This window comes from Pan paniscus, chromosome 12 (genome assembly GCF_029289425.2).
Source record: "Pan paniscus chromosome 12, NHGRI_mPanPan1-v2.0_pri, whole genome shotgun sequence".
Lineage (NCBI taxonomy): Eukaryota > Metazoa > Chordata > Mammalia > Primates > Hominidae > Pan > Pan paniscus.
This window is the reverse complement of record NC_073261.2, coordinates 26,715,443-26,837,338: the sequence shown is the minus strand read 5'-3', so window position 1 is coordinate 26,837,338 and position 121,896 is coordinate 26,715,443. Positions and strand designations below refer to the sequence as shown.

The following is a 121,896-nucleotide window of genomic DNA, read 5'->3' as shown; positions in this document are numbered from 1 at the left end:
CTTTTATAAAATGCCTGTTAATGTCTTTTGCCCATTTAAAAAAATGTGGTAAAAAATGTAACAGGAGATCTATCCTCTCAACAAGTGTACAGTACAGCATTGTTAACTATAAGAACATTGTTCTATAGCAAATCTCTAGAATTGTACCTTGCATAACTGGAACTCTTTATCCACTGAACAGCAACTCCCCATTTTCCCTCCCCCCAGCCCCTGGCAGCAACCATTCTACTCTCTGTTTCTATGAGTTTGACTATTTTAGATACCTTATATAAGTGGAATTATACAGTATTTGTCCTTCCATGACTGGCTTACCTTACTTAGCATGATGTTCAAAATTCATCCATGTTATAGCATATGACAGGAGGTTATTCTTTTTAAAGGGTGAATAATATTCCATTGCGTGTGTGAAAGGAAAATATCTTGGGCCCCCAAAATCAAAATCTGAGACAGGTCTCAGTTAATTTAGGACGTTTATTTTGTCAAGGTTGAAGATGTTCCCATGACACAGCCTCAGGAAGTCCTGATGACATGTGCCCAAGGTGGTCAGGGCACAGCTGGGGTTTATATATTTTAGGGAGAAATGAGACATCAATCAATACATGTAAGAAGTACATTGGTTCAGTCTGGAAAGGCTGGACAACTTGAAGCAAAGGCAGGAAGACTTGAAGCGGGGAGGGAGCTTCCAGGTCACAGATAGGTGAGACACAAACAGTTGCATTCTTTTGAGTTTCTGATTAGCCTTCTGGGTTCACATATGTATATATCACATTTCCTTTTTTTTTTTTTTTTTGAGTCAGGGTCTCACTCTGTTGCCCAGGCTGGGGTGCAGTGGCACGATCATGGCTCACTGCAGCCTGGATTGCCTGGATTCAAGTGGTCCCCCATCCTCAGCCTCCTGAGAAGCTGTTACTACAGGCACACCACCATGCCTGGCTCACTTTTATTTTTTATTTTTTGTAGAGATGAGGTCTTACTATGTTGCCCAGGCTGATCTCGAACCCCTGAGCTCAAGCAATTCTCTGACTTCAGCCTCCCAAGGTGCTGGGATTACAGACGTGAGCCACTGCCTCAGGCCCATATTTTCTTTATCCATTCATCATTGATGGACATTTAGGTTGTTTCTGCCTTACAGTTATTGTGAATACTACTGCAATAAACATTTGAGTGTAAATACCTCTTTGAGATCCTGTCTTGAATTCTTTTGGGTAAATACCCCTAAGTGTGATTGCTGAATCATAAGATAGTTTACTTTTAATGAACCTCCATACTGTTTCCCAAAATGGCTGCACTATTTTATATTCCCACCAATGGTGCACAAGAGTTCTAATGTATCCACCTTCTCACCAACACCTGTTATTTTTTATAATGGCCATTCTAATTGGCGTAAGGGGATAACATGGCAGGATTATTATTATTATTATTATTATTATTTCTTGTTTGTTCATTTTAGAGACAGAATCTTACTCTTTTGCCCAAGCTGGAGTGAAGTGGTAATGATCATAGCTCACTGTAACCTCAAACTCCTGTGCTCAAGCGATCCTCTCTCCTTGGCCTCTGGAGTAGCTAGGACTATAGATAGGCACATGCCATCATGCCTGGCTAATTTTTAATTTTTTTTTGTAGAAATGGGGTCTTGCTATGTTGTCCAGGCTGGTCTTGAACTCCCGGACTCACATGGTCCTCCCACCTTGGCCTTCCGAGGTGTGAGCCTCTGCACCCAGCCACTAAGTGGATTTTGATAGGAATTGAATTGAATTTGTAGATTCCTTTGGGTAGTATGAACAGTTTAACAAAATTATGTCTTCTGATTCATGAATATGGGATGTCTTTGCACTTATTTGTGTTGCCTTTAATTTCTTTTATCAATATATTATATATTCTATATATATTGAGGAGATTAACGGACTTAAAATCATATATATATATAATTTAGTTAATGGCCATAAATTTGAAGTGTATATATATATAAATCATATATATGTATAGTATATATGATTTTATATACATCATATATATGATTTATATACAGTGTGTATATGATTTTAAATATATATACAGTGTATATATAGAGAATATATATGATTTTAAGTTCCTTAATCACTTCAGATTTATGGCCATTAATTTCAAGGGGGCATTAGCCCTGCCTGGTAGTACTCTCCTACTTCTCTGATTCATTCTCCTCCCCTTTTTAGGAGACTCTCACACCTTTCCTTTCTCCTACTTTCTTCAGGTCTCTTTTCAGATTACACCCTGTGAGAGAGGTCTTGCTTGAATGCCCTAAGCATCAGGCTGGGTGCGGTGGCTCACACCTGTAATCCCAATACTTTGGGAGGCAGAGGTGAGCAGATCACCTGAGGTCAGGAGTTCAAGACCAGCCTGGCCAACATGGCAAAACCCTGACTCTATCAAATAATACAAAAATTAGTTGAGCATAGTGGCACACACCTGTAATCCCAGCTACTTGGGAAGCTGAGGCAGGAGAATTGCTTGAATCTGGGAGGCAGAGATTGCAGTGAGCCGAGATCGCGCCATTGTACTCCAGCCTGGGCAACAGAGAGAGACTCTGTCAAAAAAAAAAAAGAGCATCCCCATCCCCATAGTGAATTTTCACGATAACACTTATATCTACTTAAGATATTTTGCTTTTATTTGCTCATTGTCAGTCTTCCTGTACGAGGAACACAAGCTCAATAAGAGCAGAGATTTGTCTATTTTATTCATGGTTGAGAAAATCATGCCCAGAGTGTAACGCTTTGACATGCTGAGTACTTTGAAGTAAAGGACAGCGGAAGAGCCTCAGAAGCAAAATCTCTTTCTGGCCTTTTCCTACCCTTCTTTCTCCTGCTCTCGTCTCTCCCACAAGGCAGGCCATAGGAACTAGAATTTCTCTTCCCCAAGATGGATCATAGAAATTAGGACCCCTCTCCTTCAAAAGCAGCCATAAAGCCTAGAAATATGACTGTAACTCCCTCTGCCTTTCTGTATAGGAGCTGGCCATAAAGAGGTTCTTGGACTCACCTTGTCTGAGAGTAGGTCATGAGACCTCATTCCAGAAGGGGTCCTGCCCCACACCTGGGGGAAGGGAATGACACACAGAAGGAGGAAGGAGAACCTGAACAGACAGGCCTTGCTGGGTTTCCCCACTCAGTCTATTACCATTAGATCATTTACTTTTTGTCCAATCACGTTTCTTCATGGTTGTCCGTCCTTCACCAAACCTAAGCATGAAAATGGACAGTTTTCCCTGAGTCTTTGAGTCGTTATTTATTTAGGCTTTCACGTCACATAAAACTTTGATGGTACAGTTTGGATCTGTGTCCCCGCCCAAATCTCATGTCAAACTGTAATCCCCAGCGTTGAAGGTGGGGCCTGCTGGGAGGTGATTGGATCATGGGGGTGAATATCCCCTTTGGTGCTACTCACTAATAGTGAGTGAGTTCTCGTGAGATCTCATCATTTAAAAGTGTATAGCACCTATCCTGCTCCAGCCATGTAAGATGTGTCTGCTTTCCCTTCACCTTCTGCCATGATTGTAAGTTTCCTGTGGCCTCCCCAGAAGCCAAGCAGATGCGTCATGCTTCCTGTACAGCCTGTGGAACCAAGAGCCAATTAAACCTCTTTTCTTTATAAATTACCCAGTTGCGGGTATTTCTTTGTAGCAGTGTGAGAATGGCCTAATACATTGGATTAAATATTAAATACATTTGTTATGCTTTTCTCTTTTTTCCTTTGCTACAGGAGTGTTGGCCATGACCCTCATGGTGGGTGAGGAAAGGTATCACAGCTTTCCACCCCTACAATCCCAAGTGTTTAAAGAGTACCTGGTAAAAGAAAAAATACATGACAAATACTTAATTTTGGAAAACATCACTGTAAATTTTTGATCAGATATGTGTTTCTGAAAAATCTGTCTGCTGCCAGCATGTTAGTGGGCTTCCGACTTATCATCATGAGTGAACATTTATGTTCCAAGATACATGTGGGTGCAGCTATTATTACTGTGAAGAGAAGTGTGATGTGCCTCTCTTTCTGTACTCACCATATTGACAATCAGTAATGTGCCCTGGAGGATATCTGTCTGTACAGTTTCTCATTATTATTCCTATTTCAAATTACTGTTTCAGAAAATAATATTGCTTCTATGCATACTAACGGATCAAATGTTTGTTTCCTATCGAGTTAAGTTGCATGGAGGGCAGTGCTGTAATAATGTCACAATTGATGGGGGTGATTGATTGTGGAATCTGCAGATGGCCAGGGTCTCACTGCTGCTTGAGGACCCTGAGCAGGTCATTTCCACCTGGGAACGGAGCAATTGGGATAATGATTTAGATGTTATTTTGAGTGAGTTGAACTGGATAAGGTAGGTGGTGAGTGATGTGGTTGACAACTCCAGTTGTCTGACACCTCCCTGCATCCATACCCATTAGGTGTACCTTATCTTGCTAACTCTGAGTTTGGCAACATGACTTGCTTTGGTCAATGGTACAAGACCACACTTGATGCAAAAGGAGGTGTGAAAACATGCTTGTGTGTTTCCACGTCTGCTCTCTTGGACTCCCTCCTGTCATGAGAACATGCATGAACTGGCCTGTTGAAGGAATGTGGGAACCACATGGAGGACAGCTGAGGCCATCCTAGACTAGCCAGCCCCCTACATACCTGTCAGGAACCTTGGAGGTCTGAGTGATCCCAGCTGAGATTTGTTGAGTCCAGCCCAGAACAGCAGAACCAGCTACCCAAGCAAACTGCGGACTGGTGGGGAATAATAAATAGACGGTGGTTGTTTTAAGCCGCCATGAAGGATTAGTTTGTTATGCTGTAATAGTGAACTGATCCATGGTACAAGCAGAAAACAATCTTTGCAACCTGCTATGTGGATTCTTTATGGCTCTTGAAGAAAAATCTAAGTTTGGGATAGGGGATAGGGGGACTTCCATGTTCACTTTCAAGTAATAGACCACCAGTTACTTTCAATCATAGGAACCATCTCTGTTCAGTAATTAAAACGTCAGTGTAATAATCAAAATGTCAAACTTTATGAAGGTTGACATCTTCTCCTCTCTCCTGCTAGCTGCTTTAGGATTTGAGGGCTGAGGTGGGCAAGGCAGATGTGTTTGTATTCTTTTTCATTTTTCTCCTTGCTGGGCCTCGTGTCTCAGCTCATCAAGGAAGGGGATTGGGAGTTAAAAACAAAGACTTGCCTACGAGGCAGGTGCAGCTCTGTTCTCACACCAGAGCTTGTTGGTTTTCTTTCTTTCTTTCTTTTCTTTCTTTCTTTTTCTTTCTTTCCTTCTTTCTCTCTTTCTTTCTCTCTCTCTCCTCTCTCTTTCTTTCTTCTTCTTTTTTCCTTCTTTTTTTTTTTTTTCCAGACAGGGCCTCGCTCTGTGGCCCAGGCTGGAGTGCAGCAGTACAATCATAGCTCACTGCAGGCTCAACCTCCTGGACTCAAGCTATCCTCCCGCCTCAGCCTCCCAAGTAGCTGGGACTACAGGCACTAACCACTATGCCTGCCTAATTTTTTATATTTTTTGTTAAGATGAGGGTTTCACCATGTTGCCCAGGCTGGTGACAAACTCCTGAGCTCAAGCAATCCAGCTGCCTTGGCCTCCCAAGTGCTGGAATTATAGGTGTGAGCCACTGCACCTGGTGACTTTTCAAGCCCAGCTTGCCTTCTCTTGAAATCCTCCTGTGTGCTTTTTAGTCTTTCTTCCACCAGGAACCTCCAATCCAATTCCCATAAAGTGGGCAATGCCATTTATTTATTTATTTTTAAGACAGGGTCTTGCTCTGTCTTCCAGGCTGAAGTGCAGTGGCATGATAGTAGTTCACTGCAGTCTTGAACTGGGCTCAAGCAATCCTCCTGCCTCAGCCTCCTGAGTAGCTCAGACTACAGCTACGTGCCACCACATCCAGCTAATTTTTTTCTTTTATAGAGATCGGGCTCTCATTATGTTGCCCAGGCTGGTCTTGAACTCCTATGCTCAAGCGATCCTCTCACCTTGATCTCCCAAAGTGTTGGGATTATAGGCGTGAGCTACCGTGCCTGGCCACCTTGTATTTTTTAAGATACACTTTCATATATAACATATGCAGAAATGTAATCAAGTCAAATCACAAACTTCGTGACACATTTTCGCAAGGTGAGCATACTACACTGTATGGCCAGCCCCCAACCCAAGAACGGGAGCATCATGAGGGTTCCTGGCATAGATTTCATGGAGTGGCAGCCTTGACAGCCATTTTTAGACCTGACATAAGCTGTTTGAAATCCAGTTGAACCCTGTCATCCTTGTCCTCAGTGAGACTTCTCCTCTCTGTGTGGTGTTTGCAATAGAGCCTGCTTATTCCTCATCTCACTGATGCCAAATCCAGCTCATGCCACAGCTGCTGGCTGTGGAAAAAATCTAATGGTCAACACTGGAGTCATGTAAATGAGTTCCCTCCTTTAGGTATGTTTTCTTCAAATGACCCAGATCCACAAGTCCCAAGGGAAAGCCTAAGGAATAGTACCCTGGGCCTTAATAAAGGCAGGTCCCGCAGGCTCAACCACAGGCTGGTTGAGCTCCCTGCTGCCTCCAGACTCCTCCTGGCCCTCCTAGTGATTCGGTGCCCCTAACCTCTCTGGGTCTGTGAGCAATAAACTTCTGCTTCTTGCATTATAGTTTCACCAACACACCCAAACCTTACTCTCTCCCCCACCCACCCAATCAGGGCTCTCCTAGACAGGCCCCAAGATCAACTAAGAAAGAAACCATACTAATACAAATCGCAACAGTCCCAGAAGTCCCTCCTCCTCTCTGTTACTACCCATCCTCATCCCCTATCCTAACGTCTAATGCTACAGAGAAACAATGAAAATTGTTTTCTTTGGTAAACTTGGGCATTCAAGGACAGAATACCCAGAATGACTTCTGCTAGCTCTTAGCTAATCAGTTTATCCCAAAACATGCAAACAAAATTCACCATTCCCAGACTTACAGATCCTGTTGTTGCCTGTGTTCCGTGACTCAGTCCACCAACTGTCTACTTACTTATGAGCAAACACATGACATGCAAAGTCACCGAGCAGTGAGCAAAAGAATAAATGTCTCTCTGACTCATTCTTCGACAAAGAACAACTCCTCCCAGATAGCTTGAGATAGTATATTAAATGTAGTTGAAAAGGGCTCTTAAATATGATTACTTTTTTATCCATAAAGATGAGTAATTCTTAATGAATCTACAGACATATAGCTCCTGTGGTTTTTTAAAAAATTTCCAAGCATTTGGGGAAATGTAATTTGTTTCATAAGTAAATTTAATTCATTCCCTATGTAAAGATACAGGAAATTTAGTTCATTTCATATGTAATATGAGATCAATAAAATATTCTCTATTTTTTCCATGTATACCGGAAATCATGTGAAGCACGAATTTTAAAATTCCTTTTAAATATTAGTTACATAAAAGTGGATTTTCTGTAACAATGATCTATTCCTAGTTTCAGCAGTTTTTAGGATTTTGCTACAAAAAGAGAACTAAAGAGTGATTCAAAGCAGGACATTAGCCTCTGCTGCAGACATTGTTGCATCCACAATTCTCTCATTAAGAAAATCGGGATAGTGAACCAAAGGTGTTTAATGGACCAGTGAATGAGTTTAACAGTGATATAATATTGATTTTTTTTCTGTTCCTCACTGCCTGAGGGGATCTATCTACAAATTCTATTTCGATTGAGGCACCACCAAGGGGAGGAAAAATATTACCACTGGCATTTTACTGCTTGCACCAGTTGGTATTCTTTGAACTTTTTCTTTCTCTAGAGCCTTAACCATTTCTTTACTCCCAAAAAGCATTCTCAAATTTCTTTTCTGCCATGTCTCAAAATAGAAATACTCAGACAGCCCCAAAAGAAAAGCAACAGAGGCAAAAATTATTCTCCAAATCAGTTTACATATTTTATCGAAACCACCTCCTTGAAATACATATAAACATAAAATAGACAATGCTACATCTATTATATACATAACATCATCTTTCGTCAATAGAAAAACTTTAGTATTTAATATTTTTAAGAATGCAAGTCTATCAGTTTTCTTATTCTCTATTCAAATAAGTAATCTCACACATTAGCATTGTTTTCTCTGAAATAAATATCTTCAGAGCTTTGGGGTACATCTGATATCTGAATCACAAATTGTTGTCCATCTTTTAGGGTTATGAGGGCTTCTTGTCCCATAGGAAGGCTGAGTTTAACTGCGCTTTCAGTGGTTTCATCTTCCAACAGCACCTGGATGAGCTGCAAGAGGGAAATGTTTAAAGGGAAAAGATAAAAAGAGACAGATACTATTCCTTGTTGCAGGAACTACCATTTGAATTCTTCTAGCAAGCCCGTGCTCCCACCCTGGGATGTAAAGGAGAAGTTCATGCATTTATTCCTTTTTTTTTGAGATGGAGTTCCACTCTTGTTGCCCAGGCTGGAGTGCCATGGCGCCATCTCAGCTCACTGCAACCTCCGCCTCCTGGGTTCAAGCGATTCTCCTGCCTCAGCCTCCCAAGTTGCTGGGATTACAGGCATGTGCCACCATGCCCAGCTAATTTTGTATTTTTAGTAGAGACAGGGTTTCACTATGTTGGCCAGGCTGGTTTCGAACTCCTGACCTCAGGTGATCCACCTGCCTCAGCCTCCCAAAGTGCTGGGATTACAGGCGTGAGCCACAGCACCCAGCCCATGCATTTATTCTAAGAGAACTCCTGATTTCTCAGGAAAACACAGGGTCCAGTGAGGACTCAGTGGGAGGCTTTGCAAGGCAGGGATGGTGCAGGGGCGGGGAGCTGATGGGCTCTCTTTAGGGAAAGGCAGTTTGTGAGAAATGTCCTCGTGAGAGCAAACCAACACTCTTCCTTAACAGACACTGGAGAAAGAAGATGAGTTGTGAAAGTCGGGAGGGAGCCTGTGAAAGGCACCCACGGTCTCCATGTAGCTGGAGACCCCCCATCAATTTGGGAGTCTCCAGACGGGTACTAATCCCCACATTCTCAACAAGTCTCTGGAGCTGACATAGTCAGTTCAAATTCCCACACAGGCTCTCCTTCCCCCATCCGTCAAATAAACCACTAAATGGGGGAAAAACCTATGAAAACAGCAATCTGGTATTGGTGACTCAATTGGGAAGTAACAGATTCGAGAGGTGGGGAGGTTCTAAGTTAGCTGAAGCTCTCCTCAGCCACTTCACCTGACGAGCAAGTCTTCCTATCAGAGAAAGGCGAATGTACCATCCCTCCCTTAGCTCCAGGAAACTTGGTCATGACTACTTTAAAACCAATAGAAATGTATTCACTTGGTCTGATTTCATCAATAAACCTCCTATAAGCTAGTATACTTTGACAGAGATGTGTGCACCATAACTTCAAATGCAAGGTTCATGAAAGCATGTCTCACTCTTTCTCTAAATTCGACAAAAACCATCACCGCCCAATGAAAAGGTGTTTTTCTTCTTTTTCAAAAAATTGTTTTCACCTTTATCTTAGAGGTGAAGAGACACTTAAAAAATTTTGTTTTGCTCTGCTGTAATCCTGGAGTACATGACCTAAATTCGTTATTTAATATCAGTATAGTTTTTCACTTTGTTCTTAAACATGCCTTGGCATCTGACTATTTTGAACGCCGCTAGAATGTAGAAGAGGGACAGATGGGTATGGCAATCCGGAATGCTGACTTCAGTTGTTACCGGAGGTGCAGGCCAGCGCTAAATTGTTCAGGGAATGAGGCTGCCACAGCTGTGCAGCTGAATGGGTGTTAAACGGTGGCAGATGAATGCAGATGGGACATGCAGGGTGTGCTTTTTTGTTGATGATGAGTGCAAGTGCTGAATAATGGATGCAATGAAAATCAGATGAGCGTAACTTTTTGGTGATTGTTTAAGTCATTATAGCTAATTCAGCAGGCATGAATGAACAGAAGCGGGTTTAATTAATCTCTAATGTGTATCACCTTGGATTACCTGACATTTGTCTGCTTGTATTGCTTTATTCTGTAGTTCAATTAAGTATTTAATATCTTCTCTATTGTTTCCACCCATTAAATATAGGTCAAACCTCTTTGCAAGGAACTTCAGAGGAGCTAAGGGATTGGGCCAACAGTGTTAAGAGAAAGTCCTCAGCTTAGGAGGCCGTGGTGGAGAAATAATAATGATGACCAGTGGTTATTGAGTACTTTCTATATTCTAGGAAATAGTCTAAGCATTTTACAACAATTAACTCATTTAAACCTCATAATGTCCCTGTAGAATTAGACATGAGTATCCCCATAAGTTAAGCAATTTGTCCAATGTTCTAGCTAATAAGGGGAAGAAGTAGAATTTGAACCCAGAAATGTATGTACCAGGATTGCCCTTATCAGATTTGAAGGTATTTTTAGTAATTAGTCCCAAGAGACCAATTTTGGAATTAAAGCAGATGCTGGAAAACACTGTCGGGGAGAGAGAGAATGCTGAGAAGGACAGTCTTGGAAGGATCTGTGGAGGTGTAAATTCCTGTTCTCCCACTGATTAGTGAGGTGACCTTGGGAAAATTACCCAACCCCTTCAAGGTCCTCAGTTATGCCAGCTGTAAAATGGGGTTGATGATAACACCGATTTCATTGAGATGAAAGGATGCATTTAAACGCTCAGCTCCGGGAAACCGTCAGCGTCTGCTCTTCACGCCTTCTAACTGTGGCTGAAGAGGTAAAAGCTTACTCCTGGTTACCTTGCTGACTAAGAAGCATGTGTATATAATTTGACTAACATTCTCCGCTTGGCTGAACTTTAGTCTGGCTCCTGAACCTTCTCCTTCGCCCACTTCCTTATAAAATCCAGTTTTAGCAAGAACCCTGCTGAGTCACTTTAGCGAGAATGCCCCATCTCCATATGTGATCAGTTTCCTCATCCTCTGCCAGCCTCCAGGTGATGTCTGGTCACCCCAGCTGGCTGGACTTCTACAAGAATCCTCTTAGGTGGGTTTAGCCAGAATCCCCCTTACCTGTGACATTTCTTCTTAGTAAATTCCCATCCATTGACCCCCACCCGGCTCCTAGGCTATAAATTCCGCACCCGCCACCCTGTCCCTTCTGTACTCAGAGTTAAGCCCAATCTCCCTCCCCGGTTGCAAAAGCCCTATGGAGATAGTACTGAATAAAGCCTTCCTTACAGATAAAGCCTCCCTTACGGTGCTTTAACAAGTGTCACTGCAAGATGTTTTTGTTTTTCCTTTAACAAGTTGTCATGCTACACTCTGACCTCTTGCTCCAGCCGGTGAGCGCAAAGAATTTGCTTTCACTTGGAGCTGAACACTGCAGCCCAGCATGAATGCTGGCCCTGCTAGGGCTCTACAGAATGCTCCAGAGTACACTCAGGCGCTTTCCACTGGTGGCCCTTGGAGGGCTCTGCCGCCAGGTACAGCAGCAGGGAGAGCCATCCTCCTAGGTATAGCCTAGCCAAGCCATCGCCTCTTCAGATCTAACTGGGCCTTCTTTCTGCCAACTGTCTGGAAACACCTGCTTCCTGAAAGCGCCTTAGCTGCTGCCAGCTAAGGAGGCCCAGCTCTCATCAGCACCCCCAAGTTGGGGTCAGTGTTTCGCTGCTGCATCCTTCATCGACATGTCTGCTTTTTTCACATGGACACTTGTGGAGGAGGTGAGTTTCTCATTTACAGATAAACGTTGGAATCTACCTCACAGAGAGCACTGAATGCAGCTGGATACGTGACTTACTATCTCAAAGTGAGAAACAAAGACCAAATACAGATAGAGAACTGGTAAACCTGAGAGATGCATTTCCCCGGCTCCTGTTTTGTTTTGTTTTGTTTTTTTGGTCTAGGGAGGTGTCTTGTCCAAGCATTGCTCAGTAACAGGTGTGCAGGATCTCTGCAATCGGAGAACTCGGAATGAGAGTCTGCTCAAGAAGGAAAGGGCCCTGGAAGGTTCGTGTTATTCTGCGGACTCTAAGGCATGAAGAGTTTTAGGCTGTGACTCACTGCCACAACCTGCTTCAGGTTGAATGATTGCACCTGCTTCAATTTCCTACTAAGCACAACTCATCTGTGCGAGAGGGGGAACTTGTAGGCACAAAAAGAAGAAGGCAGATAGCGGCTAAACATCAAACATGTGCAGAGAAATTAGCCCTAAGACAATTGCTGTCAGTTTTTTTTAACCATCCCACTCCCCACTCCTCAATGGAGGCATTTCAGTTGTTCCTCCATCAGTCCAGCTCTGCTTCATGGTACTGAGGTCCATGTCCGACCTCTACAACCTGCGTCCTGCACTCCTCAGGGCATAAAACAACCTCCTGTCTAGGGTTGTAGGTGAAGAATGGACTTGAGATCAGGCAGGCTGGGGCTCCAATCTCTGTTCCACTGTTTCCTCGCATTTCCTTGCTGTGTGACTTTGTGCAAGTCACTCAGCTTCTGTGAGCCTCAGTTTCCTCATCCATCAAATGACAATGACAAGAACAAATATTTTATAGGATGGCATGGCTTCGAGATAACATACATAAGGGCTATATAGTAGGTGTTAGGTAAATAGTAACTCTAATTTTTGTATCTTTCAACAGGTATCCCAATGTAATCTTTTCAAAATCCTCTGTTCAGACTATTCGACGTTTCCGTCTTTGAACACTAGGAATTTTCAGTGCATGCCACTCAGAGGTTAGTGGTGTGCTACTGCTGAGTTAGTCTAACCAGGCCAGGCACACTCTGGGAAGGCAAGAAATACCCAGGCCATCAGATGGTCACACTTCTAATCATGCCAGGCATCTATCAATGTCCCACAAACCTGAGCTGACCAGTAATCAACAGACAGTGAATTAAACTCACCCCTGGCAAAATCACCTAGGGTAAAGATGACTGTAGAATCGTTTATCATTGTTTGGACAAAGTGATCTTGAGGGTTTTACTAATCACCTGTGGCTCTTATTCCCCTTGAAACAGCTGTGTGGAAAGGGGTCCTGGTGTCCCTACCTTATTGCCCGTGGCAGTGTCCACCAGGAAGCCCAGGATCCTGAGGACCATGTTGCTCACACCCACGGGATATCGGCCCTGGCCCATGTGTGTGGGCATCACCCCCAGTGGCTCCATGCTGGGGCTGGCACACGCCTGCGACAGTGAGGAATTCAGAGAGTGGAAAAGTGCCTGGTCTGGCTGGCCGCGAGTCGGGTCATCTGGTAGCATTTCCTTGACATTCCCCATGTCCTCCTCCTCCTCTTCCTCCTCTAGGCATGACTGAAGTATATGAATCATATATTCCAAAAGCAACAAGTGAAACAGATGCCAGGAGCCTACATTTAGATAATAACCAAAAATGAATACATTTGATCGACAGACAATAAACAAATCATTGTGAAACTAACAACTTTTCTGGGGCTAACACCTGTGTACGTGAGCCTCGTTCCAATAGCTTACCCAGAAGAGGCCTGGGTGGGCGTCTTACGTAGCATCCATCAGTAGAAAATCCCTGGCAGGGCAGCTTTTGGACAGAAAGGACCAAGAGCTAAATAGCCTAAGCCATGAAAAGGAACTTAAAATCCATCCGGTGTGAGATGGGAGAAAAGCAAACCCTACAGGGAACTGGGTGCTGCTCCCAGAGCTGGAGAGGGTACCCCTCAACCTCATCGTGCCCCATGTATGATCCACAGGAATGTCCAGAAGGGGTGGGAGGAAATGGGGGCAGTGTGCAGAGGGAACCCTGCTGCTGTTTTGTGCCATGCCACCTTTCTTCCTCCTTCCCATCCTGTAATTGGTTCTTTTCTTTTTTTTTGAGATGGAGTTTTGCTCTTTGTCGCCAAGGCTAGAGTGCAGTGGCGTGATCTTGGCTCACTGCAACCTCCATTTCCCGGGCTCAAGCAATTCTCCCACTTTAGCCTCCCAGAGTGAATTCAGAAACGTAGTGCCTTGCCCCTCTTGCAGACCCTGTGGCTGCAGCTCTTTGTGTGGGAAGTGGGTAAGGAGGCCAGCTGGCATTCCACCTGTGAGAGGCATCTTCTCAGGTGGGCCTGTAAGTGCTGTCATCAGAGAGACAGGAGGGTATGTGACTTAGCTGAATGCTCCAAATCCCAAGGCCTTGCGCTCCCAGAAAGGAAAACAATCATTAATGTTTGCTTGAGAAACAGAAGGGGAAATCTGGCCTATTGCAATTGTTAAAAGATAAGTTTTAAATAAAGGTAAAACCATGACTCTTATACAGATATAAAATGGACACATCAGGCCGGGCACAGCGGCTCACGCCTGTAATCCCAGCACTTTTGGAGGCCGAGGTGGGCAGATCACGAAGTCAGGAGATCGAGACCATCCCAGCTAACAAGGTGAAACCTTGTCTTCACTAAAAAATACAAAAAATTAGCCGGGCAGGGTGGCACGTGCCTGTAGTCCCAGATACTCGGGAGACTGAGGCAGGAGAATTGCTTGAACCCAGGAGGCGGAGGTTGCAGTGAGCCAAGATCGCACCATTGCATTCCAGTCTGGGTGACAGAGCGAGACTCCATCTCAAGAAGAAAAAAGAAAAAAGGACATATCAAAGGTTTTATTTAACTCATTAATTAAATGATGTATTACATCTTATTACTACATCAGTAAGATGTTGCCACTGGTTCAAAAGAGAATTCAAAGTACTAACTATATACTATAGACAGAAAAGAATGCTGACAGTGACAAATAGATGCAAAAGGGATCTGTCCTCAGGGCAGTATCAATCACAACCACCTGACACAACTAGCTTGTACTTCTGTGGATGAGGGTCATCTGCATTATCAGTTTGCTGCAACTTACAGGGCTGTAAAAATAACTCAAAGACAATGGAAGGTAGAGATAACCCAGAAGGCTGTGCCAACCTTTTGTCCATTTCAAAGCCTTTTGTCCATTTCAAGTAATCTTTTCATCCATTTCAAAAGCCCTTCACAGTTTTTTCCCTGAGTAGTGTTCTATTCCTCCACTGATCTGGGTGAGAGATCATTGCCCCCCTGGAAGGCATGACCTTGCCTGAAGTGAGCCTGACAACATCGTCTTTCCTATTTAACCTTGAAAAATCATAGTCCAAGTCCTGAAACCATTGTTCAAACTACTGGTGTGAATACATTGATTTCATATGGAGGTACAGAGAAGGTAGACTGGGAAAAGTAACAACTACAGACTAGATTTCTTTTTTTTTGAGACAGAGTCTGGCTCTGTTGCCCAGGCTGGAGTGCAGTGGCACAATCTCAGCTCACTGCAACCTCTGCCTCCCTGGCTCAAGCAATCCTCCCACCTCAGCCTCCCAAGTAGCTGGAACTACTGGGCCACCACACCTGGCTAATTTTTTTTTTTTTTCGTAGTGACAGGGTTTCACCATATTGCCCAGGCTGGCCTTAAACTCCCAGGCTGAAGAGATCTGTGCCCCTCAGTCTCCCAAACTGCTGGGATTACAGGTGTGAGCCACCACACCCGGCTCAGGGCTAGATTTCTTCCCATGATGCATGTGAACTCTGCTGTCTCTCTGCTCTGGAAGAGCAGGAGCATAAAGCAGAGTCAGTTTGGACTTCAGTGAAGGGAAGAGTCCCACTATAAGTGAATGTCACCTATATGGCAGCTGATAGCAGCAGCCCTCAGGAGCTCCAGGGTGTCTGCAAAGCTGGTCTAGAATAGGGCTTGCTTTCTCTTCCTTCTTGCTGTGAGAGTATCTGGCAGCTCTCTGTGCAGGGATCACTCACCATAACTACTGTGCAAACTCACAGGAGTGGAGACTTTATCTTTCCACTGCTGTATGCCCAGTGCCCAGGAAGGTGCCTGGGAAACAAGAAATACCTTTTGAAGGAATGATCCATTCCATGAAGCTGGTGGGCTGAGTGGTGAACTTCCCTTCCTATAATCCTTTTTTTTTTTTTTTTTTTGAGGTGGAGTTTCGTTCTTGTCACCCAGGCTGGAGTGCGATGGTGCAATCTCAGCTCACCACAACTTCTGCCTCCCAGGTTCAAGTGATTCTCCTGCCTCAAGCTCCTGAGTTGCTGGGATTACAAGCGTCCGCCACCACGCCCAGCTAATTTTTGTATTTTTAGTAGAGACAGGGTTTCACCATGTTGATCAGGCTGGTCTCGAACTCCTGACCTCAGGTGATCCACCTGCCCCCACCTCCCAAAGTGCTGGGATTACAGGTGTGAGCCACAGCACCCAACCCCTACGACCCTTTTTATAAGGCAATTGCATCAAAGATGTGACCTTCCCCAACAGAGGAAGTGATTTGACCAGGAAGTTTGCAAAATGAACATTACTTCACTCTCTCTACCATCGCATACAATGGCAACTTAATCATTATTCCTGAGAGTTAAGTATGAGTGCTTCAAAGAACCCATTTTGTTCTCCATCTCAGTTGTCTCTCTCGGTGCTTTTCTCTAAATGTCACAAAGCTCATAATTCAAGAACAAGGAGAGTGTGTCTAACGATGATGAAACAGGAAGGAAAAGCATGGTCCATCTGTTTGCCAGACTATCACACTGACACTAAAAATAAAAATTACTATCGTGTTGTATGGTTTGCTGTATCTATGTTATATTTTACATAGAAAGGTTAAAAGAAGACGGCTGGATTCTACATAGCAATACGCAAAATACTTATGCCATAATGACATTTTTAAAAGGTAGAATACAAAATACTTTCTTATTCTCTGACTTACCAAAACTCTCTCTGTGGCAGAGGGTCATGGCTTTGCTTACAGCAGTGAGAAGAAGATTCCATCTCAGCTAGAAGCTGGCGGCCAATTTGGTAAACTCTTCTTTGCTTCTGCTTGGCTGTTAAGTTTTTGTGAGAAAAAAGGCTGCAGTTTGTGATAAAATCAAGAAGCACAGTATGTTTTCAAATGCACACATTTGTCATGCACACGCATTTTTAAAGAGCCAAAGAAGAGGAAGATGAAATAACCAGAGCGGGAACTGAGGCAGCGGGGCCAATGTCTAGTCTTTCTCTGTCTTCCATGGAGGTGGTTCCAGGGCAGAGCCCTTTAAAGTTGGTGGAGAGAAGGAGGGAGGTAGGAAATTGGCTCACTTTTTCTCTTAAAATTAAAAAAAAGCAAATTTTTTTTTTTTTGAGACATGGTCTTCCTGTTCCCCAGGCTGGAGTGCAGTGGCACGATCTTGGCCCACTGCAGCCTTGAACTCCTGGGCTTAAGCGATCTTCCCATCTCAGCCTCCTGAGTAGCTGGGACTACAGGCATGCACCACTGCACATGACTAATTTAATTTTGGTGGGGAGGGTGGGTAGAGATAAGGGTCTCACTATGTTGCTCAAGCTGGCCTTAACTTCTAGGCTCAAGTGATCCTCCTGTCTCGGCCTCCCAAAGGCACTGGGATTAGAGGCATAAGCCACCATGCCCAGCACCACACAGTTTTTAAAAACGAGGTCACTTGTGATGTGTGACACAGAAACACCGTAGGGACAGCCTCATTGAAGTCCACTTTGGAATGGCCATCAAGAGGGGCAGGGGCTGTTTTATTCCTGCACTTCTGCATGTCAAATCTGATTGTGGAAAAGGGGCACAGAATCCCATAATAATGAAAAGCAGTGGTGCCTATTTGGAAAAGCTGGTCGTCATGCTTGCTGTGTAACCAAGCTCCAAACTGCAAAGTCCCAGCCCCTAAACCCAGTGGAACCAAGGTCATCTGACAGCCTCATTGGCACTAAACTGTGTACCAATAAGATGCTGCTGCATGCAGACTAAGAGATTCCCTCTACCCAGACAGAGAGCAGCCTTGGGCCACACTTGAAGCCATCTGTAAGCCATGAGTCATGGATTTCAAATGCATCTGTTGATATGCATGCTCCAAGCCTCTCCTCATCCTCAGTCACACGCCTGTGGACCACCACAGCTCCACCACATGTCTTTGAGGAAGAAATAGAGAACCTGGCTACAAACAAAGAATGCCCTTTCTTGTCATTGCTTCTTTTCCCTTCCGCCCCAGTGAAATCCTTGGCACACCAGAAGGTGGCCCTGAGCTTCAGGGGACGTGAGGTCCTTTCAGTAGCATCCTCCTCAGTGCTCCTCACCATCTGAGATGGCCTCTTGGGAGGAGCTCTTCCCATCCGTGTTCAGCAGAGGGTTTTATGTTGAAGGGACAATGAGAGTACAAAAGCACAGGGATCCTGCTGGGCGCGGTGGCTCACGCCTATAATCCCAGCACTTTGAGAGGCAGACGCAGGTGGATCATTTGAGGTCAGGAGTTCGAGACCAGCCTGGCCAACATGGCAAAACCCCGTCTTTACTAAAAATACAAAAATTAGCTGGGCAGGGTGGCGCACGCCTGTAATCCCAGCTACTCCGGAGGCTGAGGCAGGAGAATCACTTGAACCTGGGAGGCGGAGGTTGCAGTGAGCTGAGATTGCGCCGCTGCACTCCAGCCTGGGTAACAGAGCAAGACTCCATCTCAATTAAAAAAAAAAAAAACCCACAGGGATACTTCCTAAAAGCATTGAGGGATGCAGCTCTGAGTGACCAGGGCTTTCTCTGCACAAATGTTTGAAAGTCAGCCATGAACACCATTGAGCTTTCTTCCTGTCACGTCCACAGTGTGGCACTTCATGTCCCCCAACGTAGAAGCTCCTCCAGGGCCCGAACTGCCCTCTGCTCGCTGACTGTCAGATGCTAACTGAAGCCATGGGGCATCTCTGACAAGCCCAAGGGTGTGCATCTTAATAGTCTGAGCACTTGATTGACAATAATCTGGTTTTGTAAAGATCAGCCAAGCTATTTTACAAAAACAAGTCCTTCAAAGGCACGCAGTTACAAAAACACCATTTTTCTAATTTGCCTCCTTTGTGAGGGCTGAAGGCACAACGACGGAGACTTGGGAAACACATAGCGCTCTGTGGTTTACAATGTAGGACGACAGGGTTGGTAGTGATGATCTCAGTGGGTTCATCTGATTAAAGCTGGAGGCTGGCCGGGCACGGTGGCTCACGCCTGTAATCCCAGCACTTTGGGAGGCTGAGGCGGGCGGATCACGAGGTCAGGAGATCGAGACCATCCTGGCTAACATGGTGAAACCCCGTCTCTACTAAAAATACAAAAAATTAGCTGGGCGAGGTGGCGGGCACCTGTAGTCCCAGCTACTCGGGAGGCTGAGGCAGGAGAATGGCGTGAACCCCGGGGGCGGAGCCTGCAGTGAGCCGAGATCGCGCCACTGCACTCCAGCCTGGGCGACAGCGAGACTCCGTCTCAAAAAAAAAAAAAAAAAAAAAACGCTGGAGGCTGAGTTCCAGTTTCCACTTAACGAACAGACAATGGACAGCGCCTGTCTGTGAGGATGTGTAATATAAGCCTTCAGCTAGCAAATGAATAAATGTCTCAGTAGCCATCCAGCTCTGGACATGGTCACTGCTGTTAAAAATAAGCTTTGCCTAAGATCAACAGGAGGAATAAAAACCATACAGAATCTGGGATAATTCTTTTCAAGAAGCAAATGAGACCAGGCACCTGCCAAGGGTTGGAACTGGCTTTCCAGCTCCTTCCTGAGGATTTTTCTGGTTCATGTCTAGGAGGTTGAAGATCCCAAAGTCCCCTGCAGTCTTCTTGGTCTCAGTGATTATTTCTCCTCTTTCTTCTCAACTGAGAGTTCAGGGATACAGACAAGGCCGGGCAGGTGGCACAAGGGAGTGGCCACAACACGGCCAGAAGCTTGAAGAGAAAGCCCAGAGCCACGCTTCCAGCCCCAGGCCCTCGGAGTCTTTGTTCTCCCCACCAGTGTGGACTGCTCCTTCCTTCCTGGGTAAACTCACTCCTGCTCTTGAATGCCCGATCCCCCTCTCTCAGCTTATTTTAATCCTGCACATGCTTCATATCCCAGTTTTAAGTCCCACCTTCTCTTCAAAGCCCTTCACAACCACTTCCACCTTGGCAAGCACAAAGTCTCAAGAGGTGGGGCCCGGGCTGCCTCATTTCCCTCTAGATGTTTTTGTTTGTTTGTTTGTTTGTTTTTTGAGACAGAGTGTTGCTCTGCCGCCCAGGCTGGAGTGCAGTGGTGTGATCTCAGCTCACTGCAACCTCCAGTTCCCAGGTTCAAGTGATTCTCGTGCCTCAGCCTCCCGAGTAGCTGGGACTACAGGCGCATGACATCACGCCCAGCTAATTTTTTTGTATTTTTTTTAGTAGAGACGGGGTTTCACCGTGTTAGCCAGAATGGTCTCCATCTCCTGACCTCGTGATCTGCCTGCCTCGGCCACCCAAAGTGCTGGGATTACAGGGGTGAGCCACCATGCCCGGCCAGACGGAGTCTTTTGTTGCCCAGGCTGGAGTGCAGTGGCTCTCAGCTCACTGCAACCTCCGCCTGCTGGGTTCAAGCGATTCTCCTGCCTCAACCTCCCGAGTAGCTGGGATTACAGGTGCGTGCCACCATGCCCAGCTAATTTTTGTATTTTTAGGAGAGACAGGGTTTCACTATGTTGGACAGGCTGGTCTTGAACTCCTGACCTCATGTGATCCTCCCGCCTGGGCCTCCCAAAGTGCTGGAATTACAGGCGTGAGCCACCGTGCCTGGCCTCCCTGTAGGTTTTAACCTGCAGCCCCTAGCTCTCCCCACCTGCCCTGAGCCCATGGAGTGAAGGGCTGTGGCCTCTCTCAAGGCATTCTCAGCTCTCCACTGCCCCCATGGAGGATGATGAAAATCAAGCGCAGGATCCCACTGAAGCAACTCCCAAGAGCCACATTGGTCGGAAGGATCAAACCTGCCCATATTGACAACGAAACCATCTTTGGGCTTTTGAAATGAAGCCAGACATTTTACTGGAACATGTCTGCAAAACATGGGCTGTTCTCCCCCTGAAACAGACAAAACCCCTCCTCCTTTTCCACACTCCCTTTGCTGCAATACACACCTGCAGACACAGTCACCCACACCCACTTACACACATGCTCACACACACTGTCACACACATGCTCACCTGTACACACACTCATCCATGCATGCTCACCCATACACACATACTGCACACGCTCATGCACACCCACTCACCTGTACACCACGCTCACCACACCCACATACACACATGCTCACACACACCCTGACACACATGCTCATCACAGGCTCGCCCCTCCACACACACTCCCACACACCCAAACATATGCCCACACTCACACACACACACACACACTTGTGTGATGTGCTCCACCAGACCCCCATTCTCCACCTGCTACAGAGTTCGAGGCCATCCCCTGCCCTCACACCCAGGCCAGCTTTGACACATTTCCGACCAGAGCCTAAGAAGCCTCTTTCCCATCCCTTAGGCAATGGGCACTCATTTATCTAGAATGGTCAACACACTTTTTTTTTTTTTTAAGTCACAGCTTCCTACCTGGAACACAAATGCTTGGAGATGTGAAGACAGACAGCTGAGGAATACCCTGAGATCTGTTGATGTTCCCAGCAAAGAAATTAAGTTTCTTAAACCTACAAAGACACAAAATAAACAAACAAAAGATTGCATGCAGCAGAGCAGAATTTCTCTTAGGTATTTGTGTACTGGGTAACCTGGGAACATCACTGAACAATAGCTCGAAGGGACTCCCCAGGGCCTCACGCTCATTGTGAACACAGAGGATGTCCTGAGGCTGGCTTTGTCACTTCTGCGGTCATCTATTCAGAATTACATGGACATACCTGTTGTGAGCCACCTCTGCCACTTGTTGAAACAGAAATATTTTGAAACCATAACTACACCTTGCAATTATCCAGACCTTGTCTTCAGATGAGCTCATTGCACGATACAGACATGACCTCACCTATCCTTGCCATCTTCATCAAAGGGCTGGTTTATTAATGTCATTGAAGTGATGGCAGGCACACATCAAAGCTGCTGAGAGAGGGTGAGCGCCTTGCCTGCGGTTATGCACTCAGTTAGGTGGAGCCTGGTGTGACATCAGATTCTGGGTCCTCCACCTGCACAGGTAGCACTGACAGGGAAAGAACAGCCTTTGGCCTTCCCAGCTTTTTGAGTGCTTCTGCATACCAAGCAGAGTTTGGAAAACTGAGTCGGTTGCAGTGGCCCCCCTGAGGCTTGGTGGAGGTGCGCTTGGACTTGGAACTGGAATCATTTGCCTGCAGGTATCAGCAGTGGCTGGCAGTCTGCTATCTCCCTGCAGAACTCTGCATCTTCCTGTTGGGACTCACGAAGATGCCAGTAGGAGCACAGGAGCCCTGGCCAGACCAGTGGGCAGTCTGGAAGGCACCGGGCGGGGGAGGGGGGTGTCTCATGCCCTCCTGGGACTCCCTGTGATCCAGCTGGGGGCAAGAGGAGGTTTTGGTTAGCCAGAGTGTTGGGAAGGGGACCTTTTGGGTTCCTACTAGTCAGAACTGCAGAATTACTAATCAGAATTAGTAATCCTACTAATAGTTCTGAAGCCTGCCGGATTAGGTGTTAACCTTTTAGTTGCTGGATTGGTGGGAAAAAAAAGTGCCCTATGGGAGGATCTGGAATTGGGGTCAGCCAAGGGACACTATCAAGGGACAGAACAGTAGAGGGGAGCAGAGGTCATTTACCAACAACTAGGGATATATTTTAGTATTTTAATAACTGGCACAACCCTACCAAGGCCAGCCCTACTTCAGGGTGAAAGAAAGAGGATGGGCTAATTTACAGGTGGTGCTTTTGTGTACTCCTGAATTCTGTATCCGTCAAGTCACGAAACACTGAAGTGCTCCTGTGGGCCAGTGCAATGCTGGGTGGCCCAGGGTGAATAAGACACAGTTGATAGCCTGAAGGGGTTCATAGGAACTGAGCGGGCAGCTGTAGACACAGCTGAGAGTACTACCAAGGAGTTATGCCCATAGAGGGAGAGGCCATTCGACTTACCTGGGGCATCGTGGCAGCGAGTGTTTGGAAAGGACACACACAGGGGAGCCTGGCACCCTCCCTGTAGCCATCATAGGAGGGCCTAGAGATGCCCATAATTCATAATCGGTAACCATCCTGCAGCTTCCTGCCTCCCAGGTCCTCCCTGAGTCTGGAGAGCTCCTGCTGCCACTATGTTCGCTCCCCAAGGACGCAACAACACACACCAGCCAGCAACGCAAGCTCTTTATGGAAGGTGGATTTTTTTCTTGAAAAACAATGACAATGATCAATAGCAAATGGCAAGAATATCCACCTGCTTCCTGTCACTTGTTTGGAAAGTAATGAAATATGGTAAAAGCACCATTGTTAAACTTCACATTGCAAGTAACAAGAGTGATGGGAGAATGTGTCGACGCAGACATCTAGCTCAAGGCAGTTTAGCATGATTGAGGAGACACAGGAGTCTGTGTGTGTACAACACAGATGCAGAAACTAAGCTTTTCCCCCACAGGAGATATTCTGGAGATAAATACTGTCAAGCAGCAAGCACATTCATCTGATCGTTTATTGACTCAACTAACAGGTATCAGCACTGCTGCCCTGTCTGGCCCTGGGGTAGGTCCTGGGAGCACAGGGACAGGGCGTCCCCTGGGGTGTTCATCACCCCACTACAGGAAGAGAAGTGTGAGCAGACAACTTAGAACATCGGAGTTATAAAGTTCTACCCCTATTAAGAAATTCATGAGTTAACGATGGCCATGCTAGCCCCAAATCTATGCCCAACACGCCAATAAAGCAAGCTGCAGAAGGAAGATTACATTTCATCTCTGGGTTGTTCTCCAGTTCATCTGCGCCACTCCGGTCACTTGCCAGGGCTTTCTTAGAAGTAGCCAAAGTGCCTTGATTGATGATGGCCTGTAGATCTGACTTCAAAACGCTGACACGCCTCTTACTTTTCAATACCATTCGCATAGTCTAAAGATAATAGGGAGGCATAATACTTAATTCAATCTTGTCATTTTATTTTTGCCTAACTCTCCCCCAAATTGCCAAGATTTTTGTTGTGGGGGAGAAAGAAACATTGATGCGGATATTACCCCTTAAAAATGAATCTTAAACAAGAAGGAAAAGGTTAAAATTGCACACATTCTGGAACTGCCCTTCTGGAAGAAGAACGAACCCATCTCTAGGAAGATGCGTTCAGGGCTGTCTGGCACTGCTGCTGCTGCTTCTCTGCACCACAATCACCCCACGCCCAAATGACTCTAGCGAGGGATCCCGAGGATTGAGCCTCTGCAAGGAAGGTGTAGGTAGAGCCTGCACCGATCCTGAGGGAGCGGCTGCGGGATTCGGAAGCTGGCTGTCCCTTCCTCGTGGGAGCCTTGGCCATGAGGAATTTGGCCTCTGGGAGGTGATATCCTCAGCTGTCAAATGGGGACAATCTAGTCCCCAACACTGTCCGACTGCCTGGGATGCACCTGGTGGTCCTCACAGCAGTCCTGGGAGAAGGCACGAGTTACCCCTCCCTTTTACAGAGGAGGACACTGAGGGCTCTTGGGGCGTGAAGTAACTTTCCTGAGGGGCAGTAAGTGGGAAGATAAGGCTCAGAGCAGGGGCAGGCTTCAGAACCCATGCTTACTGCTCTGGTTGTGTTGAGAGGAAGAGCACACTGCCGGGTCATTTCCAGACTGACCGAGTCAGGACTGTGAGAGCCCTGGAGAACAGGACTGGCTGTGACTGGCAGTGGGACACAACCCCGCTGAGCTCAGAGTCTGGGGAGGGCTCTGCACTGGGAGGATGGGGCCCAGCTCGGTGTCATGGAAGCCACAGTTGGGATCCTCCCAGTGGAGACTGATTTGGAGCACAGTGATGGTCCCCAGGCTCTATCCCAATAGGGTGCTCGCAGGACTTGAGAGAGGACTCCTGGTAGCCCACGAGCCGGGTGCCAGCATCATAGAATCTTTTCTTCAGCCCTTCTCAACCTTTCTCTAAATCACCCCAGGATTGAAAAGGTCAGAGCTGAAGTAATTGGTGGCCTGGCCACACTGAGTCCACAGGGCCACACACACGGGTGAAGGGTGTGTCTGTCTGTCTGTCATAGGCTCTGCTATGACGCCCTGTTACCTCTGACACTGGTAGCTCTGTGTGGGGCCTCCCTCTGGCATCTTTTTATTTTATTTTTTTATTTTTTTGAGATGGAATCTCGTTTTGTTGTTCAGGCTGGAACACAGTGGTACAATCTTAGCTCACTGCAACCTCCACTTCCCAGGTTCAAGAGATTCTCCTGCCTCAGCCTCCTGAGTAGCTGGGACTCCAGGCACACACCACCATGCCCAGCTAGTTTTTGTATTTTTTTTTTTTTTTGATAGAGACAGGGTTTTGCCATGTTGGCCAGGCTGGTCTCGAACTCCTGACATCAAGTAATCTGCCTGCCTCGGACTTCCAAAGTGCCGCAATTACAGGTACGAGCCCCCCACGCCTGGCCATCGGGCATCTTTTAAGTGTTGACCTGCTTTCCCTCCTGCCCTGAGAGAGCCAGGAGATTGGAGCCTTCCTGAGGATGGGTGGAAAGGGGGCAGGCTTCTAGCTTTGAGTCACGGGGGCCCACCTGGACTCTTCTGCCAGTGGCCAGGCAAGGCCACCCTGCCTGCCCTCTGCCCTCCAGATGGACAGAGCAACCACTCACTCTTAACAGGGACTTAGAGCTTTCACCTCTTTTCAGGAAACTGCTTTGTTCCCTCCTATCTGCTTGGCTGAAACCTACCTTAGCCATGTTGGAAAGGTACGTCTTTCTTCTTAGTCTTTTGACAAATAGAGTAACTTCTGTTAAGAACAACACACGTGGCCATTAATACAATAACTTCAAGTTCTCATGTGGGCAGTGGGGAAGAGAAGGTGCATGTTTGGGGTAGGAAGGCACAGCTGGCTAAACTGCAACTTCCCCCACCCCCGTGTCTGCTGGCCCTCTCTGAGTGGCTAGAAGATCCTGGCAGGGGACACTTGGCTGAAATGTCCTCATGTGCCAGAAAAATTAAGTAACCCCAGCATCTGACATGCGTGCTACTATGATCTGAATGTTTGTGTCCCACACCCCCAATTTCATATGTTGAACCTCACCCCCATTGTGATGGTGTTAGGAAGTGGGGCCTTGGGGAGGTGATGAGGCCCCGAGTGTACAGTTCCCATGAAGAGGATTAGAGGCCCCAGAGAGACCCCTTGCCTCTTTCACCATGTGAAGACAAAGCAAAAAGACAGCCATCTGTGAACCAGTAAGCAGACCTTCCCCAGACACCCATCTGCTGGTGCCTTGATCTTGGACTTCCCAGCCTCCAGAACTATAAGCAATAAATTTCAGTTGTTTATATACTGCCACCTAGTTGGTGGCATTTTACTACAGCAGCCAGATTGGACTAAGACCAGTACTCAAAGGAACACCCCCAACTTTCTCATCCTACAGTGCTTTCCTTGGAAAATAATCAAAGGAAAGGAAAGGATGAAAAGGGAACACATAGAAACAGGTGTTCTCCTCTTGAATGCATTCATTCATTTGATAAATACTTGGGAGAACACTCGTGCAGTGTTTGCTCAATAACTATTTGCTGGATGGCTGCTGAGCTGATGGACAGAAGAGGACAGCCCTGCCCTACAAAGGGCTCATGCTCCAGAGGGTGGGTCACCAGATATGCAAACACATCCCAAAAGCAGGCTAAGTGCTCCCATGCGATGTGAGAGCACAAGGAAGAAAAGGAGGCTGTCTGGAAGAAGGTATTAAGGAAAGCTTCACTGAGAAGGTGACATTTAATCTGGGCTTTGACGCATAGGTAGGAGATAGCCAGGAGTAATGGGGCAGGAGGCAGTCCAAGCATAGAAAATGGCAGGAATAAGGGCCTTTTCTGGGGACAGCCTGTCTAGTGTTGCTGAAGAGCACTGTTGGGTCATGGGAGTCCCTTGGGAGATGGAGACAGGGATGGGGCCAGAAGCCAAACTGTGAATGACTGCACAGCAGTGGAGGAGAGTGGGCCATCTGGACAGTGGAGGCCAGGGAAGGTTGGTAATTGATTAATTGCTGTTTTAGAATGATCACTGGGGGTGGAGGGAGTGTGGCCGGGGAGGGGGGTGACCAACTAGGAAACCGCTGAAGTAGCCTACAGAGTGAAGAGACAGAGGCTTGAATTCGGGCAGATGTTAAAGGAGCACAGGAAAACTGGAGCAAGGCTCTGCTCCCCACTCCTCAGACCCCCTTTGCAGCAAGTCCCAGTCTCACCTTCTGCAACGTCCCTAAAATTTCCAAGTGGGACAAACTGGATCAGGGTACCCAGCGTTAGTAGTGAACACAGCTGGGGGCGTGGGGTTGGAAGGAGTGGCGATTAGACATGGTCCTATGCTGTAGGCACTTTGAGAAGTCCCCTATCTGCACTACCTAGGAAATAATTGCAAAGGAAGCAAGACTCATAGAAATGTGGGGAAATAACTGGTGCCAGCTTGGTGACAAAATGGCCCTGACCTGGCAAGGAGGGTGGGACCCCGTAGGGAGTTCGAGAGCTGCAGGCAATGATAGCAAAACTTCACAAAGGCAAGAGGGAGAAAATGGGTATTTCCAGGATGATCCGACAGGGCATGGCAGGTGCAGGCTGGCCTTTGAAGGAGCATGGAGCTGCAGGGACACAAAGAGGACAGATTTATAGGGAACTGGACCAGCTGACAGAGCAGTTCAGGCTTGCGCTTGGAAGCCACTGCAGGCCTTGAACAGATAAATAGCCTGGTGGAAGCAGCATTCAGAGACTGCAGCCTGGCAGCCAGACAGAAGGGGAAAGCATTCTAGAAACTCAGCAAAGAGATGGTGCAATTCAGGTGTGAGAATGCCCTGGTGAATATCCACACCTAGAACACCTTGACCTGCCAAAAGTCCATGTTATTATTCAAAAGAGAAATAGCTTAAAAGGGTGTGGCTGGATCAGCACAAAAATCCATCACCAGCACTAAAAGCCAGAAACCCTGAGCAGGCTGGGCCTTCCGGACTATAGCTGAGCGCATGGGGCAGCAGCTGAAAGCTACCACCCAGGGTGAAAGTCAGATGCTTCATCTACACTTACAGAATTTATTTATTTATGTATTTCTTTGCTTTAAAAACAGGGTCTTGCTCCGTCACCCAGGCTGGAGTGCAGTGACATGATCATGGCTCACTGTAGCCTTGACCTCCTGGGCTCAAGTGATCTTCCCGCCTCAGCCTTCTGAGTAGCTAGGACCACAGGTGTGTGCCACCACACTCAGCTAATTTTTAAAACTTTTTTGTAGAGACAGGATCTCACTATGTTGCCCAGGCTGGTCTCAAAGTCCTGGCCTCAAGCGATCCTCCTGCCTCGGCCTTCCAAAGTGCTGGGATTACAGGCATGAGCCACTGCACCAGCCCAGAATTTATTTTTTTCATTGAAACCTACCTTTGAGTTTGGAGATCTGCAAGAGGGCTGGAACACCTTCCAAAGCATTAAGGAGCCACAGCTTAAATTTCTTACTAAATAACTGCACAGATTTCAGGTACTGAATAGAAACATCTTCCAAGAAGTAATGAAGGAGAACATCCTCAATTCCCTACAACAAAAGTAACAAGACACTATGATTCTGCTGATGGTGCAGGTGTGACTGAAGCTTACGCAGGCCACAGGGACAGGGCGGGTCTCAAGAAGTCTGAGAGCGGGTCCCCACCCAGGTTGAAGGGGCAGCACCATGCAACGTGGCCACTGCTTCCCATGCAGGATGTCAGGCTGGTGCAGCCACAGTTGGAATTTTTTTCCAATATTTTTGTTTATTTATTTGAGACGGAGTCTTGTTCTGTCACCCAGGCTGGAGTGCAGTGGCATGATCTCGGCTCACTGCAACCTCCGCCTCCCGGGTTCAAGCGATTCCCTACCTCAGCCTCCCAAGTAGCTGGGATTACAGGTGCATGCCACCACACCTGGCTCATTTTTTTGTATTTTTAGTAGAGACGGGGTTTAACCATCTTGGCCAGGCTGGTCTCGAACTCCTGACCTCGTGATCCACCCGCCTCAGCCTCCCAAAGTGCTGGGATTACAAGCATGAGCCACTGCTCCCGGCCTCAAATATTTTTAAAAGATTGATAACTGATTCAAGTATTTTTTTAAAAAATCACACAATGCTGGCCAATATTAGGTGGGTCAAACCAAATATATTTAAGGGCTGAACCCAGCTTCTAGTTTTCAAACTTTGTGTTAAAAACTTGGAAGTACTAGATGGTTTCCTTAAAAATAATAAAATAAAAGGTAAGGCTTGTGACACGCTGAAGGAGAACACCTTTTTTATCCAGAGAAGATATAAACCTGACCCTCCAAATACAACCCTCCAAATACAATCACTTTAGAGATAGAGCTTCAACCAAAGCAAAGCAAAACAAAACAAAACAAAAGCCCTGGCAGTTATGCATATTACAATTCCAATTATTCATTTTAGAATGTCTTCTTTTACAGAAATTCCCAGAGAAAGAACTTCGACTCAATTCGGACTTCACTGATATGGAACCAGAGGTTACTATGTGCATTGGCTTTTGGTTTCCATGAGGTAATTCACAAAGGAAAACTGAGTGTTAGGCAGAGATCAGAGGGCTCCTGGTCCATACACCCCACTATTCACTCCTCAGAGGACCATGGAGACTGCAGAGAGGTGGAGCTGTGGGTCCAGACCCAGCATTTGCTGCCAATTTCTGCAAAGGATATACTCTAGAGACTCACGCGTCCTCCTACCTTGTACAGCTGGACGTCGTAGCATTTAAAGAGCTGGCACACGTCAGGCAATGACATCAGCATGACTGTGTCTTGCTGCAGAGACTTCCAGAAGGAAGTAAGCAAGTCCTCCACCTGGGGTAAGTAACAGAGCATATCGCCAAAACTCGTTTTCCACCTCGCAAGACTAACCCCCCGCCACAGATACTTCCTTAGCCCCAGATGACAATGGGATGAATTTTGTTCCAGTGCTTGTAAAGCTTTGCCTCTCAGCTTTTCCAAGCTGTATTTTGATAGAATTCTTTCCAACAACCCATCTGAGAGCACCTGCCAGTTGGATGGGATAATGTAGAACATTATTAATATTTTCTTGAGGCAGTTTCTAGAAGGGAAGCTGTTTCTGACCACAAGGAGGCTCCAGTTGATTATACTAGGATGAGGACTGGGCCACAGGGCACAGCCCAGAGAGAATAAATGTTCATTGACTGACTGACTGACTGCCTCAATCATTTTTCAGCTCAGAGAAAGGTGTGATAGTACTTAATCTAAGAGACCCCCTCCTTGCCATCAGGTTAGAAGTCGCCTAACGACTGTGGAAGGAAAAGGAGACTGGCGTGGTTCTACACAGGAGCCTTCTCTAAAGGCTTATGTGGACTACTTCGTGGAGGATCAAAATGGCGGCTCCTCTTTTCTGTTTTTTCCCACGTTGACTTTTCAATTTCCGTTCTTTAACCAGGTGACCGATCTGCTTCGCCGCCAATAAAGACTCTTGCCTGTTTGGGATTTCCACAGGCTCAGATACTGTGAGGCATCACAACCTTGTCGTATCTCCCCTGGTCCTGGTGCTAGGACCTGCCAGTGACACCAGACAAGGCGCTGGCCCCATGCCTAGGTCATCATGGAAGTTAGGGTCAACTCCTGAATTACATGGCCACAGGCGCTGGTTTAAAATCCCGTTATCAGGGCATTCATTCTAGAGAGGACTTCTCCAAAGAGACTCTGAAAAATACAACACAGGGTGTAGCAATCCCTTTTCTCTCAGGCTGGGAACCTTGGAGCAAGGAGCTTTGGGGAAGGGGGGTCTGGGTGGAGCCACCACCACAGACCCGTCTCTGCTCACCCCTCACCACCCGCGTCCAAGTCACCAAACCCTGTTGCGCTTGCCTCTGAAATATTTCTCTAACCTGCCCCTGTTTATCTCTGATATCACTGTCACTGCCCCAGAACCCACCCTTGTCGCTTCTCACCTCAACTGTGACAAAACCTCCTCACTGCCTCTCTGTTCCACGACGGCCAAGCCCTATTGTCACTGCTCCCCCACTGTCTTCTCAACAAGTCAGAGTTCTTCTGGGGCATCCGAGGCCCCTTCTGGCATCAGCCTACTTTCCCACCTCCCCTCTGGCTTCTCTTCTTTAGAAATAATAAAATCTAGGCTGGGCGCGGTGGTTCACGGCTGTAATCCCAGCACTTTGGGAGGCCGAGGTGGGCAGATCACCTGAGGTCAGGAGTTTGAGAACAGCCTGGCCAGCATGGTAAAAACCCCGTCTCTACTAAAAATACAAAAAATTAGCCGGGCATGGTGGTGGGCGCCTGTGGTCCCAGCTACTCGGTAGGCTGAGGCAGGAGAATCGCTTGAACTCAGGAGGTGGAGGTACAGTGAGCCGAGATCGCACCACTGAACTCCAGCCTCGGTGACAGAGCAAGACTGCGTTTCACAAAAAAAAAAAAAAAAAAAAAAAAAAAAAAGAAAAAGAAAACAAAAGAAAAGAAAAAAAGAAATAATAAAATATAGTCACAGTGACCTTTTTGTCACATCATGCCCGTGAACATCATGCTGCCTTTACCTGCACCATGGGTCCTACCTGGAATCCCTCTCCTACCCCATTTTCTGTCTATTGCACCTCTGCCTTTCCTACTAGAGTCAGCAGCAACGTGGCCTGCTTTGGAAGCACTCCCTGGCCTTCTCTGTTACCCTTCTCTAGGCACCCAGAGTAGTCTAATCATGCAGCTATTCTAGAACTTTCCACATTGCATCATCTCTATTGGGTAATATTGCTCCTTTCATTACCAACTACTAACTTCTCAAGCCTTATGGAGAATACTTTCCTAGTCCTGGTAATGGTGTCGGTCACAGGGTAGGAATTAAATACGTATTTGATGAATAAGTGAAGAAGGAAAGGAATAATGTCAGACATCCAGTGTGGATGGATATTTGTAACATTGCATCAACAGGACAGGGGCCATCCTGAAGACATCTTGGTCTCTCCCTCACTACAATGCTTTACGCCGAGTAGGTAGTAAATGCGCTCGTGCTGAATGAGCGTTATCACCCAAAGTTGAAGTGCTTAGAATATACTAAAGCATCAGGAAAAAAATCTCATTTGAATGTGCACTTGTTTCCTTGGATTTTCATCTCACACTGCAGAAGATGAAACTCAGAATAGCTGAAAGATTTATTCATGTTTTCCACAGCCAATTCTAGGATTAAATCCAATCGTGACAATACCCATGCCAGATCACTCAGCTGCGAAGTCCTGCTCCATCTTCAGTTAGCGCATATCAATCAAATGGCTCTTCGGCACCATTGAAAATTCCAGGGTGAATTTTATTACCAACACTTTATTCAAAATGAGCAGAATTAGGATCTAAAAAATAGCTGAATTTGTATTTAGAGCCTAAAGTTATCTGTATTAGCACCTTGGAGAATTTCCAACTGATTACACTGAATATCGATCTCACCTTCCAGAACTCAATGACTACAACATAGGTACATAGCATGTAAGCACTTCAGTGCAGTGGGTTACCACTGGACATCTGTTGACGGGGTCTCTTCAAATAAAAATGATTAATAAGGAGTCATAAATGCTTGTATTTTATAGATAAAACCCTACCCTCTCAAGTTCTCGGTTCCTCACATTTCGTAAAATGTCTCGACAATAGTTGCAGTATTCGTCAGCAAGGAAGGGCATCTAGGAAGAATATGGAAAATTATTTCAGCTTGTGGGCCTTTTCAATAATGAACTGATCTTCACAGACTTTTCTGAAGCTCTCAGAGGCCGCTCTTGTTGCAATTCTCAAATGACAATAGCTGCGCTCTTCACTTGGGCCACAGCATTTTTTGTTTCTATAAACTAATGCAGACCTTGTAGGCTGATAGTTCATGTAGCTTTCATTTCAATGTCATAACTCATATTTGCAGATTTATTCTACCACTACAAAGGCCACCAAACTTTGACATCTTTTTTTCTAAACTTCAATTTTCCCCCTCCATAATCCCCAGCCCTAATTTCTAGAAAATCCATATATCTGTTTCTTTCTTTGTCTTGGGGAAGAGGCAGTCCCAGCGGGAGCCTTGCCATAGGATGTGATAGGGAACCCTGAACTTGCTGAGCACCATCAAGCCAGGGAAGGTTGCTGGTCCTCACGGGTCCAGCAAAGGCAAACATTATTCCATGTGACACAACCATGACCACAGGCACAAAAGGAAGCTATTTACTGCCCTAAGCATCATACAGCGTGAAAGGCTAATCTCCCCATGAGTGCAAACCTACCATATTACAGGAGTATTTCTTTGCCAGTTCTTGCTCCAGAAATGGACATCTCCTGAATTCAGACAAGGGGATCCAACTGGGTCTGTCTTCATCGGTGAATGATCTTCACACTAAAAATCATTTGTGCAATGGATTATGTCTTTAAAATACAATACTTTTTTTGGCATATAAATCTTCTTATGATCACACTACTATAAGTTAATATTGTGTATAACCTTTTAGCCACACCTCTGCACACATTACTGATTCTAGCAGCTTTCCTCTCATATTGTATTCCAAATGCTGCTAATTTTTGTCTATAATTCTATGAACGATGGCCATCAGGGAAGGGATAGGATTTAATATATTACCAAATGTATCTCTCTTGGGATCATCTATTTACAAATCCTCTATAGCAATGTACAATAAGACTATTATCTATGAATTATTTAATATCACAAATACACTTCTACAACCCTTGTCCATGTAATTGTTCCTCCTTGAAATAAAATCATCCCTTTTTGGGTCATTCTGCCTATATCATAACAACGGTTGGTTGTATCAGAAATCTCAGGGCCATTGCCAACAAGGAAAATGAGGAGCATGGACTTTCCTTTAGAAGAACCAATTACAGGCCCGGGCATGGTGGCTCATGCCTATAATCCCAGCACTTTGGGAGGGCGAGGCGGGTGGATCACTTGAAGTCAGTAGTTCAAGACCAGCCTAGCCAACATGGTGAAACCCTGTCTCTACTAAAAATACAAAAATTAGCCGGGTGTGGTGGCAGACACCTGTAATCCCAGCTATCTGGGAGGCTAAAGTGGGAGAATTGCTTGAGCCCGGGAAATGGAGGTTGCAGTGAGCCAAGATCACGCCACTGCACTCTAGCCTTGGCGACAAAGAGCAAAACTCCATCTCAAAAAAAGAGAAAAGAACCAATTACAGGATGGGAAGGAGGAAGAAAGGTGGCATGGCAGAAAGCAAGTGCGATATTCCTCCCTGCCTCCCTGTGTCACTCATGCTGCTGTCCCCTCTGGGCACGGGGAGGCATGAGGGCTCCTCCTGGTCTGAATAAAGGGTATCAATTTTATTTGAAATGATTTCTTCAGCATTGTCATAGACTGCTTTTGAATAATTTCCCTTACAATAAAGTAGGATGAAACAATTCCTCCAAGTTGAAAATTGAGCAGCCAACCCTGCTACGCCAGACTGTGACTTTTCATTTTCTCTCAAACCTCATGACCTGCTCTCTGACCCTATAGTTCCAAGGTCAGCATTCCATCCTTAGCCTGCCCAGTCTTTACGCACCCTAAGCCTCACTAAGCTACTCACTTATAGAATTGCTTCTGTGGGTTTTGGTATGTTCCTGTCTATAAGACATCTGAGGGCAGGGCAGCTTCTCTAACCACCTGTGCCCACCCTTTAGTGGAGGAGTGAGCTCAGCCACCATCCCACACAGTGCTGCACACACCGGAAACAGGCACCACTGTGTTTTCCTCCTCTCCGATGCCCCAGTATCAACCAGTACTGCATTGAGGATCACGGAAGTTTAGAGAGCATGTTTAACTGTCCTCTCAGTGCCCTAAAATCTGTACTTCATAACTCTGTTGTGATTCTGAACCTCTTTGAGAATCTGATGAAAGCAACTGACTCTCTCCCTGGAGAAAATGCATACTACACACACAATATTATGAAGATGCCACGTTAAAACTTCCCCCGTTAATACTGTTGGAATGATGTAGGGGTATAGATGTCTAAATAAATACATAAAGCAGGAACACAGAGGGGACAGCTCAAAGGGGTCTCTCTATTGGGTGCTGTCTAAGCCTCATTCACACCACACTTTAGAATACTGGCTTTATTCAGAGTCATCAGAAGATGGGTCTTCTTGACATTTATGCAGCCAACAGACACATGAAAAAATGCTCATCATCACTGGTCATCAAAGAAATACAAATGACAACCACAATGAGATATCATCTCACACCAGTTAGAATGGTGATCATTAAAAAGTCAGGAAACAACAGGTGCTGGAGAGGATGTGGAGAAATAGGAATGCTTTTACACTGTTGGTGGAGTGTAAACTAGTTCAACCATTGTGGAAGACAGTGTGGCGATTCCTCAAGGATCTAGAACTAGAAATACCATTTGACCCACTGATCCCATTACTGGGTATATACCCAAAGGATTATAAATCATGCTGCTATAAAGACACATGCACACGTATGTTTATTGCGGCACTATTCACAATAGCAAAGACTTGGAACCAACCTAAATGTCCATCAATGACAGACTGGATAAAGAAAATGTGGCACATATACACCACGGAATACTAAGCAGCCATAAAAAGGTTGAGTTAATGTCCTTTGTAGTGACATGGATGAAGCTGGAAACCATCATTCTGAGCAAACTATTGCAAGGACAGAAAACCAAACACCGCATGTTCTCACTCATAGGTGAGAATTGAACAATGAGAACACTTGGACACAGGGCGGGGAACATCACACACCGGGGCCTGTCAGGGGGTCGGGGGCTGGGGGAGGGATAGCGTTAGGAGAAATACCTAATGTAAATGACGAGTTGATGGGTGCAGCAAACCAACATGGCACATGTATACCTATGTAACAAACCTACACGTTGTGCACATGTACCCTATAACTTAAAGTATAATTTAAAAAATAATAATTTGAAACAGAAAAAAAAAAAGAAGATGGGTTTTCTTGTATGTGGGTATGGGTGATGCTCAAGTTGATCATACTAAAGGATGGAGCTATTCCATGAAGCTCATTGGCCTGATCATAGGCGCTCTGTTAGAGAACTGAGGAATCCTCAATTTCAACTCTGGGCTAATCTCTCATAATGAAAGACCCCAACTACATCCATATTTTCCAGAGCACTCACACCCTGGTTATGTCAATGTTCTCTGGGTGTTACTGCTGATATTCCCAAAGCAGCATTCTCAAACACATCAGAATCCCTTGGGGCCCTTGAGATCCATGTTCCTAGGCCTCTAGTGAATCTGATGAGACAAGAACTCTAGATGTATAACCAGCTTCCCTACTGAGCCTTCTGCATGCCCATGTTGAGAACTGCAGCTTTAGGCAGACAGTTCTTTATTGAATGCTACAGAAATCTCTACATTTCACCATGGCACATACAACACAGTTTCGCCTGTTCAGAAGAAAACATCTGACAATGTACTGTTAAGATATTCAAGAAACAATTACAAGGAGAATATAAAAGTGTTTTATTACACAACATAATAAAGAGCACATTCATGATTTCCTGAAGTCAATCCCTGAGGTCTCTTCCTCCATAGACATTACTTATAGGCATAATCCTTTCATTAAAAACTGTGAAAAGAACTGTTCTTTCACAAACAATATTTTTAAAATCATAAATGGAAATATTTCCTTTACAACATAAACAACCAGAAATTTAAAGTAAAAGTAGCGTACAGAGCCACTAAAGTGTGGACCCCTGCAGGAGATTCGCTACAGCAGAAGGCATTCGGGAAGCATGCTGAGGAATTCCAGTGTGGAAACAATAATTCAGCAAAGCAAAGAAGGGGATGGAGAGAAGTTGATCAATGGGTACAAACAGACAGAAGAAATGAGACATAGGCTTTGATCAATCTAGTAGAGTGACTATAGTTCACAAAAATCTAGTTGATATTTTCAAATACCCAGATAAGAATCATTTGGCTGCCTCCAGAAAAAGAAAAGATACCTGTTTAAGGCAATAAGTATCCCAATTATACTGATTTGATCTTTACACAGTATAGAAATGTATCAAAATATCATGCGTATCCAGAAAATATATACATCTATTATACATCAGTCTTTAAAAATCCACCAACTTTTAAATAATAACTGTGTTGAGTGTGGTGGCTCATGCTTGTAATCCCAGAACTTTTGGAGGCTGAGGCAGGACGATTGCCTTGGGCCAGGAGTTCATGACCAGCATGGGCAACATAGTAAGAGCCTGTCTCTACAAAAAATTAAAAAAAAACACACACAAAAAACATTTCTGGGCATGGTGACATACGCCTGTAGTCCTAAATACTCAGGAGGCTGAGGTGAGAAGTTGGCTTGAGCCTAGAAGTTGGAGACTCCAGTGAGCTGTGATCGTGCCACTGCTCTCCAGCCTGGGCAAAAGAGCAAGACCTCGTCTCTAAAAAATAAAACAAATAAATAAATACTGCATAATGACAAATATGTATAAACAAAAGCTATATCTAAAAAATGACCATTGAGAAATTCTATGTGGATTCTTTAGGTATATTAAATGCAGTTTGAGATTTTCGACAGACCCAGGAAATGTCACTGGAGTTACATGCTACCATTCGTCTACTCATTCTTTAGTGAGCACGCGCTAGGTGTCAGCCCCTGGGAGTCTGATGTGTGACACCTTTCCACCATCACCTGCTCCATCAGGCACCATCTGCCTCCCCTGGGTTACTCCATCAATTCTCCTGAATGCCTTTGATCCTTCCTGCATCCTTGAAGGCACTGTTCCCAGAATTATCACCCCCCAAAGCAAATGTATCCTGTTACTCTCCTTCTGAAGATGCCTTGATGGTGCCCCACGGTCTCCTGGGTCAAATCCAAGTTCTCTGCCTAGCATCGACAAGCTCTGTGCCCTCTGGTCCTCTCCACCCACCTCACCCAGTGTGCTGCTCCCCAGCATATGCACGCTGGGTTCCACACACGTTTGTCATCACCTCCCGGCTCCAGTGCAGGCTACACCCTCAAAATGAACACCCTCCTAAGAGAGGAGCCAGTGACCCCCTCCAGGACTAGCTCAAGGATAATATGACAGGCAGAACCAGGCCCCTCCACCCCAAAAATGTCCACGTCCTAATCCCTGGAACCTATGAATATCTTCCCTTGCATGGCAAAGGGACCTTGCAGATGTGATTAAGATTAAAGACCTTGAGATGGGAGGTTTTCCTGCCTTATCCAAGTGGCCTCATGTCATCACAAAGGTGCTTTAGAAAGGGCCACCTTTCCCAGCTGCAGGGAGCCAGAGAGACTGCAGCGTGAGAAGGATCCAGCCTGCCTTTGCTGGCTTTGAAGATGGGGTGGAGGCCGTGAGCCAAGGAATGGGAGTGACCTCTAGAAGCTGGAAAAGGGAAGGAATGGATTCTTCCCTAGAATGTCCAGGAGGAACACGGCTCTGCGAACATGTTGATCTTAGTCTGGTAAGAATGGTGTTGAAATTATGACTTCCAGGGCTGTGTGATAACAAATTTGTGTTGTTTTAAGTCACTGACTTTGTGCTAATTTGTCACAACAACAGTGGGAACCGCACTCTTCAGTGCAGCCCTCTCTAATCACTCTTGCCTCCCACAGCCCCTCTCCCCGACCCCCAATTTGGAGTTCCCAAACCACCCATGGCCTGCACTGCCCACTCGACATGGTACCCATTGTTCCACGTCTATCTTAGCTTCCCGACTACAAAACTGTGTCCTACTTAAGTAGAGGGACTTTGTTTGTTTTTAGCAGTTCTTTCACAACCCATTCAGGCCTCAAGAAGGCTGGTCACTAAACACGTTTATAAAAGGTTATCTGTTCAATGACACTTGTCAACAAGACAGTATCTGTTATGGACAGAATGTTGGTATCCCCCCCGCCCCCCGCAGGGTCATGTGTTAAAACCCTAATCCCGGCTGAGCGTGGGGGCTCACTCCTGTAATCCTAGCATTTTGGGAGGCCAAGGGGGGCAGATCTCTTGGGGTCAGGAGTTCGAGACCAGCCTGGCCAACTTGATGAAACCCTGTCTCTACGAAAAATACAAAAATTAGCCGGCGTGGTTGCAGGCACCTGTAATCCCAACTACTTGGGAGGCTGAGGCAGGAGAATCGCTTGAACCAGCCTGGGCAACAAAACGAGATTCCATCTCAAAACAACAACAACAAAAAACCTCTAATCCCAATGTGATGGTATTTGGAGGTGGGGCCTCTGGGAGTAGTTAGGTCACGAAAGTGGAGCTCTCATGAATGAGATTAGTGCTTGCTCCCTCTCTTTCCACCACGTGAGACACGATGAGGAGTTGTCTGCAACCTGAAAGAGGTCCCTCCGGTAACCTGGCCACGCTGGCACCTGGGACTTCCAGCCTCTGGAACTGTGAGAAATAAATGTTTGTTGTTGAAGCCATCCTGTCAATGGTAATTTGCAGCTCGCACTAAGACAGTATCCAAGTACTATCATATCGTTTTGGCCCACTAAAATAAAATCAACTCATGATGTCATACATTAGTTATTCATAGTTCTGGTGTCCTAATTCAAAGAGCTGTAACTGTAATAGGGAGACACTTCAGACACATTTATTGCCAACAGCCTATATATCCTTTTTAATTTTAGCTGAAGAAACACAGTTAAGCAGGGAATGTGCAGCCAAACAGTAGGTTCCTTAAGGACAGAGACTATGTCTGTCTTGGCACAGCATGTGGAAAGTGGTGGCACTGAACATTCATGGTCAGATGGGTGAATGGTTAGGGGCTACCTAGAGTAAGAACAGTACACACAGAAAAACAGCTGGATCGAATTAAGCAATCACTGGTATTGCTAGGTCTGGGTCTATTATAGTAAATCTATTTGATTAACACTCACTGTTGCTTCTTGTTGGATAATGCTGTTATAATTAGTAGATTTTTCAAAGGCAATGGCATCTCCACTGTGAAGGAACAGAAAACACAGAAGTAATTTTAGCAAGACACCTGTCTCTGAGCAGAAGCACGAAGTTTCTTTTGCAGCAAGGTTATTTGTTTAGGGGTATAACTTTTATTGAAAAACCCTCTGCCATGTTTCTATCCACGAATGGTAATTATCACAAGCTTGGGCTTTAAAAAATTCATCTCTGTAACTGGGACAACCACGCATTTATTTTTAAAGGTTTCTTTCTTTCAGAAGCAAGAATATGATATCGTCATGGGTAGAATTCGCTCCTGTGGGAAAAGAAAAATCATCATGAACGTGAATTCTTATTACTTTTTTATTTTGGTGCATTTTAAATGATCGATACAGAAATGATAATATCCTCTGAATTGATGGATGTAGAAGAACACCTTTACAGAGCAAAGAAACTGGTAATTAATAATAGAGATGTAAATTTCATTTCACCATGCCTCTTGGATTCATATAAGATAATGGAGAAGTTTATACATAATGGAGAACAGACTGGGTCCTATCTATGCAGTACGGTGCATTTTTTCTTTAATCATGGGCATTCGAGAAGCTGTGAGCCCAGTTCACTTGCACCAGGGAATGTCCATTCTCAAGATGCCAGAGGTGGTGGTGTCTCCTCCCACTTCCCCGTCACTCAGCTCCAGAGTTATGGCTGAGCCAAGGGCAGATATGACTTTGATGGGTCCGTCCACTCCAAGTCAGCACACATCCTCATGCCTGATGGTTTCAGCTCTACCTGAACATAAAAAAGAGAAGAGGAAGCCAGCAGCCTCTTGCTGTGCTTCTGGACGCCGGGCAATTGTCGTCCAGGTAAGGAGGACCTGGGAGGAGGTGGGAGTCAGAGGGGAGGTAGAGGAAAATGGCTTTCCTTCCAAATAGGATGGTTCTACGTCCTCCCCAGCCTCTTGAAAGCCCCAGGGGCTCTCTTCTGAAGGTTTGGGTCAGTCCATTCTCCAAACCAAGTCATAGAAAACTGGGCAGAATGCTTGATACCCATCTGATAAATGTTTCCACATAATGTTCTATTTCAAAACAGGGCACATAGATTCAGGGTCTGGACATGAACCCACTAGAAAGGCACTCTTCATCTTTTAATAAGAGTCGTTATCAAAATAGAAATTTTACCTCAGACTTTCCAGTGGCTGCAGGACACAGCATCTGTTCAACCTGAAAGGGTATATGGATAAGCCCTGCACATGCACATAGGGTGATGGGCAATGCTAGAGGAGCCAAAGGCAAATAATTTGGAGTGTCTTAGGAATTCCATTTGTCATGTGTTATGGACTGAGTTGCCTTCTCCTCAAATTCCTACGTTGAAGCCCTAGCCCTCTATGTGACTGTATTTGTAAATAAGATCCTTAAGGAGATAATTAAGGTTAAATGAGGTCATAAGAATAGGGCCTTAATCCAATCCAGGACTGGTGTCTTTATAAGAAGACCAGAGAACTTGCTCTCTTTCTCTCTCTCTCCATGTGAACAAAGAAAAGAACATGTGAAGACACAGCGAGAAGGCGGCTGACTGCAAGCCAGGAAGACAGCCCTCACCAGAAACCAAATTTTGGGGTACCTTGATCTTGGACTTCCAGCTTCCAGAACTGTGAGAAAATAAATTTCTGTTGCTTAAGCCACCCAGTCGGTGGTATTTTGTTATGACAGCCCAAGAGAATGCATCATATCTCAATGATATCTTGGGTAGATGTGACAATTATGCAGTTTCTTCAGGTAAAATTTATAAACAGCCCATTGCCACAGATTCTGGGACATTACAGCAACAAAAACAACAAATAATAAATCAAACTTAGAATAAAGACTAGAATGAAATAAGACAGAAGAAAATATCAGAAGTGAAATTTCACTAAATAAAGGGCTCATAGAAAAGAAATTTAATCAGCAAAATATGGTCATCACTCTTTAGAGATGTCTAAAAATTAGTTGTGAGACTTTCTTCAACTAAATTGGAGGAAGGGCAATTTCTCCCCAATTCCACATTGTGTCAGCATGCTACTGCTAATACGTTTTCTTTGGAAAATGAATGCAAGACCACAATATGAATACACTGAGCTCCATCCATCCATTCATTCATCCATCCATCCATCCAACCAACCATCCATCCATCCATCCATCATCGATCCATCTCTCATTCATTCATCAGTGCCTACTGAATGTCAGGCATTGTGCCAGGCCTTGGTGGATATAGCTGTGATCCAGGGAGACAAGGTCTGTTTTCACAGAGGTTATAGCCTACTGGGGAGGAAAAATGTCACACAAATAATCACTAATCACAAAGATGTTGAGTGAGGGTTATGACAGCTGAAGTGTTGGGTGCTAGGAAAACGTACATCAGGGGGCCATCCTATTCTCTTGTTAGTCCAACAGTGCACATCTCTGTCAATTGGCAGCTTGATGAGCTCAGGAGAGCTGCATTTGTGATCAGTTAGCCTGATCTGGTTGGTGTTCATCACATCACCATATAAGGATAACTTATTAAACAATTTTGAATGGTGACATTGATCCTCATGGGGCATTCCTATAGATACTCAGAAACAGATATTTCAAAGCTAGAATGTCTGGTTTCAGACTTAAAGGAATGACAAGGAAAACTCTCAACTTTATCACTCATCCCTCTCCCTCCACCCTGACTCTGGGAGCTTTGGACTAATGAGGAATGCTCATTACAACTGAGTAATGTTCTCAATCATTTTGAGTTCCTAAATGATACTCCCAAGTTTCTGCCTCTGTTCAATGCAGAATATGGGCTTAATTCAACAGCAATCGAAAAGAAGGTGGCATCACCCTCCTCATCTTTATAGGGAAGCCTGAAGGGACGTGCCTGCCATCACCCTCCTCATCTTTATAGGGAAGCCTGAAGGGACGTGCCTGCCGTGTAGGGGCCCGTGTATAGCAGGAATCCTCACTGGGAGAGCTATGTTACCTTTTAGCATTTAATTGGGAGACTTTATGTATTAACCTAATGGCGAGAAAGAGAAAATATTTCAACCTTATGGAGAGATGGGGTCATCTATGAAAAAGTCCCCATCTCTACCTGGCCGGACAAAGACATTCATCTGTTCAAATGAATGGCAAGGCTGTCTCTTTCCACCTCTGGAATGCCCTAATTTAAGAGACTGGCTTACAACACGGGTCAACATGTAGGTTTAATGACATCATATTTATTTTCTAAAATCACCTAGTTTCTGAGGCCTCTGCAAACAAAGAACCACAAAAATATTCAAGCGACAGGGGATTAGGAGGCAATAACATAGTTGGGCTACAAGGCAGGTGAGCAGAGTTGCTGGAGACCAGCAAGTGGGGATTCATGAGGGTCCACATTCAGGTCACCAGCACCCTGAGGGTCTGGCAGATTCAGAGGAGTGAACACCGCAGGCATTGCCGGGCTTTCATCTGGCAGGCAAGGCTGGACTAGGCTAGAGAGGAAGGTTGTGGTAGACCAGCGCTCCACCAGGGTGCAGTTCCCAATATGGGGCCACCACCCAAGAGCAGGTGCAGGGAGCGTGAGGCCGGAGCAGGCCTGGAGGTGGCCGTTTCAGACAGAAGCCCTGAGTGCCCACCGGGACAGCTTTGTGTCTTTGGGCTCACTGCCCCCTGCGTCATTTCCAGAGTGTGGCTCTGAGTCAGGCCTTTGGGACATTTATCAGGCTGTGATCAAAAGCACAGTCATTGCTAAAATACAGCGCCAAGGAAACCACACACAACATCCAGAGCTGGCCTTGTTGTGAAGGAAGGGCTTCCAGTCCAAAAGGCATCTTCTCCACTTGCTCTCTGAGGCCTGTGATGCTTTAGCAATGCCAAATCACCGAGTTAGAGAAAAACAACAGAGCACAAGGCAGATCGTGACACAGGAGTGACTCCCAGGCGAGTCCGTCCTCAGGTCATTTGCATTCCTTGGGAGCTGCCCCCTTTAGTGACTGCTCCTCAGGGCCCAAGCCAACCCTCACCTAGGATGTTAGGATTTAATAACCACTGGAGGGAAGGGTGGGGTCAGCTGGGGATGGAGGGAGAAGAGCCCAGATGGGGAAGACCGGGGAGGGAGGAGGGCTGAGAATTCCTGCAGCACAATGGAACGGGCCTCCTTGTTCAGCTCTGCAGCTAGCTGGCTATATTGCTTTAAGCAAGTCACATGAAGCGACAGGGCCTCAATTTTGCACCCTGTAAAGGGAAGGATTGGGATTTGGTGACCGCCCCCCAAGACCTTTTCCAGCTCTCACTGGAACACGGGGACTCAGAGGTCCCCCAGGTCTTACACAATGGTCTGAGGGTTCCTTCTGGGCTTCATGCAGGGACAATGGAGGAGGGCCTGGTTTCTTCTGGGCACTGGCAAATTGCCCACTTCACTCAGTACAGTGAAGACACAGACTGAGAACCATGATTTACTTTAATTTTTATGATCAATTTGTCTAAAAAAAGTCAGGCATAGAGAGGACTGAGACACAATTATATAGCACATAACTCATCTTGTTTCTTTAATTTTTCCCATAAAATCTTTCAAATGTAGTGTTAGCTTAATATGCTTTTTGGCATTAACTTTTTTTAGTCTAACTACAATTTGCATTTACATTCTCAGGTTTTGACATCATTTGTCATTACTCCAGACTTTCATTGACATCATTTTGGCATCATAAATTGCCCTCGCAAATCACTCTAACCAGTGGTGAAACAACTTGAAGCAATTACAAAGGTAAGAGGATAAAAATGTAATAAAACCTAATTCATGTACCATACTTGTTCCGTGTCAGATTTCAGAGCAAAGGCACTTCATCTTCCAATCATTAAAGGTTCTCATCGTAACTCTTCCTCAAAGCACATGAAGTAATTATTTTGGTTTTGATTAAGAGGAGATATCTTTGACTTGATGAATATTTTTACATATGTTAAAATAGTAAATATATATATTCACATTGAGACATATGTCATTATAATTTTGAAAAACTAATATAATTTTGATTATACTAATAATATTAATCATTAAAATACACTCAGCACTTACTCATCCTAAATGTGTTACTTGTTTTACCCTAGTTCTCATGAACACCTGTTAGTAAGGTAGATAAGAATTATCCCCAACTTGCAGATGAAGAAGGACAAACAGAATTCACAGAGCTGGAGACCTCGCTCTGACTTCAGAGTAGAATATTACCTATTCTATGATTCTGTCTTTTAAGATGGAATCACGTGTGTGACAAAAAAAAATGTACACAAGAAGCAAAAAGTAAGATATCAATTTTTTGAAACTGAAAATTAACAAGAACAATCTTTCTTTAAAATCTGGTCTTCTGTGTGTTGTGGTTTAGTTGTTTTCTGCATTGGGGCCATTACTGTTATATTACTTAACTGTATCCTGACCCATTCGATTTTATGAACAGTTTAACTGCAAAATGATGACCGAGGGGGAGACCTGTGGAAGTGTGGGAAGTATAAGACATCCACGATCACCTTCTTGAGGCAAAACTCAGCCACTGGGGGTCAAGCTTCACTGGCAGACAGCAAATAGCACGTTGCATTGCACGGGCGTCTGTCTGTTGGAGATGGGCAAGTGAGCGATAAAATGATAACAGTTCCCGATGTGAGAGGTATTCTGAGCGGTACCTCCTTTTAAAACCTTTCCCAAGCAAGGAAGGGTGCAGTCTAGGCTGTTATTCTCCACACATGTATTTTAAGCTGCCAGACAGCAACCAGGTAATACATATTTTTTCGCATCAGCAAGTTCTAACCAGCCTTGAAAACCATAGGGTGGACAAGGCCAAAAAGCGGGTTGCAACTTGGACACCTTATTAGTACCTGAGAGGGAGGTCCTCTGGGGCTCCTCGGAGGCCTTGTGGGGGGCCCTGGCCCCAGGAAGACTCAGCCCCGACTCTCAGCCCCTCCAGGGGCCTTGGCTGCACACACAGAAGGAAAACAGCTTCCTGCTTGGGGCTGGAGAGACCCCTCTGAAAGAACCCCTGGTGTCTGACATCACCAGGCTGTGGTACCATCGCCGCCGGCTCCCTGTGAACCTGCTCGCCGCCAGCGCGGTGCAGCCTGGAAGACGAACCTCTCCCTCTTCTGCTCCGCCGTCTGCACAGCCGCTGTGGACCCGAGGCCCTGCATTCCCCAGGCTCAGGCCCGCCAGGCAGCCCCCTGAGCTCATGGCTGGCAAAAGAACAAAGGCGTGGAAGAACAAAGGCACGGCGTGTTGAAGGCACAGTTTTAGAGGCTTTTTAAAGGCCTTTAATAAGCCGAGTTGAAAAAGCTGACACGGTGAGAGAGGAAAGTGTGTGTGTTTCGGGAGGGATGAGGGCGAGGCTTAGTTTCCACATATCCCCAAGGGAAACCTGAGCCTCCCAATGGCTGATTACAGACTTTACATGACATAGAATGGGGATTCATGTTTGGAAAATGACAACAAATTTATCCTTGAAACAAAACCCAGGGATTTTGCCTAAGAGGTAGAGAATAAAGGTTAATTACAAAGAGCTGTTTCTCCAGATGTGATATAATGCACGCACATATACACACGTACTCACACATACACACACACATTCTCCACTCCCCTGTTCCCCTAGACAATAATAAAATATTTTATACTTTGGCTTGGATTCTTCCATGAATTTCTGAGTCAGCAATTATACCCAGGTCCAAGCCTCAATCTGGTTGCCAACTAAACGGGATTGGAATCTGGGGAGGCCATTCTGCCCTGATAGGGGAGCAGGAAGGGAGGGGGAATGTGCTGGCCTTTGTGAGGTGGTCTTGTTCATATGGCACACATTGCACATTTATGGTCATTTTCATTTAAAAAAATAGCCTCAAGCTGTTCATTTGTTTTAAAAATCAAACCTTGGTCTCTCCTTGGTGAGGACGGATGCTGCCTCTGCATTTTTCAGCACGATTCACCACAATTCCCATCCCACCCCAGTGAAAACGAACGCCCCCACCCGCTGCTCAGCCATCTCTCCAGGTGTCCAGTTAAGTGGACCACCAGCGCCCTGGCTCCCGGCTCTGTCACGACTCCCCTGCTGCATCTGTGGGCACCCTCTTCTCCCCTCCCCAGCAGACGGGTGTGGAGGGAGGAGCGGGATGTGCAGGTTCGGGGACCTGGGAATCAGAATTTCTAAATTTACAGGGCTTAGGGGGCAATATAGAAGCAATAGGGAGGAGATAAGGGCTTATCTTGAGACTACATTTATTTTAATTAGATTCTATGCTTCTTTGGAGTACTTGGTGGTAGTGAGAGATGTCGCCCCTTTGCTACAGTCCTGGTTCATGGCCAAATCTCTCTACGACAATGCTCTTATTGGTGTTTCCATTCCTTTCCTTAACACGAGGTCCAGAAAGAAGAGATAAAGACAATTGAGATGCCCTTGAACAGCCTGTGCACAGCTCAGTGACTCTGAGAACTGATTTGGGAGAGCTTGTATGTTCTACTCTAAGATGGTCCTAGCAAGGCGTGCTCTTTTTAACCACCCTCACCCCCAACCAAAATGAAATTCCAGTTCCTCCCTTAGACAAATACTAGTAGGAGAGTTTTTGTAAATCACTCCTCAATTGCTGCACACATAGAGAAATGGCTGCTTCACCCAGGCATAAAACATTGGGGAAAGACCAACATACTCATCGTAGGTTTGCTAGAGAGCTCGCTTCTGGGTTTTAAACACAATAAAGATCGCATTCATAAAAGTCGTGTGTGAGAACGCACCCTGAGCACACACAGCTGCACACCATGGGGACTGACCACCTCCAGGGGGGCAGCGCTCTGGTCCTCTGTTGGCCGCTGACCTCCTTCTGCTAAGGAGCCCTGCTCTGGTTTTGTTAAAGGCAACGATGCCTGTGCTTCCAGAGGAAAAGCAACTGTGTGCACAGATGAAAATGCCAGGAGAGTGCTTTGAAAGAAAGGAAGGAGTCGCACTCCAACCATGAGAAGAGAGAATGGGTGTCAGCGGAAGAAACCCTGAGACCTCGGACCCTCCAAGAAATGGGCAGGGAAGGGCTGTGGGATACTTCATGGGGCCTGTCATGATGTCTTTTCCTGAATTACAGGATTCTCCTTGATTTATTATTTTTAATTGAAATTCTTATGAAGATAATTGTAGATTTACATGCAGTTGTAAGAAATAATTCAGGCTGGGTGCAGTGGCTCACGCCTGTAATCTCAGCACTTTGGGAGGTTGAGGCAGGAGCATCACTTAAGCCCAGGAGTTGCCCAGCCTGGGCAACACAATAAGACCTGTCTCTTACAAAAAAAATAAAAATAATTAGCCAAGTGCAGTGACTCCCAACTGTCGCCAGCTACTTGGGAGACTGAGGCAGGAGGATCCCTTGAGGCCAGGAGTTCAAGACCAGTGTGGATAACACAACAAGACCCTGTCTCTACAAAAAAACAAAACAAAAAAATAGCCAGGTATGATGGTGCCTGCCTGTGATTTCAGCTACTCAGGAGGCTGAGGCGGGAGGATCATTTGAGCCTAGGCGGTCAAGGCTGCAGTGAGCCATGATCATGCCACGTGACCACACTCCAGCCTGGGCAACAGGTGTTTCAAAAAAAAGGAAAAGAAAAAAAGGAAAAAGAAAGGAAGAGAAAAGAAAAGAAAGAAGGAAGGAAGGAAAGAAATAATTCAGAGAGATCTCTTTTACACCCTGTTTAGTTTCCCCCGAGGGTTACATTTTACAAAAACTGTGGTATAATATCACAACCCAGATACTGACGTTGATACACTCTGCTGATCTTAAATTTCCCAAGTTTTACTTAAATTCCCCAAGTTTTACTTAAATTCATTTGTGTGTATATTTATTTCTACACAATCATATCACCTGTGCAGGTTCATGTATCCACCACCACAAACAACCACATTCATCTCTTGCTTCCCCCACCCCTACGTCATTTCAAAATATTTTATAAATGGACTCATATGCTATATAACTTTTTGGGATTGGAGTTTTTTCCACTCAGCAAAATTCCCTGGAGATTCATTCAAGTTGTGTGTCAATAGTTTGTTCCTCTTTTTTTTTTAATTTTAATTTTTGTGGGTACATAGTAGGTGTATATATTTATGCAGTTCATAAGATATTTTGATATAGGCAATGGGTAATAATCACATTGGGATAAATGGGGTATCGATCACTTCAAGCATTTATCATTTGTGTTACAAACAATACCATTATACTTTTATTTTTTTAATACACAATTAAATTATTATTGACTATCATCAGCTGTTGTGCTAGTGAATATTAGATCTTATTCATTATGTATGTTGTTGCAAATGACAGGATCTCATTCTATTTTACAGCTGAATAGTACTCCACTGTGTATATGTACCACATTTTCTTTATCCATTCATCAGTTGATGGACACTTAGATTGCTTCCAAATAATAGTTTATACCTCTTTATTGTTGAGTAGTGTTCCACAGTATGGATGGATCATAGTTTATTTACAGTCACCTAATGAAGGACATCTAGGCTGATTCCAGTTTTGGGCTATTACACATAAACTTGCTATGAATGTTTGTATGCAAGTTTCTGTGTGGATATAAGTTCTCATGCCTCTGGAATAAATGCCCAAGGTGCAGTTGCTGGTTTGGGTGGTAAATTGTATGTTTGGTTTAATAAGAAACTGCAAAACTGTATTTCAGAGTGGCTAGACCATTTTACCTTCCCATTGTGTGAGTGACCTAGCTTCTCTACATCCTTGCTGGCATGGGGTGCTGTCACTACTTTTTATTTTAGTCAATCTGGTAAGTGTGTAGTGACATCTCATTGTGGTTTTATGTTTTATTTCTTTCTTTCTTTTTGAGACGGAGTTTCACTCTTGTTGCCCAGGCTGGAGTGCAATGGCGTAATCTTGGCTCACTGCAACTTCCGCCTCCTGGGTTCAAGCAATTCTCCTGGCTCAGCCTCCAGAGTAGCTGGGATTACAGGCGCCCGCCACCATGCCAGGCTAATTTTTCATATTTTTAGTAGAGACAGGGTTTCACTATGTTGGTCAGGCTGGTCTTGAACTCCTGACCTCAGGTGATCCGCCTGCCTCAGTCTCCCAAAGTGCTGGGATTACAGGTGTGAGCCACCATGCCCGGCCTCATTGTGGTTTTAATTTGTATTTCCACAGTGACTAATGGACTGAGTGTCCCTTCATGTGCTTATTTACAATTGCTTTATCGTATGTTTATGTCTTTTGCCCATTTTCTAATTGGATTGTTTGTTTCTTCTACTGTTGACTTTTGAGCCTTCTTTCTATATTCTAGATACTAGTCCTTGGTCAGTTACGTGGTTTGCAAATGTTTTCTTCCCATTTGTAGCTTGTCTTTCCCTCCTCTTCACATGGGCTTTCTAAGAGCAAAAGTTTTGATTTTGATGTGGTCCGACTTTACATTTTCTTTTTATGGATCATACTTCTGGTGTCTGGTCTGAGACCTTTTGTGTGCAAGTCCCAGTGATTTTGTCCAAGGTTTTTAAAGTTTAATATTATGTTTTAAATTTAAGTCTACGATCCATTTTGAGTTAATTTTCATATACATTATGAAGATTAGATTGAGGTTCTTTTTTTTTTTTTTTTGCCTGTGGGTTTCTAATTGTTCCAGCACCATTTGTTGAAAAGCAGCCCCTTTCATGGAATTAATTTTGTACCTTTGTCAAAAATCAGTGGAACATATTTGAGTAGATTTTTTTTTTTTTGAGATGGAGTTTCACTTTTGTCACCCGGGCTGGAGTTCAATGGCACAATCTTGGCTTACTGCAACCTCCACCTCCCGGGTTCAAGCGATTCTCCTGTCGGGCTCCCGACATGCTGGAATTACAGGTGTGAGCCACCACGCATAGCCCAGCGGATCTATTTCTGTATCCTCCACTCAGTTCCAGTGATCGGTGTGTCCATGCCGTCACCAGTACCACACCATCCTGATTGCTGTGGCTACACGGTGAGCCTTAATATAAGGGAGAGTGTTCTCCTCCCATTTTATTCCTTTTCATCAAGTTTGTTTGAGCAATTTGCTTTTCCATATAACTTTTTAGAAGACGCTTGTCTATGTCTACAAGAAAATCTTGCTGGGATTTAAAAAAAAAACTCATTGAGAGATAATTCATATACCATACAATTCACCCGTTTAAAGAGTCCAAGTGAATGTTTTTTTTAAAGCATATCCACAGGGTTATGCAGCTGTGCAGAAAAGAGATAACACTGCAGGCCTGAGACTGCTCTCGTAGAAAGCTCTGCTGCCAAGTTTGGCGCTCGGCTAGGGTCTGGGAACTTGGCTCTTGGAGTGTTCCCAGTCAACCATTAGCTGATAAGAGTGGCTCCCTGTGCCTAGACTGTACAAACAATATGGTTTATGCTGAACACCTGCTTTCCTTTTAGGAGTCTATAATGTTGGCATGTGCTAGACATAGGGTGCTTATGTGACCAGCTTTCAATAAAAACTTTAGGTGCCGAGTCGCTAACGGGCTTCCCTGGGAAGAAACCTCAAACACATGTTGCTGCATTTCATTGCTGGGGGAGGAGTGAACTTTGTATGATCCCTCATGGGGGAGGGGAGAGCACACAGGAAGCCTCACAAGGGTTCCACCAGACTCTGCCTCTTTTTCCATCATGATCCTGGGTATCTTTACTGTGTCACTGTCATAAATCTTAGCCATATGTACAATTAAATGCTAAGTCCTGTGAGTCTTTCTACTGGATCTCTGCAAGTGGAGGTGGTCTTGGAGATCCCTAGCGCAGTGGTGAGATTTGCTAGAATAACCTGAATTCACTGAAGTACGGCTCTAGCGTTACTCGAGAAAAAGAAAGGGCAGTTTGATTGTTCAGTGTGCACACATTTAGGATGGTTATGTCTTCCTGGGGGATTGATCCTTTTATCCTTATATAAGGTCCTTGTTATGGTTTGAATATTTGTCCCCTCTGAAACCCATGTTGAAATTTTTTTTTTTTTTTTTTGAGACAGAGTCTTGCTCTGTCGCCCAGGCTGGAGTGCAGTGGCACGATCTTGGCTCACTGCAAGCTCTGCCTCCCAGGTTCATGCCATTCTCCTGCCTCAGCCTTCCGAGTAGCCGGGACTACAGGCGCCCGCCACCACGGCCGGCTAATTTTGTTTTTGTATTTTTAGTAGAGACGGGGTTTCACCGTGTTAGCCAGGATGGTCTTGATCTTCTGACCTCATGATCCGCCTGCCTCGGCCTCCCAAAGTGCTGGGATTACAGGCGTGAGCCACCGCGCCCAGCCCTTGTGTTGAAATTTAATCCTCAATGTGGCAGTATTGAGAGGTGAGGCCTTTAAGAGGTAGGTGATTTGGTCTTGAGGGCCCTGCCCTTAAGAATTCATGGATTCATGGATTAATGGGTTATCATGGGAATGAGACTGGTGGCTTTGTAAAAGAGGGAGAGACCTGAGCCAGCACACTCAGCCCCCTTGCCATGTGATGTCCTGGGCCACCTCAGGACTCTGTAGAGGGTCCCTGTCAGCAAGAAGGCCCTCACCGGATGTGGCCCCTTGAACTTAGACTTCTCAGCCTTCGTAACTGTAAGAAATAAATTCATTTTCCTCGTAAATTACCTAGTTTCAGGTATCCTGTTATAAGCAACAGAAAATGGACTAAGTCAGTCCCTTTTTGTCCCTAGTAATTTTCTTTGCTCTGAAGTCTGCTTTATTAGATATGAACATAGCCACTCCTGCTATCTGTGGATTAATGTTTGCATGTTACATCTTTTCCATCCATTTACTTTCAACCTGCCTATGTCACTGAATTTGAAGTGAGTTTCTTGGCAACAGTACATACTTCAGTCATTTTTTTCTTTTTAAATTCACTCTGCCAGTCTTGTCTTTTGGCTGATTATATAAGATAATTTACATTTAAGGGAATTCTTGGTATGTTAGCACTTAAGTCTGCCATTTTATTACTTGTTTTCTATTTGTTTCCTTTGGTTCTTCTTCTTCTATTTCTCTTTTCTTGCCTTTCTGAGGATTAAACAGCGTTGAGGACTCTATCTTGATTTAATTGTAGTATTTTTGAGTACATCTCTTGGTATAGTTCTCATAGTGGTCACATGAGTATTACAATAGACACACGTGACTTACCACAGTCTGTTGGTGGTGATGTTTCACCACTTTGAGTGAGGTGTGGAAATCTTTTTTCCATTTAGGACTCTTTACCTTCCCCACTTTTAAATATCATTGTCTCAAGTACCAGATGGAGGCCTGATTTTTGTTTCATCAAACATGATTCATAGAACTTGTGATGCAAAGGACAGTGTATTGTATGTATCCCATATTTCTGCTCTTCCCATTGTTTTTTCTCTTCTGATACTCCAACATTCCTTCTATTATCATTTCCTTTCTCTTTGAAAAACTTTCTTTAGCTGATCTCTAAGGGTGAGTCAGCTAGTGGCAAATTTTTTTGGTTTTTCTTTGCCTGGGAATATTTTTATTTCCCTTCCATTCCTGAAAGTAAATTTGCTGGATGTAGAAATTGTGGTTGACAGTTCTTATCTCAGCCCTTGAAACCTTTTGTGCCACTTCCTTCTGGCTTTCTTGGTGGTTTCAATGATAAATGTGTTGCCATTCAAATCACTGTTATAGGTAATGTGTTATTTTTCTGCCTGCTTCCAGGGTTTTATTTTTCCTTTGTTTTTTGTTTTCAAAAGCTTAATTTTCAGAGCCTTTGTGGTGTTGTTTCAGCCTGCTTGGTTTTTCTGGTGCCTCTGGGCCTCCCACTGGTTCCTGCTGGTGCTACCTGAGGAGGGAGAAGGGTTACCCCAGGCTAGACCTTGGGACTTCTCTCCATGAGGGAGGTGCTCCTCCTACTGATGCTCCTGGCGGCCTCTGGGGAGCGGAAGAGTGTCAGTCAGGCTGCAGAACAAAGAGGCTTCCTGGACCAAGAGGCTTGTTGAAGCTGGGTGTCTCTAGGCAGATCGGCTCACACCCTCAGTATCTCTTGGTAGAAAAGGGGCGTCTCAGACCCAGGAAGGAAGGAGAGTATTTTCTCTATTAACCACCCCCAAAATTATTTTGCCTGATATTATTAGAGCAACTCAAGGAAGGAAGAATGAATCTACCTGGGTTGCCTTCTCTTCCTACGTCAGGCTTGGGAAACATTGAGTCTGGGTTTCAGGGTGCAGGGCGGGGGATGCAAGATGCTCTGCTGCGGTGCTGATTGTACAGTCCTGGGTCCCAAACCAGCTCACTCTCTTATCACCACCTTTCAGAGTTTTCCTTTGGTTGCCTCTTGCATTATTTCCAGGGTTTACAGTTGTGCTTAGTGTGGAGGGGCATGGAGAAATAGGTTCATCTTGTCCCAACCAGAAGTCTCCACCATCGTATTTTGACTGATCATATTTTGAAGTATTAGGCACAATCATATAATCAGGCATTCCACTCACTAGTAATATTGGTTCCTAATGTATATATGGTTTGTTTTCAAAAAGTATCTGTGGTAGCTTGTATTACAAATCATGTACAGGGAACAAGGTGGTGTAGATTCACCTTCCTTTCCTGCCTCTAATACAACTACATATTTGGAAATTATTCTACAGACAAGGATAGAAGAGCTCTGAAAGCGGGAAAGAAGAAGGTAGACTGGGTAGAGACGACAGGAGTAGAGAAATGACAATGTGGTGGGTTCCCTGAGTTTTCTTTTTGTCTTCCACACACCCCTGGACTGAGCACTGGAGAAATGTGCAACACAGTCTGTTACGTCAATAGGCGTAGGCATAAAACCCAAAGAAAAGCCTGCACTCTGGCCAAAGGACTAGGAAAGGGAAGGGAAGTCCAGTGGAGACCTAGTAGGGGGCTGCAACCCTCTTTCCACAACCAGGGCATGCACTGGTGACCCATCTGCCCACAGTAGCAGCTTCAGAGTTCTGGTAGACTGACCTCCACGCTCCATACACCCACACCCAGAGCACTGGCAGTCCGGATCAGGATCAGCCTGCCTGCCAGTGCTCTGGGTATGTGTATGTAGCGTCACTACTGTCCACCTGCATGCACAGTAGTGAAGCCGTGGGTCAATTCAATGCCCATTCCACGTGTGGAGCACTGAAATGGCAGGTCATGCTCCCCACATGACAACATTGGCAGAGCCTGATGCCTCCCTCCTTACACCAAGGGGCATAAGGAGACCCAGGCCCAGACACTCTGGCTCTCCCCACTCTCCACAGAAAGTGGTCCATGGAAGTGGGTTGAGCCCCTGCAGGTGGCACCACTAGGGATTAATCAGAAATCTCAGCAGTGCCAGAAGAATGAAGCAGACAAGAATAGCATGCAAAGGCTCAGGAAACTGAGCTGGCATTGGACCCACAGCCCATAAAAGTAGGCCAGAACCTACACACTAAACCTAAACAGGGCAACTGCCTTCTGTCTAAAACAGAAGATTTAAATAGGATCAAGAGTCTCCTAACATAACCAAAATTCCCAGGATACAATGGAAACTCACCCATAATCCCAAAGACCAGGTAAGTCACCATTTGAATGAGAAAAGACAATCAACTGATGCCAAGACTGAGGTGAATCAGATGTTGAATTATCTGACAAGGATTTTCAAGCAGTCATTATAAAAATGCTCCAACAAATAATTGTGAATTCTCTTGAAACAAATGAAAAAATTGAAAACCTCAGCAAAGTCATATAAGTCATACAAAAGAATCAAGTGGAAATTATGCAACTGAAAAATACAATAACTAGAGTAAAAATAATATATGAATACCATGAAAAAATCAAGCAGACTTGATAAAATAAATACATCAAAGTACAGATCAATATGCTTAGAAGCCCTACTGAATGTTTACTGTGTGCCAGATGCTGCACTAAGCATTTTCCCTGTATTAATTAATGTAATCTCACAACAGTCCCATGAAGTAGATACTGTTATCCTTAATTAATGGATGAGGAAACTGAGACACAGAGAGATTGAGTGACCTGCCTAAGATCACACAGCTTACTAGTGGTAGAGCCAGGCAGTCTGTTCCAGTATCTGCTCTTATCCACATGCAGTATTGCATAGTGTGCTGCTGCTTCTTGGGAGAATTAAAATTATTTAAGTCATTCATCTCAATGGGCTGTTTCTTCCAGGGCTGCCACAAAAGCCTCTCCCTAGTCTCTCTAACCTCTACCTCACCTCTGTGTTCAGGTTCCTCTCCTCCCACCCTCCTGCTCACCCACTGAAGTCCACCCTCAGACTTTCTTGCTCCTTGAACTAATCTCTGCCTCGGGCCTTTTGCACAGCCCTTTCCTCTGCCTGGAATGCTTGTTCCAGATCTTCACTTGGCTCCTTGACTGGCACTCTGTTCAAATGGTGTTGTCTCGGGGAGGCCTCTCCATGACTCCATTGTATTGTCTTCAGGCCACATCTCACGATTGTTCCTTTTTTTTTTTGAGACAGGGTCTTGCTCTGTAGCCCAGGCTGGAGTGCAGTGGCATGATCATAGCTCACTGCAGCCTTGACCTCCCGGGCTCAGGTTACTCTCCCACCTCAGCTTCCTGAATAGCTGGGACCACAAGCGCACCACCATGCCCAGCTAATAGTTATATATAAATATATATTAAATATAAAATTTTTAATTTTATATTTTTTGAAGAGATGAGGGTCTTGTTTTATTGCCCAGGCTGGTCTCGAACTCCTGAACTCAAACAATCTGCCCATGTTGGCCTCCCAAAGTGGTGGGATTACAGGCAGGAGCCACTATGCCTGGTCTATTGTCCTTTTTTATTCTTTTTTCCTAACTAAGCTAATAAAAGGAGAGACCTTGTTTATCTTATTCACTGCTATATCACCAGTAGCTAGAACAGGCCTGACTTATTGTAGGAACTCAAATGGCAGATGAGTTATAGAGTTTTCATTACCTGAAAACCAGAGAGATAAACTTATTTATTTTGAGACCTAATTTTTAAGAGGAATTTTTCACACAGGTCCTTATATAATAAAATAGACACTTTTCATCAGTACAGCTCATTAACAACAGTGTACCATTTCTTACACTTGTGCTTTCTAAAATACACTTTTAGTATGTTCTGAATGTGGCATTGGCAGTGAAGTTATCCTTAAATCTTAATGCTTTAAAAAAAAAAAATCTCTTAGTTGGCCAAGACTTTAAAGTTGATCTATTACTTTTGTTTGTTTTTGTTTTTTGTTATTCTTTTTGAGATGGTGTTTCACTCTGTCACCCAGGCTGGAGTGCAGTGGCGCGATCTCGGCTCATTGCAGCCTCCACCTCCCAGGTTCAAGCGATTCTGCTGCCTCAGCCTCCCAAGTAGCTGGGACTACAGGCACGTGCCACCACACCTGGCTAATTTTTGTATTTGTGGTAGAGATGGGGCTTCAGTATGTTGGCCAGGCTGGTCTCGATCTCCTGACCTCGTGATCCACTCGCCTTGGTCTCCCAAAGTGCTGGGATTACAGGCCTGAGCCACCGCTCCCAGCCAAGTTGATCAATTATTAAGTATATGCTGAGCATAGAGTACATGAAAAGCACCTGTTGCTGGCCTTATCTCATGACCAGCCAATGTCACTCTTGCCTTTATCTTTGTCCTCTAGCAGTCCTCCTCTTCCTCACCGATGATAAAGCCTATCTTCCTTCCCCCACAAAGGCCACTCCTAGCCCCTCTCTCTGTGACATCGGAAACAAACAGAGTCCCCGGGACGCTAATGGTCTCTCCCCTCTGAGTGCCGAGTGCCTGCCTAGTTACTTGTTTTCCTGGAGCATGCAGGGCTCTCCAAATTGTCTGTTAGTTAACTGACTGCTAGGTGCCAGGGGGTGGGGGTGGGGGGGCACACAATGGAATGCAGGATCTACATGCAGCCTTTCAGGAGCCTACAGATCAGCAAGTGAGAGAACAAATTCTCACCAGGGACATTCTAACAGTCACTAAAATAAATCTCTCATTATAGCTATTCCTTTTCCTAGCTTCTCTATTTTTGCCAATGTAACTTTTCCATCCCCGTGACTAAGAGATGAATAAGAGATGTAAGAGGAAGAGCTGGTTTGGCGCAGAGCACAGTGACTTTATTTGAGGTTGAGTTTGAGGTTTAGGTGGGACAGGCTTGACTGAATCATCTCTGCTCCCTTCTACTACACTGACTCAACCAACTGCCAGTTCCTGAAGACCCTGCCTCTAAGAGGTCTCTCAGACCTGCCTCCTGTCTGATTCCAGTGCAAATCCGAACAACAGCAGCAGCCCTGGGGCCATCTCCAGGCTCGTCATCCTCTCCTTTCCCAACTATTCTTCTTAAACCGCAATGCTGAATTTTCAGTTCTCCAATAGCTATTTCAGTGCCCACTCTGGGAATATGTCCTTGTTCCTGCAGCTGTAACAAAATACCTTAGACTGGGTACTTTATAAACAAAAGAAGTTTATTTCTCACAGTTCTGGAGGCTGGGAAGTCCAAGATCATGGTGCGGGCAGATTTGGTGTCTGGTAAAAGTTTGCTCTTTGCTTCTTCTTCTTCTTTTTTAACATACTAATTGTATACATTTATGGGGTACATGTGATATTGTGATACATGCATCAGGGTGTTTAGCATATCCATTACCTTAAACACTTATTATTTCTTTGTGTTGGGAACATTTCAAATCTTCTAGATATTTTGAAATACATAATATATCATTAACTATAGTCACCCTACTGGGCTATCAAATACTAGAACTTATTCCTTCTGTCTAACCATATGTTGATATCCATTAATCATTAACCCATCTTTCATTCCTCCCTATTCTCTCCAGCCTCTGGTAACCATTATTCTACTCTTTGCCTCCACAAGATAAACTTATTTTAGCTCTCTCCTATGAGTGAGAACATGCAATATTTGTCTTTCGTGTCTGGCTTATTTAACTTAACATAACAACCTCCAGTTCTTGCTCTTGGCTTCTAAGATGGTACCTTGTTGCTACATCGTCACATGGCAGAAGGCAGAAGGATGACAGAGATGAACACTGTGCCCTCACATGGCAGAAGAGACGAAAGGGCCAGCTAGCTCTCTGAAGCCTCTTTTACAAGGTTATTAATCCCATTCATGAGGGTGGAGCCTTCATGGCCTAATCATCTTGGAAAGGCCCCACCTCTTAAGATTGTTGCATTGGGGATCAGGTTCAATGTGAATTTTGGAAGGACACAAACATTCAAACCATGGCAGGACAGAAACAAACAAAGCTCCATGGTTTCTGCCCTTGTGGATATTCCACCTTATTTCTCAAAGGAAGCCTCCAAAGGACTTGTGGACACCCCCCACTGCCCAGCCTGGTAATCTAGGCCCCCTGAACTTTCCCTCCACATTCATCTTCTTCTACTAGAGCTCCATGCATGCCTGTACAGGACGAAGCCCATGCCTTCATGTACCTTTATCTTTGCTCCTCTAAGCCTGGATGTCCTCTGCACTCCTGCCTCCTTCTCCGACACCACCTGTCAAAATTCTAATCTGTTCTTCATTGCTTCACTCAAAGCCCAACGCCCTTGTAGGCCCTTCATGATCCCCTACCCAAAATGTGTGCTCCACATCTTTGAGTTCTTATGGTGCCTTTTGTACACTTCTGACACTCGTCATGTTATATTTGAGGATCAAAGTAAATGGACATCTTAGCCTCCCTCTTCAGCTATCAGAGAAAAGGGTCCCTGTCTTACCCATACTGGAGGCTCCTCATCTCTCTACCACAGCAGCTGCCTCATACATAGGATGCTTTATACCAAAGGTGACCATATAATTCATTTTAATTTATTGTTCAAACTAGAACACCTTTGAGAGTGAAAGGAGCACAATTAATAATTATGCAGGGCTCCAAGTGAAATTGATATTGTCCTTGGCTACTTGGACATATGGTCATCTTTTTATGCCAAAGAAGGCTCAAAGAGCAGGAATGCTGGTTGTATGGATGGACAGTGGTCAGCATGAAGAAGTGGAAGAAAGAACTTTTCTGTAGCTGGCATTGTTGGGGATGGTCCCATGGGGCAGGTGGTCTCTGAGGTATGTCCAGAAGGTATGGATGGGATTCAGGAAGGTCCCATTAGACAGAGACAAGAAGAAATGGCACTATGGAAGGTTGGATGGTGGGAGCAAAGGTGGACTGCATTTGATATGTTCAGGGAAAAGTAAGTGTGGCTTAAATTATGGTTGATATTGGGGAGAAATAGGCAACACGGTTGGAAAGTGGAGTCAGAAGAAACTTGGCTAACACCAGCCTAGGGTTGGCCTTTATCCAGGAGGTAAGAACAAGCACTCACGTGTTTCTGAGCAGGAAAGAGACAAAGCAAATGTAGAATTTTAGGAGGATTCATCTGGTAGCTGTGTTTAGAGCAGGGAGAGGCTGAGGAGGGGGAGGCCATATGGGATCACTGGAAATAATTTCAGTGTAAGATGACAAAGGATTAAAGGAGATATGGGTTACCAAAAAGAGTGAGTTCAGGAGAACTTAAAGAGAAAAGTTAACAAGGCTTTGGGACCCACGGGGGTCAGGGGTGGCTTTGGAGTGACGCTTTGTATAGGTTCTATCTGTTGGTATCAAGATTGAACTAAGAAAATCAAGGGGCAGAGACAATTTGGAGGAAGAGGCTAAATTTAGATTTCCATATGTTGAGTGTGAGGTACCAGTGGGTCATCGAAGTGGAAATGTCCAGTAGAGAGCCAGGGAGGAATGCCTAGGAGGTGGGCAAGGTCAGGACCAGTGAGAAGGATTCAGGAGTCATCCACCTGCAGGAGGCCATAGGTGAAAGACAAAAGAGGATGAGATGTCTGGGGCCAAACAGTAGGAAGAGTAATGGCGATTATCAAGATGAGATCTCGGGGAGAGCCTAAGCTTAATGGAGAAGGGAAAGAGCAGGAGACCAAGGATTCAGGGCTGGTGGGGGTTGGATGACACAGTCCTGAGGGCTAAAGGAAGCTTTGAGAGAGGTGCCCAATTGTGTCAAATTTTGCAGAAAGGTTGAGAAGGATAGACTCAGCGAAAAATGGCTTTGGCAACTGGATGACACTCAAAATGAGAAATGTCTAAGGAAATGAACCAGAAATGGATTTCTCTGGCCAATGACATTGCCAGAGGCTGACAAAGGGACATTGGTTAAATGTTGATGTGATATGTGTGTTTCCTTAAGGAGGACTTAAAGACAGAACAACCAAAAAGTCAGTTAGATACAACTAAAATATGAATGGTTCTTTTATTTATTAATTTATTATTATTATTACTATTTTGAGACAGGGTCTCACTCTGTCACCCAGGCTGGAATGCAGTGACGCAATCACGGCTCACTGCAGCCTGGACCTTGTCAGGCTCAGGTGATCCTCCCACCTCAGCCTCTCGAGTAGCTGACACTACCGGTGCACAACACCATGCCTGGCTAACTTTTGTATTTTTTAGTAGAGATGGGGTTTTGCCACGTTGCCCAGGCTGGTCTTGAACTACTGAACTCAACTCAAGCGGTTCTTGTGCCCCAGCCTCCCAAAGTGTTGGGATTACAGGCGTGAGCCACCACACTTGGCCTGAACGGTTCTAACATTCACCAGGCTTGTGACCCTAGACCAAAGTGCCAAAATGATAGCTACTAACCTGTGATACCTTTTTTCACCTATCAGGTAGCAATACTGGGCATAGAAGAAAGAGCTTTTCTTGATACAGATTCCATCATAATGATACCTGGAAAAATAAAGGTTGTCTTTAAATTTATGTCTAACTACTGACATGCTTTATGGAAGGCAGAGAATAGGCGAACTAATGAAGACTTGGAGTTCTTCTCCAGGTTTTAGCATTGGCTGCATTTCTCTGGAAAAGCTAATCCTTCAGTCTGACCAAGCTCTGTTATGTAGACAGGCAACTTCATACACTTTCACACATATCAGCCTTGAAATAGGCTTGTGGAGGCTCTCCTCTGCTTGCCTGATGCAGGACACGCTAATCTTAGAGAGATGTGATAGGCAAAGCCTCCTGTTCCCTGCCCTGTCCCCTCAACCACTGCCCCCCGACCCCCCAGCACCCATTAACCTTTTTCAGGTGAAGGGAAAATGACACCAAGGTTCCCTCCACTGAAGTTGTCAGAAACCCAGGAGGGAAGCCAAGAGCCTTCTCTGCAGCCCAGACCTTCCTCCGCTAAGCCCAGGGGACTATAGCAGCTTGTCCCGGCTTCAGACAAAATTTTTTCTAGTTAATTATTGCCCAGTATTAGGTTTGGCAAACACTTCCACTGTCTTCAATTTCTTGGTGAGTGGCAGCCCCCTTTCCTAATTTGGCTTCAATGTCTTCTCACTGATTTCCCCTTGCAATTTAAAACAAGCAACAAATAGCAATAATAATTGAGTGACAATTATGACACAAGGCACTCGATAATACTGGAATTTCTTTTCACGTTAGAAATACAACCTTGGGGCTGGGCGCGGTGGCTCACGCCTGTAATCTCAGCACTTTGGGAGGCTGAGATGGGTGGATCACCTGAGGTCAGGAGTTTGAGACCCGCCTGGCCAACATGATAAAATCCTGTATCTACTAAAAATACAAAAAATAAGCTGGGCGTGGTGGCAGGCGCCTGTAATCCCAGCTACTCGGGAGGCTGAGGCAGGAGAATCGCTTGAATCTGGGAAGCGGAGGTTGCAGTGAGCCATGATCATGCCATTGCACTCCAGCCTGGGCAACAAGGGTGAAACTCCGTCTCAAAAAAAAAAAAAAAAGAAAAGTAATATAGCCTCGGGACCGCACCTCCGGAATATAATTCAAATATGCTAATTTGGTGAACACAGAAACTTTAGTTCAAAGGGTAATTAAAACAGTTCCAAGGCCAGACATGGTGGCTCACGCCTGTAATCCCAGTGCTTTGGGAGGCCAAAGTGGGAGGATCATTTGAGCCCAGGAGTTTGAGACCCACCTGGGCAATTTAGGAAAACCTCGTCTCTAAAAAACATTAAAAACTAGCCAGGCCTGGTGGGACACACCTGCAGTCCTAGCTACTCAGGAGGCTGAAGTGGAAGGACTGCTTGAGCCCAGGGGCTTGAGGCTGCAGTGAGCAACGATTGCAGCATTGCACTCCAGCCTGGGCGACAGTTGCATTATTTGATGTGTGTTAATTATTTAAATATTTCAAGAATGAGACATTTACCTAACTGTAGAACAATAAAAATATATTGTAACCTTCATATTTTAACAAAATTCCGAAGAAAATAGAGGCCAGTGTTTGGTTCTAGCACCAACTCAATGATTTCAGGCACTGGGAATTAATGTGAATTGTGGACACTCTTTGGTAAGAGTTGTTATTTATAGTTTGTTTTGTTTTGCATTTTTTATCATTCATTTTGTGATTTTCCAAATCCTTGTTTTTAACATTTGAAATAAAACAAGAATTCTAAACCTACCTGGCACTTCCTCTAGTGCCCAGCCTCCAGGTGCCAAGGTCCGGAAAAACCAATCTCACAAGCTAAAAGAATAAGCCAGATTTAAAGTTGCAACTTGAAAACTTAGAAACAAACTTCCAATTTTTTATCTCACAATATTTAAATGATATTCCTTTTCCTCTTTTCTAATAAGCAAACAACAAAGAAAATAAATATAATAATAAAGTAATAAGGTAACAATAAAGAAAATAAATGTAAATGAAATTTTGGGGGAAAAAAATTAGACAAGTGTCAAAAAGAAAACATACCACTTGGAGGCCAGGCACGGTGGCTCCTGCCTGTAATGCCAACACTTTGGGAGGCTGAGGCAGGCCAATCACTTGAGGTCAGGAGTTCAAAACTAGCCTGGCCAACATGGTGGAACCCTGTCTCTACAACCTGGTCTCTACTACAAATACAAAGGCTGGGCATGGTGGCTCACGCCTGTAATCCCAGCACTTTGGGAGGCTGAGGCAGGCGAATCATGAGGTCAAGAGATTGAGACCATCCTGGCCAACATGGTGAAACCCCGTCTCTGCTAAAAATACAAAAATTAGCTGGGCGTGGTAACATGTGCCTGTAGTCCCAGCTACTCAGGAGGCTGAGGCAGGGAGCTACTAGGGAGGCTGAACCTGGGAGGTGGAGGTTGCAGTGAGCCAAGATCGCACCACTGCACTCCATCCTGGTGACAGAGCGAGACTCCATCTCAAAACAAACAAACAAACTTAGCCAGGCGTGGTGGCACACACCTGTAGTCCCAGCTACTCTGGAGGCTGAGGCAGGAGAATCACTGGAACCAAGGAGGCGGAGTTTGCAGTGAGCCAAGATCATGCCACTGCACTCCAGCCTGGGTGACAGAGCAAGACTCTGTCTCAAAAAATAAAAAAAAAAAAAAGAGAGAAAAAAAGAAAACATATCACTTGGAGAAAATGCCATTTAAATCTCGATGTTGGCCAGGCATGGTGACTCATGCCTGTAATCCCAGCACTTTGGGAGGCCACGATGGACAGATCACCTGAGGTCAGGAGTTTGAGATCAGTGTGGTCAACATGGTGAAAACCGGTCTCTACTAAAAATACAAAAATTAGCCGGGCATGAACCCAGGAGGCAGAGGATGCAGTGAGCTGAGAGTGCATAGCACTCTAGCCTAGGTGACAAGGGTGAAACTCGGTCTCAAAAACAAAACAAAACAAAAAACCCTCAATGTAATTTCTTCCAGTCTTTTTTTCAAAGCCCCAATATGTGTAAGTGTTCTCTGTGTTTCATATTTAATACCTGGCATCACACAATTAGCATGTCTACAGTTTTGCATTCTATTTTCTTCCCTCAACATTATGCCATGGATATTTCCCCTTGTCATAAAAAATTCTCTGGAAGCAGGGAATTATGAACCATAGTTATAATTGGGCTCACAGGTTGGCATCATAGTCCAACCTGTGAGAATGCTATAATTTTACCATTTTCCTCTTTTTCTAATGTGATAGTCATTTTCACTTTTTTAATTATTATTGTACTTTAAGTTCTAGGGTACATGTGCACAACGTGCAGGTTTGTTACATATGTATACATGTGCCATGTTGGTTTGCTGCACCCATCAACTTGTCATTTACATTAGGTATTTCTCCTAATGCTATCACTGCCCCAGCCCCCCACCCCCGACAGGCCCCTGTATGTGATGTTCCCCTCCCTGTGTTCATGTGCTCTCATTGTTCAATTCCCACCTATGAGTGAGAACATGCAGTGTTTGGTTTTCTGTCCTTGTGATAGTTTGCTGAGAAGGATGGTTTCCAGCGTCATCCATGTCCCTGCAAAGGACATGAACTCATCTTTTTTATGGCTGCATAGTATTCCATGGTGTATATGTGCCACATTTTCCTAATCCAATCTATCATTGATGGTCATATGGGTTGGTTTCAAGTCTTTGCTATTGTGAATAGTGCTATAATAAACATATGTGTGCATGTGTCTTTATAGTAGAATGATTTATAATCCTTTGGGTATATACCCAGTAATGGGATTGCTGGGTCAAATGGTATTTCTAGTTCTAGACCCTTGAGGAAGCACCACACTGTCTTCCACAATGGTTGAAGACACTCCCACCAACAGTGTAAAAGCATTCCTATTTCTCCACATCCTCTCCAGCATCTGTTGTTTCCTGACTTTTTAATGATCGTTATTCTAACCAGCGTAAGATGATATCTCATTGTGGTTTTGATTTGCATTTCTCTGATAACCAGTGATGATGAGCATTTTTTCATATGTCTGTTGGCTGCATAAATGTCTTCTTTTGAGAAGAGTCTGTTCATACCCTTTACCCACTTTTTGATGGGGTTGTTTGTTTTTTTCTTGTAAATTTGTTTAAGTTATTTGTAGATTCTGGATATTAGCCCTTTGTCAGATGTGTAGATTGTAAAAATTTTCTCCCATTCTGTAGATTGCTTGTTCACTCTGATGATAGTTTCTTTTGCTGTGCAGAAGCTCTTTAGTTTAATTAGATCCCATTTGTCAATTTTGGCTTTTGTTGCCATTGCTTTTGGTGTTTTAGTCATGAAGTCTTTGCCCATGCCTATGTCCTGAGTGGTATTGCCTAGGTTTTCTTTTTCTTTTTTCTTTTTTTTTTTTTTTTGAGACAGAGTTTCACTCTTGTTGCCGTGGAGTGCAATGGCGCAATCTCAGCTCATTGCTACCTCCGCCTCCCAGGTTCAAGCGATTCTGCTGCCTCAGCTTCCTGAGTAGCTGGGATTATAGGCACCCGCCACCACACTCAGCTAATTTTTTGTATTTTTTAGTAGAGATGGGGTTTCACTATGTTGGCCAGGCTGTTCTCGAACTCCTGACCTCAGATGATCCACCCACCTCAGCCTCCTAAAGTGCTGGGATTACAGGTGTGAGCCACCATGCCTGGCTTGCCTAGGTTTTCTTCTACAGTTTTTATCGTTTTAGGTCTTACATGTAAGTCTTTAATCCATCTTGAGTTAATTTTTGTATAAGGTGTAAGGAAGGGATCCAGCTTCAGCTTTCTACATATGGTTAGCCAGTTTTCATAGCAACATTTATTAAATAGGGAATGCTTTCCCCATTGCTTGTTTTTGTCAGGTTTGTCAAAGATCAGATGGTTGTAGATGTGTGGTGTTATTTCTGAGGCCTCTGTTCTGGTCCATTGGTCTATATCTCTGTTTTGGTACCAGTACCATGCTGTTTTGGTTCCTGTAGCCTTGTAGTATAGTTTGAAGTCAGGTAGTGTGATGCCTCCAGCTTTGTTCTTTCGGCCTAGGATTATCTTGGCTATGCAGGCTCCTTTATGGTTCCATATGAACTTTAAAGTAGTTTTTTCCAATTCTGTGAAGAAAGTCTTTGGTAGCTTGATGGGGATGGCATTGAATCTATAAATTACCTTGGGCAGTATGGCCATTTTCACGATATTGATTCTTCCTATCTATGAGCATACAACGTTCTTCCATTTGTTTGTGTCCTCTTTTATTTCCTAGAGCAGTGGTTTGTAGTTCTCTTTGAAGAGGTCCTTCACATCCCTTATAAGTTGTATTCCTAGGTATTTTATTCTCTTTGTAGCAATTGTGAATGGGAGTTCACTCATGATTTGGCTCTCTGTCTGTAATTGGTGTATAGGAATGCTTGTAATTTTTGCACATTGATTTTGTATCCTGAGACTTTGCTGAAGTTGCTTATCAGCTTAAGGAGATTTTGGGCTGAGAAGATGGGGTTTTCTAAATATACAATCATGTCATCTGCAAACAGGGATAATTTGACTTCCTCTTTTCCTAATTGAATACCCTTTATTTCTTTCTCTTGCCTGATTGTCCTAGCCAGAACTTCCAACACTATGTTGAATAGGAGTGGTGAGAGAGGGCATCCTTGTCTTGTGCTGCTTTTCAAAGGGAATGCTTCCACTTTTTGCCCATTCAGTATGATATTGGCTGTGGATTTGTCATAAATAGCTCTTCTTATTTTGAGATACATTCCATCAATACCTAGTTTATTGAGAGTTTTTAGCATGAATGGCTGTTGAATTTTGCCAAAGGCCTTTTCTGCATCTATTGAGATAATCATGTGGTTTTGTCGTTGGTTCTGTTTATGTGATGGGTTACATTTATTGATTTGCATATGTTGAACCAGCCTTGCAGCCCAGGGATGAAGCCGACTTGATCACAGTGGATAAGCTTTTTGATGTGCTACTGGATTCAGTTTGCCAGTATTTTATTGAGGATTTTCGTATCGATGTTCATCAGGGATATTGGTCTAAAATTCTCTTTTTTTTTGTTATGTCTCTGCCAGGCTTTGGTATCAGGATGGTGATGGCCTCATAAAATGAGTTAGGGAAGATTCCCTTTTTCTATTGATTGGAATAGTTTCAGAAGGAATGGTACCAGCTCCTTTTTATACCTCTGGTAGAATTTGGCTGTAGAATCCATCTGGTTCTGGACATTTTTTGGTTGGTAGGCCAATAATTATTGCCTCAATTTCAGAACCTATTATTCAGAGATTCAACTTCTTCCTGGTTTAGTCTTGGGAGGGGGTATGTGTCCAGGAATTTATCCATTTCTTCTAGATTTTCTAGTTTATTTGCATAGAGGTGTTTATACTATTCTCTGACGGTAGTCTGTATTTCTGTGGGATTGGTGATGATATCCCCTTTATCATTGTTTATTGCATCTATTTGATTCTTCTCTCTTTTCTTCTTTATTAGTCTTGCTAGCGGTCTATCAATTTTGTTGATCTTTTCAAAAAACCAGCTCTTGGATTCATTGATTTTTTTGAAGGGTTTTTTGTGTCTCTATCTCCTTCAGTTCTGCTCTGATCTTAGATATTTCTTGCCTTTTGCTAGCTTTTGAATTTGTTTACTCTTGCTTCTCTAGTTCTTTTAATTGTGATGTTAGGGGGTCGATTTTAGATCTTTCCTGCTTTCTCTTGTGGGCATTTAGTGCTATAAATTTCCCTCTACACACACTTTAAATGTGTCCCAGAGATTCTGGTACATTGTGTCTTTGTTCTCATTGGTTTCAAAAAGAACATCTCTATTTCTGCCTTCATTTTTTTATTTATCCAGTAGTCATTCAGGAGCAGGTTGTTCAGTTTCCATGTAGCTGTGCAATTTTGAGTGAGTTTCTTATTCCTGAGTTCTAATTTGATTGCACTGTGGTCTGAGAGACAGTTTGTTATGATTTCTGTTCTTTTACATTTGCTGAGGAGTGCTTTACTTCCAATTATGTGGTCAATTTTAGAATAAGTGTGATGTGGTGCTGAGAAGAATGTATATTCTGTTGATTTGGGCTGGAGAGTTCTATAGATGTCTATTAGGTCTGCTTGGTGCAGAGCTGAGTTTAGGTCCCAGATATCCTTGTTAACCTTCTAGCTCATTGATCTGTCTAAAGTAGACAGTGGGGTGTTAAAAGTCTCCCATTATTAGTGTGTGGGAGTCTAAGTCTCTTTGTAGGTCTCTGAGGACTTGCTTTATGAATCTGGGTGCTCCTGTATTGGGTGCATATATATTTAAGACAGTTAGCTCTTCTTGTTGAATTGATCCCTTTACCATTATGTAATGGCCTTCTTTGTCTCTTTTGATCTTTGTTGGTTTAAAGTCTGTTTTCTCAGAGACAAGGATTGCAACCCCTGCTTTTTTTTCGCTTTGCATTTGCTTGGTAGATCTTCCTCCATCCCCTTATTTTGAGCCTACCTGTGTCTCTGCACATGAGATGGGTCTCCTGAATATAGCACACTGATGGGCCATGATTCTTTATCCAATTTGCCAGTCTGTGTCTTTTAAAGGGGGCATTTAGTCCATTTACATTTAAAGTTAATATTGTTATGTGTGAATTTGATCCTGTCATTATGACGTTAGCTGGTTATTTTGCCCATTAATTGATGCAGTTTCTACATAGCATTGATGGTCTTTACAATTTGGCAAGTTTTTGCAGTGACTGGTACCGGCTGTTTGTTTCCAAGTTTAGTGCTTCCTTCAGGAGCTCTTGTAAGACAGGCCTCGTGGTGACAAAATCTCTCAGCATTTGCTTGTCTGTAAAGGATTTTATTTCTCCTTCACTTATGAAGCTGAGTTTGGCTGGATATGAAATTCTGGGTTGAAAATTCTTTTCTTTAAGAATGTTGAATATTGGCCCTGCTCTCTTCTGGCTTGTAGGGTTTCTGCCGAGAGATCCGCTGTTAGTCTGATGGGCTTCCCTTTGTGGGTAACCCGACCTTTCTCTCTGGCTGCCCTTAACACTTTTTCCTTCATTTCAATCTTGGTGAATCTGACAATTAAGTGTCTTGGGTTGCTCTTTTTGAGAAGTATCTTTGTGGTGTTCTCTGTATTTCCTGAATTTGAATGTTGGCCTGCCTTGCTGGGTTGGAGAAGTTCTCCTGGATAATATCCTGAAGAGTGTTTTCTAACTTGGTTCCCCATTCTCTCCATCACTTTCAGGTACATCAATCAACACAGATTTTGTCTTTTCACATAGTCCCATATTTCTTGGAGGCTTTGTTCATTTCTTGTTACTCTTTTTTCTCTAATCTTGTCTTTTCACTTTATTTCATTAATTTGATCTTCAATCATTGATATCCTTTCTTCCACTTGATCGAATTGGCTATTGAAGCTTGTGTATGCATCACAAAGTTCTCGTGCCACGGTTTTCAGCTCCATCAGGTCCCTTATGGCCTTCTCTACACTGTTTATTCTAGTTAGCCATTCGTCTAACCTTTTTTCAAGGTTTTTAGCTTCCTAGCAATGGGTTCAAACATCCTTCTTTAGCTTGGAGAAGTTTGTTATTACCGACCTTCTGAAGCCTATTTCTGTCAAATTGTCAAAGTCGTTCTCCGTCCAGTTTTGTTCCGTTGCTGGTGAGGAGCTGCGATCCTTTGGAGGAGAAGAGGCACTCTGGTTTTCAGAATTTTCAGCTTTTCTGCTCTGGTTTCTCCCCATCTTTGTGATTTTATCTACCTTTGGTCTTTGATGTTGGTGACCTACAGATGGGGTTTTGGTGTGGATGTCCTTTTTGTTGATGTTCATGTTATTCCTTTCTGTTTGTTAGTTTTCCTTCTAACAGTCAGGCCCCTCAGCTGCAGGTCTGTTGGAGTTTGCTGGAGGTCCACTCCAGACCCTGTTTGCCAGGGTATCACCAGCAGAGGCTGCAGAACAGCAAATATTGCAGAATAGCAAATATTGCTGCCTGATCCTTCCTCTGAAAGCTTTGTCCCAGAGGGGCACCCACCATATGAGGTGTCTGTTGGATGCAACTGGGAGGTGTCTCCCAGTCAGGCTACATGGGGGTCAGGGACCCACTTAAGGAGGCAGTCTGTCCGTTCTCAGAGCTTGAATGCTGTGCTGGGAGAACCACGGCTTTCTTCAGAGCTGTCAGACAGGGACGTTTAAGTCTGCAGAAGTTGTCTGCTGCCTTTTGTTCAGCTATGCCCTGCCCACAGAGGTGGAGTCCATAGAGGCAGTAGGGCTTGTTGCGCTGCAGTGGGCTCCATCCAGTTCGAGCTTCCCAGCTGCTTTGTTTACGTACTCAAGCCTCAGCAATGGCCGATGCCCTGCCCCACCCCCCACCTGGCTGCATCCTCGCAGGTCGATCTCAGACTGCTGCTGCACTAGCAGGGAGCAAGGCTCCATGGGCATGGGACCCACTGAGCCAGGCACAGGAGGGAATCTCCTGGTCTGCCAGTTGCTAAGACCTTGGGAGAAGTGCAGTATTTGGGCAGGAGTGAACTGTTTTTCCAGGTACAGTCTGTCATGGCTTCCCTTGGCTAGGAAAGGGATATCCCCTGACATCTTGAGCTTCCTGGGTGAGGCGACACCCCACCCTGCTTCAGCTTGCCCTCTGTGGGCTGCACCCACTGTCCAACCAGTCCCAACAAGATGAACCAGGAACCTCAGTTGGATATGCAGAAATCACCTGTCTTCTGCGTCGATCTCACTGAGAACTGCAGATAGGAGCTGTTCCTATTTGGCCATCTTGGAAGCCAGACCCCATTTTCACTTTTTATTATCCATTTGTTTGCCTAATTTGTTTTCACTTTCTGGGTTTGTTAGTGAAATGCTATCTTGTTTATCAGCACTTTGTTAGAGAGCCATGACATTACACTTATGACCAATAGAAGTCTGGTCTAGTTTCCGAATCAGCGAGGTTCATGACAAGCGTGGCATCCATGACATGCGTGTTGAGAGTGGAAATCCTGGATCATCATGAAGTTACAAAACACAGAGCAGGGAAGCCACGATATTTGGAGCTGTCAAGTAATTACTTCTGTTGTTTTTCTACACCCTGTCCATAATCATTCAGTCCTCGCTTCTGCTTGGTTTCATGTTGCGTCCCTCTTTCTTTCTTTTTTTTTAAAATTAGCTCCCAAGCAGTGGAATTTGATGGAAATGTGAACCATTTTTCCTCTTTTCTGGCTCCAGGTTCTACCTCTTCCTGCAGGAAGTCCACACAAGCTGGGATGAGGGGGAGGCAAGACAAAAGAGCAGGGCAAGTTTGACACAATTAACACCTTGATCATGCCTCCAAATGCAGAGGGTCTTTCAGGGAAGGAGAATCAAAATGTACGGGAGAAAAATGACAGGAGACGACAGGCACGGTGGCTCACGCCTGTAATCCCAGCACTTTGGGAGGCTGAGGTGGGCAGATCACGAGGTCAGGAGATCGAGACCATCCTGGCTAACATGGTGAAACCCCATCTCTACTAAAATACAAAAAAAAAATTGCCGGGCATGGTAGCGGGCACCTGTAGTCCCAGCTACTCCGGAGGCTGGAGAATGGCATGAACCCAGGAGGTGGAGGTTGCAGTGAGCCGAGATCACGCCACTGCACCCCAGCCCGGGCGACAGAGTGAGACTCCATCTCAAAAAAAAAAAAGAAAAAAGAAAAAGAAAAGAAAAATGACAGGAGACAAAAGGAAAAGTCAGCCAAATCTAAATGCAGTATTAGAGGCTAGAAATTCCTATTGTCAACAAGAGATTCTGACAACTTCATCTCCTCTAACTTAAGAAAATCATTGAAAAGCCTTCCAATGTGTTTAGTTGCAAAGCAAAATCCAGATGCACGTCTTAAGTACCTATAGAAATTATGAGAAAGTATGCAGCAGGCTCAGATTCTAGCCCTGAGAAATAATCTGGTGTTTGGGAAAGAAAAACAGAAGTAAAGTGCCTGATTGTCCGGCAACATAATACTCTGTACATTTGATAATACTGAGTCACCCCAACCCCAGACTATCCTGTGATTTCATTTTAATATAGAGAGCAAATACAACACAGTTAAAATGAAAAAATCAACTGGGATAACTTGCAGAAAATATAATTAAGTTAAAAATTATACCCTGAATATAGAGAGAACTGAAACAAATCAATACGAAATACGCCACAATAGAAAATGGTCTGGTGGTAATATGTACACATATTACATATTATTACATATTACATATTACATATATTACCATGTATATTATGGTACAACATACACATGACCAAAGCGCACGCAAAAGTCCTCACCTTATAATCCAATAAATGCAAGTAGAAACAGCTCATTCTAATTTTTACCCAGCAAGTTTTCTGGGGTAGGAATGTTATGAATTTGTCTAAGAATACCATGAATTATCATCAGGGATGGGAACTGACTGCAATTGTTTACAGTTGGTTGCAAAAAGCAATTCGGCAGGCCACATATGGGGATCTATCCTAAAAAAATGACCAGATATGGATGGGGACTTATGGTGTTTAAAACAAAGGAAAATTACAAACAACCTACATTTCCAATAAGGGATATGGTTAGGCTGGGCACGGTGGCTCACACCTGTAATCCCAGCACTTTGGGAGGCCGAGACACAGGTGCATTGCTTAAGCCCAGGGGTCCAAGACCAGCCTGGGCAACTTGGTAAAACCCTGTCTCTACAAAAAAAACAAAACAAAATTAGCCAGGTGTGGTGGCACACGTGTAGTCCCAGCTACTTGGGAGACTGAAGTGGGAGGCTTGCTGGAGCCCAGGAGGCAGAGGTTGCAGTGAGCCGAGATCATGTCGCTGTATTCCAGCCTAAGTGACAGAGCAACACTCTGCCTCAAAAAAAGGGGGGATATGGTTAAATAAATTATGGTACAACTCCCAAAATATTTCACAGCTATTATACAAGATGCACTTGAAAATATCTTAATGTAAAAATGTTTATGATATTTGAGGCAAAAAGAATGATAAAAGTTAGTATTTCTTGGGTGCTTTCCACGTCCCAGGACTGTTTTATTCTCTTTACATGTGTTTTTCTCATTCATTTCTTAAAAGAACCTCATGAAGTAGGTACTATTATTAATATTACTATTATTAATATCCTCACTTTATATACGATGAAGTGGAAACAAGATGGTTATCTTACCCAGGGTTACAATCTAAGAAGTTCCATTCCAGGCTTGATGCTGTTAAAAATTTTACCATGTTACCTGATGGCTATCTGTCTGTCTGCCTGTGTATCTGTCTATCTACCTATTTATCTTTATCAGTTAGGGTCCCAATAGGAAACAGCACACTCAAGTGAAAATAACCGAAGAAGAGTTTCTCAAAAGGATTCTTTATAATAGATGTGGCCAGGAGGTAAGGAAGCAATAAGAGGCCATGCAGTACTCAAGGCCCAAAGAGGAGACAAAAATCAAATCAGGAAGAAGAAAGTCTTCTGAAGGGTCCTCTTGTCTAATTATTATCTGTCCGTCCATCACCCATCCACACATCGATCTTTCAATCCATCCAGCCTTGCAGCCTCTGTATGACAGGATGAGGCAAAAAGACAGCAGATAACATGCCATAAAGTGAATTGTGAGATACATACCCTAGGGGACTTGTGTCTTCAGGCATTTAGCTGAAATGTGGTTGTAGAATGCTACAGAAGCCCTTAACACTAATCCCCCACAACGAGGTAGAGAGGAGAGGACACATAAGGGGCTTTCCGGCTTCAAGACCACCCTCTTCCCTGGTGTGGGAGAGGTGAGGGCCCCCTCAGGCCTGAGTCACTCAAAGAGAGGCCTCAGACTCCTGGTGGGCAGTGAGGGCAGGGCTCTGGCAGGAGAGTGGAAGAGATGGGTGCAGCTGTGGGTTCAGCCGGCTCATCCACCCTCCGTGCAGGCTGAGAATGGCTGCATCCTCTCCATGAAAGAGCTGGCATGTGGGAGAGCCCAGACTCTGCCTTGCGAGGCCCCCTGGACAGGCGGTCAGCCACAGCAGTCCTGGGAGATAGCCTGCCGGGCAGGCAGCACATGACCGCTGAAAAGGGTGTTTCACCAAGCCTGGGGATGCACACTGGGACAGTCCCAAGGGGGCCCTGAACACCACCACTGGGAGACAGGGTCCGCCCGCCCCCAGAGCCTGCAGCCATGAAATAAGAACTATACAGCCACTTACCTCCTTCTCTCCCTCCCAGAGGGGTCAGGCCACACCTGGTGAGCTGTAGGAGGAGGCAGAGGGAGGGAAGAAGCCCAGGCCTAGTTCTCTGTGGCAAGATACCAAGCTGGAGGGGATGGGGAAACAGCTCTACTTTAAATCAAGTTCAGAGTTTTGATATTATCTGGGACTGGATACTCTAAGCATCAGACTGATGACATTGTTGGGTAGTTACAGTGACAACAAGACTTGGTGTCATCCAAGAGTTTCCAGCAAGGTCATGCTGATTGCTCAAATGCTCACTTAGGAGCTGAGGAAGAACCAGCCACTGGACACCTTCAGACACAGAACAGGAAGATGAAGTCGCCATGTGGTTACTTCTCCAGCTCCTGCCGGTCCCATATGTGTGCATGAGAGAGTGTGCACGTCTGCAAATGAACTACACACACAGGCCTATATCTCTGGACAGGGAAGTGATAGCCGGCATTCATTTTCTTCTTTTTACACATTCTCCTCTAATTTCCACATTTCCTACAAAGGGGATGTAGTCCTTTTATAATCAGAAAAACATCAGCAAATGTTATTTCAAAAGAGGAAGTCAGCCTTCCGGAAATTCCCTAATCCATGTAAAATATCACTTGTACCAGGAATGAGTCTTACCCATCACATGCCCAGTACCGCCACAAAGAGCAAGAAACATTCCAACATCTGCACAGGAACTTGGCGAGAAACTGACTCTATTCCCAGGGGAGGAGGGAGGAAGTGAGAATTGCGGATTTTGTTGTTTCTCTTGTAAACACACATTGGGATCATATCCTTTTCCCTTCCCCTCCCTTCTCCATTTAGTCACAAATTCAGCAGCACAGAGACCTTTCCCAATACTAGCTCAACTGATGTGGCCCATTTTTCAGGCAAATTTCCAATGAGAGCTGAAAGTTAGTACCTTGGCACCTTGAGGAATTCTAAAGGAATCCGAGAGTATTGAGATAAAAAATGCCTCCTAGCTGCATGTAGTCACACACTGGAGTCTCTTTAACTTTTTTTTCTAATGCTTTGCAGTAGAATTACCATGAAGGTGAAACAGCCTTATAAAAAGATCTTTAAAAGTTCGTGGAAAAGAGTTTTTGCTATGTTAGAAAAGGAGGTAGGCATCCCATGGAGCTAAAACATGTCAAGCCAAAGTCACCCACTTCCCTCTGATAAGGGTGGTAGATGGCTGGATGGGAAAAGGCCGCAGGGCCAGGATACCCAGCACTCAGCTCAGCCTTGGATGATGTTTGCCAATATTTGGAGTGATGAAATGGCAACATATGACCTGGATGATAGCAGCTGGGGGAATTCCCAGCTACTGGGAAAAGCTTAGAGTCACCTAGCAAGATGACTTGATAAAAGACACACTTTTCAAACATAGCCACTTCAGCAGGTTGGGAAGACTGGATGAACCACCTGTGATTCAAGAATATGGTGAGAAATAGAACTGCAGGTCAAAACTGAATAGGTGGCCGGGCACACTGGCTTACCCCTATAATCCCAGCACTTAGGGAGGCGGGCAGATCACGAGGTCGGGAGATCGAGACCATCCTGGCCAACATAGTGAAACCCAGTCTCTACTAAAATAAAATACAAAAAATTAGCTGGGCGTGGTGTTGCACGCCTGTAGTCCCAGATACTTGGGAGACTGAGGCATGGGAATCGCTTGAACTCGGGAGGCGGAGGTTGCAGTGAGCCAAGATCGTGCCACTGCACTTCAGCCTGGCGACAGAGCAAGACTCTGTCTCAAAAAAACAAAAAACAAAAACAAAAAAACACAAAAAACTGAGGTAAAATACAATAGGAATAAGAGAATAACTACTCTTGGGTTCAAATAGTTAATTACATGATGATAACAGTATGATAACAACAACATTTTGTATTTATATAGGGTATTAATATTTTATAGTTTACAAGACTGTTTTGGGAGGCTTACCTTAATTTCAACTCTTTAGAAAAAAATACTTAAGGTTGTTTCTGTTGACTACAAGCTTAAACTGAACAGATACAGAAAAATAAAAGCCAACAGTAGCCAAAAAAAGGTAAGCGCTCTTGACCTTTGAGCACATCTGAGGGACTGGGTTGCACCCTTGGGGCCACCTTTAAGAGAAACGTCAATAATTGAAGTCATAACGAAACAGGTGGGCAGGGAGGCAAAGGGAAGACAGGGAGAGGTGAACAGTTGTTTCAAATATGTGAGCAGCCTCCATATTAGAAGATTCTGTGATTATCAAAAGTGTAGAACTTCCACAAATGAACAGAAGTTTCAAAGATGAAGACTGTGTTTGGAAGAACGGATCTAATCATTTCAATGTTTTGTAAGTAAAATTGAAATCCACACGATTGCTGTGGGGAGGGTAATGGTTTGGCCACATCCCTTGATGTCACTCAGCCATGCACCCCCTGACACTGCAAGTTCATTCCTGGACATACAGATGCAAGAGGCAGGAGGCTCATTTGAACCTGGGAGGTGGAGGTTGCAGTGAGCCAAGATCACGCCATTGCTGCAGCCTGGGCAACAAGAGGGAAATTCTATCTCAGAAAAAAAAAAAAAAAAGATCTTAACCTCCAGAGGAGATCTTTTAAGAGCCAATGAGTTCTCTCAGCACAACCAAATTGTGAGAAACATCAGTTGTCTGACATCACAAAGTGGCTCTCAGCTTGTGTGGTGCCAAAGCGGCTCTCAGAGCTTGGCACTTCTATGCAGGGAATACCATGCCAGCAAACCTGGCTCCCTGAGGAGTGCTTGGAGCTGCCATAATTACATTCCCTTAGGTGCTACCCATTCCTCATCCTTCCTGGCCCCTCACTATGAAGTGTGGACAAAGGGAAGTGGCTAACAGGACGGCTCTTCAATTAGCTGAAGGATGTTGACCAGCTGGTGGGAAGGAAGCCAAAGATACCCACTGAAAATCCATTAGACTCAAATACATTGCAACATTTCCTCCAATAACTTGCTTCCCTTTTTTGCACTCAGTGAATAGAGCGTTCTTAATCTTCAACAACTTACCTTCCCAAAGGTGGCCGGGTTGACTTGGTTCTCAGTGTTTTGCCCACAGGTCTCCACGTAAATCTCATACATGAGACAGCGAGGGACGCTGCACTCTTCGCAAATGCAGAAGTTGTCGACCAACCTGGAGGAGAGGAGGACAAGGAGGAGGAAATTGGCATTTGTTTTTCTAGAGCAAAATATTTTGACACAATCAATGGTCAAGATGTGTATGAGGTTCCAATAAATGAAACATGTCTAATTGATTGGATGAATCCCTGCGAAGGCTCACAACTGGCATCACTATGTACCCGTTTGTCCTTAGGCCAGTGTTAAGTATATTGACTGTGGCTTTTAGAAGATCAGAAGCCCATAACGTGTTTCTGTTTTTGTTTGTTTCCTGGCAGGTTGGCATGCTAAAAAGAAGTTCAAATTAGGACTTCAGCAGACGCTGTTTCATAGACCTTTACAAAGGTTACAGCCAAGAGCTACATAACTACAAAGTGGAGAATTATTTATTCCACTTTATGAATAAGACACAAAACAATACCCAGGTAAGTCCTATCACCCCTGCAGGTGACTGCAGGGGCCAGCCTGGCTTCCCAGGGCCCGTTTTCACATCCTTCCCTCTCTGATCCCTGTTCCTCTGAAGCAGTTGCTTGCATGGTTCTTAAACCCCTGTGGTTTAGGGCAGGCCATTATGTTTGGATTCTTTGAATTGCAATGAGGTGTAAAATGCAAGACATCAAGAGACACCAAGAGAGGCAGAGTGCTTTTGCTCTGCTTTCTTCCCTATTGGTACAGAGCCAGAGCAGCACAGAGCGAATGCAGCAGTGCCTGTGAACGCACCTGCAGGGCCTGTGACCGCACCTGCAGGGCCTGTGACCTCTGCTCAAAGTGGGACCTTCAACTACCCAAATGCTCCTGGTCTGGGGGCAGAGTGTGTTCCTTACCAATGAGGGGCTCTGGCTGAGGTTCACAGACCACCCCCGGCCCCTGGGGACAGCCAGGCGCCTATTCCAGCAGCAGTATGTGAGCGTGGAGGTGAGTGGTGAAGGTGGCCTGGGTCAGAAAGTGTCTGTAGTGACATCCAGCCACCACCTTCCTTTCCCGGTGGGATAGACCATCGTTCTTTAAAAAAAATATACAAAGCAAGCCAGTATAATTCTTAAACAAAGAGGAATATTTATTTAGCAGAGACTTTACAGACAATACGTCTCCTTGGCATTTGTTTTTCTAGAGAAAAATATGGGTATTTTGCTCTAGATGGGTATATGGGTAGTATACAGCTTATCTTCTGGAATGAGGCACACTGAGGCCCAAATTTACTTTCCTTGGGAACTAAAGGACATAGTCACAATTGTTAACCCCACCGGCTTCCCAGAAAAAAAGACACATGGACATAAGGAATAGGGGAATCTCTGGCCCTGCAATGCTTCCTTGGGGTAACAAATTACCACAGGCCCAGTGGCCTCAAACAACAGAAATGTATTCTCACAGTTCTGGAAGCTGGAAGCTTAAAAATCCAAGTGCCAGCAAGGTCAGTTCCTTCCAGAGGCTCTGAGGGAGACCCTGCTCGATACTTTTCTCCTTGTTTCTGGTGATTGCTGGAAATCCTCGGTGTTCCTCGGCTTCACTCCAGTCCCTGCCTGTGTCTCACACAGCCTTCTCCCTGTGTGTCCGTATCTCTGAGAATTTTATTGTTTTTCTTTTTTGTATTTTTTTAGTAGAGACGGGGTTTTGCCATGTTGGCCAGGCTGGTCTTGAACTCCTGGGCTCGAGCGCTCCACCCACCTCAGCCTCCCAAAGTGCTGGGATTACAGGCATGAGTCACCGTGCATGGCTAGTATCTCTGTGAATTTTCTTATCAACATACCAGTGACTGGATTTAGAGCCCATCCTAAGTCAGGATGACTTCAATTTAACTAATTACATCTACAAAGATCCTATTTCCAAATAAGGTTACATTCTGAGGTCCCGGGTGGACATGAGTTTTTTTTGGGGGGATGCTATTCAACCCAGTACAGGCATCAAGGAAGTAGATTTTTCTGGGATGCTTCCCAAAGTCATTGTGGGAGCCTGACACTTCAGATACTTCACAATGGCTTAAATGCAGCTGCTACTGCATCAATTATTTGGCTCAAGGTTGAGTACAGGGTGATACCTACTGATGGGATGGTGGGATGGGGGAGTAGCAGATTCATATATATAGTCAGCATATATATATATACACACATATATATATACACACACATATATATATACACACACACATATATATATATGTAGAGAGAGAGAGACAGAGAGACTCCCTCTGGAATGCAGTGGTGCAATCATAGCTCATTGCATCCTCAAACTCCTGGGCTCAAGGGATCCTCCTGCCTTAGCCTACTGAGTAGCTGTGACTACAGGCGTGTGACCATGTCCAGATACTTAAAAAAAAATTTTTGTAGAGACAGGGTCTCACTATGTTGCCCAAGCTAGTGCTGACCTCCTGTTGTCGAGCAATCCTCCCACCTTGGCCTTCCAAAGTGCTGGGATTACAGGCACAAACCACTGCACCTGGCTTATATTTCTTTTGTTAAGACACTGCTTGTTGATATATGAAAAACTCACTATTGGAAGTTATCACAGAAAAATGTTGGCTAAATCCGGGAAACTGTGGCAAAATGTGATGTGCATTCAATTCAAACTCACTTCTGTTTATTCATAGTTACTCCAGATTTAGTTAGGGAATTATCTCCTTAAAAAAGAAGTGTAAAAAATACAAACTCCTTAAAATGAACTCTAGTTTTCCATGTTTGCTGATTGTTCTTTCCTGTGACAGACGCTCATTTGTTCTCAGTCTCTATGAATTGCTGTCCTCCCAATTTCAAAATGATACTACCGAGCCTGCCTGTTACCTAAGTGGAATAGGAAGGCCAAATAATACTCTTAATAAGAATAATCGTAAAAGTCTGTGGCCAAGAGTCCTTTCTATGCCACACATGTAAAGAAAGGGCTGCCTTCGGATGTGAGCCCTGTGTGGCTGCCTTGATCCTGGCAGTTCCAAGAGATTCATTCTGTTTCTGACCATGTGTCTGTGGTCATTTGCCCAACATTCTAAGCCAAATCGCAGAGACTGACCAGTGGCAGCCAGTCAGCATACAGTAACCAGACAAGCAGAAGGTTTGAAAGTGGACTTTGTCACCCAGTAGTTGCCTCAGCCTTCAGTGTCACCCAGTAGTTGCCTCAGCCTTCAGTGTCCACACACATACCCCGGGCTTTGAACCTCAAAGACCTAAGTTTCCATTCTGACTCTGAGACACCTGAGAATTTTTGTGATCAGAAAACAAGCACATGACCTGCCTACTACCGTGGCTTGCACACAGAAGCTCTTATTATCATTTTTATGTCTACCATCAAAATCTGGAATGGAAGCAAGAAAGATGCTGATGTTGGCAGAGTGGCTACACAGAGCACCTGCTGTAGGTGAGCCTGACTTCCAACCACCTGGGGCTCCAAGGAGAGACCGATTGGGGGCTGGCAGAACTGCTGGCAGGTGACATTGGTTAAGGGTTTTATACTCTGCCACCAAAATGTCCTTTGGTGATACACCTGGGAATAAAGCCTGTCTACATTTGAAGTGAATCAGATCACTAGATTCCTCGCTTAGCTTCGTAATAACACTATTTTCCTGGTCTTGCCATCAGACAAGGTGGATTATTAAGATCTTGAGACCGTTCATGATGTTCTCCTCGCTTTGAGTGATGAACAATCTGATGATTACTGACCTCAGAGCACAAATACTTAGCCAGTGCTTCACACGTTTTCTGAGTACTCTTTTTTTTTTTCTTCTTTTTTTTGAGATGGAGTCTCACTCTGTCACCCAGGCTGGAGTGCAGTGGCGCGATCTCGGCTTAATGCAAGCTCCGCCTACCAGGTTCATGTCATTCTCCTGCCTCAGCCTCCCAAGTAGCTGGGACTACAGGCGCCTGCCACCTCGCCTGGCTAATTTTTTGTATATTTAGTAGAGACGGGGTTTCACCGTGTTAGCCAGGATGGTCTCGATCTCCTGACCTCGTGATCCACCTGCCTTGGCCTCCCAAAGTGCTGGGATTACAGGCGTGAGCCACCGCGCCCGGCCTCTGAGTACTCTTTAAAGAAAAATGTCATGAGCAACTGGGCGCGGTGGCTCACGCCTGTAATCCCAGCACTTTGGGAGGCTGAGATGGGCAGATCACCTGAGGTCAGGAGTTCAAGGCCAGCGTGGCTAACATGGCGAAAACCCGTCTCTACGAAAAATACAAAAATTAGCTGGGCGCAGTGGTGCGTGCCTGTAATCCCAGCTACTCAGGAGGCTGAGGTAGGAGAATCACTTGAACCTGGGAGGCAGAGGTTGCAGTGAGCCGAGATTGTGCCACTGCACTCCAGGCTGGGAGACAAAGCGAGACTCCATCTCAGAACAAACAAACAAACAAAAAAAACAAAGAAAAATGTCATGAGCCCCCCACACTAGGAACTATAGTACCTTTTCGATACGGCTGATCAAAAGCTACCATGAATTCTGCACCTTTCCAAATAAATTTGTATTTTTAAAATTTCAACAGAGTCTGCAGAAATTTGTAAAAGTCTATGTGGGAGATAGTTATGTAGTCTACAGCCAGGGCTCAGCATGCATTGGGATTAGATAATGCTTAGGTTTTGCCTGGTCTGAAACCAGGGGTCAGACCTGCTAGGTCTGCATCCCAGCAAGGAAGTCAGATCACTGTTCTTCATTCCTTTGTGCTCCCCAGAGCTTTAACCCCACTTCTCCCCGTTTCTGCAGTCTTTCCTGTCCATGAGACAGAAACCTTCTATTATCTCTGGCCCCTGAGACTTGGCCAAGCTCTCTTGGGGCCTTTCTCCTGGGAGAATTTATCCAATATGGATGACAGTGGCACTGATGTCTCCATGTTAAGACATGTTGGGGTCCTAACAAGCGACTGATTAGAAGACAAAACAATGAAGTAATGTGGAAAATGGCAGGTTTCCTCCACAGGACAACAGTTGGACCCCTCCCTGGTCTTTCACTCAGACACTGGCTAATGGAGATGTCTCCAGGCGTTCAGACCCCTCGCCCTGCACTACCCACCACTGCTCCTCCAGCATTGGTAACACCTTCCAGGCTTTGGAATACCAGAGGCTGTTCTTGATGTTGATGTTAAAACCACTAGTACCAACGATCTGTTTTGGGTTATTTTGTTTTGAGAGGGAGTTTCACTCTTGTCGCCCACGCTGAAGCAGAGTGGCGCAATCTTGGTTCACTACAACCTCCACCTCCCAGTTTCAAGCGATTCTCCTGCCTCAGCCTTCAGAGTAGCTGGGATTTACAGGCGCCCGCCACCACACCCAGCTAATTTTTGTATTTTTAGTAGAGATGGGGTTTCACCATGTTAGCCAGGCTGGTCTCAAACTCCTGAGCTCAAGTGATCCACCTGCCTCGGCCTCCCAGAGTGCTGGGATTACAGGCCTGAGCCACCGCACCCGGCCTCAACGATCTGTTAAACATACCACCTCATCAACTGGATGATTTCTAAAGAAAAGTCCTCCCCAATGAAACGGTGACCCCTCCCTTATTTCCATTGCCTCCACCCCCCAACCTTGAAGAGTGGCCTATAGGGATAGGAACTTGTAATATGGGACTTGAATAAGTCAGACTGTCTGCTAAAATGGTCTACACCAGGGGTGTCCAATCTTTTCTTCCCTGGGCTACACTGTAAGAAGAATTGTCTTGGGTCACATATAAAATACACTAACACTAATGATAGCTGATGAGCCAAAACAAACAAAAAAAATCTCATAATGTTTTAACAAAGTTTATGAAGGCCCAGCGTGGTGGCTCACACCTGTAATCCCAGCACTTTGGGAGGCCGAGGGAGGTGGATCACTTGAGGTCAGGACTTCCAGACCAGCCTGGCTAACATGGTGAAACCTTGTCTCTAATAAAAATACAAAAATTAGCAGGGCATGGTGGTGCAGGCTTGTAATCCCAGCTACTACGGAAGGATAAGGCAGGAGAATCACTTGAACTCAGGAGGCGGAGGTCACAGTGAACCAAGATCATGCCACTGCACTCCAGACTGGGCAAGAGAGCAAGACTCTGTCACAAAAAAAAAAAAAAAAAGAAAGAAAGGAAAAGAAAGTTTACAAATCTGTGTTGGGCCTCATGCAAAGCTGTCCTGAGCCTCATGCAGCCCTTAGGCCAAGGGTTGGACAAGCTTGGTCTAGACCATCATAGGCCCCCTGGTTACCATTTGAAGTGAGTTCACAAACGGTCTTAGGAGGATGTTCAGGTATTTTTTAATCAGTCTCATCATTCTTTCAAGTCTCTGGAGCATAATTTAAACCCCGGAAACTCTAATTTACTAAATGGCGAACTGAAGTCATTGAAAGGCATCCTGAGTCCTTTCTTCTAAGAACGAAGCATGAGGGGCCTGGGTCGGTGAGTGTAGCAGAAACCTAGCCCGGCTGTGTAACACTGAAAAACGCTGTGTGCTTCAGTATTTATTCATTTGATTTTTTTTTTCTCTCATTGAAGATAAGACATGTCAAAAATGTTCTTTTGGAGGAAAGTGGTAACTGTTTAGGCCTGCCAGGGTTATAATCACAAACACGCCCTTCATTTTTGTTTCACTCACATGACTTTTTCAAAAGTCTTCCCTGAGAAATATGCTTTGAAACTTAAAAAGAGAAAAATGTACTCTGTTATATAACAGTTATTCACCTTGTAAAACTAAAGGTCCTAGAACTGGTTTCAATTATTTTTCTATTTAAGAAGATCTGCAACCCCATGAGGTTCTCAGTCCCAAGGGCTGAGGATATTTTTCTTTCCCTTTTTTCCTGCTTCGACTTAAATAGCTGGTAGTGAATTTCACAATGCGGAATGCATTGCTAAAGCTAAAAACTCCTAAGCTTTAAATTAGGAAACATCCCATCCTGGATCTAGGGAGAGAAAGCTTCTCCTCCCCTGGCAAGGCCCAGGAGCTTTTGGATGTACATGGAAGCAGGGTCCAACCAACGGGTCCCCGCGGGGCAGACCGGATGGCTTTCCGCGGGAAGGGTGACAACGGGGAAGCCACAGATGGCAAGCCCGGCCCCATGGCCGATTCGGGCCCGGGGCTTTTACGCGTGTGCGTGCATGGCAGGTCCCTCCGCGCTGCGGCGGGCGAGCATCAGAAAGCGCTGGGCCTGGGCCCGCTCCTCACACCCGGCTTTGACCCGGCGTCCCGAGGGCAGCCGTAGCGGGAACCACGCTTCCCCTCCCCGGCCCCACCTCCTCCATCCCAGCGTCCCAGGCGCCTGGCGGCTCACCACTGGATGACGCCGCTGTGCGGGCCCCGGCTACCCTCGCCGCTCGACGGCGAGGCCGGCACCCCCTCGGCCATGGCTCGGCCCCGGGCCTGCAGCACCGAGGCAGGCAGCGAGCGGCGGCCGTGGGCGGCGCTGGGTTGCACCGGTCCTGCCACCGCCGCTCCTCGGTGTTTACTTTAGAAAGGAGCGCGCGGGGGGCGCGCGGGGCGCGGGGCGGGAGCCCAGTCCTCCAGGCCCGAGCCCGGGGGCGCGGAAGGCGCGCGGCGAGTACGGGAGGCCACAGCTCCCCAACCCCCGCGCCCCGCCGAGGATGCGCGGACCCCGCCCTGCATCCTGCGGTGTGGGCTGGAGCCGCCTCCCGCTCGCACCCAGCGCCCTTCCCACCTGCGTACCAACCAATCAAACAGGGACGCGAACAAGCACCAACTTACACCTTTTCCAATCTGGTCGCGGTGTTGAGTCCGTGGGGGTCCTTGACTTGCTTGAGCGTTGGAGTTATTCAGGCAGTTTTCAAAAATTTGATACCCCGGCTGCCGCTCCCCATCCCAGCCCCGCCCCACCCACCCCAAGAGGTTCTGATGAATTGGTCTGGGCGAGGGCAGCCTGGGCCAACCGGCTTTTTCAGGGTCCCGGGTGATGCTAATGTGCCCGCCGTTGCTGAAAACCACTGGACCTAGGAGTTTTGAAAAATCTCGGAGCTCTCTGGCAGGCGGGCGCATCTGGACTTCTGGGAGGCTGGTCCCAGGTGACTCCAGTGTGCTGCTCCAGGTGAGCAGTGCCACCTTAACGTGAGTCCCCATATCTGTAGCCAGGCCCTGCCAGTCTTTGCCCTCAAGAGCCATTTATGTCAGTGTCATTGCTGTGTGACACGGAGCTGCTGGCCATCTCCAAATTCACTTCCTTTGTGGGGAACTGTGTGGGTTGTTGTGAGTATTAAGCGACATTCACTTGCAAGGCTGTGTTGTAGTCAGAGCTCAGTCATGCAGCCGTTACTGTGGCTGCTAACTGCTTCAGAGTCTCCGGGTAAGGATTTCTCAATCTAGATCAAAAACACATTTGCCGACTTAACAACAACAAAAACCAAACCGCCCAGTTTAAAAATGGGCAAAGGACTTGAATAGACATTTATCCAAAGAAGATACATAAATGCCTACTAAGCACATGAAAAGGTGCTCGACATCATTAATCATTAGGAAACGCAAATAAAAACCATACCCAAGAGGATGGCTATTATTTAAAACACAGAAACTAACGAGTGTTGGTGAGGATGTAGAGAAATTGGAACTTTTGTTCACTGAGGGTGGGAATTTAAAGTGGTGCAGCTGGCCGGGGGCGGCGGCCCACGCCTGTAATCCCAGCACTTTGGGAGGCCGAGACGGGCAGATAACCTGAGGTCTGGAGTTCGAGACCAGCCTGGCCAACATGGTGAAACCCCCGTCTCTACTAAAAATACAAAAATTAGCCGGACGTGGTGGCAGGCGCCTGTAATCCCAGCTACTTGGGAGGCTGAGGCACAAGAATCGCTTGAACCTGGGAGGTGGAGGTTGCAGTGAGCCAAGATCATGCCACTGCACTCCAGTCTGGGTGACAGGGTGAGACTCTGTCTCAAAAAATATGTATAATATTAAAGTGGTGCAGCTGCTATGGAAAACAGTACAGCCGTTCCTCAAAAATTAAACATAGAATTACCTTATGATCCGGCAGTCCCACTTCTGAGTGTGTATCCAAAAAGAATTGAAAGCAGGAACAAAAACAAATATGTACAGCAATGTTCATAGCAGCATTATTCACAATAGCCAGAAGGTAGAAGTAACCCAAGTGTCTGTGGACAGATGAATGGATAAACAAAATGTGGTACATATACATACACTAGAACATTATTTACCCTTAAAAAGGAATGAAATTCTGATACATGCTACAACACAGATACACTGAAAACATTAGCACACAGAAAAGCATGATTCCACTTACATGAGGTCCCTAGAGAAGTCAAATTCATAGCGACAGAAAGTAGAATGGGGGTTGCCAGGGGCTGGGGGTTGGGGGATTAGTGTTTTAATAGGGACTGAGTTTCAGTTGGGGAATATGAAAAGTTCTGGAAATAGATGCTGATGGTTGCAAAACAATACCAATGTACTTAATACCACACCACTGAATTGTGTACTTATAAATTGTTAAAATGGTAAATTTTGTGTTATATATATATTACCACAGTTTTAAAAAAAGTCTGCCCCCAAAACATATGCACACACACACACACGTTTGAGAACCACTTCTGGAAGCAGGAAAGAGATCGATTCAACAAAGGAAACAACTGCCGACTGCCTCCCACGTGCCAGCCCTGGAAGGTAGTTGCTGGGGCCCACCAGAGATCTCCATGGCCAGCATCCTCCCTTCCGCAGGGACACCATCACCAGGGTGAAGCTCCAAGGTCAGTTCCAGAGAGATAGCAAGACATTCAGAACCTGGACCCTGAAGTTCAACCAGGTCACTGGAGCTGACCCGGGATGGCATCTGACTCTCCTTTGGGGCACTGCCCCATGAATCAGCCTGGTCCTGAAGCCTGGGGCATTTGGAGTGTAGGGGTAGGATAGGCAAGGGAGTGGGAATGACGTAATCAATAAGTGAATGGGGCCACTGTTAGTGCTATTTACCTTCTCAGCTGAGTTTCCTTGCTCAGGGCCGGCTGCGGTAAAACGCCACCCAGTAGAGGACAGTTCACTCCACATCATCCTCTCTCAACCTCACCTCATGTCTTAAGAGCATCCATATCAGGATGGGAGGCCAAGTATATGAGTAACAAACAGAGTCAGGAGACTGCTGAATGGCAACCACGATGAAGAACCCACAGGAAAAAAGAAGATGAAGCAATGAGGTGAGGCGATATGGCAGAGCTCTCCAAGGCCTCACTCTGCAGGTCAGCCTGTCTCTAGGAGAGGTAACACATCCCTTTGGACTCGGAGGGGGAGCCCCGTGAGTTTCCTTCATCTGATTTGCTTTGCCCTGAGTGCTAAGTCCTGTACTCCTGCAGTGGGACAGGCAGGTCCTTGTCAATGGCTGGGGGAAACATGGTTCCTTCCCCTTCTCATACTGGTCCTACAGCAGCTCCTTCCACCCAGGAAACTTCCCAAGATGCCTGCTTATGTCCACAGAGACTGGAAATAACCAAGGGAAGAGCCTGCTGTTATTTAGGGCCTTATTATGTCACTGCTGGTGCCATAATATTTGCACATTTACTGAGCGTCAACCAGTACCAGGCACTGGAACAGACCTTGGAAATAAGATGGTAACACCATGACCATCTGGTTGACCAGTGGTCTCTTTGCTAGCTATTGCATTGAATGTTAGATGCTATGAAAAGTAAACATCATCTTATCTTGGCTCAGAGCTCTTGAGGCTTGTTGATCAGAAGACTCTAGAAATGAGGCCATGTGATCAATTTTACACCCTCCACCCAGAGGGCCTATTAATTTCATCTATTACAGGTGACAGCTGGTGTCCCTAGTTTGACCAGCCATCTTATAGATCAGACTCTGAGTAGTTTTGTGCTAATACAGCGACACTCTCCGAAGATTTATTCCCAGTGTATGCCTTTCTAATGTGCTAAATATGCAAAGGACATTTACCTCTGCACACAACTCCATTACTAGCAGCATAATTAAGGCTTTCAGTTGAGTTGACCACATAGCCACATAATTTGCTCAGTAGAAATTAGGTATAAAATCCATTTTCTTTTCAAAGAATGTTTAACTGGAAGTGACATCACAAAAAACTTCATTCTGTGGCGTTCACTGAGGAGACTGCTAGACCCATGCATGTGCTGTCTTGTACCTGAAAATCTAGTCTCTCTCTAACTCCAGGTTGAGTATCTTTGCTCTAATATCTAAACCGTGACAAGGAAAATAAATTCTAAGGTTTATATCAAGTAGAATTCCAGTTTCTTATGTCACATTTTATGTACACAAAGCTGGAGAACCACATCTCTTCTATCTAAACAGTAACTTATTTTACCTACTTCCATCTAATTGGTTTCTAGCTTATCTAATTAGTCTCATTTCACCTTCTAAAAGGGCACCAGCTGTGTCTTCTCCTTGCACAAAACCATCTCTGATCTAGGGTGCTTAATTTCATTCAGTTCTTGCAATTATTCACTTTCTGTGGATGTACCCAGGTGTCTTCAGGCAATAGATGTATTTTTAAATAAAGCTAATGAGCATAGTGGATTTGGTCCAGAATGCACAATGTAGCTGCATCTGCACAGACAGAGCATTACAGAGAACAGACAACTGCATGTTCCATTTAGCCTGGAAGAGACTCCTTAAGATCCCCGGGCTCTAAACCAGCAAGCTATGGAGACTTTCAAACTATACTAGAGCAAAACGGTCTCATTGGAGAGATTCCAAATCACTATCATATGTTGCAATTTTCCTTGGTCTACACTCACCTTTTGAATATCTGGCTTTTACCCCAGTTGAAATCAATGGGAACATTGCATTCAGGAGAATGCATGAGAAAACCTAACTCCAAATATAAAACACTTCTCTGCCATTTCTTTATCTAAAATCCATGATTCAGAGGACCATGACGATATCCCATTGCTATAGATGTTTTTTCCCCAATGCAGTGTTCCTGTTTCCCTTTTTGCAGAGAGGTGCTGGCCACATAAGGTATAACAAATAGCAATATCTGCAGAGGAACTCTGAGAATGTGTGGAATGAAAAGAAACAGCCTTCATTCGTCACAGAGTGCTTGTAAATTGTAATTTGCAAAGCAATGCATTTGAATTCTTTTGTTACATTAAAAGTGGGACTTTTCTGGAAGTCTCATAGAAAACCAAGCAAAAACAAAATGAAAAGTGGTTTCCTTTTCTGCAGATGATTAGTAGGAATTTAATAAGTCATCTTATTAAAGCCATCATGGAAGCAAGGCAGACACTTTTCCAAATCATAATTATGAGCAAAATCATAAATCTTACCCCAATTTATTAAATAATTTTCCAAAAGAATGAGAAAAGGCACACTAAGTCAATTACTTTGGATTTGTGTAAATACTATTTTAAAGCTTTTTACAAGCATGAAATAATTATTTTTGAAAAGCAGTTTTAAATGATAGCATTAGCTGATTTTGGGTGTGATAAACCTTCATCTGTCCTCATGGCTCATATTATTCTTTGGTAGAAATGTACTGGAACAGCTGCCTGCTCCCTGCTGTTCTGCATGGAATTATTTCCTGGTACTATCCCCACCGTGAAATGAATTTCACTACAGCATCTCCAGACAAAGTACGTGTTTGACACATCTTTCTAAAGGACAGCAGACTGCCTTTCAATTGGTCATGTGACCCTCCTTCTGCTAATTACCCATTGGAATTCCCCAGCAGAGAGAAGCAGGAAAGATGCTTTACAAAGAGCATCTGCCTGTGAGCTTTGCTGGAGAACAAAGGTAAACACATCCCAATAGATGTGTAAAGATTGTTAAAGCTCACTTTATGAAACAAAGCCTGGCTTTAAAAACCACTAATCTTAAGACCCCGCAAAGCCAGTCTAAGATGCAAATAGTTGTCAAGATGGTCTTTTTCAAATATTATTTTCACGTTATCGCTGTGCCGGAACCGTAAACACTTACCCAGTGCCAATCAGCGCATCTGAGAGGCAGGGACCTCTCCCACCTGCCTCTGCTTGTTCCTCAACCAGGCCACTCCATTTAATAATGTCTTAGAACCTTGCGCAGGAAGCAGGCAAGGCGAGAGACGCTGAAGAGAGAGGCCACAGGCACCCGAGTCGGAAGAGCTGGAGGGGGCAGACCCATGAGAATTTCCTGCCTCTCATGTGGCCCAGGAGCTCCTCTCTGTCCTCCGACAAATTACCTTTTCCCTTGAGCCATTTAGAGCAGGTTTCTTTTTCTTATCACAAGTTCATGAGGGTTTCTTTGTTTGTGTTTTGTTTTTTTGGGACGGAGTCTCATTCTGTCACTCAGGCTGGAGTGCAGTGGCACAATCTTGGCTCACTGCAACCTCTGCTTCCTGGGTTCGAGCAATTTTCCTGCCTCAGCCTCCCAAGTAGCTGGGATTACAGGCGCCTGACACCCTGCCTGGCTAATTTTGCATTTTTAGTAGAGACACGGTTTCACCCTGTTGGCCAGGCTGGTCTTGAACTCCGGACCTCAGATGACCCACTTGCCTCAGCCTCTCAAAATGCTGGCATTACAGGTGTGAGCCACTGTGCCCCACCAAGTTCATGAGTTTCTAATACCTGTCATTTGTCTTCTCGGTAAGGATCTGGGAGAAGGAGGTGGTTCCCACACCCTTCCGGAGGTGACCATTTTGAAGGACACTTGGTGCCCCATGGCTAAGCTAAGGGGGAGTTGGAGTTGAGTCATTCACTGGACAGATATTTAGGGAGAACCCACATGAGCCTCTTGTGTGCTAGGGGCTGGGGAGACCTCAGGAAGGATACGTTGCAGTGGTCCCTGCCCTCGGGGTATCCACGGTAATCACCATCTCTAACAAAGACACAAGAGTGAAAGTAGGGCTACCCCCAAAACTTCTATCCAGCAGAACCCATTAGACAGTAGTTGGAGGTCTGGCTGGGGACCTTGTTAACATGGTCATGCAGCTGAGGACCACCGCATGGGCCCCTTGGCAGGGATCACAGGAGTCACAGCCAGACCACGGGGCCCACAGAGCCCATGGGAGGAAGCAGAAACAAGTCCCTCAGGGAGAGTGACTCAGGTGCAGCCACACGTTGGCCGTGGCTGCCGTCAGTGTGACTAGCACCCAGAGGACAAGGGCACTGCCTTAGAGTCCATGGTCCTGCGATGAGGAGGGACCCGTATGGGTGGGGCCTGCCTGCCACTTTTAGCTGCTGCTGCTAGCTCTCTTTCCCACTGTGAAGAATGCTCTGGCTTGAGCCATGAGTTACAGCATCCTCCCACCAGGTGAGCCACCCCTCTTCCCCATAGGCCCTGGGGCCATCTTGGAGAAAGCCAGAGAAGAAAATAAACTGAGAGATAAGTCATGTTTACCTGAGGAGACTAGGCATGATCTCAGAGGCCTGACTGAGTCCGTGACAGTGGGCTAAGTCTAAGATCAGACCAAAACTTACACCCCCCCAGCCCTAGTACCCAGCATATGCAGAAGAACCAATCAGTACCTGCTTAAGATCTTATGCATGAGTTCGTGAATCCAGTAGAGTGGACTCATTTCACAGGGAGGAAAAGGAGACTTGCAGGGAATTGAAGACACTTGAAGTGAGTTTGCACAAGGTTGTGTAGCCAATGAGTGACAGAGCACATAGGGCCACGGATTTAACCGCTCCGCCTGGGGGACCTCTGAGGGGCCGTTTCCTGGATTGTAAAGTGCCTCCTGCAGAGTGTAGCTGTGAGAACTAAAAGAAAGCAAGCTGAGCTGGGCATGGCGGTTCACGCCTGTAATCCCAGCACTTTGGGAGGCTGAGGCGGGTGGACCGCCTGAGGTCAGGAGCTCGAGACTAGCCTGGCCAACATAGTGAAGCCCCATCTCTACTAAAAACACAAAAAATTAGCTGGGCGTGGTGGCGTGCACCTGTAATCCCAGCTACTAGGGAGGCTGAGGCAGGAGAATCACTTGAACCCGGGAGGTGGAGGTTGCAGTTAGCCAAGATCACGCCATTGCACTCCAGCCTGGGTAACAAGAGCGAAACTCCGTCTCATAAATAAATAAATAAATAATAAGTAAATAAAAGAAAGCATGCTGATAAAGCTTTTATCCTGGCACGTCGTAAGTGCTCAATAAACTTTTGACTGTTGCCTATTTGACAGTTTCCCTTGCAGAGAAATACTTAAAATGATTTCAGTTATTTCAAAATTGTTGGTGTAGTAATAGTATTATGGTTATATATTTAAAGAGAATTTGTATCCCTTTTAGAGATACACCTTCAAATATTTATAGTTGAAATAAAATGATGTCTGAGATTTTCTTCAAAATAACCCAGCTGGCAGGAGTGGGGGATTGGGGGAGCAGGTGAGCCAAAGTTGGCAGGTCCAACGCCTGCCGAGACAGGGAGCTCATCACACTCTGCTCTCCACTTTTGTGTGTGTTTGAAATAGTCCATAAGAAAAAGTTTTTATGTGTACATTTGAAGCTGTGTCCTGGGGGAGGATGCACATAAGACATTTATACTCACACACCGTAGTTTCAGACTTGCCTAAAAGCCTTTTTCAACATGCAGAGCACTCAAACACAGTATGTGATTAACAGTATAATTAGCACTAGGTTTTGTTTTGTTTTTTAAAATCAGTACGGCATTGTTAGCACTGTGGTTTAGTGTTCTGCAGAATACTCCTGCGACTTTAGCTGGGCATGGTGGCACGTGCCTGTAGTCCCAGCCACTATGGAGGCTGAGGTGGGAGGATGGCTTGAGCCTGGGAGGCAGAGATTGCAGGGAGGCAGATGTTGCAGTGAGCCAAGATTGCACCACTGCACTCCAGCCTGGGCAATAGAGCCAGACCTTGTCTCAAAAAAAAAAAAAAGAAAAAAATGTTTCTTTCTTAAAAACTCCCAGGGCCAGGCAAAGGTGGCTCACGCCTGCAATCCCAGCACTTTGGGAGGCCGAGGTGGGCAGATCACTTGAGCCCAGGCATTTGAGACCAGCCCGGCCAACATGGCGAAACCCTGTCTCCACTAAAAATATAAAAATTAGCTGGGCATGATGGCGCATGCCTGTAGTCCCAGCTAGTCGGGAGACTGAGGTTCAGGGGATCACTTGAGCCTGGGAGGCAGAGGTTGCAGTGAGCTGAGATTACGCCACTGCGCTCCAGCCTGGGCAACGGAGCGAGACTCTGTCTCAAAAACAACAACAACAAAAAAAACCCAGAAAGAAACTCCCAAATATTATACCTCTGTCTTGGTGATTCACAGACAAATTATTATATTAAAGAAACTGAGAGAGATCCTGCAGTAAATAAGGTTGTTTAACTTTATTTAACTTAGTATTTCCAAGTTTAATTGTCTATAGAAGCCCACCCCCCCATGTGCTTTTTTAAAATAACATTGTTTATTGCTTATAAACATCTTGAAGGATACTAAGGGCCCATCGTTCCCAGTTTGAGAAACACTGGTATGAGCTACATCATAGAATCAGACTCTGTGGGCTGTTCTGGGAGTTTAGGCTGTTGTTAAACAGGGTTTCTAGAGGTTTGACAAAAAGAAAATTTAGTGCCAGCTATGTCTGAATGTGTCCCCTCCAAAATTCATGTTGGAACTTAATCGCCATTGTGGTAGTATTAAGAGGTGTGGCCTTCTGGAAGGTGATTAAGTCATGAGGGCCATGCCCTCATGAATGGATTAGTGCCCTGTAAAGGTGCTGAAGTGAACTAGCTGAGGCCCTTTTTCCCTTCCACCTTCTGTCCCTTATGCCATGTGAGGACGCAGCATTCAAGGGACCATCTCGGAAGCAGAGACCGGGGCCCTCATCAGACACAAAACCTGCCAGCAGCTTGATCTTGGACATCCCAGCCTCCGGAACTGTGAGAAATAAATTTCTATTACTGATTAATTACCCAGTCTCAGGTAGTTTGTTATAGCAACAGAAACAGGTCAAGACGGTGCCTTTGTCTCATGCTCCCTTTGTCCACTCTCCTTCCCCCTTCTCCTTCCCTAGCGGCTCCCACCCACACCTGCCACACACCTTGAGGAGAGAAAAGGGCAGGCAGCCTGGTGAGTATGACTTGCTCACCTCCCCACAGGAGCAGCGTCTCTGGCTATGGGTATAGAAACATTTCTGGCTACAGGGGCTCAGGGTGAAGGCTCAGCCCTGCCCTTTCCTCTCCACAATTGTCAGATGTGACTTAAGACAGGTATTCCTAAATTAGTGCTTGGCTTTATTTAATTGGGGTTGATATATACAGTTAAAACTATGTATTGGCTGGGCATGGTGGTTCATGCCTGTAATCCCAGCACTTTGGGAGGCTGAAGTGGGAAGATCATCTGAAGTCAGGAGTTCGAGACCAGCCTGGCCAAAATAGTGAAACACTGTTTCTACTAAAAATACAAAAAAAACAAAAAAACAAAAAACCCAAAAATCTAGCTGGGTGTGGTGGCAAGCACCTGTAATCCCAGCTACTCGGGAGGCTGAGGCAGGAGAATCGCTTAAACCAGGGAGGCGGAGGTAGCAGTGAGCCAAGATCGAGCCACTGCACTCCAGCCTGGGCAACAAGAGTGAAACTCCTTCTCAAAAACAAAAACAAAAACAAACAAAAAAACTGTGTATTTAGCCATGCTTTGCACATTCAGCATTTTGAAATGATGCAAATACATTGCCTCTGGTTTTCCTTTTAGCTAGCACTTGAACTCAGGCGTTAGTGCATTGAAAAGGACTATGAAACCTGAAAGTTAGGATTTCCTTGCTCCAGAAGCTTTATTTTAAAAAACCAGAAGAGTGTGATTATAACTGAGAGTCATAGAATATTGATTCACAAAGACTTTTTTATTTATCTGCCCACCTCACAACTGGCCACATCCCCTTCCCTCCCCGTCTGCAGCTCAGCCAAATGCCCCCCATCTTCCTCTTCATTCTCCAAGCTGGCTTTCCCCTGTCAATGGTCCCCAGAAGCTCTGGGATTTAGGAGCCCTCTGCTCACTCCCTTCCATTCCTATCTATTTCTCTATTCTTTCCTTTCCATTTCTCCTCCTCTCCTCATGTGGAGGGTTGGGAAGAGTTACTAACCTTGTAGGGATGATGCAGATTAGGGTGATAATGATGCTAATACTAAACACTAATACTAGTGTTATTAGCATTCCATCACATATGCTCACAAAACTCATAAAACACTGCTATGGTCATAAACCTATGGAATTGATATTTTTTATTGTTTTATAGATAAAGAAATGGAGCCCTCGAGAAGTTAAGCAGTTTGCCCAAGATCATACAGCTGCAATTTGTATTGCAACAAAATTTGTGACCTGCCTAAATTTTCACCATCATTCATATTTCTGTCACACTCTGGATCCTCCATCTACCAAAAATGAATATAGTGACATGGCCACGCACCTGAGGAATCCTTTTACTTCCCACAGGTATGGGGCTATAGTTTCAAATATTTGCACAAAAAATATTTAGGCCAGGCACAGTGGTTCATGCCTGTAATCCCAGCACTTTGGGAGGCCGAAGTGGGTGGATCACTTGAGGTCAGGAGTTTGAGACCAGCATGGCCAACACACAAAACCCCATCTCTACTAAAAATACAAAAATTAGCCGGTTGTGGTGGCACACGCATGTAGTCCCGGCTACTCAGGAGGCTGAGGCAGGGGGATCATTTGGGCCCAGGAGGCGGAGGTTATAGTAAGCCAAGATCACTCCACTGTACTCCAGCCTGGGTGACGGGAGTGAAACATTGTCTCAAAAAAAAGAAAAGAAATTATTTAGATTTGCACATCTGTTTATCCAACCTCATCTCATTCGTCTCCCCTCTAGGCTCCCTGAAGCCCAGGACTGGCAGTTCCTTAAGGAACTGTGTGTTGGCATGCCTCAGTGCCTTTGCACAAGCTGCTGTTTCTGTCCGGAATCTCTAGACTCCTTCTAATCTTCCTCAGCTGAATGCTGCCCAGCCCACTTCAGCTTAATCATGCTCCCTTTGTCCTGAAGGCTTCCCGGAGAAGCCCTCCATCTTCTTCAGCCAGCCTAAGTGCAGGCTCCCCTGTGTCCTCCCATACCCACTGGGCTCACCTCTGTCACAGTGTTGCTCGTGCTCGGCTGTCCTTCTGTCCTTCCTCTGTAAAGTGAGCTCCTTAACGGGGACACTGACTAGCAGAGTCCTCAGCAGATACTGGGAGCTGCTGCGTCAATGTTTGCTGAATGACTGGAAAAATGAGAATTGTCATCTTAGAGGAGGTGATAGGAATTGAATTCTGTGTTTCTCAAAGGTAGTTTCTTGCACCTTTTGCTCTTGCATAATAGTTTCCATTTCTTGAGGAGGCGGGGGTGGTGTTTTTGTTTGGACCATCCTAGGAGCCATCACTTGAACTTCCTGCCACACCAGATTCAGCCCACTGCAAAGAGGCCGGCTGCATTTGATTTCCTCTGCAAGGAAGAAAAACAAAACAAAACAAAAGTCTTGATTTATCACAAAACTCAGCACAGGAAAGCTTAAACAATGGCTCCCAAACTCAGCTCTCATGTTGCTAAAAATTATTTGTCTTATAGGAGGAAGAGAATTCCTCAAATCCCACAAAGGCAACTCTTCTTCCTGAAGACAGCAGCTTTGCCAGTAATGAGGGCAACATTCCCAATACAGGTTGGTGGTCAAGTGACTTTTGTGAACCCATAAGCTAGTCAAGGGAGGAGGGGCTCTCGGTGTCACTGGGGAGTGGGTCCAGTTAGTTTTGAGCATAAGATGGGCAACAGCTATGAATTACAACCTCATTGGACAACATCCATGTTAAAAGCACATAATGAAACATCAAATGTTGTGGAGGACGCTGGGAGCCCATTGAGTGGCACATAGCTGTTCCTATGGGGAAACAGAGTCTACCTCTGTTCTCATCTTGCACCTTCCTCTGATAATTGCCTCCAGGAGCACCTGCTTTAACTTCTTCCAATACTGACCTCCTATCGTGAGGTCTGTGTTACTAGTTTCACTATCTGTTGAGCACTCTTTGATTTTATGATTAACTTTGGTTTGTTTGTTTTTTGAGACAGGGTCTCATTCTGTCACCCAGGCTGGAGTGCAATGGCGAGATCTCGGCTTACAGCTCACTGCAACCTCTGCCTCCTGGGTTCAAGCAATTCTCCTGCCTCAGCCTTCCGAGTAGCTGGAACTACAGGTGCCCATGATGATGCCAGGCTAATTTTTGTAATTTTTTGACTCCTCATTCTTGAACATGGTTATAGTATGCTAAGTTGGCAAGTACATTGAAAACTTCTCATCTTTGGTTCCTGACTTTTGTTGTCCCTGCTGAGAAGTCAGCTGGATTTTTGTTTTTGTTTTTGATTTTTTTGAAAATAAGCTGTTTTTCATTCTCTGTGGCTGCTTTTAAGATTTTCTTATTGCTTTTAGTGTTATTTTTTACTGTGAGGTGTCTGGACCTAGATTTCTTTTTATTTATCTTATGTCAAATTTATAGGACTTTTTTTTTTTTTTCGAGACAGAGTCTTGCTCTGTCTCCCAGGCTGGAGTGCAGTGGCCTGATCTCAGCTCACTACAACCTCTGCCTCCCAGGTTCAAGCGATTCTCCTGCCTCAGCCTCCCGAGTAGCTGGGACTACAGGTGTCTGCCACCACTCCTGGCTAATTTTTGCATTTTTAGTAGAGACGGGGTTTCACCATATTGGCCAGGATGGTCTCAAACTCCTGACCTTGGGATCCGCCTGCCTCAGCCTCCCGAAGTGCTGGGATTACAGGTGTGAGCCACTGCGCCCGGCCAATATAGGACTTTTGAGTTTTGGGATTGATGTTTTTCATCAATTTTAGAAGATTCTATTATTATTTTACTTTCTTTATTTTTATTTATTTATTTATTTATTGAGACAGAGTCTTACTCTGTTGCCCAGGCTGGGGTGCAGTGGCACAATCTCAGCTCACTGCAAACTCCACCTCCCAGGTTCAAGCAATTCTCCTGCCTCAGCCTCCCGAGTAGCTGGGACTACAGGTGCGTGCCACCACACCCAGCTAATTTTTGTATTTTTAGTAGACATGGAGTTTCACCATGTTGGCCAGGCTGGTCTCAAACTCCTGAACTCAAGTGATCCACCTGCCTTGGCCTCCCAAAGTGCTGGGATTACAGGCGTGAGCGGTTTTACTTTCTTTAGATTTAATTTTGCCCCATTATTATTCTCCTTTCTTTCAGGGATGCCAGTTCAACGTATGTAAGACCTTCTCACTTTATTCTTTATGCCAGTAATTCTCTCCTTTTGTGTTTTTCATCCCTTTCACATTCTATGCTTCATTCTGGATAGCAATTTTTAGGCTGGCCTATCTTGCAATAGGTTTTCATTTCATCCATTTCTAATTAGCTGTTAATCCCAACTGTGGGACTACTTTGTTATATTGTATTTTTTCATTTCTAAACTTTCTATTTGGTCCTTTTCCATACTGATGATTTTACTTTTTAAAAATCGATAGACTTTATTTCTTATAATGATTTTATTTTATTTTATTTTTTCTTACCTTGACTTGAAGCTCATGATTTCAGATTTATCAAAAAATTAAGCCAATAATGCAGAATGTTCCATATGTGCTCCTCCCACACACAGTTTCTCCTATTGCTAACATTTTGCATCAGCGTGGCATGTTTATTGCAATTAATGAATCAATATTAATACATGATCACTAACTAAAAGTCCCACAGTTTACAGTGAGGTTCACTCTTTGTGTTGTACAGTTCTGTGTGTTTTGACACTTGCATAATGTCATGTAGCCACAGTTACAGAATTACAAAGAATAGTTTCACTGTCCTAAAATGCCCCTATACTTCACCTGTTCATCCCTTCACCCACTCCCCCTGAACCATGGGCAACCACTTGATTTTGCTTTTTTGCAATTCAGAAGTGAGGGTGTCTTTAATAAGTGATTAGGCTATGATGATTTCTTTTTTAAAGTTTCCAATTTCCTGCCAAAATTTGTGAGTTTTTATTTCTTTGAGCATATTCAGCATGGTGGTTTGACAGTCTGTGTCTGACATTTCCAATATCTGGAGTCCTTGCTGCTAATGATTTTTTTTTCCTGCTATTTCTCATTAACATCATCTATCTTGTATGTCTGGTAATTCTTTCAAATATTTTTTCCAATTTTTTTATTCTGGTAAAATACACCTAACATAAATTAACCGTCTTAATCATTTTCAAGTGTACCATTCAGTGGTATTAAATATATTCATATTGTTGTACAACATCACCATCATCCATCTTTAGAACTCTTTTCATCTTGCAAAACTCACACCCAATACCCATTAAATATTAACTCATCATTGCACCCTTCCTCCAGTCCCTGGCAACCACCATTCTACTTTCTGTCTCTATGAATTTGACTACTCTAGGTACTTCACATAAGTGAAATCATACAGTATTTATCTTTTTGTTACTGTATGATTTTTGTCCATCACTTACCATAATGTCCTCAATGTTCTATTTTATGTATATGCCACATTTTGCATGTGCATTTTATGGTCAATGGAAACTTGGGTTGCTTCCGTGTTTTAGCTTCTGTGAATAATGCTGCTGTGAGCATGCTATAAAGACAGGCATAGCTGTATCTCTTGGAGACCTTGCTTTCAATTCTTCTGGGCATATATCCAGAAGTAGAACTGCTGGATCATATCGTAATTCTATTTTGAATTTTGAGTGGAACCACCATCCTGTTTTCCACAGTGGTTGCACCATTTTCTATTTTCACTAACAGTGCATAAGGGTCCCAACTTCTCCACATCCTCATCAACATTTGTTATTTTCTGTTTGTTTTAATAGTAGCCATCCTAATGAGTAGGAGCTGGTACCTAGTTATTTTTTATTATTTGCTTGACATCATTGTTTGAGAAGTTATTTGTAGGAATAATTTGAAGTTTAGGATAATGTTATTTTCTCCTATAAAAAATTTTTCATTTGTTTCTGTCAGGTACTTTGGTGTACTACCAATAGAGTGTCACCTTAATCTATCTTCAGGGCTAGAGATTTTCTAAGTAACCAAAAGGACTCAAAATTTGGTTGTAGTCCATGCTAACACTGATTTCTTTTTTATTTCCTCTTACTTCTCAGGATCAAACATTTGTGGTTCCTGCCTAAGCAGGGGATTAATTAGCAGGGGACCCAAACTTAGCCAGCCCTGGACTCTGACATTTGACCCCCATTTTCATAAGGCTCTCAAAAGTGCAGCTCAGCCTCTGAACCACTAATCCCATCTCAGATACCCTCATACCCTCCAAAGGTATGGTTCATTGCTAGGATGTAAATGCTTCCCCTTGGCCAGGCGTGTGGCTCACGCTTGTAATTCCAGCACTTTGGGAGGTGGGTGAATCACTTGAGCCCTGGAGTTCAAGACCAGCCTGGGCAACATAGCAAAACTCCATCTCTACAAAAAATGCAAAAATTAACCAGGCATGGTGGCGCGTGCCTGTAGCCCAAACTACCTGGGATGCTGAGGCAAGAGAATCGCTTGAGACCTAGAGGCAGAGGTTGCAGTGAGCCACGACTGAGCCACTGCACTCCAGCCTGGACAACAGAGGGAGACCCCGTCTCAAAGCAAAACAAAAACAAAAAACAAAACAAAACAAAAAAAAGCTTTCTTTTCAAAATTCATGAGGGTTTCGGATTACAGTCATTACAAAACAGCCTTCATACAGCTTTTGGTAGCTTCTCCTTCTGCCTTCTACATGTGAGGACACAGTGCACCACCCCTCCAGAGGATATACAATTAGAGGGTATAAAATTAGGCACCATTTTGGAAGCTGAGAGCACCCCTCACTAGACAACCCAAACTGCTTGTTTCTTGATCTTGGATTTCCCAGCTTCCAGAACTGTGAGAATATAAATTTCTGTTTTTTAAAAAGTACCCATTCTGTGGTATTCTGTTATAGTAGCAAAGAAGAGACAAAGAAAATTAGTACCAGAGAAGTGAGGCACCAACTCACTGGCAGCAAATGCCTAAAACTGTGAAAGTAGCTTTGGAACTGGGCAATGGGTAGAGCTGGAACAGTTTTGAAGTGAATGCTGTAAAAAGCCTAGAGTGCTATGAATGGAGCATCTAGGGCGACTGGGGAAGGCTCGGAAGAGGAGAGCTGCAGGGAAAGTCTGGAACTTCTGGAGATTACTCAAGTGGCCGTGTGCAGAATGTTGGTAGAAATATGAACAGGGGGCTGGGCATGGTAGCTCACGCCTGTAATCCTGGCACTTTGGGAGGCCGAGGCGGGCGGATCACTTGAGGTCAGGAGTTCAAGATCAGCCTGGCCAACATGGTGAAGCTCCATGTCAACTAAAAATACAAAAAATTAGCTGGGCGTGCTGGTGGGCCTCTGTAGTCCCAGCTACTCAGGAGGCTGAGGTGGGAGAATCACTTGGACCCGGGAGGCGGAGGTTGCAGTAAGCCGAGATCGTGCCATTGCACTCCAGCCTGGGTGACAGAGCAAGACTCTGTCTCAAAAAAAGAAAAAAAAGAAGAAATGTGAACAGGAAAGACCATCTTGAGGAGGTTTCTGATGAAAGTAAGAAACAAGGTATTGGACACTAGAGGAAAGGCCATCCTTGTTACAAAGTGACAAATAACTTGGTAGAATTATGTTGATGTCCCAGGAGTCTGTGGAAGGCAGAATTCAAGAGCAATGAACTAGAATATTTGGTGGAAGAAATCTCCAAGCAGCAAAATGTTGAAGGGGCTGTATGCGTTCTCTAAACTGCTTACAGTAGAGTGCAAAAAGAGAAAAAGGATTTAAAGATGGGATTGATAGTTAAAAGGGAAGAAGATGTAAAGATCTAGAAAGCTGTCAGCCTGGCCATGTAAAGAATAAAAAAGCGTGGCCTGGCGACCTTTGCTAAGGAGATTAGTAGGGATAGAAGGAAGCCAGACACTATTCATCAAGATAATAGGAGAACAACCTTGAAGGCATTGTGGAGACCTAAAATGTCGCCTGCCCATCGTAGGCCTAGAGTGCCAGGCTCTTGGGGGCAGAAAGATTTCAAGGGAGGGGCCCAGGGCGCCTGTGGGACCTCAGGGCTCACGGCCCAGGGGCACCTTGGGACTCCATGCTCCATGTTTCTACGCAGCACTCCTCAACTGACCCAGTTGTGTTCAAGTGGGCCCAGGTGGCTTGAGCCACCACTCTTGAAGGCTGAGGCCACAACCGTTTGCAACATCCACGTGGCACTAACTCCACAAGTGCACAGATGCAAGAGCTGTGGAGGCATGGTTTCTCCCACCAGATTTCAAAGGATGTCACGGACAGCCTTGGGGACCAAGCTGAAAGTTGCTGCAGGGTGGGCTCACTGCAGAGAATCTCCACTAGTGCAATGCTCAGTGGACCCAATGGAGGCAGGGCTGTTCCCAATACCCCAGACGTGTAGAGCTGCCAGTGTGCAATGCCAGCCTGGGAGTCACAAGTACCCAACTCCAACTGCTGAGAGCTGCATTGTGGGCTGCTCCCAGCAAAACCTTGAGGCTAGGGTCCCGTGGAGCCTTGGAAGCCCAACAGCCATCCCACACTGTATCTAGATGGCGTGACATCGAGTCAGGGAGGATTGTTCTCAGGCCTCAAGATTTAATGTTGTGGCTGGGTGCGGTGGCTCACGCCTATAATCCCAGCACTTTGGGAGGCTGAGGCAGGTGGATCACCTGAAGTCAGGGGTTCAAGACCAGCCTGGCCAACATGGTGAAACCCTGTCTCTCCTAAAAATACAAAAAAAAATTTGCTAAGGTTAATTTGCTATTGAAGAAAAAAAATTTAGAATACATTTAGTGTAGGCTAAGTGCACAGTGTTTCTAAAGTCTACAGTAGTAAACAGCAATGTCCTGGGCCTTCACATTCACTCACCATTCACTCACTGACTCACCCAGACTAACTTCTAATCCTGCATGCTCCATTCGTGGAAAGTGCAGTATGCAATGTACTATGTTTTAATCTCTTATCTCATATTTTTACCGTAACTTTTCTATGTTTAGTTGTTTAGATACACAAATATTTGCCATGGTGTTACAGTTGCCTGCAGTATTCAGTACAGTAGCACGTTGTGCAGGCTTGTAGCCTAGGAGCAGTCGGCCGTACCACATGGCCTAGCTGTGTGGTAGGCTGTACTATCTAGGTCTGTGTAAGCACGCTCTGTGATGTCCACTCAGTGGTGAAATGGCCTAACAGTGTGTTTCTCAGAACATATCCCCATCATTACATGACATGTGGTTGTGTTTTGTATGTGAGAAGGACACAAATTTTGGAGGGCCAAGGGCGGAATACCATGATTTGAATGTGTTCCCTCCAAAATTCAGGAGTTGCCAATGTGACAGTATTAAGAGGCAGGGCCTTTAAGAGGTGACAGACCATGAACGTTCTTGCTCATGAGATTAGTGCTCTTATAAAGAGGCTTCACACAGCATTCAGCTGCTTGCCTGTCAGCCTCCAATCTGTGAGGGCACAATGCTCCTCCCCTCATGAGGAGGCAACACTAAGGCGCCATCTTGGAAGCAGACAGCAGCCTTCACCAGACCACCAAACCTGCCAGCACCTTCATCTTGGGCTTCTCAGCCTCCCACACTGTAAGAAATAAATGCCTATTTTTTTAATAAATTGCACAGTCTCAGGTATTTTGTTATAGCACCACAAAATCGTCTAAGATACTCAGTTCTCTGGATCTTGGCCTGGTAACATTTCAGTGTCATATTAACTCCTGGATGTTCGTAAGTTTTCTAAAAAAAAAAAAAAAAAAAAAAAAAATTTATGTTACTTAGTTGCTATCAGCTGGATTTCAATTTGTTTACTTCTCTTTCCTTACTGGATCTGAAGCTTATTAAGCTCAAGGACTGTGTTTTTTTTTTTTTTTTTTTTTTTTGAGACAGGGTCTCACTCTGTTGCCCAGGCTGGAGTGTAGTGGCATGATCATGGCTCACTGCAGCCTCAACCTCCTGTGCTCAAGTGATCCTCCCACCTCAGCCTCCCAAGTAGCTGGGACTACAGGTGCGCACCACTATACCTGGCTATTTTTGTATTTATTGTAGAGATGGGTGTCTCACCATGTTGCCCAAGCTGGTCTCAAACTCCTGGGCTCAAGTGATCCTCCCCACTCGCCTCCCAAAGTGTTGGGAATTCCAGGTGTGAGCCACTGAGCCTAGTCTATGTTCCTTTTTATATTCTCAGAACTGACGCCTTATTGTTAGTGCCTGATGTGCTTTTTAGGAACTCACTAAATATTAGCTGATGAATGCGTTCTTAGTAGGGAGTCATTCCACCTGATCTGGGGAAAGATATTAGAAGAACACTCAACATTACACAATGTCAAAATCAAGTTTGTATAGTGCAGCAAAGGTAGAGTTTCAGGGGCATGGCCAGGGTCAAGAAGCAAAATAACTCCAGGAAACACTCATATAGGAAAAAATGAAAACAAACAACAAATGAAATGTTTGCAAATGAAAGCAAACAGACAGGAAGAAGGCATAGGCTATAAGATAGTAAGGTAGGGATAACATTGGTTGTCCTTCAAATTTCAATGACAGGTTTTTGTTGCTTATGATTTTTAAAAATGCTATGTAATCATTGTTACAATATTGTTGCCTACGAGATAAATTAGACAGTTAAGAAAAATGCCTGTTGTTTCCAGGACACACATCATTCATCTGAGGATGCATATTAGACTTACTGGTGCCTGTATGGCATGAACTTTGGGAGTCAACTTGAAATTTTGTACCTGACTTGGCCTCTAAATAATTGTGAGCAGAGTTCTTAACTCTGTGAGCTTCACTTCCTCCCCTCCAAAGGGAGATGACGTAGCTTCTCTTCAGGGCTGTTGGTGAAGGTTCCATAAGGTGAAATACTGCCGGTCAGTGCCTGGCATGAGCAGGTGGTCAGCGCACATACAGCTTGTCCATTCTCATGATCCCGAGCCATAAGCTCAGCAATGAGCTGTGCCGGCTGCCACCACTCTTGGACAGTAGACAGCACAACATCTTCCAGACAAAGGTATGTAACATATTTATTGATTGACCTTCTGTTGGCAAGGATGAAAATAAAAAATAACACATTTATTGAATATTTATTTCTACTTGGGGATTAAAGAAAATAAAGGTGATAATTTCTCTGCTTCTGTTCCCAGGACCTGTGCACTTGGGGCCAGGGCTGTAGTCTTCAAACTGACTCCCACTTTCCTCATGCACTCCCAACCAGCCTCTCCATGAGTATCCACTCATTATTCATTCATTATCTTAATTACTTATTAAATTTTAAGTTAATTATTTCATTCACTATTGATTAATTATTCCAAACACCCTGATGTCATTTTCTTCACTGGGCGAAGTGTTTCCTTATTGGTGCCTAGTGTCTTGAATAAGCTAATACATGTTTGCCTTACAGAAAATCACCTAACGTTTTTTTTTTCTTTTTCTTTTCTGAGACGTTGTCTCGCTCTGTCGCCAGGCTGGTGTCCAGCGGTGCGATCTCAGCTCACTGCAACCTCCACCTCTTGGGTTCAAGTGATTGTCCTGCCTCAGCCTCCCTAGTAGCTGGGACTACAGGCATGCGCCACTACTCCCAGCTAATTTTTGTATTTTTAGTAGAGATGGGGTTTCACCACGTTGGCCAGGATGGTCTCGATCTCTTGATCTCATGATCCAGCGTCCTTGGTCTCCCAAAGTGCTAAGGTTACAGGCATGAGTCACTGTGCCCGCCATGTTTTTCTTTTCTGTTCTTTTTTTTTTTTTGAGATGGAGTCTCCCTCTGTTGCCCAGGCTGGAGTGCAGTGGCTCGATCTCGGCTCACTGCAACCTCCGCCTCCCAGGTTCAAGCAATTCTCCTGCCTCAGCTTCCCGAGTAGCTGGGACTACAGGCGTGTGCCACCACGCCCGGCTAATTTTTGTATTTTTAGTAGTGATGGGGTTTCACCATGTTGGCCAGGATGGTCTTGATCTCTTGACCTCATGATCTGCCCGCTTCAGCCCCCCAAAGTGCTGGGATTACAGGGGTGAGCCACCGTGCCCGACAGGGCCATGTTTTTCTTAATAAAAACAACTACCTCCCATCTCGTTGCAGAGAGAGGGCCTGTTCTCTTTCTTTGGTAAATGGAAGAAATTTGATCCACTCTGGTGATGGGGAATAGCTGTTTTAGTAATATAAATAGGGATGGCCTTGCTGTGACTAAAGTGTCAGACTCTGACTGGTGAGATTAAAGATATGGTCCCAGATGAATTGCAAATGGGTTATATTAGATTTTATGTCTGCTAACATCGTGGAATGATGCTGGTACAGGATGCTTAATGCCACAACCCCCTCCACCCTGCAGAGACCCAAGCAGTTTCTCTCCAGGCACTTCTCTGAAGCCTGGAAACACCTCCCTTTCTTCTGCCTGCCTGCCCCCTTTCATCCAGAAAGCTTTTCGAGGCTTGGGCCCTTCACTGACGAAACTCTGAGAGCTCCCTTTGACCAAGATAACATCAAGAAGGAAGGAGAATTATCTAAATAAGTTGGAAGGTAACTAGCCATAGAGTACTGTAACTGAAGTCCCTGTGGGATGCTAAAAACAAAAGAAGATCAAATTAAAGCTGATGAGCATTGTTGGCTCACAACATATTGATTGATATCCCAGATAGCAAAAGAATTAACAAAAGAACATTTGGAAATGTGTACTCAGATTTAATAAATGTCCAATACGAGGAAAACAAGATTAAAAAAAATTTTTTTTTTTTGAGATGGAGTCTCGCTCTCTTGCCCTGGCTGGAGTGCAGTGGTACCATCTCGGCTCACTGCAACCTCCGCCTCCCGGGTTCAAGTGATTCTCCTGCCTCAGCCTCCAGAGTAACTGGGACTACAGGCATGTGCTACCATGCCTGGCTAATTTTTGTATTTTTAGTAGAGACGGGGTTTCACCATGTTGGCCAGGCTGGTCTCAACCTACTGGGCCTCAAGTGATCCACCCACACCTTGGCCTCCCAAAGTGCTGGGAGTACAGGCGTGAGCCACCACGCCTGGCCTTAACATTTTTTTTCATGTCAAAGTTCAATGTTCAAAAGGCTAAAAACATGACTTACATACAAACACTAGTTGAGAGATTCAACAGGACATTAAAGCTGTTTCAAAGTAGAATTCAAGAATGTATTTAGTCAGGAAAGGCATGCTGAAATGACTTAGCTAAGAGTATTAGTTACTCGGGTTGCCATAACAAAGTACTGCAGTGAGTGATTTAAACAAGATAAATTTATTATCTCATAGTTCTAGAGGCTGGAAGTCTGAGATCATGGCGTTGGCAGAGTTGGTTCTTTCTGAAACTTCTTTCCTTGGCTTACAGATGTCTACCTTTTCCCTTTTTTATTGTTTTTGTTTTTATTTTGAGACAGGGTCTTGCCCTATCACCCAGGCTAGAGTGCAGTGGCACAATCATAGCTCACTGCAGCCTCCACCTCCCGGGCTCAAGCAATCCTCCCACCTCAGTCTCTGGGGTAGCTGGGACTACAGGTGTATACCACCATGCCTGGGTAATTTTTTATTTTTAATTTTTTGTAAAGACAGGGTCTCAGTATGGTGCCTCAACAGGTCTTGAACTCCTGGGCTCAAGCAATGCTCCCAAAGTGCTGGGATTACAGGCGTGAGCCACAGCACCTGGCCTCCCTTTTGTCTTCACAGGGTCTTCCCTCTGTGTGTGTCTGTGTCCTAGTCTCTTCTTATGAGGACAGCAGTCATATTGGATTAGGGCCCACCCTAATGACCCCATTTTAACTTAATCACCTCTTCAAAGGCCCTATTTCCAAATGCACTCTGAGGAAGTAAGGGTTAGGACTTCAACACATGAATTGTTTTTAGCAGGAGATGGTTACTGTCCAAAATTGATTAATGTCCTAAACAGGAAAAGAAAACTGTAAGCTTTAGGGTAACTTTCTTTACCAGAGAGAAATTGTTTTCTAATCTACTCTTGCAGTGAGCTGAGTCGCACAACAGCACTCCAAAAATGTAAAATTAAGTATGTAGGCCAGGCGCAGTGGCTCTCACCTGTAATCCCAATACTTTGGGAGGCCAAGGCAGGCGGATCCCTTGAGGTCAGTAGTTCAAGACCAGCCTGACCAACGTGGTGAAACCCTGTCTCTACTAAAAATAAAAAAATTAGCCAGGTGTGATGGTGGGCACCTGTAAGCCCAGCTTCTCAGGAGGCTGAGGCATGAGAATCTCTTGAACCCGGGAGGCAAAGGTTGCAGTGAGCCGAGATCTCATCACTGCCCTCCAGCCAGCGTGACAGAGTGTGAGACTCCATCTCAAAAAAAAAAGAAAGAAAAAGATTCTGTCTTCTTTGACAATAGATCTAACTGAGGCTCAGCTTTCTTAGCTATTAACACTGTGCTGACTGAAAGTGATCTTTGTCTGACCTTAATGTTGGCTGGACACACTCCAGTGCTAAGTCATTTCCAGGTTCCCCAAATTATGTCAAATTCATAAGCTACTATTGCTTTTCTCTATGGTATATAAAGGGAAAATAATCTATCGTCCATTTTTGGAAAACTTCAATCATATCCTTCATGTTTCCCCTAATTGTAATAGCTTTATTATTATTGTAAAGATAATATATTTTGTTACTAAACAAACAGGAGATCTTATCCCTTTCCCCACTGTAAACAAGAGAGCAGTGGTTAAAATTCTACAGAGTTCTCTGCACAAGTAGATGGTGATTTTCTTAGCAAAGTTTCCTTTTTTTTTTTTTTGAGACAGGGTCTCACTCTGTCGCACAAGCTAGAGTACAATGGTGTGATCTCAGCTCACTGCAACCTCTGCCTCCTGGGTTCAAGCAATTCTCCTGCTTCAGCCTCCCAATAGCTGTGAGTGCAGGCATGCGCCACCATGCCTGGCTAATTTTTGTATTTTTAGTAGAGACAGGGTTTCCCCATGTTGGTCAGGCTGGTCTTGAACTCCTGGCCTCAAGTGATCCACCTGCCTCGGCCTCCCACAGTGCTGGGATTACAGGCATGAGCCACTGCGCCCAGCCTTCTTAGCAAATTTTTCAAAAATGAAATCACTGGGTAAAGCAGCATGTGTGTTGAAATTTTTAATAGATACTGTCAAGTTGCATTACAGAAAGGCTGTTTCTGTTTTTCCTGTCACACACGGTGTTTTCAAATACCTGCTTGTTTTCCCATAGACCAGTCAACAGTAGTTGTTTGTGCTTTGTTTCTTAAATCAATTTTAAAAGAATTGTTGCTAATCTAATGAGTGAATTTTTATTTCTATTTCTTCGATTATTACTAAAATTGTTTATCTTTTCCATATGTTTTATACATTTTTAAATTTCTTTCGTGAATTCATTAATAATATTCTTTGCCTGTCTTTTCTTGTTGGTTCACAAGAGCCCTTTCTTTTTTAAAATTTAGAGATGGTCTCTCCGTGTTGCCAAGGCTGGACTTGAACTCACAGGCTCAGGCAATCCACCGGTCTTGGCCTCCAAAGTGCTGGGATTACAGGCATGAACCATCACACCCGGCCCACAACAGCTCTTGCTGTAGTAAGGATTGTAATTTGGATATTAACGATTTCAATAGGATATTTTGCAAATATTTTCCCCTGCTTTTCCTTTGATCACTTGATTGTTTTATTTATTTATTTATTTATTTATTTATTTATTTATTCATTCATTCATTCATTCATTATTTGGGTGAATTTTTGCCATATACAAGTCTTACCTGTTTTATGTAGTAATCTTTTAAAATACCATTTATGATCCTAATACAGGCTAAAATAATTGCATACTTTAAAAAATAATGTCTTAAAAGATAGGGACTGATGGTACATCCTTATCTACATTCTGGAAGTTGGGTAATTATTAAACAGCAACAAATTTAGATTTGCAAAGAAAAATCAATTACATTGTAATAAACAATGGTGAGCTAAGAAAAAAGAATGACACTACCAGAGTAATTTCCAAGTAAGTATTTAGAAGAGAACTTAAAAAAATCTATGTGCTGCAGTGGGTGGTAGAAGCAACAGTTTTCATTCATTCTGGATTTTTCTGCGAGTGTAACTGATCTTTAAAAAGTTGAAGTCCCTGGAAAAAGAAAGGTTCTGGAAAGTAGGCTCACTTTGTTTAAAAATTCATGAAGCTCTTTGATAATACAGCATGGTTGGGGAAATGCCAGGAATTGAGATCTAGCCACAAGAACAAAGCTAAAGTATTTTATGTCATGAAATGAAATAAAAAATTTAAAAGGATAATTTCAGCAACTTTACGGCTATTTTCCAAGAGATCACTTACAACCACAGATCTGCAGCTGTGACCAGAAGTTATCTGGGTTCCCCCCAGCATGGGATGAGAAGACAAAGACAATCCTGAGTTCATACAAATCCGAGTCTATAGCCTAGGATAATTTAAGAGGAACTCAAGTTGCTATAAAAGATTAGCAATCTGCCTTTAAAAGAGTGTGTCATGCAGTATGAGTTTGAAGTCTTAAAAAAAATCAGCAGAACTGAAAACATAAAATATATTGTCACTGTTGTCATATTCTCCAAAGCCAAGTGCAAATTCTGCAGGCATCTCAAATATCAGGTGTTCAAACACAGCCTCTGCCTCCCTCCCAAGCCTCCCCCTGAGGTCTTATTTTGTTCCAGTTTCACCTGCCCCCATATCCAAGCTAGAAAGCCTCCATTTCTGGGATTCCTCCCTCCTTTTCTCCTTGCCTTATGTCATTTCTTCCAAGGAACTTTCCCAACCCCTGGTAAAAGTCATTCCTTCAACTGCGCTTCTAAAAGGGAGGTGCTTTAAATGGGCATGACTGAGCTTATCATGACCATTTTGTATTTCTCAGTCCATGTATATCCCTGGCACATAATGGGTGCTCGCAATGATTTCTTGGGTTGAAGTTAAATCCAGGAAGCCCAGTCACTCACATGATGCATTTCTGCAGCCAAAATTAGTCTGGCTGCTGTTTTATCATCGCTACTCCTTAATCCTTGCAGATTCCATTGCTGTAATTTTTATGATGACTCCACTTGGGACCAGGATTCACGGGGCTTTTTGCAGCTGTTGGTAACAGCCTACAAAATTCTAGACTGTATCCCCAGGCTTGAATTAGTCTCTGTAAATTAATAGGCCACTGTAATCACTTTTTATTACCAAAATCAAAGAGCCACCTTGGATGCAAGGCATATTGTACCCTTTGGAAAAAAATATTTCTGAAAGCCATTCTCATGCATCTGTAAGTGGCAAAATGAAAACGTATATTGCTTTTTAAAAGAGAGATTTCTCCTTTTTAGTCTATTTGCAGAAGTAGCTTTCACATTATTTCACAAAGTGCATTTCAAATGCTTCTGTGCTGCACCTACTGAAATCATGTCACTTGAGATAAGTTTGAAAATAATCTGCTTGGGCTAGGAGGCCATAGCTGTCTGTTAGCTCTCAAGAAAACGTGTCTCATTCAATGATCAGAGCCAAACAGTCAGGCTTGTGGTCAGGTGGATGGTAAGCTGATCTTACAGTCATGGTTATGGAAAAAATGAATAGACAGGTGGTCATGACAGATCCACAGCCCAGTTCACATAGCTTCTGAGGGACGGTGACTTGATCCTAGCCACCATATTATTCCAGAATATTACCCACGAAAGGCCCTTGAAGCAGTTTAATGTTTTAGAACATTATGCAAAAATCCCCCTTCAAATAGAGGCTGTTCTGTGTTTGTTTCCCTGGGGATGGACTTGATTAGGCAATGGGAGACAAAGGAGTGTCCTGGTTTTGGGCACAGACAAAGTACTTGAGTAAAATAGCCAGAAGGAGAACAGGCTTTTATTGCCCCAAGGCTATGAGAAGCTCCAGCTCCAAGAGGCGTTGAGATGTCAAGGTTCTGGCAGTGAGGAGGAAGGATGTTAGGAAGCTCCCCTGAAGGGCTGAGATGCTGCCCACACCCAGGAGCAGCCGGGGAAGACTCTACTCACTGCAACCTGTATTCCCAGTACCTCTCCAGCCCAGCCTGCCAACCACGTGGCCACAGGCTACCCGGCGCACCTTTAGGCATAGCTGAGTACCGAACCATCTTGCCTCATGTGTACATCCCTCTTATCCCCAGCCCCCTCCAGACAGGCCGCCAAATGCCTGTAAGCACAGGGGAAAGAAGCTGGGGCTTTGCAAATGAAAGTGCCCCATCTCCTGCCACCTTGTACTGTTAGCTCACTGGAAGAAGGGCCTGAATGGAGCCAGCCCAGGTCTCCACCCTCAGGTGGTCAGTTACTTTCTGCTGAAGAAATATTGGATGGAAGCAGAAGAGTGAAGGAGGGAAAGGAAGTCAGCTGGCCAGCCAGGTTGCAAATATTTCAGAGCACTTGCTAGATCTTAAGTATTCTTCTAGATGCTGGGAATAGCACAGGGAGTTTCTGTCCTGGAAGAGAAGAGAGACAGGAAGGCCGGCAAGTAGGCAGGTAGGGTCAGGTGCGGGCTTCAAAATAACAAGCAATGGGTCTATCCAGGTGATAGAATACTACTCAGCCATGCAAAGGAATGGAGCGCTGACGCTCGGATTAACCTTAGAAACATTAAACCAAATGAAATAAGCCAGACATAAAAAGCCACATATTGTATGCTTCCTTGTATGTGATATATTCAGAAGAGATAAATCCATAGAGACAGAAAGTAGGTGAATGGTTACCAGAGGCTGGGGAAAGGGGGAATGGGAAGAAGCTACTTACTAATTAAGTTTTACTTTGGAAAATGTTTTGGAACTAGATAGAGATGGTGGCTACGTAACATTGTGAATGCAATGTACTGAATATCACTGAATTGTACACTTTTTTTTTTTTTTTTGAGATGGAGTCTCACTCTGTTGCCCAGGCTGGAGTGCAGTGGTGCAATCCTGGCTCATTGTAACCTCTGCCTCCTGGGTTCAAGCGATTCTCCTGCCTCAGTCTCCTGAGTAGCTGGGACTACAGGCACGTGCCACCTGGCCTGGCTAATTTTTGTATTTTTAGTGGAGACAAGTTTTCACCATGTTGACCAGGCTGGTCTCGAACTCCTGACCTCAGGTAATTCACCCGCCTCAGCCTCCCAAAGTGCTGCGATTACAGGAGTGAGGCACTGCGCCCAGCAGAATTGTACACTTTTAAGGTGTATGATTTTAAGTGTACATTTTAAGTGGTTAAAATGGCACATTTTATTATTTTAATATAATACAAGTGCTCAAAGCTTGTATATATGGATTGAATCTTCAGCATTTAATGCAAACCGTATAAAGCTTTGATGGGCAACTGCAAAAGTTTTATTTTGAATAAACAGAAACAGCTTCCTTCTCCAAAAAAAATAATAAATAAGTGCTGGTAAGTGCTGAGCTAATGCTTGTTGCCCAGGGGGACGTTCTTAAACTGCTTCAGCCCCACCCCAAGAGCGGGTGGAGAAAGAGGGTTCTGTCCTCAACACTCCTCGAGATGCCCAGGAGAAGAGGCATAGAGATGTGAGGGGAGGTTCACATGGGTGATACGATGGGAACCAGGCAAAATCTGGTGGTCGAAACAGGTACACAGGCAACTGTGAGGTTGGGGAGCTGCAACGTGGTTTTCAAAGTGTGCTCTTCATACCAGCAGCGTGAATATCACCAGGGACTTAAAAATGCACATTCTCAGGCCTTTGAAATGCACATTCTCGGCCGGGTGCGGTGGCTCATGCCTGTAATCCTAGCACTTTGGGAGGCTGAGGTGGGTGGATCACCTGAAGTCGAGAGAGTTCGAGACCAGCCTGACTAACATAGAGAAACCCCGTCTCTACTAAAAATACAAAAAAAATTAGCCACATGTGGTGGCACCTGCCTGTAATCCCAGCTACTCGGGAGGCTGAGGCAGGAGAATTGCTTGAACCTGGGAGGCAGAGATTGGGGTGAGCCGAGATCGCGCCATTGCACTCCAGCCTGGGCAATGAGAGCAAAACTCTGTCTCAAAAAAATAAAAAATAAAAAAAAAGAAAGAAAAGAAAAGAAAAAGAAAGAAATGCATATTCTCAGGCTCTATCTACTCCAGCTTGACTGGGACCCAACTACACCTGAGTTCAAAATTCTGGGGATTGCCTGGGTGTGGTGGCTTATGCCTGTAATCCCATAACTTTGGGAGGCCAAGGTGGGCAGATCACCTGAGGTCAGGAGTTCAAGACCAGCCTGGCCAACATGGTGAAACCCCATCTCTACTAGAAATACAAAAAAATTAGCTGGGCATAGTGGCGCACGCCTGTAATCCCAGCTACTTGGGACAATTGAGAGGCTGAGGCAGGAGAATCACTTGAATCCAGGAGGTGGAGGTTGCAGTGAGCCAAGATAGCGCCATTGCACTCCAGCCTCGGCATCAAGAGTGAAACTCTGTCTCAAAATAAAAAAATAAAAATTCCGGGGTGTGGGGCCCAGCCCACTGTGTTTCAACAAACCCTTGCAGTGATTTTGATGCATGCTGAGGCTGGAGAAGTCCTGGGTGGGAGAATTCCTGGTGTGGGCTGGGGCTGGGGCTGGAAGCCTCGTTCCTGGGTCTGAGGTAGCTGTGTACACCTGTGGAAGGCCCTGCTGGACCGACTGACTCCCCGCATGGAGTGAGCCCTGCTCAGCCCACTGCCAGCATCAGGCACTCGGCTCCCCTCAGTAGCAGGCCACAGAGCCTCTCCCTCTCTCCCAGGTGGCCAGGGGCGCTCTGGTTTTCTCCCAGTTTCTCCTCCCACCTCCTCACCTCCTCACCTCCTTTTAATCCGAGGGAAAGGCTTCCTGTTCCCTTTTCTCGTTTCCCTTCATTTCCTTACTTCTGCATTATCCTCAGACCATGAAACTAGTGGCCTGAAGGGAAGCAGAAAGATTTGTGGTCCATCCTCCTTGAGATAATGATGAACAGCCTAGAGTACTACACTTCCCCCTCCAAAAAAATAATAATAACACTGGCCCTGGGGGTCCCACACCCACCACGCCTCATTTCCAGACTCTTTACTAATGAGCGTCTCGTCTTGCATCCTTTATTTATTTATTTATGTATTTATTTATTTTTGAGACAGAATCTCCCTCTCCCAGGCTGGAGTGCAGTCGTGCAATCACCTCTCACCCAGTGGGCTCAAGCGATCCTCCCACCTCAGCCTCCTGAGTAGCTGGGACCACAAGTGTGCGCCACCATGCCCGGCAAATTATTGTTAATTTTTCTAGAGATGGGGTCTTGCTATACTGCCCAGGCTGGTCTCAGACGCCTGGGTTCAAGTGATCCTCCCACCTTGGCCTCCCAAAGTTCTAGGATTATAGGCATGAGCCACCGCACCCAGCCTAACATTTTTTAAATGGAATTAAAAAAGGCACAGAGATGGTTGGGGGAGTTTAAAGTAAGTAATATATAAGTTAAAATAAGTGTAAATAAATAAGTTTGCAAATAAACCTAGCTCTGAACTCATTTGGCAAAGCTCCCTCAACAGCAACCCAGTGAAAGCCAGCAATACAGAAATGAATAACGTAAGTACCAAGGTTCTTTTTGGCCACTCAGACCTGCAGGAAAGGGGACTCAGAAGGTGCTACTTAAGGCCAGAGGCCTCTACTTGACCCTTGCTGTGTACTTTGGCAAAGGTGGGATAATGGAGCTCACCCCAGAATACAGTGGGCCCCGCCTCAAAGAGCGAAGACAGACATAACGTCCAAGTTCATCTGGGGCTTCACAGAAATGACAACTTTCAGGAAAGTAGATAGAGCAACATCCTTCAAGTTATAGGAACCACCAAAACATGTCATTTTAATCTGATTTGGGGGCATCTTTTATCACTGGGTGGAAGAGGAGGATGGGGAAGGAAGGCCTGGGGGCTCAGCTGGGCTTCATTCCCAGCACCCACTCGGCTTCACTCTGCCCCTGTGATGCAGAAGTGGGAGCCAAGGCCCACCTGGCCCTTCTGAGGGAGGCAGATGTGTGCAAAAGAACAGACAGCCCCCCAACATCTGCACGGGGCCCCCAGGCCCTCCGATGGCTACCTGAGACACCATTTGCCCATCCAAGTGTCAGTTCCCTCGGACTGGGGTCCCAGCCTTCAGTGGCACTCGGTTCAGCCGTCTGGTTTTTATCATAAACAAGGAGGGGGAGTAGTGGGAGGGGGAAATATTCTTTTATTTAAGCCACTATAAATTCAACCTCTTTCCCCTCATCTTTCTCAAATTCTTCTTATGATACAGATGTTTTCTGCATCATTATCTGCTCAAATCTTGACTAGAACCTCCATGTGTAGGAACAGTTGCTTTTAATGACTTTGGCCTCAAAGAAGACAGGGCCAAGACAAAATTCTTCATTTACTTTGTTTGCAGCAAAACCAATAGCACATTCACAATTTGGGGCACAGAAGTTCTAAATTTTAATTTTGTGGTGTGCAACCAAGGGGAAAATGAGGCAGCCACTGATATTCTGTTCAGGTGATATTGATGCTAAGGCTGAGGCCTTCAAACAGGTGTGTTCCTCGTCGTTCAGTGGACATTGACTAAACACCTGCCATGTGCCAGGCACTGTGCACAGGGGTGCAGTGGTAAATTAGACTTGGGTCCTAGACTCCAGGGGCTGAAATGGGGGCCCATAGGTGAAGACGCAGTGAAATAACCACAAAGGGGAAACCCCCATCTCTCTCATATTTGCTCTTGGGTGCATCCATGCATTATTCAATACTTATGGCCCCAGGCACTGTGTGACAGTCCAGCCAGGGTGGGGGAGACCAGTAGGCAAGAACAACGGGATGTGAGAGGCAGGGAACATGATAGGGGTACACACAGGGTACCCTGGGGGGATTTAATAGAGCAGTATTTTATTAGTCTTTTTCTTTTTTTTTTTTGAGACGGAGTCTTGCTCTGTCGCCCAGGCTGGAGTGCAGTGGAGCAATCTTGGCTCACTGCAAGCTCCGCCTCCCAGGTTCACACCATTCTCCTGCCTCAGCCTCCCAAGTAGCTGGGACTACAGGCACCCGCCACCATGTCCGGCTAATTTTTTGTATTTTTTGTAGAGATGGGGTTTCACCGTATTAGCCAGGAGGGTCTCGATCTCCTGACCTCGTCATCTGCCTGCCTCGGCCTCCCAGAGTGCTGGGATTACAGGCGTGAGCCACCGTGCCCGGCCCACCTGGCTAATTTTTGTATTTTTAGTAGAGACAGGGTTTTGCCATGTTGTCCAGGCTGGTCTCAAACTCCTGACCTCAGGTGATCCGCCCGCCTGAGCCTCCCAAAGTGCTGGGATTATAGGCATGAACCACCATGTCCAACCCATTGTTTTATTAGGATTCAGACCACTTAGGGCTTAGCCTTTTGACAGAAAGGAAACTGATTAAATTGTTACCTCCCTTTTTCTCCCCTAAGGGAGTTCAATCTCTTCCTGCTCAGCTTCTACTCTGCTCTCCTCTCCTATATTTATTTATTAGAGTAAGGGCCTTGCTGTGTCACCAAGGCTGGAGTGCAGTGGCGCGATCGCAGCTCACTGCAGCCTCTAACTCCTGGGCTCAATAGATCCTCCCACCTCAGCCTCCCAAGTAGCTGGGACTACAGACACGCACCACCACACCCAGCTAATGTTTTTTTTCTATTTTTCGTAGAGACAGGGTCTCACTATGTTGCCCAAGCTGGTCGCAGGCTCTCAAAGTGTTGGGATTATAGGTTCGAGCCACCATGTCTGACCTCTCCTCTACTTTAAATAAAGAACTGCCTTTTTCACCCACTTTGTGGACTTTTTGTGACACAGAATGGGAGGAAAGATAAAGATGAGAGGACAGAAGCACTAAATAAATAAATAAATAAAATAAGAAGAAGCCAGAAAAAGGCTAAGTAGAGTTTCTCAGTGCAGAGAGTGTGGGAGGATGTAGAGACATGAGAAAATATTGCCCCACTGGCTGTTGGATTGATGGAAGCATGGTCTCACAGTGAGAACCCCAGAGCAGTTTCAGAGGAGAGAGAATCAGAAAGAAAAGGAAAAGGCATTTGAAGAGAGGCTGGGTCAGTGGTTTTCAAGGTGTGTTGAAGATTGTGTGTCCCTGGGACCCTTCAGGGCACCTGCATGCCTGCAAGTATTTTCACCATGACAGGAAGCTATTATCTGCCTTTTTTACTCCCTCCCTCACACTCGCACAGTGGAGTGTACTAGAAACCATCCGATGTGTGATATTGCCACTGGCGGAGTACAGAAGCAGCTCGGAGAACCCAGCTGTCTTCTATTAAGCCAGACATTAAAAAGATTTGCAAAAATGTAAAACAATTCTACTCTTCCTGTTAAAGTTTTTTTAATACAGCCTTTTTTCAATAAAAATGTGTCACTTATCTTAACCAATGGATTTATTGTTTTTAAAGTGAATTAATAAAGATAATTTTTAAATTCTCAGCTCTGATTTCTAACAGAGTATATTAGTCTGTTTTCACACTGCTCATAAAGACATACCAGAGACTAGTTAATTTATAAAGAAAAAGAGGTTTAATGGGCTCACAGTTCCATGTGGTAGAGGAGGTCTCACAATCGTGGTAGAAGGAAGGGACATCTCACATGGCGGCAGGCAAGAGAGAATGAGAGCCCAGTGAAAGGGGAAAGCCCTTATAAAACATCAGATCTCATGAGACTTATCACTACCTCAAGAACAGTATGGGGGAAACTGCCCCTATGATTCATTTATCTCCCACTGGATCCCTCCCATAATTCCAACACGTGGAAATTATGGGAGCTACAATTCAAGATGAGATTTGGGTGGGGACACAGCCAAACCATATCATAAAGTAAATAGCATTAGATGGAGGGCACATACACAAAAACTCTCGAGTTCCTCAATTTTATTTTATTTGATTTTTGGGAGTCTAGTCTTATTTATTGGTTACTCAAAAGAATCCTATTTTTGGCTGGACTTAGAAGTTGAATCTCACAGAGAGGACAGTGTGCATCTCTTGGCAATCTGTTCCTGGAGTTTGTCTTTGGCCTCCTTCATTCTCTTGGCCAAAAGTTCAGCGTATTTTGCAGCCTCTTCCTCATTTTTCTTAGTACACTGTTTCTTCAGAGCAATACGCCAGCATTTGTGTTGCAAGACACATGGAGTAACAAGAAGCTGAGTCTTGGGTACTTTGGTCCCAGGTTTTTTGCCTTCCTTAAGGGCTTTCTTAACAACAGATTGGTGGACATTATCTTCTTTAGAGAGACTGAAAAGTTTGTGGATTCCGCTAGCTCTTTTGGGCCCCAGGCGATGATGCTCCACAGTATCAGTCAGTCCAGGAATATCTTCTATCCTCTTTTTTTTTTTCATAGTAACGAAGTTTAGAAAGCTTGGATTGGCATCCACAATGCAACTGCAAACAGCTTCGTGCTTCTTGCCCCAGTTCTCCTTGCTCTGTAACAGGAATGCCCCTTGCTCAGTAGTACACAGACCCAGCCATGAGTCAAACAACCTGCTTCATGGGAAAGCTTGTTTGTCATTCCTGTCACTGATTCCCATCACAGAACCTTTCCATTCTTCACCCGGAGTGTCAGCAACAACTTCTGTGGCTGTATACTTCTCATAAAAAAATACAAAGTTTGCATTCCTCATCCACTTCAAGGAGCTTCTGGCAGCCGACAGCTAGAAAGGAGACATTCAGCTTCATCTTGAAGTGGCTGATTGCCTCTGAGGTGCCTCGAAAAAGAGCCCTCAATAATTTTAAAGAGTGAGACCAAAACGTTTGAGAATTGTTGGTGTAGGTTATAAAATTGGACTCCTTTTTTGTGCTTTTTGAGGGATTCACATAAAAGCTGGGCCATGTGGGCTCTTCATTCTTTGGGATCAGCCATAAGAACCCAAAAGGGGAAAAACAGACACAAATGTTATCCATTATTATTATTGTTATATGGACAGTAATCACAAAAAGACTGAATACGCAACATACTCAAGATTATTTGGAAAACCAGGCATTGCCCAAAGATTTCATTGACAGTTTGCATCTTTGTATGTTACTGGAACATGTTGGTACAGTTGTCACTGGGAGATACAGCACTTAACTTTTAACAAAGGGTCTCTCAAACTAGGAGTCCAGGGATATATCTCAGGGGTCACCAGTTTCACAGATTTGAGACACACATCTATAAACTAAATGGAAAATGCCTTCAAACTACATAAAACTGACAAACCACAACTCTGCCTTGAAGCTGAAATGTGACAGAAATACCAATAAATGTGGCCACTGTATCTCTGAATACAAATGTGCTGTGGCCCTGTGCTGTGTGAGGGGTGGCAAGCTTACCCCAGGCCCTCTGACACTCTGGAGCTTGCTCCATGGTCCCTGAAGCAAGTGGGAAAATGACCCTTGATTGTCCAGTGTGATTGGTTAATTAGAAGAAACACAGTGTATTAGTCTGTCCTCACACTGCTATAAAGAAATTCCTGAGACTGGGTAATTTACAAAGGAAAGAGGTTTAATTGACTCACAGATCCACGTGGCTTGGGAGGCCTCAGGAAACTTAGAACCATGGCGGAAGGCGAAGCAAGGACCTTCTTCACATGGTAGCAGGAGAAAGAGAGAGTGAAAAGCCCAGGAAAAACCACCATTTATACAACCATCATATGTCGTGAGAACTCCCTCACTAACACGAGAACAGCCAAGGGGAAACTGCCCCCATGATCCAATCTCCTCCCACCAGGTCTCTCCCTCAACACCTGGGGATTACATTTCAAGATGAGATTTGGGTGGGGACACAAAGCCTAACCATATCACACAGCAAGGAAGAATGTGCTCAGAATGGGAAACCTGATGTGTGATATTGCCACTGGCGGAGTACAGAAGCAGCTCTGAGAACCCAGCTGTCTTGGAGACCTGTGAGATCTCCAAGGTCCTTTCCATCTCTGCAAGTCTAAAATAGTACATCTGCATTGGATACAGAAAATGTGTTGTATACACCGTGGAATACTACTCAGCCATAAAAAAAAAAACAATGAAATCATGTTCTTTGCAGCAACATGGATGCAGCTGGAGGCTGTTACCCTAAGTGAATTAATACAGGAACAGAAAACCAAATAGCACATGTTCTCATTTATAAGTCACTGGGGACTACAGAGGGAGGAGGGATGGAGAGGAGTGAAAGTTGAAAAATTAGCTATCGGGTACTATGCTCACTACCTGGGTGATGGGATCAATCATGCCCCAAATGTCAGCATCATGCAGTATACCCATGTAGCAATCCTGCATGTGTACCCCCTTAATCTAAAATAAAAGTTGAAATTTTTTTAAAAAAAGCTCCTCTAAAAAATAAAATAAAAATAGCACCTCCTTCAAAAGGTCTGAAATCATATGCCAGCCCAGAGGTAGATGATGGTGCTATGGACTGGATGCTTGTGTCCCCTCCAAATTCATAATCTTGAGGCTGGTGTCCTTATAAGAAGAGGAAGAGACCAGAGTGCACTCTTTCTCTGTCATGTAGAACATAGTGAGAAGACGGCCATCTGCAAGCCAGGAAGAGAGGCTTCACCAGTAACCCAATCAGCCAGCACTTTAATCTTGGACTTCCAGCCTCCAGAACTGTGAGAAATAAATTTCTGTTGTT

General features: G+C 44.8%; 1 protein-coding gene and 1 pseudogene across 1 annotated transcript; both read right to left on the bottom strand.

Moving 5' to 3' along the window:
* Positions 1-7,915: 7,915 nt before the first annotated feature.
* On the bottom strand, positions 7,916-85,079 carry RFX8 (regulatory factor X8). The gene is given in 16 exon segments (XM_034952027.3): positions 7,916-8,281; positions 12,979-13,295; positions 16,658-16,772; positions 21,325-21,419; positions 23,622-23,778; positions 25,568-25,626; positions 28,242-28,392; positions 29,559-29,672; positions 32,429-32,506; positions 33,089-33,159; positions 33,162-33,198; positions 39,682-39,745; positions 61,257-61,343; positions 63,047-63,108; positions 77,471-77,594; positions 84,782-85,079. Coding segments are annotated over 16 exon segments (1,782 nt in total). The 5' UTR covers positions 84,856-85,079; the 3' UTR covers positions 7,916-8,104.
* Positions 85,080-119,221: 34,142 nt separating this feature from the next.
* Positions 119,222-119,966, bottom strand: LOC100974316 (small ribosomal subunit protein eS6-like; annotated as a pseudogene).
* Positions 119,967-121,896: the final 1,930 nt, after the last annotated feature.